The sequence below is a fragment of the Pagrus major genome, chromosome 6 (genome assembly GCF_040436345.1).
Source record: "Pagrus major chromosome 6, Pma_NU_1.0".
Classification (NCBI taxonomy): Eukaryota; Metazoa; Chordata; class Actinopteri; order Spariformes; family Sparidae; genus Pagrus; species Pagrus major.
The window spans coordinates 17583281-17727459 of record NC_133220.1 but is presented as its reverse complement, the minus strand read 5'-3'; the positions used below and the strand labels follow the sequence as shown (position 1 = coordinate 17727459).

At 39.6% G+C, this 144179-nt stretch overlaps 7 protein-coding genes and 1 long non-coding RNA gene across 10 annotated transcripts in view; 6 read left to right on the top strand and 2 right to left on the bottom strand.

The window, feature by feature from the left end:
- Nucleotides 1–34869: 34869 nt before the first annotated feature.
- cfap20dc (CFAP20 domain containing) lies at nt 34870–72558 on the top strand. The gene is made up of 17 exons (XM_073467671.1): nt 34870–34890; nt 35041–35130; nt 36016–36109; nt 36195–36267; nt 37485–37599; nt 37720–37867; nt 38347–38493; nt 42701–42873; nt 42992–43100; nt 44559–44669; nt 44769–44903; nt 46338–46660; nt 58896–59231; nt 60984–61175; nt 66323–66384; nt 71459–71553; nt 72443–72558. The coding sequence occupies exons 1-17, from the start codon at nt 34870–34872 to the stop codon at nt 72556–72558; spliced, it is 2340 nt and encodes a 779-aa protein (XP_073323772.1).
- A 2689-nt stretch (nt 72559–75247) lies between these two features.
- LOC140998538 (uncharacterized) lies at nt 75248–81880 on the top strand. Its single transcript, XR_012179439.1, has 4 exons — nt 75248–75428; nt 77743–77849; nt 77947–78058; nt 78188–81880. It is a non-coding gene; the product is annotated as an uncharacterized lncRNA (long non-coding RNA).
- A 3284-nt stretch (nt 81881–85164) lies between these two features.
- On the top strand, nt 85165–89344 carry LOC140998651 (protein FAM3C). The gene is made up of 10 exons (XM_073468996.1): nt 85165–85266; nt 86872–86914; nt 87006–87104; nt 87209–87250; nt 87334–87466; nt 87553–87611; nt 88401–88451; nt 88552–88636; nt 88718–88844; nt 88975–89344. The coding sequence occupies exons 2-10, from the start codon at nt 86902–86904 to the stop codon at nt 89089–89091; spliced, it is 726 nt and encodes a 241-aa protein (XP_073325097.1). The 5' UTR covers nt 85165–85266; nt 86872–86901; the 3' UTR covers nt 89092–89344.
- A 5744-nt stretch (nt 89345–95088) lies between these two features.
- LOC140997687 (actin-associated protein FAM107A) lies at nt 95089–96144 on the top strand. The gene is made up of 3 exons (XM_073467665.1): nt 95089–95261; nt 95352–95508; nt 96040–96144. The coding sequence occupies exons 1-3, from the start codon at nt 95089–95091 to the stop codon at nt 96142–96144; spliced, it is 435 nt and encodes a 144-aa protein (XP_073323766.1).
- Nucleotides 96145–99957: 3813 nt separating this feature from the next.
- On the bottom strand, nt 99958–116486 carry camk1a (calcium/calmodulin-dependent protein kinase Ia). The gene is made up of 11 exons (XM_073468698.1): nt 116401–116486; nt 106837–106968; nt 105780–105854; nt 105112–105250; nt 104889–105015; nt 104518–104593; nt 104325–104437; nt 104169–104247; nt 103005–103092; nt 102668–102842; nt 99958–100061 (listed from the first exon to the last, which is right to left on the bottom strand). Exons 1-11 carry the CDS (start codon nt 116484–116486, stop codon nt 99958–99960), a joined length of 1194 nt encoding a protein of 397 aa, XP_073324799.1.
- Nucleotides 116487–120582: 4096 nt separating this feature from the next.
- Nucleotides 120583–133782, top strand: pbrm1l (polybromo 1, like). 2 transcript variants are annotated; one of them, XM_073467727.1, is made up of 30 exons: nt 120583–120663; nt 121001–121177; nt 121336–121433; nt 121599–121746; nt 121896–122045; nt 122226–122342; nt 122421–122489; nt 122606–122704; nt 122789–122874; nt 122995–123086; nt 123169–123385; nt 123488–123629; nt 123820–123905; nt 124061–124340; nt 124468–124573; nt 125588–126227; nt 126521–126741; nt 126844–127035; nt 127543–127700; nt 127801–128043; nt 128522–128667; nt 128936–129093; nt 129655–129838; nt 129941–130148; nt 130280–130478; nt 130558–130629; nt 131921–132082; nt 132441–132505; nt 132778–132982; nt 133350–133782. In XM_073467727.1, exons 2-30 carry the CDS (start codon nt 121034–121036, stop codon nt 133511–133513), a joined length of 4851 nt encoding a protein of 1616 aa, XP_073323828.1. In that variant the 5' UTR covers nt 120583–120663; nt 121001–121033; the 3' UTR covers nt 133514–133782. The 2 variants fall into 2 exon arrangements, with proteins under 2 accessions (XP_073323828.1, XP_073323827.1); XM_073467726.1 differs by having other exon boundaries at nt 130558–130713.
- Nucleotides 133783–133932: 150 nt separating this feature from the next.
- stau1 (staufen double-stranded RNA binding protein 1) lies at nt 133933–141332 on the top strand. 2 transcript variants are annotated; one of them, XM_073468190.1, is made up of 15 exons: nt 133933–134132; nt 135756–136069; nt 136364–136485; nt 136603–136747; nt 136852–137008; nt 137120–137291; nt 137398–137493; nt 137628–137840; nt 137929–138072; nt 138183–138329; nt 138442–138517; nt 138629–138948; nt 139043–139165; nt 139927–140006; nt 140533–141332. In XM_073468190.1, the coding sequence occupies exons 2-15, from the start codon at nt 135877–135879 to the stop codon at nt 140618–140620; spliced, it is 2076 nt and encodes a 691-aa protein (XP_073324291.1). In that variant the 5' UTR covers nt 133933–134132; nt 135756–135876; the 3' UTR covers nt 140621–141332. The 2 variants fall into 2 exon arrangements, with proteins under 2 accessions (XP_073324291.1, XP_073324290.1); XM_073468189.1 differs by lacking the exon at nt 133933–134132 and having other exon boundaries at nt 135780–136069; nt 136603–136759; nt 140533–140719.
- Nucleotides 141333–142837: 1505 nt separating this feature from the next.
- rdh20 (retinol dehydrogenase 20) overlaps nt 142838–144179 on the bottom strand; it is a 4383-nt gene continuing 3041 nt past the window's right edge. Inside the window, exon 5 of the mRNA XM_073467664.1 lies at nt 142838–142955. Coding sequence (XP_073323765.1) covers nt 142838–142955 — 118 coding nt within the window. The remainder of the gene's footprint in view (nt 142956–144179) is intronic.

Below are 144179 nucleotides of genomic sequence, written 5' to 3'. Positions count from 1 at the left end.
AGACAAACTACCCGCACAATGGGGATCTAAACCCTTGCTTTCTCGCATGAAAAATTATTAAAACTTTAAAAAGTGACGAAATAACAGCGCTACAGCAGAAAATAAAACAACAAGTAATGGCGGCGACGCGGAGAGGTGTGTTTTTTTTCTGTGAGAGGGGTCGCGATAAACGAACACCATCGTTGTTTGCCGCCTTGTTTAACTTACCCAGTGTTGCACCGGATAAAAAATGCACAATGTTGGCTTTTCATAATGAATATAGTTCCCGAATTACTTACACCACTGAAATGACAGCCCACATGCCTGCATAGCTACACGGATATGCTCCTCCGAGCTCCGTTTACCCCATGTGAAAGCGTCTGCATGACGACGAGGCGCATGCGAAAAAGTTTCCAACAACAACAGACAATGACCCTACAGTAAAAACAAAGTCAGCACTAATTCAGCGTGATGGAAGTAAAAACACACTTATCTTACCTGCTGGAGCGAAAGTTTGGCCAGCTCCCACCACGCGGTTTCTGCTCCACAAAATGTCGGACGGGCACACCTTCAGCAAAGTTGATAAAACCGGCGCATGCGCAAAAGAGCAAATGACGGAGTTGGCCCAACTCAACTCAAAAATCTGCTTATAGATTTACAATTTCTTGTTGAGCTGACTTAAAAATAGTAGTTAAGTCAACAATGGGAAAAATTTGCTGGGCAGACAAGAGTTTATAGATTACTTATTGCAAAGCCATATTTCTGAGTCAGTTTAATTTCAAAATTGTAATGAGATCAACAATTGCTAGTTATCATTTTTACAGTGCATACATAGACATCATTATGTCAAAACTGCTATTTATTCACATTCTGTTGATAATTTTAGTTATTTTTTTAAATGTTTTTCTCACATATTGCCCTGTTAATTATGGTTATTATTAAAATCTACGACTACAGTGGACCAATGCTGAGACTGTTCGTACCACATCAGTTTATAGATGTATACACCAACCATTTAATTCATCAGCCGTACAAAGACATCCAACCCTTTTCACCTTTTCAAGACGGTAAGAGAGCTTGCTAATCAGCTTGTCAAGGTAGAGATTAATTGGAGAAGATTTTTTCCACTCAAATTGATTTCGATTAAATTAGTGCGGGACAACAAAGTCCTGGTCAGGAAGGGTTCTGTAGCAAGATAATCAAATTATGTTTGATTATGTTGTTGTTCCATGTGTCCCATTGTTCTCTTGGTTTCCCTTGTTCTGTCCCGAGAAGTGACGATTGTAATGTGGTTTCATTTATTTTTTTATTTTTTATTGCGAGGCCCTCAGAGGCTGTAACCATAATTAATGGATGCAAATAAATTGTGTTATGCAAAAGCCTGAGTACTCCTATCTGTGTGACAAAGACTTTTGAATCCGTCACTGTTCTAAGTTTGTTTGTCTCAATAAGAGTCATGTTATTTTTATTGTTCGACACACACCGTCTACCTTAGAGCATTTCCTCGTGGCTCAACATGGAGCTCATTACTCTATCTAACAAGAAGAGATACTTTGGAGTGTTTCTTTATTTTTGTCTTGTGTAGAAAAGGCATCCTGAAGTCTCATTGGGAAAAGCCCTACAGCCATGAGATTGCTGTATGCAGTGGAATGCTTAAAAGATTAATTTTTATTTCATACTGAATACTGATTAACATATGCATTATTAAGTAGTGGGTGCAATATGGTCTTGAAAAGGAACATGTTTTTCCTTACTGCTGATTTTGATCTTTAACTGTCAAATAGTTTTTAAACAAGTACTCATTTCTAGGGGCTGTATCCATTCAATTGATATGCAACGCTTTCTTTGTTTTGTAAATGCTCATTAAAACCTCGCCTCAGGTTAGGTACACAGGTACATGGTCGACAGTCATGCTGTGCGCATCCAGACACTTTGCAAAGAGACTCTGCACCGTGAAGTCCGAAAAACATTTCCACTCACTTAACCCCGAGCAAGGTCTTTGATGTAAGAAAATAAACTGCAAAATAATGAGAAAGAAAGGAAAATACATTTACATTACGAGTTAGATAAAATAATAAACAAATTAGAATAGAGGGAAATTAGATACCGCAGTATGAGACGAATAGAAAGTATAATAACACTTCATTTTGTTCCGCCGGAAATTTTATTGTAAGTAGGTGGTAATTATCTGAAATTTGTTTGTTTGAAATTTCAGTGAGATAACCCGCAAATCACCATAATAATTACCTAAAAAGTTATTGAAAATTACTCCAACATAAATTGATTTTAATAATCTGCTATGTTTTTCTGTCTTTTCATGGCTTTTTGTTAGATAATGTAGCTGAAGGCTAACAGGAAATGGGGAGAGAGAGACTGACAGGCTGGATATGAACCACGGACCGCTGCGGCGAGGACACAGCCTCTATACATGGAGTACATGCTACTAACTAAGTTACTGGGGCGCCCCGATGATCTGCTATTTAAGCAGTTAATAAATAGCCGGTAATTTCTTTCATATTATTCTAGGAAACTTCCAATTACTTTCTGTCTAACTTCCCCTCAGCAGACCACTAAACTGAAGTGAGTCCAGTTCACAGTTATTATACGCAGGTACTTAAATTAATATGAATATTAACTTATTTTCCTGTTTCCTGTTAATATGCTTTAATAAACTTTTAACAAGTTGATAAAATGGCTTTTAAAATAGTTACTTGATTTTTGATAATTACGTTGTATTTGTTGACAGTGTTTGGCAGTAACACATTAGCAAGTGATATATTACTGTGGTATTATTACATTTCCCATTAACGAGAATTTTCAAGGATTACAATTCAAAACCAGTAATACTATTACAGTTACTTTATTAAGTAATGCAGCGTTACGTTTTTGCTTTTTGTCGTTGGTAGACTGTCTTGTGATGATGTGTACGCATGGCAGGTCAGGGCAGGTCACGGCTGCTACTAGCCAGAAAGCTGAAGGATGGAGGATGAGGGACAGAGGTACTGTATGTCACAGAGAGTTTGTCTCAGTCAAACATGCAAAGAACAGTGTGCAAACATTGTGCAAGCAGCAAAATGCTTATACAAAAAAAACCCAATAAGAAACTTGTCTAAATAAACACTGGCGCTGGAAATGAGGCGTGCCAGTGAACAGCATGCACTCCGGCCAAACAACAGAAACTTGATTTCAGAGCCAGACATGCTTGTGGAAAGACAATTTGTGGAGGAGATGTTACTTAACCTATGTAAAAGTAATATAGTAATATAACAAGTGATGTAACTTATTACTTTTCAACAAAATAATAAGTAAAGAGTAACTTAATACATGTCATGAGTAACTTCTCTAATGCTGTTTGTTGGTAATCAAATTAAAATGTACTTCAGTGTACTGACCTGCAGACACTGGATGAAAACTCTATTGTTTCTATTGGAAAAAGCAAATTATTATTAAACCACGTTGGGGTCATTTTCAACAAATTTGAGGTAATTATTGTGGTAATTGGGAGCAAATTTCAAAGAAATTTCCAAAAATAATTATTGCGCTTCGACATGCTAAGAGAAAGGGATGTATATGGTGCATGTGATATTCAAAATGCGAATGAAATTAATGTCGACTGCCAGAGTCAGATATATAAGTAATTAATATAAATATCTAAAAGACTAAACTGATTCACCATTTACAGTATATCTATGCCAATGTAGGCACCATAGAAATCAAATTCTATAGATACTCTGCTGCTCTCTTCATCTGAAGGACGCAATTATAATTTAGCGCTTTGAGAGATGTCAGTCTTTTGTTACAACCCACTCTTTAATGGCTTTTTCATGCATGTAGCTGCAAATTGTTCCATGAGTAATCACACCGGGGTCAGGAACAAAACCTGTTTTAATGAGGTATTCGCTTCAAACTCCGCCGGGGGTTCACAAGTGATTTTGTATCACTGCAAATAAGTCTGCAAACAATTAAAACTGTCATAACAGTATTTAGTCACTCTCCATGAAACCAATCTGAAAAAAGCTGAGTGAAATGATTTGATTAGAAACAGGCTCTGAACTAAACATCAAGGATTCATTTCACTACAAGGTTGTAGCAAAATACTGGTTGGACCAGTTCGTCTGCCAAGTCACATAGAGTTTATGTACAAAGCTGACATCTGAGCTCTGCCTTCATCAGCCTTGTGCAAACGTACGCCAAGCTCAACACAGCACAGATTGGACGGTGACGGTAATAACCCCTTATCAAATGCTACATTTACTAAAATGTTATGTGGGAAGCAGCAGCAGCTGTAGAAGCAGAAAATGTTTGCAGCAGTGTTACAGCAGAGTTTGCAAATGAGCAGTGTATCCGTTGGCCTTATATACTGTCTGTCTGTGCTGTCTGGGTGCCAGATGCCATTTGGCCCTTCCTCAACGAAGCTGCTGGTATGTAGGAGCCCATTAACACGACAGTCATAGAACAAGACTAATTACTAACAGACATTGCTCTAAATGACATATTTCAGGTTAATAACATTATCTTGACTCCATGGAGACATCTTCAGTAAACCTTTGGATCCGACTGTCAACAAGGCAGTGATAACTGACAAAATTGGAATTAATTATTATTAGAGGACAGCAATTACTGTTGATATCACTGTCAAACATTAAGTACATGTTTGTTGCATTCCAACACATGAAGAGATTTTCAAACTACCAATTTCTTACCACTGGAGATCTAGTTTGGTTAACTTAAGCTACTTGGAAAAAATAGTTCAAACTACTTGGTTAAATAAAAATGAAAATCATCTTCTGAATAAAATGTTGTCATTGGCTCTGTACAGTACCATTATGGCATTTCTACAAAACGTGTCACATCAACTTCACATTACATGTTTATGACCTGATTTTCATATCAAGAGGTGGAGGGGATGGTGGTGGAGTTACAGGCAAGAAGGCTGCCAAGCCAGTGACCACTGTTCAAGACTGTGTTTCAACATTTGTAAGCGTGAAACCACCAGATATTTGTAAGGAGACCTCTGGGGCAATTTCTAGCCGTGTTTGTTGCAACAGGAAGTCAGGACATCTCCAGCTGTGATTGTGGTGAGAATCAGAAATAAGAATCAGAAATACTTTATTGATCCCCGTGGAGGAAAATGCATATGTTACACATGCTCCTTCTAAAATAAAAAATAAAAAATCACACACAGAAAATACACACACACACAAATAAATAAAGCACTGAAATATAAAAGTAAAAGTATTAAAAAAACAGTAGAATAGGAGAAAAATAAGTCCAAGGGCAAATCTGTTGACTCAGAGAGTGTGACACTCTGAGGGAAATCAACATCTTTCCCTGACCCTAACAAAGTTGTTTTTGTGCCTTAATCTCACAAGGCCGAGCGCAGCTTGTCAAGTTTGAACGTATACGTTGGTAGTTTCAGAAGTTAACTTCTCAAAAGATGGGAGAAAAGTGTTGTAACTACTTGAATCGCTATGCGAGCAAGCAACTGCAAAATGTAGTTCAACTAGCTGTTTCTTTGACACAGGCTATATGGTAACAGCTCTGTGTGTCCGTTCTCAGACACGGCAGCGCTTTGAGCTAAATGCTAATGCCACCATGCTAATATGCTCACAGTGACAGTAGTGTCGACATGGTAATGTTGTAGCAGGCATAATGTTTCCCTTGTTTCCCATCTTAGCATGTTAACATCTGCTAATAAGCATAAAACACAAAGTACAGCCGAGGGTGTTGTCATTAGCTTTGCAGGTACTTGGTCCATAACTAAAGTTTTGGACCAAGTACAATTCAAACCCTGAAGACCAGAGGACTAATATGTTCTCTCTCTCTCTCTCTCTCTCTCTCTCTCTCTCTCTCTCTCTCTCTCTCTCTCTCTCTCTCTCTCTCTCTGTCTATCTCTCAATCCCTCTCTTGCCCTTTCTCCAAAAAAAGTAATTTGCTTGGCACATGTTACTTCATGCACCTGCAAGCCTTGTGGCACTTTCGTCAGGTGGAACATGGAGCTGAGTGTTGAGGCACTTACTCACAAATGTTCCCTTTATTCTGGCTTGGATTATACCTCATTTGTATGTCACTTTAGACAAAAAGACCATGAGTGTCTGCACAAGACAGCCTCAGCCTCACTGTGCATTATACTGAGAGGTGTTTCACTGATAAATGAGCTGTGGATTATCATAAATTACCTATCTCAAAAAATTTAATCTGCAGAGCCTTTGAATTTTGGAAATAACTTTGAAAATTGTGGTTTAGTCTTCCTTCAACTGGCTCAAGTAAAAAGTGCTGTGATTTGCAGTATTTTCTCCGAGCTCAAGCTGAACTCTTAAAATAGATTTTCTTTTATTATTCAGTGCATTGTTTTTGCAGAAACTCAATTATATAGTGACAACAGATTTATGAGTTCAGGGAACTACGCAGTAGTTAAATTGAAAGAAAAAGCAGCGGCTGTGCAGTGTATTTTTGCAATCATTTTTCTTTGCAGTTTGATTCCTAAGATGTCTGTGGGACCGAACAGCAGCGCGAGGGGATACGGCTCATTTGTTCGATGCTAATGTGATGGAAAAAAGATGAGGTCAGCAAGGCATCGGAGTCACCAAAGTGGGATTGATTCCAGATCAGATCTCACTTACATGAGAACCATGGGTGTAAACGTATTGATTATGAGTGCTCAGAAATCCGCGGTGCCTCTGGCTAGATTAAAGCAGCTGCAGCTAGAATCAGCAGTGTCCTTCTCCTCTGCCCCCGTCCGCTTCTGACAAGATCGTGATTATCAGGGATCTCACTCTGTCAGCTCTTCCCACCGCTGGCTTCACAGAATTAACAACTGGTCAGCATAACTTAACTGGAAATCACACTTACTGAAGGTGTTTAATTAATAGCTACAAATTCCATTTGCAGGAGTAATTCCCTCGGTATTTAATTCACAAAGCAGACATTTAAATAATACAAAACTAAGCTACATTTGTGTTTATGTCTCATACTGCATGACGGTTAATTTAATTCTTGACTCTTGACACTACAGGTCTGTAGCTCTATTGATGCTGTTTATCTCCCGGTGTCCCTTTTCCTCAATGTCGCCCTTGTATTTTTACTTAATTTAATAGAAATTCAATGCCACAAGAGCAAAACTGCTTCTGTGCAAATATCTAATCATTCACAAGGTGACACTTGTAGACCTCAGAGGCAGTCCTCCTTCACAAGTCTCAATAATAATCTGTACTTACTTACATCACTGATTATGTCTGTGGAAGAGAAAGTCCGCCGGGCATTCAATCCTGCTATTGCACAGAGACAGAGAAACACGAAACAAACAAGATTAATAATAGCCTGCGGTGCTCATCCCTGGGGCCAAGCGGCTAACAACTCTTGACAAAACAGGGTTTAGAGCGGCAGATGGATTGTCTGTAGAAATGAAGGGAATGTGCACTGGGAGTGTAATGAAGAGAGAGAGACCGGGGTGCAGGCTTCTCCCAGAGTCCCTTTTGAACGAGCCTATGGAAATTAAATCAGCCTGTGACAGTTCCCATCGACTGATTCCACCTGGGGACAGTGACCACAGATATGAGCGTACACTAATCAGCCTTTGTTTTATCAGAAGAAAGGAATGCTTTTAATAATCACAAACAATACACTTGTGGTTCAATAGAAAAAGACAGCCAGTCCTTTGGAGAGTTATTACTGGGCTAAAAAACTGAACAACATCTCTGCCGGCAGTGACGAGAAACGTGAGATGCATCTATTTATGAAAAGGGTAAAGCCAGTGGAGCCTGTTTGGTTGGGAAAATTCAACATTTTTTGATCATGTTCAACATCAAAGCTTTCAAGCACCTTCATGTTAATTAAGACTCTCGCTTCTTACGGATACTGGATGTGACTTTGGATGAAGCTAGAGGCTGTGGGGACAACTATGTGACATTTCAGCACTGCGCTGTAGAAAAGATGTTCATACAAGAGGAAGTTGAAGGATCATTGTGGTTATTTCATCTTGGGGCTTTCCCCCCCCCCCCCCCCGTCAGTAATAATAATTCACTCACAGAGTTGCCTGCTGAGATTTTGGAACATATCAACATCAGTTAAAATCAAAAACAAACAGTCAAACGAAGTGCTTCTTTCACATATGCATGAGTTCTCCCCAAGACCTGTAAACACATTTTAATGTGTAAAATTGATGGACTTACCCTTTATTTTATTTAATTACCAATTTATTTACCAATTTGCACACAAAAACATGTAGCTCGTGCAAGTGCAAGTGCGAGTGCACAGCTGGAACAATTAGTCAATTAATTGAGTCAATTGGCAGAAAGTTAATTGGCAACTTTTTTGACCCTTAAACGGTTTGACCTCCTGGTCCTACATTGATCTTGGATACAGTGCTTGTCGCAGGTGAGAGTGCACACAGATTTCCTGTACAACTTTTCAGGTGTGCTCACTTTCTGCTTAACATCCAAATAAAATGTTGTTGTTTTTTATATACAATTCATGTAAATATGATAACATAAGAAAGACAACAAATAGATCTGAATGCTCTGCTGATTAAGCTTCAGGGGTTCCACTATGGGGGCCTCCCCCCACTGTTAAAGCATGTTTATTCTCAAACCCTACTGCCAGTACAAAGATATTGGACAATTCTGCAAAACCCTGCATTTTGTTCAGTGACAACCATTTTTAATATCCAGGGTCAAGTTATTAAATTCTCGCTTTCACCAGTATCTCTGATTTATTCAATGGCATGGTTAAGGTCAGGAAAAGATCAAGGTGGCAGATGGCAACAAAAGTCACTTCAACAAGATGTGTCACAACCCAGCTCAGAAAGTCGCAACAAAAAGGGAGACCACACAAAGGCAAAGACTAAATTGAACCAAATTAAAAACAAATCCAAAGCAATAAGTGGATCTAAATAAATGCAAACGCATCCAAATTACAACCCTGCTGGTTGGGAGCACAAGAGACAGAGAGAGAAAGTGGGAGAGACATCCAGCCCAGACAAACAAACATCAAGTTGTTAAACAAAATGGGACCCAAACGCAAGACAACAAGCAGGCAGGTAACTGAACAAAAAGCGAACTTTAATAATGAAAGCTAGAATCCAAAATCTGTGAAATACAAAATACCGAAATACAAAGACCAAACACGGAAGCTAAACAAAGTACAACCGAAAAAGCAAAGTACAAATCAAAAGGTAAGGTACAAACCAGGAATAACACGGGGAATCAGGAACAAAAAGCCTGAAACACATGCCGGAAAGATAGGACAGGGAGGAACACAAGGGCATAACAGAACAGACAAACTGACAAAGACAGAGGGGAAGACAAGGACCTAAATAGACAGGGGCTGATTACAAAGAGAACACAGGTGAGGAGCGAAAGGGGCAAAGGGCAAGGAAACAGGAAATTACAAAACCCTATAAGTATATTAACCAATCTACTTGATCAATTTACTTCACTGGAATACTACCCTGCCCCACAGGTTCTGTGTGGTAATGAATAAAACAGATTCATTTGGGAGTGCGCATCACATAAACACAGAACTAAAACAATGTAGAGTTTAAAACAATGATGATGGAAAAAAGACGAGATCATCACTTTTGTCCACAGGGGCCTTAAGTGGTGGTGTTTTCAAAGTCAAACCACAAAATATACTCACCATAACTTTGTTGGGAAAATGTAAACACAGGCTCTTCCAGTCTGCACGAGGACCCTGTGGCAGGCATTAGGAAAACCTGATTGGAAATAATGAATCCTCATGCTAACCAGTTAAAAACTCCTTGTAGTAGCATTACATTATCAACATATTTCTGCTAATAATGAATCACATGGCTACTTGTACATGAATCGACAGATGATTCAACTCTACTTCTCACTCTCTTCATTTTGCAAGGCATTTTAGTGACTTTCAACTCATTGTTTTGGTTTTCCAGGCCAAAGAAGCCACAATCATAGCATCGTTTTTGGCCTCAGCAAAAAAAAACCCCAAAAAACAAAAAGACTCTAAAATCCGACCACCAGCGCCAGCAGGAACACCCAGCCACACTCTGATGAACAACACAGCTGGGTCTGTTGAATGAACCAGTCATAGGTAGATTTAATCCTAAACTGTAACTGCTAATGAGCTCATGTCTGTAAAAAAGGAAGAATAAAAAACAAGAAAAAAACAGGGATCAGAGATCAAATCCAGAGGCTGTCAGGAAACTACACCCACCGGAAGCCCCCAGGCAGCTGACAGCACTGCAGTGATGTACAGACCAACTACTGCCTGACACATTTAATAATGTGAGAGGGTCCACATTTAGACAGGCGTGGTCCACAGGGGATGTGTGGAAGGTCCTCACAGTAAAAGGAAGAGAAAGGGGGGAAAAGACCATCTCGTCTGATTGATTCTTTCAGTCCTTGATTGAAATTCATCCACTGCGATTTAAACAGATGTGACTAGAAAGAGGGATTCAGTTTGAGTACTCTCAATGTACCAAAGCAGCCGGAAAATATAAAAAGAGAATTCATTTAGTGCTTTTTGGAAGTAAATTGGAAATGAATCTGGAAACTTGTTTGATTTGAGAAATAATTGTCTTTCTTATCATTCCTGGAAATAGAGACAGCAACAAAATTTGTTTTATTTCTGAATATTTGGGAATATGAAACATTATTCTACAAAATCTCAATCAGAATTATGTTCCAATATCTTTTAGTGAAAAGGGAAACTATATGTGACATACCAGGTTATGTACGTAGCTCTGAGTTTGGGCACTGCAGAGGAGAGTAATCGAGAATGTGACTTATAACCGTTACATCTGCCATCACGATCACTGGCAATTGTCTTGAGGTCTCCTTAAAAATATCCAGTCTATGACAGGTACAAATGCGAACTAGTGGTTTGCAGAAACAAAGACTGCCAGCATTTTATCCTGATGACTGGGCTGTTGCCGCGTTCCTAACATTGCAACGGGTGCAGATTCATGCCGTCAACAAGTCACAACCCCTTTATCAAGAAAAACTTCAGTCTCTACAGACTTGTGAATATGATAACATAAAGAAAGACAACAAATAGATCTGAATGCTCTGCTGTTTTTCCACACATGCACTGCAGGCCATCAGTGAATATCAAATTTCAAGGACTTGCATCACTGCAGACCTCAAACAGGCAATTTATGACCAAGATTTGGAAATTGCTATGGTCCTCAGAGGTTGCGTACATTATGTTGAATCCAATATTAGTTGAAGGCGCAATATAATGAAGATGTTGAGTGTTAACAGGAGGTGGCTGCTGTATTTAGGCTACCTTTTATTGTTGAAAATCACGTATGTTGTGGGTGTGGAAGTTCCTTGCAAAAGACAGTTCGAATTACTTTCAATTAATTAAATCAGTCAATCTATTGGGCTCTTTGAAGGTGCCATTGTGCCCTCTACTGCTGAAATCCAATACACCCTGAACCTGAGAGCAGATGCACAGAGATATTACTGGAGACACACTCATCAACACACACCACCTGTGGAGGTAGTGGATAATGAATATGAGATAAATATTGGGGAGGAGCCACACAGGTTTACAACCAGCATCACCTGCTGAAAGCTTGGAACAAGAAGGTGCATGTTTCTGTAGTAACACTGGTATTTGCAACAGTGTTTGGCTAATGTGCTCGCTCCTGTTAGAAGACAAGCCAAAAATAGACTCGAATGAACTTTTCTCTGGCCAAACACTGCAGTCATTAAGCACCCAGACGCCAGAACATTAAAAAAGAAAAAGTTCAGGCAGAATTGAAGCCGGTCCAAGAGATGGGAATAATAGAAGTGCACCAGCTAATGTAACTAATGTAAATGCATTGTGCTTGTGCTCCAAACTGATAGGTCGAGTGTTCTGGGGGAGCTTCTGCAAGATAAATCATTCCAAAAAAGATTGGTTACTATAAGATTGTTGTGTGACTCAGACTTTAAACACACGCCATTGAAACATAGGGTAAGTTCAGGCAGTTCAGACTGAAGTTGTGCTCATATTGGTTGATTGATATTAGCTGTTTTCAAAATGTGCAACAATTATCGGCTCATTGTGAAGCTGTGTGGCTAGTCCAATCATGTTCATGCACTCTGGCGGGTTCAGGATGGGGGCGCCCGCATGTTAACACAAAAACAGCAAAAGTGCTCTCTTATATGCCCCTCTGGTAGATAAAACACAGTGAAGTGCCATCTATGGTGGCCCAATGTGAAGTGGCTTCTAGGGCGCCCATCTAGTGTAGAAAATGTGATGCAGTGCACTAATGGGTGCCTATGTACAGGAGGAGAGAAAATGCAATGCAGTGCCATATAGGTTGTGCTATATTCGGTAGAAAATTAGTCAGCCTCTATGTGTCTCTAAAATGTGCCTCTAAATGGTTAAAAAGTTAATTACTCACTGTCTGTTTTATTACAGAGATGTAGTAGTTATACTTTAAATCTCAGTCACATAATAAAGCAATTTTAGTCTTAACCAGAGCCCATGAGTACAGAGATTCGCGGCAACAGAAGTTCAAAATGCTGATCATCACGTGAATCATGGAGACATATAGTAGATAGTCCCATGAAGGTCTAAGCGGGCAATTTAAATGCATGAATATAGAGGCAGGAGTACGATGTTTGGCAGTTTGTACTTAATACATGATTTACTGATTGATGGATTTACAGTGCCGGGCTGCTAGTTTTTGCAAACTATTGAAAGGCTCCACGATCCTCCATTGCTTTAAAAATTGGAGTAAATGGAGATGAGGTGACTCTCTGTATTTAAGGTTTCTGACCTTAACTAGATACCACAACAAGCTGCAATCCCCATCAGTATATTAATGTTCTAACCCATGAGTACTAGTACTGATGGGTATGATCACATTTATATTTAAACTTGGGCTTTATTTTGATCTCAACTATATACCTGTTTTAAGTTTCATGACTGGATCAAAATGAACGTGGGCTGTAAGTGTGAGTTAGATGTGAGTGTGAGTAAAGTGTTGAGGGGGCAATCCCCCCTACCTGAGCAACCTAGGTTTCACAATAGAGCAAATGATTCATTACACCGTACTCAGTAAAATAGATGGTGCGTCCGCCGTCCGCCACCGGTGCCTGACTTCAGTCGGGATCCCGCCCTGCCATTGTCGGAGCAGAACTTTCCCTGAGTCTACTTGAGACTCCTGCTGGCAGTTCAACCTTCAGTCTAGGCTCAGGCGTCGATCAGCAGAGCCATCCTTGTCACCAAAATGTCAGGGAAATTCTCCATGTTGAAGTTTGAGAGTTGCTAATTCTCTTAAGGATTTCAGAGTCGGTGTGATGAATCAGATCTCTTTAATACATGCAGCATGGAGAGAAGACCCACGCTGTTCTCTGCAGTCTTCCAGATCTCTTGACTTATACACAACAGAACAGTGGTTGCATACTTTATTACAGTTGTGGCTCATGCCTTCCCCAAAGCAATGATCCTCTGATGTTTGTGCTGATCATGCCTTCCCCGGGGCAGTGACCCTTTGATGTTTTACTGGACAATTACTGTCAGCCTATCTACCTTTCTGCTAACACCTTAGGCAAAGAGAAATGCCCCTCATATGAATTCCTGACCTGTTCTAACCCTGAGAACTCCCCACAACTCAGGTGAAGAGGCTCTCCCCTCCTCTCACATACAGATATGTTCTAATCCATAAATCTAAAACTGTTAAATTCCCACATCCCCCCTTGTACGGACCACGTCCATTCTTGTTTCACATAGAAACATAGCAAAGTTCAAACCCATACTAACAGCCAAGCACATGGAACTACACCTTGACCTTTTCTTAGTTAGACTACTTTAACTCCGTCTTCACAGGCATTACTCAGTCCACAATAGCACGTCTTCAGCGGGTCCAAACTGCAGCAGCTTCATTTTGATATCAACTGCACACCTGTAAAGTTTTGTGAGTGTATCTCGCACTGTTGTGATGCTACCGCGCTGACAAAAATCCGTCCTTAGACAGACATATAAACACCTGCCAAATTGCTCAGAATAGCTTCAGCATTGCTTCCCGCTACAATAAGCGTCTCAGCAACCACATTTTGCCAAGATGACACACACACAGACTCACAAGGTGAAAACATTACCAGCTGACGCTTTGGAATTACTTCAATGCATCTTGAGTTTCTGCGCGTTACTGCACCACATACAGCTGGTGCCTGTCATGGTTTTGGTTTTTGGTTTTCCTCTTTTATTTAGTAGTTATATCCTCTTGTGTCGTTGTCACTCTCTACTTCTTGCTCACCTGCCTTCCCAGTGTTCTGTTTCCCTCCTGTGTTCATTAGCACTGCCCTGTTCCCAGTGTCTCTCCACCCGCACCTCATCCCCTCGTTAGTTTAGTTTGTATTTAAGCCTGTGCTGTTCCCTCACTTTTTGTTGGTTCTTCTGTTTTTGCCCTTGTGTCAGTCCAGCATCTCCTGTGCCTGTTCCCTGTGTTACTGATTTGTTCCCCGTGGTTTTCTGTTTTTTGTATTACTACTGTATTATCCTTTGCCTGCCTTTTGTTGCCAGTTTTTGTCACCTGCCATTTCATTGTTCACAGGTTTGGATTTCGGATGTGTTTGGGTCCTTTTGTCTAAACTGAGACAGTTTTAGTTTTTTTTCGCCCCAGCCCCTCAGACAGCCCGAGTCTGCCACTGTTCACAGCGCAGACATTACAACCTGAGACTTCTCACTGTTGCGCACATATCAAATCCATTTGCTGCTGCAGCTCCCTTCACCACCCAAACCTCCTCATGTTCCTGACCTAACAAAGAATTATGTTCACGAATGTGTTTATTATGGGGGTTCAGCTCTCTCAGCAGAATCCTCTACGCTGCTCATATTCTGAGAGCTCCCTCAGAGCGGAGCCTTTTCTGGGAAATATTACGTAATTCATTTGCTATAAATGGCCAATACCTTGGTTTAGAGTGTCTCTGATTGAAATGGTTTGTTGATTCCATTTTCTCCACAAACCAGGAATCAAAAAACAGCTCTCTCTGCAAAGTTCAACTTAACTATGTCCTCCTGGATTTGGTTTTGCTGTTAAGTGATACCGTCACTTTTCAACATCTCATTGACAAAATATGTCCTTGATACTGTATATTAACAGGAAAGCACAGCAAGGTAATCACAATATACTGTGTGTGGCCATCAAGTGAGTGGAACCCTCTATCGCTAACGATGCCCATTCGTCTTTGATGTGGACCACAAGGCTTGTAGCAGGGCGTGCACGGAGCATGCACATGGTGGTGGCAGATTTTTCCTCTTGCTCTGTGGGGCGGTGGGGAGTTGGTCACTGGCTGGATGACTCCCCAGCATGCTGTTTAGTCAGGTTATGCGGCAGCAGGGTGCTGTTACAGGCATCATGTGTGACTGGAGGGTGATTAGTGACTCAAATGAGCGGATTGCACAGCTTTAAGTGGGTGAATTAACAGCTGAGTAAACAGTGCTTACATATAGCATCCGTAATGTTGTTAATGTTCCTTTTACAGTTTTATTGGGTTTCTCAGCAGAGCTCTCTTTGTGTGTGCGTGCCTCTTGTCCTTCAGTAACCCCAGTAAAGACACACTTGTCAGAATAATACGCACATTTTACTTTGTGTAGGAAAACAGCCTCTATGCAAGTAAATTATGACATTTTACTGCACTCTAGCCATATATAGAAGTCTGTTGTTTTATCTAAAAACACACGCACACACACACACACACACGTCACATTTATTCCCTGTTGTTTTACAATACGGCTGTTTTTCAATAAGTCATTTGAGAAATATTATATTCTGTTACCCCGAGGGTGAAGCTTCATAAATTAAAGTGAGAGTAGCGTCTTTTTCAACCTTAGCAGGTCATGTTCATTATTCAAACAAACAGACGTTGGCACAGTTTTCTCACCGGTTCTATAGTTTCCCCGGAATCAGTTATAAAAGTTGCATCAAGAAAAAAAAAAAAAGAAAAAAAAACAGACCACACAGTAATGAGACTAGTCAAAAGTTAATTATGTTTTGTTTTATATGCTGTGTGACTGGATGAGGGCAATGCATGCCATACAGCTCATGTGGAATACTAAATGTATGTGAGCCTGAAGATGGCATGGATTTCAAATGAATCTCTTTTAATCATTTTTCATTTTACTTGCGTAAAGTTTCTCATCTATTAACTTCAGTCAGTTAATGAACAGTCATATAATAGTGCATCAAATAGACGTATAAATGCATTTCCCATATTGTGCCACGACCTCTATTATACATAATCTCATTGAAGCCTCCGCGTCTTACTCTTAACGCGGTATCCTCAATGCTGAGAGTGCTGCGTGCCCTTGCTTTTGTTGTAATGACGCATTGACAACATTCAACAGTGATGGAGTCTTTCATCACTCAAGTGACTGCGTAATGTTTGAATTCATTAAGCTGAACATATGGAGAATGCTATCAAGGTCTCTTCAGCGGTTTTCAACGGAGACAGAGCTCATCCAACAATCCAACACAAATGGGATCAGCCATCGAGAAGAATCGAGCCGAGGGAATCTGTATTAAAACCTACTTTTCTATAAACATTATGTGCAGATAGATCACTGCTAAGAGTCTTTGCAGTAAATTGCTCTTTGAATTTATAGCTTTTAAGTTGGAGAAAATAGTCTCAGCTACGCAGAGAAAGAAAGCTAAATGATTCTTCGAAAAGCCCTTTATCCATGTACTGTCATTGTAATATCCTGCTGAGAAGAGTTTCGTGTTTTTCCACAAACAAGTCGGTTATTAACTATAATTTTTCATTAGCAGAAGCCATCACACTGAATTGATAATGCATAACTCACCTTGCCACATCGCTGGTTTTCATTTATTCATTTGTGTTCGTTTGCTCCTCGCTCGTCCATCCACTGTGTTTTAATGAAAACAATTTAGAGGCATCGATGATGATTTCACCCTTTATTCTGACCTCGGCTGAGGAGGTTTGTTTTTCAAATTTTGTTTGTTTATCTGTTTGCAGTAAATCCCGAGAACATATTTTAATAATTTCTAAACATCGATATCAATTAAATCTGTTGGGAAGGTAAGGCTCCAGGTGACAAGACATGTGAAAACAGGGTAGAATGGCTGTAATGATTATGCATTTTGGAAAAAGGGACAGTTCACCCCAGAATCAAAGGCACATACTTTTCCTCTCATCTGCAGTGCTATTCATCCATCCAGATCGTTTTGGTGAAAGATGCATCAGGAGGTGGAGGGGATCGTGTTGGTGTTGTAACAAGCCAACGGGGGTACCAAATGGCTGACCGCGGTTCGTGTCACACCACTGGATATTTTGAATGACATCTGGAGACCTTTCCAGCCGTTTTTGAGGCGACAAAAAACGGACATCTGACCATCTCCCTCTGTGAACGAGCTGAGTATCAGTATTTTAAGTCATCCATATTTCCTTACCCTAAACAAACGGTTTTTGTGTGTAAACCTAACCAGAGCATAAGCACAGCCTTGTGACAAGAGAAACAGAAAATTCAAGCTAAAAAAACGGACAGTTGCAGCATAAGTTTGAACTTATCTGTGGTTTTGCAGAAACGTACTGCACGTACGGACTCACAGTCGCCTTTAAGATGTCCTGTTGTTATGGAGGATATTTCAGGCCCCAAAGACATGTTGGATCTTTGCATTCTCTGAATGTCAAGTCAAAGTTTTAATGTGGTCAAGTGATCGACCCCCTCTCTTCCTTTCCTTTATTTAACCTCAATTAAAGAAGCACCACATCTTGCTTCTTTTGTCAGTACTTTATTGAGTACACTCAAACTAAAAGAGCTGGAGAGAGCTTGAACAAAGAAACGTTCAATGAGTACTTCCATTCAGAAGAATTATTGACTATGGAAATAATCAAAGTTGAACTGTTATGAACTCAACAACAAGTATTCACCAATGCCCTTGCAGTACATTAAGTGTTTCCTGAGTCAGTTCATTTCCGTAAGTTAATCACAGATATTTCAAGTTCTGCTACAGATTTTTAGCCAGAATCCTACCTCACTTTGGTTTTGTGAATCAGACATGCTGTAGATGGCCCATGGGATCACTTTAAATAGTGCATGAGCAAAAAGTGTATTGTGTCTGTACAGCAGGCAATGGGTGACCTTACCTTGCCTTAAAGAAAAACATCCTTGAAGTAAAACAAGTGTGATGCTCTGGGGCTCAGGAGAAATCTCCGACCCCAGAAGAGACGTTGGCACAGGCAGACCTGCTTTGGGAAGAGGAGCGTCGGAGGGCCCGCGGGCTGATGAGTCACTTTGAGGCAGATCTGAGAACACGGCTATGGCTGCAGGGGCTGGAGAATTGTCAACCACGCGTTCTTAAACCTGAAGAGCTGCAGGAAGGAGTCTCCCCCTCACTTCCTCACTAATATTAAATGACAATGAATGAATCATTTTTATTTTAGTTCACATTTATTCAGGACACGGGTTTTTGGAGTTATTGGAGTCGTACTTTAACACCTCGCGCGATGCAGAGTCAGTAGCTCGGAAAAGACAGTTTTTTTTTTGTTCAAACAAACACAAAGGTATGTTTCTCAGGCAAAAAGAGCAGGGCCAATGACAATATGCACGGGATAATAGTCTGGAGACTTCCAGATAGTAAAGTAAAGATACTGCCTTAAGTTCAAAATGCCAGACAGCAGAAAATGAAAGAGTTTCCGTAGGGTCTTATCTTTCTGTGTATTAGAAATTACTTTTTTATCTTAAGAACACTGTAGAAACCGATGAACTAAATGCAGTGCAAAAGGTCTCCTCTAAGCAGAGCAAAAGATTACCTTACTCTATTATACAGTAATTTGAAAGCAAGGTAAAGGTTAATGATGAAAGGAGGGCCACCGGCTGTGGCCAAAGGTGCCATGCAGGCAGGCGAGGGATTACGCACAAGTGTTTTAAAGAAATGATTCGTCACTTAGGAAACGGTTTCAACAATGAGTTAATCAAATGTATTTGATTTTCTCCCTTTCTCAAATATTAGCATTTTTCTGCTTCCATAAGATGAGGTCTGAGGAGTAAATTCAGATGTTCTCTCTTGCGTAGTAGATATTTGCATTCTTCAAGCGTCTTAGTTCCTATTTGGTGCTGTTTTAGTCAGCTACAGTGAAAACCATTTGCTATTTGTGTAATGGAGGATTTAAACAAATGGTTGCAAGGGACGCCAGCTTTGTTTTAAATTGCATTGAAGGGAGGAGATAAAGTGTTTCTCTGATCATTGAAAACATGTTTGTGGTTATTGAGAATCAAAAAAAAAATCAATCATGTCAAATAATTCATTGAAAACAGTGGATCAAAAGAGACAGTGACATCAAAAATACATTTTCTAAGTGCCTACCTGTGTTTCTGTGTTCAGTCATTTCTTGTTCTAAGTAAAATGTAGGTCAAAGTTATAATCTTGTTGTATTTTAATCTCACAATCCTTCTCGTTCTGTCTGAAAAATATTCAAATGTGTTTGATGACTCATTCTACACTCATCATAGGGCACATACATACATTTATCCAATCGATTGCAATTTGGGAGCATTACCTAATCCACCCATTTGAAGAACACTACCATTATCATGTTAAATTTTAGCAGCTAGTGGAGGAATATCAAGGGTCAGTGGTGTGTGTTTGGATTTCATTTGAAAGAAATATCATATCACAGTGATTGCACCGATGCTCTGATTTATTAATTTTCTTCCTCTTTCTCCTCTTCAGCTCTGTGCTCATTACACTGCGCTCACGTTTGAGCAATCCAATCAAGTCACCCTATTTTTCCAAATGAATATGCCACATTCCAGCATTTTGGACTATGTGCTTGTTTGCCATCGTTCCCAGAGTTAGATATAACATCAATGTTTTAACATCAGTGTCATCTGTGTGTTCAGAGACTGGTCCAAGGCTTGGCACAGAGATAGGAGCAGATGGAAAGCTTTGAAAACAAGTTTGTGGACTAGTGTTTTGTTGCCTCGAGTTTGGCATTATGGCCATCGCCATCTTGCTTTTTTGGAGCCAGAAGTGACCATATTTGGATGATATGAAGGAGAATATGCCTCTATCCTAATTGGATCTGAGAACCAGAGGACCAGGTACCAACTTGTCAATCACAATGGAGCCATGCCCTGAAGCATAACCTGCTTTATCGTCTATTTTACTGTAAATGAGACCATAATTTACAAAACGAACATAATGCTGTTTTGATAAAGACTTGAAACTGCTGATCGAGACCTTGAACTAATTTAGAAACTGTTCACTGAGGGAATAAATCAAGTGAGAAGTAGGGTAATTTTCTCATAAGCTTACATGCAAGCCAGTTCAACATCTATATTATATTTCAAATCTGCCTTTGCAGGTGCTTTTTGTCAACTGTGATCCTGTTGGGTTGTGTTTGAAAAATTCCCAGTTTGAGGTCAATTTGACTGAGATGCTACACGTTGTCATTGAGTTCAGTTCAGAGGATAAACCTAAAGGACTTTACACTCGAGGGACATTACAAAAACAACATGAATGCGTGAAAATACTTGCCTGCAAAAATGTTGCATCAAACTGCAAATTTGCGACACAGGTATATTATCACATTGAAATTATACCAACCACAGACTAAACAGGACTGGCATAAAAAAGGTGCCAGCTTGCAGAGCTCCAAGAGGGCCCCACAGGGCCTCTGGGGTCACAGTACTGCAGCACTGATCGGCTCGCTGACAAGCAGAGAGAGGTCACATTCATCAGAGTCATCTCAGCTGCTCCGGTCTGGACTGTATCGGTTAGATGTAATAATTTGTTAGAACACCGTTACAAACAAACTAATCGAAGCAGTGGTAGACCGGTAACTTCAATGTGCTGTGAGGTAAAATTACTGTTTTTATAGAGTAGTCTGGTGGAGTTGAAGAGAGCACAGATGCATACAACAGCTTCAGTTCCCCGTCTGTGGATCCCACAAAAATAAAGAGTATATAAAATAAAAAGTCTGTCTGTGCTGTTAGCACTCGAGGATACTCATCCTAAGTCATCTTTGTTTTTATAACTTTGTGTCCTTTGCCATATAATATAGAGAGATGACAAACTTTTTTTCTTTTTGTCTTTGTCTTGAACTCTGCTTTTATGCATGATCTTTAATTGTCTCTTATGTTGACGTTATTTTCTTTGGCCTTGTCTGTAAAAGCACTTTGGTCCACTCATGTTGTTTTTAAATGTGTGAAAGAAATAATTTTTGACTTGACTTGATGAACAATACTTGCTTTCTGTGTGAAAGTACTCAAAACAGCAGTTTGAAAAAAAACACAAAACATTGAGGTTTTAATTAATCGCACAAGAAAATGCCCCCAGTGTGAAAAGGCCTTATCCATAAACTTGGTCCTTCTGTTTCAGGAAACTCAAATTGAGATTCATAATTGACCATAGTTGACCTCAGCTCATCACGCAACAACAAATCCAAGAGGCTGAGGTTACTATGGCAACATGGTACAGCAGCAAAGACAGCAGAGGCGTCCGCAAACTGTACGTTTGAGTGCGATATAGCACGAACTGAAAATACTATAGAGAAACTCAGCAACATTCCACCAAAGATGAAACACAGTGAAAGGTTTCTTTGTGCTGAACACTGTCAGTGTATCAATACACCTGAGAAATGAGACCAGCTCACTGTTACACACTGAATCGATTCAATACAACTCAGTGAATGAAAAAAAGATCTGTATTTCACTGTGTGCCTGTGTTTTAGAGGTAGAGAACAGGGCGTCTTAATTTAGTGATGCCAACATGCCCTTTTATGTTACACGTCTGCCCAAACGGCGAGTGCTGAGCTCTACAAAATGCCAACAATGGAGCCATTGTGTCCTGTAGTATATCATGTTCACTTAGCCCAACTGAAATGCCCATTGCATATAAAACATCAGAATACACTTGCAGTATGTTGCTTGTACGTTTTATGCTGAAAAATCCAGCCGAATGGACAGGTTTCTCCTGAATTTCATTATCAAGACTACTCTAAGGTCTGCAAGATGCAACTCTAACAAGCACATTACTGACCTGTCAATCACGCAACAAAAGGAAAGTCCAGGGAAGGAGTCTGTGTCTGGAGATTTTCATGTCTGCAAGGAAACAATCCGTCACTGCTCACAAGTATTGAACCAGGAACACTGACACAAGATATTTATTTATTTTAAAAAACGATTTTAAGGTGCAATATGTAAGAATTGGCTATTTAACCAATGCAACTCTACAGTAATATAATTTACGCCTCCAACCTTAGTGATTACACTGCTTTTTCATCATTAGGTTAATGACTTTAGCTGTATTTTGCACACTGTGTCACTGAGGCTAGCTGGTTATCATGCTAACTTTAGTAGATATCACTGCAATACAATACAAAACATCTATGACATGCTATCAAAACTGTTTGTTCTTTTTTTTACTTTTCGCTCCCAGTCAATCTCGTTGTGGAAAATAGCTCATTTGCTAAACAACTCTGGACTTACATGGGCTTTTTCTTTATTGCCTTCAGTCTGAATTGATCAACAACAATATGTTTATTTTAAATTTTTGGCAATAGTCCATGAGTAGTGTTCAGCAGTTCTCCGTGTCCATAACTACAGATGCATCACTATGTTGTGCTTCATGGATTATTCCTTACTTACACAACTTTATCCCACTTAGGAATAACTATATTACATTAGACGATCTTAGCTTGTGGCAATGCATGCACATTAGGTGAATAAATTCCCCCAGTGGACTGGACATTATTATGTGCAGGCATGTGTTCAAGATATAGCTTGCCTCAGCAAATGCCTCACACTCAGTACCAAATTAAATTGAAATGACCAACATGGATTACAGAATAGCATGAGCTGAGTTGAACAAGCTTTTTTTCCCTTTTATGGCAGTAATGAGAACAAAGTGGCACGTTTTGATTAACATGTAATTCAGAAGACCGTGAAAACACAACTGTAACTGTGGTCTCATGACAGGGTCAGAACAAAGTTGTGTTGTGGATTTCGGCAGTTCCTCATTAAAAGTGAGTAAAGTAGCAACCAGCTCTGTTTGACAGCATCATGGCAGCATTTCCTGCCATAATATTGCAGCCACAAGACTGTGATTTCCTTCCTCTGACTCTATAGTCTTTTTTTTTTTTTTTGTTCATCGATGCTTCCATGGCTGGTTGTATTATTTTCAGTGTATTGACTATGTTTGCTAACACAGCAAATCTGTGATAAAATATAGGTGTGAATGCAGACTGGCTCTTAGTCACTCTCCTCCGGTCTTACATTGCAAGAGAGTTGCGGCTGATTGCCATCGACTGTTTTTAAGGCTGATATTCTTGAAATAAATGTACTATTCATAAAAAAAGTAAAGCTTCCGTACTTATGCAGGTGTGTGACAGGATCAAGAATGACAGTGATAAAAGCTGTGTATGTAGCCGTATTTTGGAGAAACGATTAATGATAACTACTAATGAATAGACAGCAGAGAAGTGGATTTTGCTGCACAAATGTTTTGGAGGCTGTGGTTGTTCTGATTATTATTATTATTATTTTTACAATTGAAGTGCTGCTGACTGCAGCTGCTTCACTTTACTTTGAGGACACATTTAGCATTTTATTGTTTATTGTTATAAGCTCCCCTGTACAATGAAATTCTTCCTTTGCCTTCCACAATAAATGCTGTTTTACAATGAAAAACAGTAAGATAAATAAATTATTCCATTGCAATCAGTTCCACATCCAGTTAAGGGTTGTATACATACATATTTACATATATTATAACATATAACAAATAGACTCCTGTGTGCACAAGTGCTTCAGGGTTAATACCTCTCTTATGCTTCATGTGCATAAAAAAAAATCTTAATATTATAGCTCTATGTTGTTAAGTTCAAGATAAATTGGCCAGGTGCCATGCACAAACAACAACAAAGCAAAGAAAGCAAATTGCTAGCAATGCAAATGTATGATTTTTTTTTTTTTCTGCTGATATGAGCTATCTCAACCTGCAGGAAAACACTAACAACCACAACATTGTCACATTGCCAAGCCCACCTCCAGGGCGGTATACTCAAACAAACACACACACACACAAGCTGGCATCTATATGAGAGATCAGGTCCCTGAAACCACTTCCACCGAGAAACGTGTCTGAATTAAAAGGAGAACAATCTCACGTGAAACCTGAAACTATATATAGACTTAAAAGCAAGAAATGACAGGGCAAAGCTAATCCGGTGTTTAAAATTGACTGGCAGGTAGTGTAGGTGTGTGCTGGATAGCCAGTAATGCGCAGCTGTTGGCTCCGCTGAGCAATATGAGGGTTAAACAAAACCACCACTGAGCTCTCAATGCAGCTATGCCAACTTCCACAGGAAATAAGCTATTCTGTCCATCTCTTTCTCTTCTCCAGCTCACGCACACACCCAAAACACACACACAGCTGCAAAAGAGTTGTTTTTTTTTCTTTTAACAAAGAACGGACGAATGGACCGGTCTTGAATCTATTCACTGCTGTCCAACAACACGAGAATTGAGCTGGTTAGAAAAATTGGTCTTCCCTCTACCGCTCCTCAGTTGTCTCGACTGTCCAGCAGCAGCAGCACACCGCTCATTAAATGAGCACAAAGCCTCCTTACAGTATGAGACAGACTGCGTGCCCGACTCATTCACTTAATAAAATATCAATAACATCAGGAAGATGAGCAGCCTGTCATTTTCCTTTTTCAAAGCGCCCTGTGTGCACAGACTACAGCATTGAATCTTGGGGCTACCAATTTGCTCTTGTCAGTCAAGTCAACCGGATGTGTGTTTTGCTTTGGTTGCCGGAGTTTTAAGTATTAGAAAAAGGTGTCACTGAGGACACCAGAACAAAACAAACATGAACTGAGAAGTAGCCAGACTATTTTTAATGACCGAAGTAGGACTGCAAGACTGTTCTACCACACAGCTTGTATGGGCTACCATGTTTCATATAAACGTTATAATCAACTTTAAATCTTATTATTTTCAGCTTACTGAATATAACCTCACATATTACATGAGTATTCTCATGTAATGCTTTATTACTATGTTGTGCTTAAAATACATTAAAAATGGTATTGTATGACTTATAAAGAGTGACTGTTCTGTTTTCCCATTGCACAGTTTCCTGAACCAGTGAGACTGGATGGACACACTTCATTGTTACTGTGCGCCTTTGTTGATCAAAACCTGAACCAGAACAAAAATAAAAAAAATTGCAATGTTTGATTGACTAACTCCGATGAATTTTTAAAAGGATTGTCAACAAAGAGGAGCCCTCAAATGATCAGATTTAAGTATTTCAGCAAAAATCCACCAGAAATCAGAGTGAAAAATAATGAGGTTCTGTAAATCTCCCATTTGTCTGCCTCACCATTCATCCACCTTGCCAAATCATTATTAGAACCTGCTGAGAATGAGCTGTCGGCTTTGCCAACGAACAAGTTTGGTGATGCCAGCTCTTGTCATGTGGAGGGAGGTTTTGCAGTAATTGCTGGTGCCATAAAAAAAGTCCTCCAGCTCTAACCACGTTTTTTGGACATCAAAATGGTTTGAGACAGGATACGCAATTTTCTATCCAAGGTAACAGACTCTGTGTTCCTTGCTCGGATGCTTTGTGTGGAATTCTTTATGCAGTGAGCAGTGCTTAGAGGTAAAACAGGCTAGGTGCATACTGTATGAATATCAAAAAGCACTGATCATCACTGTCTCAAAAGCCTTTACCCATCCACCAATTGCTTGGTAAGGGATAGTATTGTTATACCAAAAGAGGTACCAATACCTTCTCTTTTTATGTTACTTTTTGCTAAATGTGGATTAGTGGAATGAAAGTCCTTTACATTTTTTACAAATGAATTTACTGTTTCTTAAAGGAGGCATATTAAGCTCATTTTCAGGTTTATAATTTTATTTTGGGTTACTACTAGAACAGGTTTACATGCTTTAATGCTCAAAAAAACACATCAGTTTACTGTCCAGTGCTGCAGCACCGTATTCCCCTTTCATGTCTGAAACGCTCTGTTTTAGCTCCCGTCTCTTTAAGGCCCCCCCTCTTCTGAATACCCAGTCTGATCTGATTGGTCAGCTCACACACGCACATTTATATATGTATATATATATGTATATATATATATATATACATATATATATGTACAATTTTCTAAAAGATATCACTAATAATTCAAGAGCAATTACACTGGCCATTAGTGCAATTTTTTAAAATTGACTTTCCAAATAGTAGTAATCAACTAACCATTTCAGGTCCTTCTGCTGATTATTTCAGTAAGAAGGAGCAGTGCATTGAAAAGCTTTTTTCCTGATTTTGTTCTCTGGTTACCAACATCTGTGGGATATTAGAGTGCAGGTCTTACTCATCAAGCAGTATAAATTTGAAAAGATCAGATAGCAAAGATCAGAATGTGCTCTCTGTAGATACATTTAGAGTAAATTTGTACAGCAACATGTTATCAATGGTCTGCTTTTACCTCTGTTACCCTGTGTGGCCTCAATGTCAGGATGTGTTTACAGATCAGAGAGAGAGGACAGTTGCTAGCTTGAGAAACCTTCACCTTTTCAACATCAGATGCATGAACAAGGTCAAAAGGAGAATCAGAAGAAGTTATGCTTCACTTTATACTTTAGTACCACATCTTAGACTGGCTGGGTTGGGTATAGTTGAATGACTTTAATGTGGCATAGTCCATTTTTCATAATTTCCATTTTGGAGCTAAGCTAGTGTAACCTGCTGCAGAGCTCCCCGGTTATCTTCACAAAGATCAGAAAGGCAATGTATTTTCATCATGTGCCTCGTGGTCACAGCCAATCCAAAGATCACCAGCTTAGTGTCTCCATTTCGCTGACACGCTCATCAATCTCTGCTGCTCCAAAGCCTCGACTCAGGCCACAGTTGGGTTAAAGATGAAAAATACACAGGGCAACAGTATTTTAGAGGTACTACTGTGTGTGCGCTGTTTCATTTATCTGCTTCCCTACAGCCTGAGCAGCAAACCCCTCTCATGACAGACATGATTATCCAAATTCAGCTCCGTAAATCCTTAAATACTGAAAGCAGCTTGTCTGTCTGCAACCATGCATGTGAATTATCACCTGTCATAGAGGTGACCCATTCTCTCAGAGCAGACATGTAATTTGGAAACGGCACACTTTGACAAATTAATCAACATTCTCCCTTGTGACAGAGATTTTACTGACTTTGGCTTACGCCTCAGGCTAATTTTACTGAATGACAGTCCCATGCTCATTATCTGTTTTTAGCTCACTTTCCAGTGCAGGTTTTCTCTTCTAGGGTGGTACTTGATTGGATCGCAGTAACTTGTAATCCAGCATGTCTATAACATGGCAGAAGATAAATTAAAAATCCTTGGAGAGAATTGTGGGAAAATTCACTGCTTTACACACTGGTGCCCAAATACTGATATATCATTTTAAAGCTTGTGCACCATACAGTAGGGAATTCTTACACAATAGACTGTAGACTGTCTTTATTGGCATTTCAACCATACGTAGCTAGTACATAATGAAGACTACACAAACCTACATAAAGCTACAAGTGCATGTGTTTCACGATGTACAAACAGAACAGGACCTGAGCTCTGACTGTAAAATTACCAAGACAAGGACAAGTACTTACACAGTGCAAAGTACATTACTGTCAAATAGTTGAAAATGGTATAAATGATTAAAAACTGCTCCAAATTACTTTGGAGTTTTGAGTAACAAAGCTTATTTCAGCACATTACCGCATCAGCCAAGGGATCTTAACTCATCTTCTTTTTTTCAAAATTTCAAACTGAGGAGAAGGGTTTTGTCAAATTAAAATGCAGTGAATGCTTCCCATTTTAATATATATAAAAAAAATGTCATAAAAAGGTCACATCTGCATTGCAGGATAACTAAGTAGAAAATCAGCCCAGTATCACGCCACAGTGGAATAGATCTGCTGACATGCAACAACATGTGAGGACAACATGTGAAAGTGATGGTTTGTCTTGCCTATAGCGCTAAAACTACATGTGTGTATGGAGGTACCAGCAGGGGGTGATAATGATGAGAGCAAAACACGGACGTAGTAGAAACTGCCAGAAAGTCAGCAGAAAAAAGAGGTTGGGTTTGGATGGGCGGTCCGTTTATGGGACCTTAACCTAGGCGATCTAGGTCCCAGGCTCGTGAGAATAACCTGAAACGAAATGAGACCCTGTTGTTTTCATAACAAGGCCAAGCCAAACACACTGAGACAGTGGACTGGTGGGTCCCTTTGAAAATATCTTATTTTGAAGAACCATTGAATTAATGTACAAATTTGTAAAATTTGAAGTAGTGTCATCTACTTGTTTCAAAAACAATATTTTTAAAAGAAAAAAAAAGAAGGAAACAGAGGCCACCTATAACCTTTCTTAATATAACAGGTATTCTTAAGTGGCAACGGCGCATGAAGATGCAGTGGCCGGTAGCTCCTCCAATTTCCAGTACATTTCTGTTTTTTTGACCGGCATTTTCTCAGCTGTATTGCTGAAACACATACTGCATGTTTCAGAAATACTGTCACCATCATTGGAGAAGAAAGCGGGTGTTTTGGATTAAGAGCAGCAGACTTTGAGATCAGTAATACTAATAGTAAAACTAGCATTTGCTAGCCAGCATCAGAAACGCTAACAATAGCTAGTGCACAAACTGTCAACCACTTGAGGGGGCGGATGATTCAAACAACAGCGCTGTTGTAACGCGAATGCAATGGAAGTGGGGAGAGGGAATGCCACATTAAGCAGCTGAATGTTATCAACAACACCTTTAAGAGACTACAAACAATAGTGAGATATTTGCTACAGCCTAAGACAGTGGCATTTTTTAATTATGTTTTTTTTTAACTGATAAAAATAAATTTGATAGGTGAATAATTTTCACTGAGTTAATGTTAATAGGCTGTTTTTTCCACAGCCAGCATGAACGATGTCATGCAGGAGCCTGAAGACAGAAGCAGCTTAAAGGAATTCAGTTATCATGAATTGTATTATTTATTTACACCTGCACTTGAGAAGGTCTTCTGTGGAAAAAGGCCTGAATGGCTTATGGGATATAATGTTTAAGTAAAAAGCTTTGCAGGTTTGAGGTCAGCAGACAGCATCACACAGTAAGCTTAGCTCAAACAAGGTCACAGTTAAGTTACAGGACAGATGCTGTAAACACTCGGTCACAATGACACCGTTCAACCTCTTGCAGGCAGTGCTTATAATCCTGTTTAGTACATATAAAGCTGTGTCTGTATTGTCTCATTGTCAGCTCATCTCAATTAAAATTGATGCTGTATAAAAAAGCTCTAGATTTAGTTAAATATCCGCAAAAATTTAGCAGATGTTCACATTGAGCTACTGGTAATCATAGTACACCAGCACAAGTCTATAAAGAACATAACACAGAATGGAGTGACCTAAATATGTCGTCGGATATAAAAGGAGAATTGGCCTTCAAGGTTATCCAGTTTATCGGGCCAGAGGTTGAGCCCATTTACTGAAGCTCCGAGTGCACTGTTGATTTCCTCACAATAAAATCTGACATAGCTTACAAAAAAAGTCTGAATGCTTTGCAGCAGATGCAGAAATTATAAACTAAACTAACCTCGGACAGCAAATAGTCAGAGGCAGTAATCTAACACAAATGCATGGTTCAAGGGTGTGGGTCAGAGGATTGAGGGCTTACTGGACTAAGGTAAATTAGTGCTTGTTGGGGAATATGAGCAGACACAAGGTATGAGAAGCTTTATGATTTTCCCAATTAGTTTCTATTTAAGGTTAGAATCGTGGCTTTGTGGAATACAAAAAAGAGGTCATGGTGGTTGAGGATTTGTCCCACTTGCCACCAGCGAGAACAGGATGTGAGGCTATGAAGGGCGGTAATGACCCCGATGGTGAACTTCTCCCTTTGATTAGTTTGTCTTTGTGAACTTAGAGAAGTCTTAGGGCAAGTTTCTATAAATAGATATTGCGTATTCAAGGTTGCACATTCACTGTGTCCAGATAATGTTAAGGTGACTTGAACAGTACTTGTTCCTGTGTTTGATTTTGTTAAAGTAGGTCACAGATAAAAAAAAACAAGTGAAACAAGGATGTAACTTATCATAACTCTGTTTTAATGTCCTCAAACTATTAGATGTCTACCCAGTTACAAGCAGCTGCTACAAAAATTGATCATAGTTGGTTGTTGAATGTAAACCAGACTTCAGAAAAATACCTGGCAATTATATTTCTGACAATCTGGGAAATCTGACAAGATCTGACTAGCATTGTCTTTGCCTCCATGGTAATGTTGGAATCAGACAAAACTGCTGGAATTGATGTGGTACAACAGCAGGAACAGTCTAACCCTGCATCAACACCATAACAAGTCAGAATTCTGACAGACATATCATGTATGAGGCTGACAAATACTGTCAAAACCTAATATGTCTCCATTTACAGACATTTTTATGTAGTGATTCAGTCGCTTCTGTCAAGTATTAATATTTAATTTACCTTATTTTGCCCTTCAAAATCACTCGTATCAGGAAATAAAAAGGATAAAAAACAGTTTCGCAGAAGCAGAGGAATATAAATTCTAACTTTTGGCGGCTGTTAACAACATGGCTACTGCTAACAGCCTGGCTACTGTCCAAAACAAAAAACAACTGTGAGAATCCCAATTTGACATAGAAACCCTGATGTCAGTGCTATGAAAAGGCACAGTAAAACACTTGGTTGTGTTAATAGGTAGGCAGGTTTTGTTACTTGGCAATCTAGAGGAAAGAATGTCAGTTTTGAACCGTCCCAAGTCCTGTTGGTAAGGCGGGAACACACTTTGACATAACACCAGCACTCTCCATCGTGCAAATGCCCATCTGTTCACTCTTGTTTATATCACTCTCCCTCTTCGCCATCTTTTAAAGTGTATTTTCAACAGTTGTTCCAGTTGTTCCACCGTTACCTGGGGATAGCAACCAGGGAAAACAATGCCTCCTCCTGTTTTGGTTGCGCAGTGGAAGAAGCACTTAATGTGTGCTGTAATTCATCCTTTGTTTTGAGCATAGTGAAAGTAGGGTTTATAGGGAACCAATGTATATGCGGATGGTGTCATTTTTTTGACAGCCATTACGCTGTGCAAACGATAATTACTTCAGAATGAAAAGTTGAAGCATAAAAGTTGCCAGTATCCCACTATATAAAAACATCTTGTCTTTGTAAAATGTTGAAGTTACTCAGGAATGCAACTACCAATAACAATTCTAAACTTTAATAATTGGATGTAAGTGGCTTTTCTAATATACTGCACAGTTACTACTGTATACTCTGTCATGGAAAGTCTTTTCTGTACTGAATGTCTTGTAGTGACTGATTACAATCTTTACTTTGAAAGAAGCATATGTCTCAGTGATGATGAGCGTTGGTAAGAAAAACACAGACTGGATCAATACAAATAGACTTACAGTAGAAGTCAGCTGCTGTATGTACTGTATGATACACTCTGAGATGCATTTTATTTAGGCAGCTCATCTGTAAGGGTCACTCACTGCACACACTCCTCTTTCCCCAAGAAACGGTCTCTTTCAAGAAAATCTGAAATCAAACACTCGGTAAATGCAGTGCTGATCCTTAGTCATTTTAGTAGTGATTTCAAATCTGGACCACTTAATTGCATTCATCATAACACAAATATTTTGGGAATATCAGCAACGTAAATGTGGTCATTACAGCAATAAAATGAACATCTTGACTAACTGTCACTCTCCAGTATATCAAAACTAACATTGTCAACACTAATTGATGTGTTTTGACTGATGCAAATGAATGGATTCTTTTCAAAATAATGAATGAATAATTAGTCATAATTAAGCATGCTAACAAGCACTGATTTATTAACTGATTTCTCCATACCGGCTTCGTCAGTGTTCACTGCATGCCAGGCTTTGCTTTAATGAGGTTGTCTGTCCCAATCAGTGTCAAGCCATTCCTGTAGAGGGAAAGAAAAGTCAAATATGAAACTTTCAGTGCTCTTTTGACGCTATATCTTACACAGTCCTGCACAGAGTGTCATAATAAAGCAGTGATGTAGAGGGGACACTCCTGATAACAATTATAAGGAGTGATGCAGCTATAAGAATTAGTTTCTACAGCAGCAGCAGTAGTAGTAGTAGTGGTGCAACCTTGTCCTTGTAAAGAGTATCAATGTTTGCATGTGCACCATTTTTTTTAACAGTTAGACACATTGGGTATCATAATCTCTGCCAAGGAGGTTATGTTTTCACCTGTGTCTGTTTGCTTTTCAGTAGGAATACACAAAAACTACCGTATGGATTTCCAAAAAACTTGGATGGAGGGTGGGTCTCAGCCCAGAATAAACCTCGATCTGGATAAAGGAACGGATCCAGGATATTTTTTCTCACTTTATTTATCATTGCAAGAAGGGTGTTTTGTCCGACATTTTTGTTAATTTCTCAGTGAATAATGAACGGATGTTGATGAGAAAAATCAGGCGTAATTAGGTGGCTGAGGGAGTACAAAAGAAGACTGTTGGGCCTCGGTGGAGGTATACGCTCCACTGAGTGCCATTCTGGTTTGCAATATTATTACATATGTTCTTGGATTGCTTTGCTTAAAGCAAGTCACCTAGACTGTAGTTATGCAAAAAACTCAACAACACTTAATCCTTAGGCCAGTGGTTCCCAAAGTGTGGGTCATGGCACGCTGGTGGACCACGAAGGTACTGCAGGCGGGCCGCAATTTATGATTAAAAATGTATATTTAAAAAAGTAGTACGAATTGACAAAACAAAGGAGCTAAATCACATGTTATCGGAATTTTTGTCTGACCTATTTTTAGGCAGTGTTCTGTTGATGTCTTTTTCCTATGTGTGCGATGTGTGAGACCTTAACCTGCACCATTGGGTGGCTTTGCAGAAAACACAGTTCTGACAGGAGAGCAACATTATTTGCCTGAGGAACAGACACACCATTGGAGCATGTGTTTTACGAATTGTTACGTGTATGCACGTGGATAAGTATTTTGCATTGCATTGCCTCAGGCCCACACTCATATGGAATTGTTCTATTTATAAAATTAATTTTAAAAAATGGGGAAATAATAAATAAAGTTTGGCGATGGCTGCCTTAGACAATGAACAGCACAGTAAATGTCCTTCACAGGTTTGTAAAGGCTCATGTAAGGGGAAACAAATAGAAAGAAAGGCTCTCTGCAAAGAAAGGGGTGGCAACAATGAGCCGGATCGATATGGCCATCAAGTTCAAGCTTAAGCTTTATGTCTTTCCAACTACAGGAAATACAGTTGAGTAGTAGAGGCCTCCACAGAGGTACATTGCAGTACAGTTATTGTAGAGATGTACAATCCCACATGTGAAACTGTCAAGTGGAGACATCCAAAAGAACTCAATACACACATAAACTAGAGGAACTATTAGATTAATTACAAGTTTTAGAAGATAAATCGACACAATCTGGATTCAGTGATATCATATACAAAACCGTTTTTCGCTTGTTGAACTATTTCTGAGGTAGCTGGCTATAAGATTTGGTATCTTAGCTACTTTATGTATTATTCCTTTTTTTCTATAATAGGCTACATTCCTGCTAACACTTCATTGTGGAAGTATTTTAAGGACAGACATCGTTTTTCCTCGATATCTGAACACACACACACAAACACACATGCATGCACATGAAATAGAAAATGGAGCGAGTGACATATACTTTGTAGTGGCATTTGTTCAAGAACAGTGAAACTCATTGCAGTCCCACTTAGGTGTGACTGGACAGATTTCTTTTTTTGTGGTGTCTTTTGTTCCATATCCATAAATAACTGAGACCACCTTGTGTTTGAAGTCAGATACATGCAAAACATGTTAATAAGCTGTAAGCCATACATCCGGATGTGGTCTCCCTCAGTAGCTAATTAAAAAGACATCTTTTTGATCTCATAATAGCCCTGCTGCCAGGGTAAACAAAGCAAGTGACAATGACACAATAATGGATTTTTTGCATTTCAAGAGAAGATACAACTTTAATACCCCGTCTATTTTTAACTGTTTTGTTTAGCAGCATCTTTAGGTATTATGTTTTTTGAAACATCTCAAACTCTGAGAACCTTATAGTGATTGTTTAGTATGAAAAGCTCTTCTGTTGTCCCTGCAGAGTCCAGAGATGAGAAAGAAAAAAATAGAAAAGTTACATCGCTGTGGGGAATACTTCAGGAATTCAAAAGTAACTCGCAATAAACTCTTGTGAAAAGACTTTGGGTGTCAAAATGGGCTTTACATTTTATTTCACAACATTATGGTGCAAGGAAATTGAATTTCAGAATTGGATTTATATAATGACATCTCAGACGGGGTTATCCAGGAGAATATGGGATATTATTCTACATTAACCAAAAGAGGTCACTGTAGTGAAATTGATGGTAGAGGTAAATGACAATAAAGTCCCATGTAACAGAGAGAAACATGGCAACAAGACTCTGAAGGCGAGCTGTGGGCGATGTTGGTGAATAATATATATTCATACCTTATGTTTCAGTCACTCTGTAATCTCACTGATGCGCTGTGAAGCACTTAGACGTCACAATAGAAATGACAGTAGATCTCGCGTGATCTCGCGATACAGCATATCCAGCTACCTCGCACGGTAAGCGGCTTCAGGTAACCATGGAGACATGTCTTGTGTTGGCCAAACTCTTGTCCTACAACTGCGCTTTTGTTTTTGTTTTTTTTGTTTTTATTACACCTTTAGAGGTTACGTGCTTGTTATTAATGATTAAATAAGATACGTTTCTTTTCGGTGTAACGTTGAAAACCATTTTGGGTAATGTAACAGCCTCCTACCCAACATATTTTAACAGTTGTCGTCACATAATTTCTTCTAAAGGTGACCTGACGTCAAAATGTTCAGGAATAATTATCAGGTAACCTAGCTTGGCTTTCTACTCTTTAAAGGCCCTGCTCATTGTAAACAACACGTAATTAATACTCTGTTTAGGCTAATATGAGCTTTAGCCTGATGTGACACTAGCTGCAGGCTAACTGATCAAAGCTATAATCATGTTTTGTCGCAGGGTGGAGCTGTGGTAGAGATCTTCAGTGGACAGGGAAACGACCCAGTAGCAAAATGGAAACTTAGCGGAGGGCCGTCAGCCATACATAAGGTGAGTTTTCACAGCTGCTCGTTTACCTAAGCCCATTATTATGGTGATTAAACAAGCTTATTATTACACACTGTCGAATTTAATTATCTTACATATCATCTGAGTAAAGCTAGCACGCAGGGTCTGGATAGATAGCAATCCAGTAAACATCATACAGTATTTTTTGTTTATTTAATATTTTTTTTGGTCTTACCACAGAGATGAATCAACCTGTAATGAAATACATTATTTAATACTGTACAAGTTCCCATGGGTGCCATCCTTATTGTTATGAAAAGTACCCAAAGTTCATACTTGAGTAAAAGTAAAGATTAGGGGTAGACCGATGGTTGGCCTTGGCCAATTATCAGGCCGATATTCAGTATCTGTTTATAAATGTACTTAAGTATCAAAAGGAATTTACTGGCAGTACGTGTACTCAAGTATTTAAAGTAGAGGTAAAAGTAAACGAAACATACATTTGTATGTACATATCTACTGTACACTATTAATCAGTATTTAGTTTTTTTTATTTGAAAGTTATCAGATAAATTTAGTGGTAAAAAAAGTATAATATTTTTCTCCAAAATGTGGTGGAGTAGGAATATAAAGTGACAGATCAGTGTAAACTAATAAAATACGGTAGAATTCATGTTGTCATTGAATTGCATTATCAGAGAAAACTTTATGTGATTATTATTTAGCCCTGTCCAGAAGCACTGCACTCTAACAATGGCTGACATTTTATCTGCCCTTGCAGATAATGGATGTTTATTATGTCATAGATCTGTTCTTGACACCCATACTTTCAATTTGCACTCATTGTCAACAGTATGACAACACTGGTCATGTTTAGCAAGGACTTACTTTTAAAAAGGCCTCTTCTTTATTATGTCTTCCCAATAGGAGTTTAATAAAGAAGTCAAAGGATTTGTTTACTGTCTGGAGGGTAGCAGCCAGACGGTCAAGATGCAAATGCCAGAGAATGGGAAAATGTCACGTAAGTCACGACCGTGCTTGCACCCATTTGAAAATGATACTTTAAATTTTATTAGCCATTGACTTCTTTGCCCGATTTCTTGTAGTTGGGCTTCTCCAAAGATTCTTGGTCCTTCAAGTGAATATTCCTCAGCGAAAAGATTTTTCTATTGAGCTTGTGTAAGTACAATTATGTTTTTCTTTTTTTTGTACTTTATATATGCCAACTCACCTTGAACATTTGTGAGGGCTGTTGTAGCTATTCAATAAAGGTTTAATTGTGGTTGATTAAAAAATTCCATTGGTGTTATTGAGCCACAGTATGGTTGCCACAATGATGTTCAATAGAATAAATAAGCATTTTCTTACATAATAGAATACGTAACAGTATAACACACAGTAAAATGCAGAGAATAATCATTGTATCATAATACATTCCCCTCAGACCACTGAACAGATTAGTAAAAGACAGCCTATTTACATTTAGTGGGAAAACCCCCTGAGCCTCCTGAAAAAACTGAGTGCATCATATCAGCAATGATTGTTATATAATTGTTTGAATAACCATTTGTGATAAGGTATTGTTGAGCTATTTGCTACAAAGAAAGCTTTTATCTTGCCAGCCACAGTAAATTCTACAAGGTTAAATACAAAGAAATAAGCCTAATTTGTAAAACATAGCATATTGTGTGGATGCTTATTGATATTCCTACATATTGTCACCAGAGATAGAATTCACCAAAGTTCTAATGAGCAATGAAACCCAGTTTATGCAATCCAGAGTATGTTCAAAGTCATTCTTGTACTCAAAACTCTTCATGTGTGAATCAAATTAATGGTAATTTATTAGAGACAGGCTGAGGTATGCTGTATAGGGAATGCTGTTTAGATTCATGGGAACTATATAGAAAATAAAACTAGGAAGACATACTGTAAGAAGTTGAAACGATCAAAATAAGATTAGTTGCCGACTATTTAGATTCTTAATTAATCGTTAAAGTAATTGTTTTTCAATCAAAAATGTCAAACATTTGCTAGTTCCAGCGTCCTAAATGCAAGGATTCTTGCATTGGGTTTTGGGCTGTTGGTTGGAAAACAAAAGCAAATTGAATTTGTTAGTTTGGGCTTTAATCATTAGTTGCAGTGCTAGAAAAAATGTCTCACTATAAAGTTACTTACCTACTTATAAACTCACGCACTACACCATTAAAGAATATTGTTTCCACTGTTCTTTCATAAGAGAGTTTTGTGACAGCGGATTTCACAGAACAAGAGTAAAGGAAACAAAACACTTACTGAAGAGACCAATAAAGTTGCATTCTATGGCCAGGATTTCTTAGTGACACCAAAGATGTTGGTGATAATTTATGCTCTGTTCTGTTGTCTGTTATTCACAGGATAACTGATTCAGAGCACCTGAAAAGAAGACTTCACTTATCAACAGTGCATAAAGAAGTGTCTGTCACTCTTTTGCATGCAAAAATACCTTTTGTGGGACTGAAACGTAATATTGTGAGTGTATAACCTATCCTTGACAAATTAATCTTGTATTTGCTTTCAGCTATGTACTTTTGTGTTGTATCTCTGCGGGATCTTTGTAACGACAAAATCATATTGTTTCTCTTGTCTCAGTGGACTACTTTGTGCATCGACCTTGTTTCATTCACCGGTGAACTGTTCAAAGGGTTTTTGACACTGGATGTCATCACTTTGTTCGCTACCTGTAAAGTCCGCAGAATCTTCACCATGAAAACAGAGCCAGCTGGAATGTTGAATGATGGTAATGGAGTTCATGACACATAAATGATGAATGTCAAATTAGTTTTATGAGCTGACACTAAAAGTCCCCGCTGTGACTGGTGATTAAAGACATACAATAGTTAGTTGCCATTGAAGCAAATCAGTGGCCTTCACTTTTTGGAGAATTGTTGTGACAGAGGTGAATTTATATGAAATTGTGAGCATGTGCAGAGAGAGATAGACAGAGACAAACAGTTGGCTGTTTTCTGGGGTAGTTGGCTTACAGCTCAGCTGGTGTTTTTGTTTAATTCAGATATGGCTCAGCAGTGCAAACAGCTGCACTCAGTCGTGGCTACTCAGTGCACACCTACACTACATACCAGTAAAGACAGCTTGTCATTTTGTATTTTTCTGATGATCAAAGTGCTACTTATTTTGTGTGATGTTATGTTGTTATGATGTGTTTCTGTTTATTCTATTGATCAGGATAAATCTGAATTTGTTCTCATTTTAATCCAGATATGTTTCTCAGCGGAGACGGTCTCATGGACCTAATCCCTCGCAGTTGCCAGTTCCCACCAGATGTCTGTCATGTCACCCAGGTGTTGAACATGGAGAATGTGCAGAAGGCAGATATGAGGGCTGGACTACAGAGCTCTGACTGTGGTACGTAAGAGCAAATCACAGGATTGTAAATTGATCTGTAAACAGTGGTGCAGAATAACTAGGAACATTTACTCAAGTACTTTACAACAATTTTTAGATACTACATTTCCCTGAAAGCTTAAGTCAGTAGTTCCAGATTAAAATTATTTTTCCAAAATATAATCAACTCATAAATGTTGATGTATTATTATGCAGTAGACTACCCAGCTGTGTAAGTAATTACAATTAGCCTAACCTTCGCCAGCTGCAACATTTAAGTGATGCGTCCACATTAATGCATCCATAGCTATAATCTAACGAAAATGATGTATTAATGTATATGTATTATCATACATTAGGCTGGGCAGCCTTATGTATTATAACACATCAAAATGTATGAGATGATAATATATGATTCTAAAATGGGCTTTTCTGCATAATGAGTACTTTTGGTACTTTGAATTTTTTAATGCTAATACTTTTGTACTTTTTGAATTCAGGATTTTTACTTCAGCACTGTCGCTACTTTTACTTCAAACCCTTACAGACCAAATATATAGACATACACTAAAAAATATTATGTAATGTATGAAAAATACAGTTTATTATATGGAAGGATTACATTTTGATTATACATTGGTCATATGTTTTTAAAAATATATTATTTAAGATGTATGTCGCATATATTGATATATATATTTTATATTTGGAAATGTACATTTTTGTTTACACTATATGAAATATATATATGTATATATTTGGTATAGTTGTCAATATATAGAGAATGTGTCATTTAATTTTTTTTAAAAACCAAAGAACATTGTTAAATATATATTTCAATACATACAAAGATTTTAAATTGACACAAATAATGGGAAAAGAACACCTATAATATTAATCTACACATTTGGAAAATATATTTCTGTTGCGTGGGAACAACTTCCATATTACAAATTGTCCAGAGTGGACTATAACATACTTTTGGTACTTTTGGTCTAATATTTTTTATGGTTTGGGTTATGCTTCTTAGGTCCTGTTAAGGGAAGTCTTAAAGCTGCTGTAAGCGTTGTCGTCATTTCAGCTGACTACCTGCAGTTAGCAATTCCCTCCCTTCTCTCTACCTCACCACACTTGCACGACTCCTTTCTCTTTTGGGGTCCTCTTTTCTTTTCCCTCTTTCTTTTCTTCAAGCGTTTTCTTCACTTGGTTGTTTGATAGTATAAGCTGTTACTGGGAGCCCTGGAATTGGTAGCTTTCCCCGTTCCACCATTTCCGGTAAATGGGAGTTTACTGCTGTCTACACATTCACGAGACAGGACAGAACTGCCTTGTTATGGAGTTCTCTGTCCTGATTGGATTAAGTGGGCAGGGATACCTGAAAATTTATTTTCTCTTTTACTGCATGAACAGGGGGAGGAGAGACGTGGATTACTGACCAAACACTGTAACAGTGATTGCTGATGGAATATAGAGCTATTTAACACTTATTTTAATAGTGCTTACTGCAGCTTTAATGCTACAGAAAACAACAACATATAACACAAAATATAGAGGAAACAATGACCCCCACACCTAAAGCCAGGTCAAGAAATGGTCTTCCAATTTTGGCCTGGAAGAACTTAACTCCCCTGCACAAACTTGGAACACTGAATGCAAGCCAGGCCTTGTCACCAACATTAGTGCCTGACCTCACTAATGCTCTTGTGTCTAAATGGGAGCAAATCATAATAATGCAATACAATAAACTTTATTTATATAGCACCAAAACAGAGTTTACAAAGTGCTTTGACAGACAAGCAAAAGCAGAAAACTCAGGAAGACAATATTACAGAATAAACACTCAACAGTCAAGCCAAACACAAGGAAGCCTAATCTAAGGTGAAGTTAAAACAAGAAGGCAAACACAAAGAGTAAAACACAAAATGTCAGTATGAGTTATTACAAGTAGAAGGAATAAAAGCACTAAAACAGGTAAAATCACAGAAAAAAAGCCATGCAGAAAAAGAGATAAATAAAAGAATAAGATGATAAATAGACGACATCAGATCAGAGGAATTAAAAATAGATAAATAGATTAAGAACAGTTAAAAGAATAAAATATAATAAATGAATTAACAATAAACAAATAGAAGCAATAAGGGACGGTAAGAAAAAGAAGACATCGCATGAGAGAAAATTAGAAACAGATAGACTAAGAAGACAGAAAGTACAAAGAGTAAAAAAATAGACAAAAAATCAATTTAAAAAGGGTGACTTCACATGAAAGTCAATTATAGGGGTTTTAAGAAGTGATTTAAAAGAAGTCACTGATATTGCAAGCCCTATCTCCTCAGGGTGGGCAGGTCAAAGTCGAGGGGCCCTGATGTGGTCACCCTTAGTATTGGGCCTCAACTCTGGACAACCAAATCCTGCTGTCAGGTTCCAAAACTTGTTCAAAGCCCTCGAAGAAGAGGGAGGGCTAGCATAGCAGCATTTTAATAACCACTGGTTTGGAATGAGATGTTAAAGTGTATATATTCAGGTGTCCACATAATTTTCTCCTTTAAGCGTTTCTCTTCTCGTATGTGTAACAGCAGGTTCATAGTCTTTGTTGTTCTCAGGTTAATTTATGACAGGAGTACTGCAGGCGTGAATTTAAACATTTACACACAATAGCAGCCATAATCTACCAAAAAAGCGGTAAATATACACACAGAGAAAATGCTTTCTACCAAGAGACTGTGATAATAACCGTTTTGTTATCCTCATGCGAAAATCCTGTGGTCCTCATTTTTGTGTTCATTTGCACCTCACCTGTTTCTCAGAGAGCTGCAATTATCTGCTGGTATAAAAAGACATGCACCAGTAATCCAGTTCCACCGCCTCTGTGGCCTTTTTTATCAGCGCTTATTTATTTGTTCTGACAGCTGTCTAAGTCATGTTGAGTCAACCGGCAATGCCCATAGAAAGAGAAACAAGAAATAGCTTTCATAATTAGCATCCGCATTATTAGCATAACATTCCTAATCATAATTAAAACGATTGCTATTAAAGTGGGCATACAATTTAACTGTGACAGAGTTGCTTGGTGAATATTGTTGCTTCAGTACCCAATCTGTCAGAAACTGTTAAAAGGAAGCTTACAGCCAGTTCTGTCACGTAGCAACAAACAAACAGTGATAATCTCATACACCAAAGGCATTCTGGCATCAAATATTTTTTAAGTCTGTCAACTATCATATATATCATTGTATTCCTTATTCCTAACACATTATTTTTTATGTGCTGCAGCAGATTTAAAGCACGCTGAAATTGAGTCAGCCCTAAACCTGGGTCATTTTCTGCGTGGTGAATATGCGGCATCAAAGGACTTTTTCTCTTTCCTCACCCTAAGTAGATCCAACTCTGCTCTGCCTGTGTCATCTGTATGATCCTGTGTGTTTTGTGGAATGGAAGTGTCTGCTCCCTCTGATGAGGATCAGAGAGGAAGTGCGTTTTGCTGTTAGCTTCAGCGGAGGTGGTCCTAATGAGTCCTGGCACAGATACAGCGGGGTCAGGTCATGACTCCTGCTAAAACCCGTATTTTTGCATGATGATATGGAGCAGATTGATAGATTAAAATAAAACATCAACTCAGTAAGTTCAGCAGTAGAGTCTAATTTATATTCAACCACCATAGGTTGTAATTCAGCTCGCAGAATCATGTGTAAAACATCATTAATACTGAACTGACACAAGCAGTTCAGCAGCTGGACCTGATATAAGATTTATGTCATCTCTGACTGTTTGTATTTGCAATGTTCTGCAACACAGCTCAAAAACATACTCCAGTGTATGAAGAAGGCATGTTTTTAATTATTCACAGCAAAAAAAGTGACTTTCAAAGGGCTTTGTGGCTAGTGGAGAAGCGGCTTCTCACTGATCTTAAAAAATGCTGTTCTGAGTCCTTCACACTGAACTGACTGCAAGCCTGCATATTTCATTTGAACTATGTGACTCTTGTAAATCTGAAGCATAACCTCGGGAAGTTGCGGTGGCTAATTGATCATTAACGTGATTGACAATAAGGAAATTGCTTAAAATTTTATGGCCTACTTGCCAGGTATTGGAGGTCCAAGGATTTAGTAGTGTTGTACCACAAGTCAAGTATAGTCTTTTTTTTAATCTAGAATATGCATCAGCATAAGATGTATTAAATATCCTCAAGGAAATCAACTATGGTCAATGATTAATGGGGATTTCTTTGCAGTTCCTGATCTGTCGGCCACTGCCAGATCAACCAGTCATCGGAGAACCAGGCCTCAGGGTGTTTCACACACAGCCTCGGGTTCACGGGTTTCAGGGCCACCCCCTCAAACTGGAAGAAAAAGCAGTGCAGCCTCAGCTGGGATTGATAGAAGTGTACCCTTTATCTCAAATACGGTAAACACTTGTTTCCCCTTAATAAAACATATCCCTCTGAATGATTTGAACCATCATGTTATAAAGTCCTGTAAGTTCAAAACAGAATTTGTTTTTCTCCTTTCACCGTGCCCCACAGGGATCCGCGGCCAGTAGAAGGAACCAACAAATTACCACAGAAAGTCAGAGCGTTGCCAACCTGAGCAGGAGCTTATTACACGGGGAACCCTCCCACATTCTTCTTGAGGGTAAATTTGAATAAAAGTTCAGAGTTGTCGTTTTATCTGGTGTGCTTTTTACATCTAAACATGCCCGGTCATCCAGCTATTCATTTGTTTGTTTCTTTGCATATTGACTCCAGCTTGAGTTTATCTTACACTTTCCGCACCAGAGCTGGTGACATACCATGTATTGAGTTGCCACTTATGGTGCACGGGGTAGTCACTCTAACCATCGTCTGCTTACATGGCTTATGTGGTTGCTGCTTCTTCCTGGAACCTGATAGGAAGCAGCTGGAAACACATAATGGGAGATCAAAGAAACAAAGAAATTATTACATTTATAGTCTACTTTGTAATGTGGACCCAGAAGGAGGATGCAGATGTAGAGCAGTTATCGTTAATGGGCAGCTTACTTGGCCTTTGTTCAAAAGCAGGATCAAGAAAAGGTAAGCAGTCAGCGAAGGCAAACGTGTAAGGTAAGTACTGGTAGATATACGTGAAAATGAACTAAAAAGATTGACAGAAACATAGTGTATAAATATATAATTTATAATTAGTATTGCTGGAAAATTCCCTACAGTAGAAACTACAGTAGAATCTAGTAGCCATAAAATTATTTGGATACAGCAATGCCTTCTTTCTAAGCTCAACTTTTGCGCGAGTGCTCAGCAATCATAATTAATTATTAAAGAGATACCAATATCACTACTGCCCAGAAACCCTCATTAGTTCATAATTCACTAGAGGCCCCATAATGGGTTTTCAGTACAGAGCTTGAATACTACTTTTTCATTCATTTGCCAACAAAGCAAGAGTATGTAGTGTTGGGTTTGTGAAGTTGTTTCACAATGCTCCTGTTGGTTTCAGTGAATATCACAATTTCATCTTTATCTTAATTACTACATTTTAGTAGTACTATGGAAGATGTGCTTTTTTCGTTGCACATCACCTCACCATAGATAGTGTTATACTGTAAAACACAATGTAAATCCAAATAATGCCACTTCATTTAGAGAAGGAGACGCTAGTGAGCATAGTTGCTGCTGATTTAGTACCTGTAAGCATCCTCATAGAGGAGAATCACTCATCTTCCTTTTTTCAGCATGTAAATATAATGTTTAAAAGCTCATTATATATATGGATAAAACTGTGAACCAACAAAATAAGAGACCAGCTGTGACTGACCATGTTATTCCAAGTACCTAATAACAGCTTTTACAGTCGGTAATATTCTATCCATTGAGCGTGACTGAATGCAAAAAAGGATGATTACAATTCTTTAATTCAGCTGAACATAATGTAGCTGGATGTATTCTCTCTGCAATGAATGAATGTAAGAAGCTCAGTGACTAAAATGCCTTCATTAATTGGGATTTTCACGGTGCATAATCAGTTTGCAGATGTGCTTCTGGCAAGCTTCAGTAGCATTGTTATTTAACTGTTTTGTGTTTAAAGCTTTTCTAATGTTAAAAGTACTGTGTGTAGGGACACCTGGCAGTTTACAGCCCCATCCCCCAAAAGACAGGGTGTTTGACAAGCTTGGATCGAAGAAGCTATGGGTCTACGGTGCTGGAAGAGAGAGGCTAGAATCGTCAGGTAAGCTGTGTTCACTGCATCTTATATTCTGTGTGAGTATAGAGTGTGGTTTGGTGCATGTATGGATTAAATGGTGAGGTGTTTAATTCTGGTTAACAGCCCCTTCAGATGCTGTCCCTGGCGGCCACAGGAAGAGAAGTAAAAACATGGAGAAGTGCACTCCTTCATCCAGTCGTCAAGGGAGCAGGCAGCAACCTCTGACCCCAACAGAAAGGACGCAGCACCTAACAGCAGGTGAGGTTCACATCTACTGTGAGTAGACAGGAAGCAGGACAGGAGAAAGAAGTGCACTGTCAGACGGAGCGATGGTTAGACAAGTGTAGAAAGACAAAAGAGAAAAAAATGCATGTTGAGTGATATTGATGTCTACTTTGCATGTTCTGATTTTTTCTGATTTTTAGCTCCTTTATACTTGAGAATAATACGTACTCCTAATTTATGAATTAGATCACTTCAAAATATTGCATGAATTTTAATGAGCCTCATTCTATGCTGCGTACACCATCGCTTTTGTTCCCCTTTTTAAATTTTGCATAACCCACATCAAGGCCATTTCCAGGATTTTTAGTTGGATCACCCCTGACTCCAACTCACGAAATCTCCCTGCCCCCACCACCTCCACACAGACGCACACCTACACCAGCACCGTCCTCACAAAATGAGTGTGCGTGCTCTGAAAGCTCATTTATGGATGTTTCTCCATCGCAATAAGCTCCTGTGCTGCAGCCCTGCCCACAGACAGAAAGTAGTCAGTTCATTAATGGTAATGTGGCACATTAAATAAAAGTCACAGGGACATCTCCCGGGCCCAGGGTTTGCCACACAGTGGGCAATTAGAGGAAGTGATTATACTGTCGAGAGGTTCAAATGTGCTCACTCATTCAGATAGAGGTGCCTCTTTTCTTTGAGCTCAGGCCTATCGTGGAGTTTAAGGACTCAGCGTTTCTGGCACGCACACATGAATTGATGTGACTTAAGGTTGAAAAAGATTTTAACCCGTTGGATACAGGGTACATTCAGGAACATACTGTCAGCTATTGTAACACTGTTCTAAGATTTTTTTTCTTTCTGCTTAAACAAAAGCAGAAAATCCAAAAGAGGATGGAGGTAATATCTGCCTGGAAAATAGGTGTCTAAGCCAGTTCCATTTTTAAAGAAGTTTGTACAGAGCTGTCATTTCATGTGTGACAATTTTGCAGTAAACTGGTGTTCTAGTGATTATGTTGTTTATATTGTTACATTCTCATTAAGGTATTAGCATAGCAGAGCTATTAACAAGAGCTACAAAAACGTCAGCGCAGGAGAAATTACTGTTCACGTTTGGCAAGCAGCGGAATTCATTACAATTTTGCATATTGTTATTATACATTTTTATGTGCACATAATCAAATGAACTTGAATGACATTAGCCACATGATGAAGACATTTAAAACAGATTTATTACTCACTCTAATTAGATTCCAATCATTATTCTCTACCCAGTCTTTGTGGTTAAGTCCTCTGTGTGTATTCTGAAAGACTTATTCACGTATTATATAATTTGTGCACTGAAAACCCTAAACTTCATCAATATTCATGTGCAACAATGGATGTTTGAAAGAGAGAATTTACTCCTACTTAGGTTTAAACTGACTTGTTTTTGTTTTCCTCCATGATCTTTTATTTTAGATGAGTTTAGTTGCAGTCCTGCCAAGGAAAGTTCAGGAGCTTCTCCCACAACAGCAGAGTCGCTCTCTGGCTCGATCTTGCCAGGTTTGTCTTGTGACCTGCAGGTCTGTAGCAGCTGGGAAAGTAATGAGGGGTCTGAGCCCCAGCTCACTCTGCAAGAGGAGGTGTTCACTTTCTTATCCCAGCCACATTCACCCAAACGAGGGCAAGGCCAGGGTGACCAGGAGAAGATGGAGATGGGAAATGATGAGGTTCAGAGCAAAAGTGGGAGGCGGCATGATGCCCAGCCTGAAGATGACTTTATCGGCAGTGAAAGTGATGAGGTATGTCTCCTCTCGGGGAGAGACTCATGCACACTCTGTACACATCCACACACAAGTGAGTGGCATCTTACAGTATGTTTCTCTGGCAAAAATAACAATCTGCCTTAAGAAAGCAAATTTGTGTTACATTACACATGGATGGACGAGCACCAGATTTCAAAAATATGATTTGTCCATTTTAAAGGAGACTTTGTCATTTTCAGGTTCATTCTTTTACTTTGGGTTACTAATAGAATAGTTTTAAATGCTTTAATGTTCAAAAAACGCATGATTTTTTCCTCATACTGTCCAGTGCAACACTGTATTCCCCCTCTGCCTAAAACACTCATGTCCTTATCTCATGTCCCAGTTTGCTCTGATCGGTCAGTTCACATAAGCTTGAGCAGGCACTGCTCACCGTATCGGCAATCAGCTCTGTCTGCATTTTAGCTTCCAGTTAGCGGCACTTTTCCTATGAATATCACCACAAGAATCGCTACTACACCAAAAAAAACAAAAACAAACCGTTCCCGGCATCAGTCCTACTTCTCGTTATTTAGTGGGCTTCAAATGAAGCTTAACATTCACATAGTTTCTCTCAACTGTCTCTCAATATGACAACATTAGTCCAAAATCGCCCCAGACTGGGAGTAGCCACATTAGCCAAGTAACATGCTAACACCTGATTCAACAATCGGAGATACAAAATAAACAGTAAAATTACATAAGACATCGCAAAACTGACATCTTCCAAGTTTGAGTCGGGTCAGACTGACAGACAGTATCGATTCATTCTTGAGCTTACACAGTAACTGGCCCTTGTTGATAATAAAATCTGTTTTAAAATTCACACATCCTTGAGCTTGTGATGTTACCGGAGCAGTGTGAAGTGAAAAACATACACACACAATTCAATAGTTTTCCAGCTGTTATGAGGGATTCCTTATAAACTAAAGTTAATCCACTGTGTCTTGACATCCTCAGATGGGAGTAGAAAAAGACTTTTGTGTGGATTCTTGTAGCCAACAACAGAGCAGCTCCTGTGTTTAGCGTTTAGCTTTGTAGAGGCTCTCTGAACTAAAATGGTTAGCACACACAAGAGTTTTCCACTTGTTATGGGGATGTTTACATCAACATTAAACTTAATCCACTCAGCTTGAATGTCCTCTGATCCTGGGCTGTGCTTAACTCTTACCTTTGACATAATGCAAGCGGGTCCGGTGCCTATGAGAAAAACATGGCAGAGGTAGCTCTCAAGCCATAGGTGGAGATACTTTAAAATGGGGGGCAGTATTATTTATATGGGCATCCACTTAACATAAGAAGGAGGCCAAAGTCTGAATGGCTTGCTGAATCCCATGTTTTTTGACCTAGCAAGCCGACAATGCTGCACTGCAATGTCCTAATTCACAGTTTGTGGGTTGGGAGGCACTCCTAAAGATATGTGCACATGCACTGAAAAGTCCCCTTTAAGGATGTATCCTGATTTGTGTTATCACGTTTGAATAATCATGCCTTCAGTGTGATTTGACTCAGTTTCTTTGATTCAATTTAAAATTTTAATTGAAGTGTCTCAAAATGCACACAGCATATTTTGTAGTTTGTACTGTAAGATTTCATAATGCGCATTTAATTGTATGCAGTATACTTTAACTTCAAAGGTCAGTGGGGTTATTTATTTTTAGATAACTTATTAATGTCTCTGAGTCATATAATAAAGAATAGTTTTTTCTTAATGCTGAGCAGGAACATTGTAAAGATAACTATCTTCAAAGAAATGATAATTGCTTTTACTTACTTACTTACTTATTAAAAACTTCATAATAAGTCTTCAAAAAAAAAAAAAAAAGTCTTCGTTTTTGTTTTGAAGCTGATTATTTTAGGTTTAAGATAATTAATTTTGCATCAAAGTAGTGTTTCCTTTGCAGAATTTTTACAACAAAATCTACCCTGATAAACTCAAACTGAAGAAAAAAGGTCGATTTGAAGTCAAGCAGGAGAGAGAAACTACTTTACACTAAATGTCAGGTTTTGGTATCAGCAGCTCATGCACTCTCCCAAGACTCACTATTTTCTCCTAAAATTGTGTGCATGTAAAGATGTAAAGTCAGACCAGGGTGATCTGCTAAAAACCTTCTGTTTAAAACAGCTCCTGTTTGGAAAAAATGTGACCTTTGTAAACTACCGGTATGGTCCTTGCTCTCCCGAGTTGACATTTTTCTTCCAATTTTGCATTTCTGTTTGGCTGGGAGAATAGTTTTATATCTGTATTCCCCTCTGTTGAATGTGTAAAACCTTTTCAATTTCCTTGGCTGCCATTTTACATTGTTTACAAGCCAGACGTAGCTTATTATTAGCTTATTATCAGCAATGCCTCCTGGAACTACATCTCGAAACCAAACAAACAGAGAAGGAGAATGCTTTTGAGCTGCTTTTGGAAAGCTAAGGAGAAACACACACAGGTTGTGTGTCTTTGTGTTTAAATGATCATGTAGCCTTTTCAAACACTGCCCTAATACTGAGTCTATCAGAACACCTTCAATCATAACAAACACCCACATAGAAAAGCATTGCCCTACACTAGTAGAATATAGCGTACAGAGTGTTTCGTTCTTTCTTTCTTGTTTTCTTAAACACCTACTGTTTGAACCAGGACCATGCATCTGAACATTGGATTTCCTGACTGTAGGTGTGCGACAACCACTGGCATGTCTATCACTTCTTAAGATTGTAAACTTGCTCTGTTGCCATTGGTATTGCTATGCCTTATGTAGCTTATAGAGTTCATTATTTTTCTCTCCACGTGTAGGACATTCTGCACTCCACAGTCTCTTTAAATGTAAAAAAAAAAAAAAATCACAACTGCAACTTTTTAGGGAATGTCCATTGGCATGCTGGGAAAACAACTGACTTAATTCAGCTTCATTGTAGAAACAGCTGAGTTTGAGAGAAAATGCACACACCTCAAAAAAATGCAATATTTCAGGATGAAAGAACACCAAAAGATGTTAAATGCACTTCTTCAAGTCAACACATTGAAATCAGGTGCCATCACTTTGTATGAGCTAGGGTTAGATGGTGGAGAAAGAATCATGTCATTCCATTCTGTAAGAGCAGAGTAAGGGGCTGTGTCCACACAATGTTTTTTCTTTCAAAGTGCTGCGCTTTTTTGCGGCCACTCCAACCATTTCAAGTTGAAAATCTCTGAGGTTTTCAGAATAGTGCTGAGTGCGCCACTGTCGCTCTTTTTCAGGCAACCAATCTCATACTAGATTTGGCGGGACTCGTCATCTGTCACCCTGGTAACCAGGAAAATAGAGGAAAAGCTTGATCTGGCTGTGTCTGTCTATTCTGAACTTTATCTGACAGGAACAATCATAACAGAGTAAGAAGCCCATTTGTGTGAGCAGATCGTCCGTACACTGAATGTTGCTGGAGAGTGTCGTACTTTTATCACCCCACGCGTTGTAAGCTTGTCGTCAGCCGTGCTGTCAACCTCTGTTACAATAGCGCTAGCTAATGTCAGTCAAAACCAACGTGCAGTGTTCTTTTCTTTCAAAACACAAGCACTTTAACCCAGCACTCCCAAGCGCACTGCCACAGTTTTCTGCTAGAAAGAAACGGTATGTGGACACGGCTTTAAGTGCTTTGATCTAGTGCGTGAAAAAGCCTACAGAGAGATGAGCATTTTTATATGTCCTCGCTTCACACCAACTTTTATGTGAGATGGTCATTTTGGAAGTGACTATTCTTCAGAGGGGAAAATAAAAGAGCCACACCTGTATGTACAGTAATATCCGAGAAAAACACAGTTTTTCTAAGACAGCAAGATGGCTGTTCCCACTGGTGTCAACACAATTCATATATTCGATAACCAGAGATCTTTCAGGTATAAACTACACTTCAACAGGCTGGAGTGTGCTGAAATGTTTTGCTGTGATGGATTTTTATGATGGCTGATGGAGCAAGGCAATGTCTGGTGGAGCACAAAGCTGAAAACTGCATATTACCTCAGATATGCTGGAAACATACTGTGGGATAACTGGAGTTATTTTTGTATCTGCCCATTCATCTTCCCCCAAATTAGCTGAGATAAGTTCATTTAAAGGTTCCCTGTGGATTTCTTTTCAACCTGTAGAAGCACTATAGAGCAGTTTTTCTATTAGTGGGTCCCTTTTTTTTCAGTTTCATGCATGCCAGAGGACACAGATGGGTGACACAATACATGGTCCTGCCAATGGTGTCACACTATTCTATTGATCTCCTGCTGGATTTAACATACTTTAAAAAGAGGGAGGTTTATAATGAAGGAAATGGATTCAACACACATGTCAGACATCAAGGATGAAATGTGTTTTGATAAATTTCTTGTAAACATAACTTTTGTTTGTTTACAAGAAAACTCCTCAGGGTGCCTTTAATACTTTAACTATTCTCTCAAAGGTTATGTTAGGCTATTTATAGTAGCTTAAACACTTTGTTAATGCTGTGTCTCACTGGCCAGAGTCGAACCACCTGCCAACAAGAAAAACCTTTTTAAAAACAGTAGGGTACTGTTGGTATAAATAAAAGAAAATCAGCACCAGCCTGCTGCTTTAGACTTCAAACCAAAACAACTCTGTATGGCAATATAAACATCACTGAACAGTACTGTTGATCAGATAATCCGCTCTGGGTGAGGCACAGAAGAGTTATTTTTAAAGGGACTGAAGGGACTTTTATTTATACTAGGATTTTTGCTAATTTGCAACAACAAAAAATACAAAAAAAAAGATTTGTTTTCTCATTAACAGCAACTGTGGCAGGGATGCATGGTCAGGAGATGTGTATGTTTGATTTCAGGTGTAAATAACGATCAACATGCTACGCAGACACCAATTAAGTAATGAAGTGTGCATTGTTTATTAGCAAATAATGACAAAAGATTCAATATATCATCAGGTAAGGTCACCTATTTTCTCAGTGTTCATGAAACACATTTTGTTGTCACAAGTTCCCAATCACACTGCCCTTTGAATGCGGGAATCATGCGCCGATAGTCCGCCTCACTGTCTGTGTGAAAGTTACAGATAAGGGGAGGGGGGGACCATAAAATCCAAAGTCCAAAAAGCAAGCAACAAAACTGACAAAAACAGGCTGGGGCAAAACCAAAAAGAACCAAAGAGAAAAACAAAAACCAAAAGAAGTACAAACCAGAAGCTCAGGGAACACAGGCAGGAATCCAGAAACAGGAGGGCAGAAAACACGAGGAGCAACACAGAGACACCGGGAAACCAAACAGACAAACTGACAAAGAGAGAGGGAAACACAAGGATTAAAATACACAGGAGGCTAATCAGGATACTAATTAGGACAATTACAAGGGAGAGAAAACAAGGGAAAGACAGGAAATAACACAACATAACACATGAGGATGAACCTTACAAAATAAAAGAGGAAGCAATAAATAAACCAAAAACTAAAACCATGACACATTTGATAAATTACCATTTAAACATCAGCAGCTGAGATGACTCATGTTAAACTATGTTATGCCATGTTTATGGCTTCCAATCTGATATTTTATTTTGTGTCTTGATGACCTGATGAACAGGACACCAATTTCAATCTTCTTTTTTTTAGTGCTGTAAGAAAGAAACAAAATAAAAGAAAGAAAGAAATGAATTATTTACATTATTCTGCTCTGTGTACGAGGCAAGACACAGGCAATTAAAATTACTTGAAATTAGACCACCATTCAAAATCAATAAGCAATAACACCCTAAACTAGTTCAAATGAAAGGATACAAATGAAATAAAATACAAAAAGACAAATATATAATAGACCATAAATACAGTTGCAGTTACAGTGTAGTAATACGTTTAAGATGCTTCAATCTCAACAAAGCGCAAAAAATGCAAGAGAAAAACCAATCACATAACACACACCCACTTTACGAGAAATCAATCCACTCCATACGTCGCCGATGTGTCACAGCGCGATAGTTTATCACAGTACATTATTTGCACACAAACATCACAGAGACCAGCAACAGCCACGGATATTCGCCATGAAGGGATGGAACTGGAAAACAACATTAAACCCACTGCTGTGAGAAGTGGAGCCGATGGTTACGCACTGTAACAGTCCAGCACAGAGCAGAGTAGGAGAGAAAACAGCTCTCCGTGCGCTAAGAGGCATGAGGGAGAGCGCACAGTTAGAGCACCCCGAACAACAATCACTCTGAAAAACAAACACTCAATACAGAGTGAGTCATTGAGATCGGCATCCATAGCTAGAAGTGAATGAAAGAGCAGTAGGAGTTAATTGATAATAACAATAGTTAGAATAAGTTCTCTTTGAAATCAAACATGTTAACATATGCATGTAAAGTATTTTAAATGTTTTTTACTCAAACCTAGCTGTACCTTGTCACGTGATCTGCTACTGCATTACACTTTGAAAATGAATATCACTGAAACGTATTATTCGCGCTCAGCTTTCCTGTGTTCTCTTCACTGACTTGTAACAGCTGGGGTGTTTCTCTCCATGGTGCCTTTTCCTTGCCAGAGATGTTTTGTACCTTTTCAGGTGCAATAGCTTTAATGTCTTTCAGAGCTTTTACTGTCGAAATTATCAAACAGGGAAACAACAGTCTCTGATGTTAAGCTTACTGACATAGACATTGCTTCCATTAAACGGTTTCACTGTTGTCCCTGACAAGAGATAACAAAAAGCAGCTCTGTCACGTTATCAGCAAAAATTCATAAAGGACCTCAAGGTCTGTAAATTCTTAACAGCAGGGTTTGTGGTGTGCCTTTCAACACAGTGCGGATATATTCGAAGGAGGCAAGATCACCACACAACTGTTTGCATTGAAATTAAATAAAGCAGCAATGCCATCGTCTCCTTTCTTTCAGGTTTACAAGCATTCATAAAATGAAAGCTTGGAAGGGCTGACTCAATGAGAAGTGATAAACTGCTTCTGTTATCTATCCAGGCTTCAGTTAAACGCATTAATTCCAGATTATATGTAGTGGTAAGATCAGTAATTAAAAAGTATTTGTTGGTAAGAGATTTAATATTCAGCAGAGCTACCTTTGTAGAACTCATGGGCAACTTGACTGAAAATGTCAAGCTATGGTAACAGATTTCCAATCTGATAACGCCCTGTTGTAGTAGTTCCTGGAACATCATAATCAAGTTGCTTCAGGACTAGGGCTGGGAGATATGGACCAAAATTCATCTCTGTATTTTCAGGCTGAATGGCGATACATATCTTGGTAGTTTCTACAAATTAGGCTGAATGTTCAGTCGTAACAAAAACCTTCCACGTTTGAAATATACAGCCACAAAACATGCAAAGGAAAAAATACACATTATATAATAGGTTATAAGTTAACCTTTTTTGGACTTCTTTGTGTCTTTTGGAGTATAAAAGTATCAAGTAAGTCCATTGTAGTTTGAGACTATTCAAATTTGCTGTCAGCAAACGCTATGATCTCAAACTATACCTTGTTTCTGAAATATATTGATATACCTTAAAAAGTTAAAGTACTGCCCAGCCCTATCCAGAACCATCACTGAAACTGAGCAATCACGTTTTCTTAATGTCACAGCTCAGCAACTCAGAGAAAAAGACCAGAAAAATACGTGCATGGGAGAAGTTATTCTTCCGAACACGTGTTTAGTGTTGTGAAAGGTTATATTTTAACTCTTAAGTGCAGTATCGTAGGCAACTAGACTTGTTTCAGTTTCTTGAAGACATTTCACCTCTCATCCAAGAGGCTTCTTCAGTTCTAACTAATTGGAGGGGAGTTGCAGGCTTTTAACCTCTGTGTGGGAGTGTCCTTACAGAGTTGTTAAGGACACGTGTGAGCTCTGAGTTTCAGAGTCATTAGGGCCACTTGTGGGTCGTTGACTTAACTGGCCTTCATGTGGGTTGCTAGGGCTAGGTGAGCCCAGGTGTGAATGGTTGCTAAGCTGTCTGGGGAGAGAACTCAGTACAGCATTGTAGGTGGGTGATAAGTAATGTTGTAGCCCCCCTCCTCTGTTCAAAGATGGTCGTTCCAGTTTGACATAGATGGATTATTTTACTCCTCTTTCAAACCATCTGTCTTCCCTGGCCAAGATGTCTTTGAAAAGACAAGTTGAAGTGATGGTCCTGGAGTATCGTTTATTATGATGATCCAGGAACAACACCAACACCACAATATCAGAATAACCGAACAGATTAGCCAGATTTGACGATAGAGCAGAGGGAACAATTATCCTTCTATTACCTATCCAGACAGAAAGAGGAAACTACTGGCACACGCGGTTCCAGCTTGTCCTGGGAACATTCATTCGTGCCATTGTCCCTGTAATCTGGACACAACTGTGTTTTGTGCACAACCAGTTGTACTAACTACATGATTAGGGGACGAAAAAAGTAGAATGTGGAATGGAGGAATGGTTGAGGGGTATGTTTGGTCCCAGCGGTATCCAGCTCTTTCATTTAGACAGTAAGCTCCAGGAGGGAAGTGAAGGGGGAGGCAGCAGTGACTGGTGAGGAGGAAGAACTGAATGGAGTTCGAGGAGGTTGAAGAAAGTGAATCCTCACAGGTGGTAGTAGACATGTGTGATGGAGACTCACTCTCTTGGTTCTGACATCCCCCATGCTTTAAAGTCAGGTCATTTCTTCAGGCTGAAATTGCTGCTGTCCACAGAGGTTTCTGGTGTGTGGTGTTGTGTCTCATCTTGTTTTGATTCCTCTTGGCTCTTGTCCTTGGCAGAGGGAGCAGATGGGTGATACAGGAAGTAAAATGGATTGGAGATGAACAGGTTATCTTCTGACTTGTTGAGGCAAATTTCATCTGCTATATCATACAGAGGTGTTTCAGCAAAAGTAAAAATTGTCAATATAGAGTGCACTGCATGAAGGGTACATGCAGTTGAAAGCCTAGTGTTCAGTGGTGTCAGTCAATCTCTCGACTCCTGTTCTGATTGGTGGTGGGTCATTGATGAACAACTTGTTAATCAAGGAGATGAGTGCGTTCAATAAATCAGTAGTCTTGTTTCATTGCTTCTGATGCTGTTTCATAATGTCATTAGTCCCAATGTGCACTATGATGTTTTTGGTGGTTGTGTGCGCAGCCAGACTATGTGGGATACTTTCTATTATGTCAGAGACCAGATCCATGGGAAAGCTGTTTGTTTTAGTGTTCACACTACTTATGCCTTTTACATCTTTAATAGCAAAGTCAGTCAAAGACTGTTAGAGTTTGAGGCCCAGTTAGTGTTTCTTGTAGCATTTTGCTTTCAGAATTACTCAAAGTCTGTACCCCGCTGTGTGAGGATAAGAGGTTATCCTGGTCATCTGACAGAGATCCACAGTGCTGCAGCAGTGGTGCAAATCAAATTCAACTTGTACGCTTGCTTGTCAGGAAGGTTGCTAACTCTCCCTTTTTTCAGCTGTCCAAGGCTGTGTCCTACTAAGCACAGGGGTTGATGAGGCTCTCTGCCTGAATGGTAGTGCAGGCCAGCCAGTAGCATCTCAAATCTTGGGCTGCTGGGTCCTGGCTGTCATTCGTCTCGCCATGTCCCAGGGAAGTGATTTATTCTTTGGCATCAAATCTGCGAGGAGTAGTCCTCTCCTGAACTCTCTTGGTGCATGACAGACAGCCCTCCCTTTTTTAACTAGTCTTGTTGGTGTTTCTTAGCCGTATGTTAGCATTCTCTTGTTGTTCACTGTTTTGAGTTCAAGAAAAAGTGATATCACTCCTACACCGTCCATTCACTTCCACTTTCACTTTTAGTCAATGGAATTTAGTTTCAAGCAGTGCACAGCAGCAATTTTCTGAGATTTATAAAAGTCATCCATGGAAAAGGAGGGCATCTTTCTGGTAATGAGTGTCCCAACCTCCATCCAGTTTACATGGCAATCTGTTAAGTAGTTTTTGTGTAATCCTGTCGACAGACCAACCAACAAGCAAACACGAGCGACAACATAACCTCATTGGCAAAAGTAATAATTTAAGCTAAGTGGAGATCGAGTGGCAAAATGTCTGTGCAGTAAGAAATCATTCTCTGAGCATGTGTGAAAGAAAGTAAAATGTTTAAATGTTTATCTGTGTTGGCTTGACTTAAAATCAAGTTTAAGTTACTAGCAAGGTAAAGTTTGTAACATGCAACATATTTCTAAGGTTATGGATGCCAGCTTTGCTCAAATAGTTGTACAGCATTAAGTGCAAGACAGGCAACACAGATATTTTAAAATATCACCTAAGCTTTGCAGTGTTATAAGCTTAGCTTGGTAAACCACATCTTCTGCCACCCTGGCTATAGTGATGAATCAGAATGTGTTTAGTAGCCCTCTGACACAAGTCGGCCTGATTTTGATTTTCATTCATTTGTGGCAGGTTGCTCATTTCTCAACTCGGGGCAATATCATCTTTCAAGGTGTTGCATCAGGTTCATGCAATTCTTTTGAGCAAACGTTTGTTCTTAAACATAGAGAAATATTAAAAGGAAAACAAAGCAATGAACGCTCACTGTCTGAACTACTCTGAATCATATGAGATACAGTAGACCGAGGTAACGTTGGTTATATTTTCAGGGAAATGTAGTTATTTTAATGCAGTAATAACTAAAAGAATGGAGTATGCAGGAGTATGATAATAAGCTGCCGTGACACTTGCACTCTAACGCTAGCCAAACAGCTACGTGCCCTTAGCGCACAGGCTGCTTCACACACTTTTACACGCACACACTGCAAACCCACATGCCCACAGCCACACCCATACCAGGCTTTTCAATAATACATGCAGCCCATTGTTTATTCACTTGCACTTACGAAAATGATAAAGCGTGGAAAGAAAAGAGAAAACAAATAACAGATGGAGCAGATGAGCTAAAAAACCTCAAGGGGCTTATGATAACCCTTCACCCCAAAACAAAGCTCCGAGATGAAAGAAAACACCTCAAAAAGAGACAGCAGAAGGAAGAAATAAAGCGATAGAGAGATGTGCAGTTCTGAAAGAAGCTTCAAGCAGTTTAATTCATGAGAGACAGAGAATGTCTATATTATGAATTTAGGATTTGCTGGCAATCTGGTTGTAAGTATTCTGCATATTCTGCAATTGTAATCCTCTGTATCCCATATGGAATCGATAAAAGCTGCTCTGAACATTTTGAAGGTACAGTGTTAACTCAAACTTTATATATCTATTTGTAAAGATAAGATATGAAATTAAGTGATTCATTACCTAAAATGTAAAGAACAACACCATTAAAGGAACGCTCAACCATGGATTTATGTTTTGAATATGAAACATTTACCACCTGTGGGCTTGAATGGTGGCTCTGAAAACTTTTATAGCGTTCTCCTTCGTGGGCAACGCAGCTGTGGTCAGCTTTGATTCAACAGTTACAGTGTTTTCCAACCGCGACCCAATTTCACTGCAAAAGAAGAAAGAAACTTTCTTTGTCCATACACTCAAACCAAAGCAATCATATTTTCTCTAGTACAGCCACTTGCCCAGCTTTTGGATGCCGCTAGCATGCTTTTATGTATGCACCTACTACACTCACATTTGTGTGTGGCTCTAAGGATGGTCGTTTGGTTTACCTGTGTTGTGAGTGACAGAAGTGGTTTTTGCTGCAGGAATTTTTTAATAAAGTTTCCCCGGATGTTTTTTATTTTCCCGCAGTGAAACTGGGTCAGACTTGGAATCCATTGTTACTGCTGCGGATCCAGCTGCCGTCCTCAGAAAAAGCAGCAAGTTACAAACTTATCCGAATCACGTATCTTTTTCAAGCCTACAGGGATGAGTGTTTGATATTCAAAACTTTGGTTTTCGGTGGAGTGTTCCTTTGATGTTGAGGGAGAACCGTGCACTGAGTCTGTACGTACAGTGTGTTATGTAACCTGATTGGTAGGCGACAAATTTTTAACTACATCACTGAGTGTTAACTTTGAAACTGAGGGTGGGAAAGATTAGCAGACTTAAGGAGAAATGCCATTAGCCTTTTTAAAAGAAAGGTTAATTTGAAGCGAAGCCCCCAACACCTGGTCAATCCCAAAGACTGTGTGCCATCTCATTATCATGTTTCATTAAGCGCACATCAATCTAAAGGGCAGAACACAACATCAAAGTTGTTCAGCTAACACCAGAATTTTCCAAACAGACTGCTATATAGTCTTAGTCTAGTCTTAGGTCATGACTAATCATCTTTTCTACAGTGCCAGTCATTTTAAATAAATATTTGCTCACTTAGTCCCTGTATTTCTTTCAGGATAAGAGCTACACTACATTCCAGCATCAGATAACAAGTGAGTCCAACCCTGCTACTCCTAGATCTCCCAATACAACTTTTGATGTCCATCCTGAGCCTCAAACAGCACAAGAAGAGCTCAGTGCGGCTCCCACCAGTTTGCAGTCTCCACCCAGTGGGAGAGTTGAACCAGCCGGGATTGTCCCCACACGCTGCCTCTCGCCCAATGCGACAGCCAGCAGGCAGGAACACAGGAAGTGTGAAGGGATAGTGAACCGGGAAGTGGATGGGAACAGCAGAGTATCACTTTCCCGGAGACTTCTGCAAGAAATCAAATTGGATGACACACAGCACAAGGTACTGCTTCACACCAGGCTTCATCCAGAGTGCTATGGCTCTATATAGGTTTTTTTAGGACAAAGAGACAAGCATATAAATGACTATTATTTTGCACCTCATAGTTAACTGAATAGCTGTGGATTGGCCATCACCCCTAATTACCTCCACTCTGCAATGCCCATGTTTGATGCTACATTATTCCCACAAAAGACATTGCCAAATTGGATAACCTCTCGCTGTGTCAACACTCACAAAGCAAACGTGCTCATTATTTATCACGTAGATGTCACATTCACCCGCAAAAACAAGCTTGACATCCCAACAAACGCCTCCTATATTTGCGGCGGCAAGCTGACTTTATCAATTTGTATCATTAATGCTTTTTGATTTAACGTTTTATGTCATCGTTGAGGGAAAGAGCAAGAGTAAGCACACTGTTTTATGTCCTGGCGAAAAAGATATAATCTTTTAACTACAAACATTTATGAAATATTCTAATCAAAAGTGTGAAATGAAAGGGGATGCTCATAGTCCGAATAATCAAGGAGAATTAACTACAGAGGTTTAAGCTTCATTAAGTGCATGTTTTCCTTTTATGGCTGGCAAATGTACTTTATAGTCTGAGTCTTAGCCACTCTAAAGAATCCCTGTAGGCAACTGTTTCCACCAAAAATAAAAAGCTTTGATAAACACACTATTCACCCAACATCAAACATCAGACAAACAATGTTATTGAGTGGATGGTGAAAAAATTTAACATCTACAACAGCAGGATCGACCAAATAGCCAGATATTATTGTCATAAGTTGGCAGAGATCACAACAGAATAAAAAAAAATAGAGTGAATGTTTTGATGTTTTTCTTCCCTCAAAAATTGATTAATGCAGCCTAGTTAAATAAACATTAGTTTGATTAAATTCCATTGGAAAGTGTTTGTTTACAGTCTTCAGTAGATGGGCTTGGTTCAATTCTCATAATTTACAGTTACAATTATATTCGTCTTCAGCTGGGAGCTGCCGAGTGAGTTTTGGAGGCCTCGTGGCAAATGTGCAGCTTATTAAAAGCTCAGACTTTACTCCGTCAAGCTGTCTCGCCTTGCCCAAAATAATGTGTGGTCACTGCTGATTTGGACAGCTATGGAGGACTTGCGAAAACGTTTCTAATGCCGTGCTGCGATGGATCAGACTTTGGTCTGTTACAAATTGAGGTAGGCCGCTGCTCCGGTTGAAAAGATCCAGGATCAGAGGATAGTCAACTGGAAAGATCACAAGGCCTGATGGGAGATCTGTCACTTGGCTGCTACTTTCTGCATTTACACAACTCACTGCTGAGACATATCCCAGCATCCTTCATCAGTGCAGCTCCTGACTGTCGATTTGTGCCAACTCCAGCAGACAGCATGCAGTGAAAGCTTTGACTGAAAGGTTGTCAAAGAAATGTGACAAGGAGTTTGTTTCCCTCCCTGCAGCACTGCTTTACTGACTGCCAGTGATTCACCACCAGGGCAACAGCAGGTTTCCTTGCATTTTGTCACAAATCAAGTTAGCATATTGCTCCATAGATCCACTGTTAAAAAGACAGTTCCTTAGAGGGTCAAAACAATGAATTATGTGCTGCCCTGAGCTCTGTCTGGGACTACTGTCTGCTCTTTTACCATTCACACTACTGTGTTGGTTGCACAAAAAATTGCCTCAACTTGGTGTTCTAAGTGCAAGGCATTGTCATTGGGATTACCTCCACATAAGTCATTTCTGTTTCATGGTTTTAAAGGAAGAAGAAGACAACAGTCTACGAGTTCATGGGGATGATGATGAGGAGCTTCGAATGCTGGCAAGTCTAAAAAGGGAGCAGGAGGAAGATGAATGTAGAGCCTCGGGCTTCAGTGCATCTCAGATCCACCAGTGTAACGTTAGCATCAGCGTGAGCAGTGACGATGCCTCGACCTGGACCCACATCTTCACGGTCTGTGCCGCCATACTCTGCGACTCTTGTTCTTTTCTTTTGTTGATTCTTCGCTAACTACTGACACTTATGCGCAGCTCATCTACTATTTACAATAATAAGCAGGTTGTCTGCCTTTATATCTCCCATCTGGAATAATTTTTCTGACCCTGGCTGATCCTCACCCTTGCTAATTTCCATTTCAAGCCCCCAACTTATGCTACCATAAAGTGCTAATGCACCTCGTTCTCCAGCGTGTTTTCTGCATTACAAAAGATTATGGAGATAGAAACACATTAATTGGCCTCTTACAGCTTTTAAACATACACTGGTATAATATCCACCGTTCCCCCAGTGACAAAAAAATTATTTAGGTCATTTGAAATTATCCCCAGAAGTCTTTTTTTAGAATTCAAAGATGGTATAGTTTGCTCTTGGCTATTGAAGGTCATGTAGATCTATGGGCCATTAGCATAAGCACAGTGCACTTATGAAGAGAGAGCACTGCCCCGCCTGGTCCTACTGGGTCCACTGAAGGATCCCCTGTGAATACATTAATTACAGATGCTCGAGGTATAGGCTTGTTACCGTTTCCACACATGCAGGTATCTGTTAATACACTGAGATTCAAGCAGGAAACGATGAATAGCGGTATTACCGCAGGGATTATCATCTCATGGTTCCTTTTTTTGAGGACACAGCGATGTGGTCACCAACAAAAACATGTATCTTTATTAGACCTTGCAGCAGTAGGTAGAGTTTTCCACAGGGACGGGATGAGATTTACATCTGACTTCATCAAACCCTGAAGTGATGTTTTCAGAATCAGCTGCAGTGCTTTACAATTCTAAATACATATGGCAACAGCACCACCATCAGCATATTAAGGAAACGCTTGCCAATAAAGAGAGAGGAAGAGAGATAAGGAAGTCATTTTTCAAGTATAGTTTTAGTGGTATTGTTACAAATAAAACTTTAACAAGACTTAAGTGTTTGTGAAAGATAAAAAATAAGAACGGTGAATGGGATCTAGGAAGAGAATCGTTATTTTCTGGGGATCTGATTCCTCCACAAGAACTGACAAGTCATTTCTTGTCCCTGAATACTGTGATTCGAGTAGCCCTGCTGTTGCCTCTGTCTCTGCAGCTGAAGCTGCCGTGCCAGCTCAGATGTACCAGTGCTCCAGTTATCCAGGTCGAAAACAAAATAATCACCTTATAGATCGTATGATTGTGTAAATCCAGATTTCAGACACCTTAATATGTGGCTATAGACTTGATACTGATATTTGAGTAGATTTTTTTCTTCTATTGGACAATGATGTCTGATTACAGATGACAGATTGAAGATAAGAAACGCAAAGTAAAACTCATATGGGTGTCTGTCAGTATAAAATACTCAGCCCCTCTTGGCTCCATAAGTAGATCTCCTTCCTTCATAATGAATTTGTGTCAGCCACAATGAACTCCAGTGGTGGTGTTGAATAGTTGGTTTGACATAAAGGTGAGCCATCAAATGCATCTTTTGATGTGGTTGAAACTTTAATTAAAAGTTTCAACCACATCACTCCTCATAATAGGCGGACGATTTTTACAATTAATTACTGATGAGAGCCACGTGAAGGACTAAATCCAATCTCAAAATGTTTTTAAGGATTTGATAAACCGATCTGGGATTGACACCTTCAAAATTAGAGTAGATAATTGTCAGATTTAGCTGTCCATATAAAAATGATGAGACAGTGCTTCTGCCAGTCAGCGTTAGTGCCAGAAGCTCACGCAGTAGATCATTATATCTTTCCGGTTCAAACAGCAAGAGCAAATTAAGGGGTGGAAACAAGGGATTTGATCTGTTTTTTGATTGTAAATGATTTGTGCGTCCATGACTGGCAGCAATGTGGGTAAGTTTATTTGAAAAATATTAATCTGGAAGTCACCCTGGAGGAGTTTTTACCAAGTTATGTTGACTGCCAGCTCCCATAGGGGCTGGTAAATACAATATGGAATTAATGTATTTCCCGCAGCATAAACATTCAGAGCAATGCAATCAATATTCTGAAGAAGAGTTAAGCAATTATACAATGAAACAACTCTTTACATAAATCAATACTTGTCCTTTAATTTTAATGTCACTCCCAAGCAAGTTTTATCCAGCAACTGGCATTGAGCCAGGTCTCTGTGAGGCCTGTCTGGTATAGTTTCACTTAATAATACAAGTCCAATTTTGAAAGCAAGCTCCTTTCATGTCGGTGTGCAAGGCTAAATCTAAGATATTTCTTCGAATCATGGAAGGGTTATTAACATTAGATATGTTAGGAGAAGGGATGAGATTCACTCATTTATTTAATACTCCTCAGCCTTCGATGAGGCCAAGGCACTTGTACAATGAGGGGTAAACAACAGGAATAGCATATACTGAATAAAAAACAGGAAAACAGTCAGTAGAGTGGAGCCGATCCGTCAGCCATCACCTTGAAACTGCCCTGATAAATAAGGCAGCAAGATGGATGCTAAAAAGGAATTATCTGGCACTAGTGCTGTGTTGTTGAACATCAACGCCAAACATGTCCATGCAGCCCAGGAATACTATGCAAAATGGTTTTACAACCAACTGTTTTGTTTCTCGTTAACAGAGGGCAGGCAAAGAAATGATAGAGTCTAGAGCAATGCTGATCAGAGACAAGTAGAGCTCTTTTAGGTTAAAAGATTGTTGTAGCATCATTCGACCCAGCGTGCAGCATAACAGTTGATGGACAGGGAGGGATTTGTTGAGGGGGAGGTGTAGTGGAGCTTGAGCACCAGAATAAATAAATGTTTGAACATCAGTCAAGAAAACTGGTCAAAGAACAGAGGTACCAGCTTTAACTACAACATTTCTAAAAATGTTTTTATGCTGGAATTTAAGATCATTTCTGAGTGCCCTTACACTTGATTCATAGATACTGAGCATAAAAACCTTGCTTAGGCAGGCTCTAATGATGCGTTCCAGACAACGACAGAGGTTGAAATTTCCTAGTTGAAACTTCGAACATCTGACCTCACCTCACCCACCTTGAGCCAGATGTCAGAGGACAATGGCCGCTGTGTGAATATGGTCAGCGGTGCTGCCATTGTTGGGTGACGTTAGAGAACTGCTCCCTTGTGAAGTCGGGGTAGAAGGATGTGCCCCGAGTTTACAAGTAGGAATTCCAACTTTAAGTGGTGTTCCATTGTACATTTTCTCGTTGAAGGGTTTTTTCGTGATCCAAGTTGTCAGGAACACAGCATAAGAATACCATTCGTAACTTATGCATCTCAAATTAACTTAAATTGGCTGCACCTGCCTTGCGGTTTCCCCTTATATAATCCAAATGAGGGTTTACTCAGGAATAGACCGAAAGAGAAAAAGAAAATCATACTTTTTGGTAGTCCAGATCTCGATAGGAGATTGAAGCCAGGCAAGTTATTCGGATGACTTAACAGTGGGTCGACAAACAAAGCCAAACACACATGCACATTGTTCATAAAGCTCTTGCTAAGTTCACATATGCATCCCAAATAACTTCTTAACCATTTTCTGAGTCATTCTTTTTATAAAACTGATTGTAAATCAATTTTATAAATGAGACCCCTGATGTGTAACAACCTCGTATTCAACATCTATCCTGGGTTTTTCTGAGAGGCTGTACAGCAGTTAGTATTTCATCCAAGTCATCACACTCGCTCCTCTGCTACAGGCAGCCAGTACTTCTGTGTTCGCACACTCCTGACCACATTTTGCTGTCGGAATAAGAGGTGATGTCTGTTCAAAATAAGTAATGTACTTCTGTTAGCAGCAGATGTAACTCTAATTCTTTTAGACCTAAGCGTTCCCTTTGATTCTGCAGCTCATGTAAGTTTAAATGACCATTTGAGGCGCTGGGTTTAATATTACAGATAGAGTACCGAGGTGGTTCAGCTCCTACCTCCCTAAAAGAATTTTCTCCATCACCCCACAGGTAACTCATCATCATCAGCGCACATTACCTGCAGAATTCCACAGGGTACAATTTTGGGTCCTGTCTTATTTTTAGAAGAGGATTACATAAAGAAGGGACTGGAGCACACAGATAGCTAAAATTTACTTAAGCAATGCAGGGACTACGGCTTCAACATAACTGCTTCTTCATCAACGTCATGCAATGTAATAGCCTTTAAGCAGGCACTAGGCTTAAATAGCCTCCTGAGGCTGTAATATGGTCCTTTAGCTTTGACAAGATGGAGAGGGTAATGCTCTTGCTTTTTTTGCAGCTGAAAATTACTATATATTGAAAGTGGCACCATCCTTATCTTCTACCGCTTATATTCACAGCTCGCAAAGAATGTAGCTGTTAGTGTTTTAAAAGGCCCCAATCACACATACAAGCCAGCTACAATCCTTTGTTACCCTACAGTGGCTGAGTTTCTGAATAGATTATAAGATTTTACAGATTTCTTGATCTTGGCTTGTTCACCTTGTTGTTTTGAGCTACTTGCTGCTCTCTCCAATTTTTTTGTTTTTTTCTGCAGTGATCTTTCAAACTGTACTCTTAAGCCAGTAAGCGTGGCACGCAACATAGAAGAGGACTCTTTGTCACGACCTGAACAGGCTGCTCAAGGATTTCCATAAACTGTAGAAGCATTTGATTGTGATATTGTGGCAATGTAAGGTGATGTCCTGGACAGCGGTCTTTCCACAAAAGACATGTTGCTTTTCACCCTGCATTTAAAGCAGAACTACCTGAGAAAAACTATTAAATAACATGTTTTACTTCTGTGGCTCAGCTGCTGTAGATTTTAATTCTACATTTTCATATGAAAATCACTCCTTATGCAGTTTGTATTTCAATTGAAATAAAATCCGGGTATGCTGCAACAATAGCACAATATCCACAACAGTAATGGCCTTTGACAGTTTATCTGTCAAAAAAATACACAATTTCTGTGAGAGACAACTATCATTTGTCAAGCAATCCAGCATAAATAGATGGAGGTGGACATAATGGCATTACTGGGCTGTATTGAAAAAAACATATTTTCATGCCCCAACACATCACTTAATAGTATTTTAAACTTAATGGAAATAACTGAATATTGATTTTTGGAAACATTTTGTAAGTACTGAGAATTGTGTGATATTTTAACTTTTTAACTTTTTCCTTACTGATCCAGCCAGCTAATCAGGGTCACCACTATCAAAAGGAAATGAACCCCCTCCTGCAGTCAAACCCAAGGTAAGCAAGCACATGCCACACACATTTACGACACATATTCTGAGCTACAAATGTGCACAATTACAATAAAATGCACGCTACAAGGCAAGGTCGATAAAGCTTAAGAAAATAAACAAGTCTTGTGTAGTGCTACCACACCTTATGTGCATGAGGGCCAGGCTGTGAAGAGGGTAAAGTCAAGTCAAGTCAATTTTATTTATACAGACCAAAATCACATTCACATTGCCTCAGTGGGCGTTTTTAATCTGTACTGTGAACAACATCCTCTGTCCTTAGACCCTCGATTCAAGAGGGTTGTTCTCTTTAAAAAATACTGACATGCTGTCTCGAAAAATCTAACTTATTTGGCTACTGTGTTGTTAGTAACCATAGTTACGGAAGTATTTCATAAATTTCCTGAATAAAGTGGACTTACATAGCCTGCATTTGTATTTGGCTGCATTTACATGAAACTCGCCTCGAAATTTCTAATCAGATGGTAACCAGTGACTGCAGAATTAAAGCTAAATGTCAACAGTCAGATAGATATGCAGACTGGGGCTTATCTTGCTCACTGATGAGTATAAATAAATTGAGAGTGTGCCAGGTACGGTAGTTTTCTTTTCCCTTAACTGCTGTTGTCATTTTTGCAAGCGCAGATTATTTTTCACTCATTATTGTGCCTGTCAGGCAACACTTCTTATATACTACATGATTAATGTTAGACATAAAGCTGATGGTTCAAGTTATTATAAAACAAAAGCGAGGGTAAGTCTGTTTAGCTCTGACTTTCAGCAGCCATACAAGGAGAAATCCATCATTGATGAAGCAAAGGCCGACTTCTGCTCACTGAGAGCCTCAGTGAATGTTCCACATTGTTTTACCTGCCTACAGGTTAAAACCAGAGTAAAGTGAAAGTTCTAACCTCAAAAAGAAAACATATTGATGAATGGGCTTACATTACTGGAGGAAGCAGAAGAACTTGCAACTGCTATTTTCAATATTTGGGAAAGTGTGTCCAATATCAACTCCAGGCATGTACAATGCTAACATACCTACATACCCAGAAAATCCACCAAATGAACTAGAGGTAGTCGGTACATCAGAAAGGTAAATTAAAACACTTCATCTGAAAATATCCCCTCTCTTGTCTGTGTGTTGAACATTTCATTTTGAGTATCTGAGAGTAGAATTTTGTTTTTAAAGGAGAAACTTTATGCTCATTTTCATTTTGGCTGTCTACTGAAATAGGTTTTCATGCTTAACACACCAGTTTTCTTATACTGCACTGTATCCCCCCTCTGTCTGAAATGCTCTGTTTTCGCTCCCGTCTCCTTAAGGCCTCCTTCCTGAATACCCACTCTCCTCTGATTGGTCAGCTCAAACACGCCTGACCCAGCACCACTCACAACAACAGAGCAGCTGTGCTAAATCGATTCTTACTTGCCAAACTAGCCTCTAGGCATAAATTATGCAAATGTGTGACATGGTGACAGTGTGATGTCACAAAGTCACAGAATTAAAGGCTGGACTACTGACGAAGCATTTGAGTTTTCTGCGAGAGAGGGGAGCTTGTGTTGGTGCCGACTTTGACCTTTTTAATTTTCAAGATCTTTTACATGCACAAGAACCTTTGTACACTTGACGAAAGGAAAAACATCAAAAAGCATAATAGATCTTCTTTAAAGGAAGTTAAGATGGCCTTCGTAGTTTTCAAGGCAAGATGAAATGAAATTATGTTCGATGTGACCCTAATTAACATTTAGTTCAGATCAGTAATATAGAGAGATCGAGCTCTGAGTTGAGGCTCGAGTCAAATAGCTGTCATGTTGATTAAGAGGAGGAGGTAGACACACTTCTTCAGTACTATCATTAATAATACAATATCACACATTGGGAGCGTATTACAGTATGTAGTGCAATCTGAATTCTGGGCAGTCTTTCAAGCACTGCATATTCCTCTGAAGACTCGACCATGGCAGTATATGGATGGATCCCCTGGTTCCCCCTCAGAGGCTTCTGGAGACCCTGCATCGCCTCGCTGCCCGCTGATGCAGAGCCCTGTCTCTGCACATCTACATCTCTTTGTGGGCGTACACATGCGTGCTGCATGTTACAAAACAAGACAAAGGCATTGCATCATAGTTCCACTACTCAAATTATGCCACCACCTCCTCTCCAACACTAGTGATTTATTGATGAAAAGCAAGGTGTGAACACGTGTGGACTCCCATGCACTGAAATATTTAGGTGTTACTGTTTTTAAACTGATTTCAAAATGTTAAATTGATTTCATCTGATCAACAGTGAGAACAAGCGGGACTTAATTTTGGCTTTTCTACTTGTCATATATCGGAGTTAACATGTTCTGGGGCTGTTGAAATATTCAGTGAGGTTATGGTGTGTGATTGGATGTCCACTGAGATGAATATTGCTATTGACAGACACCTCAAACACACTCCCTGACTTGTCTCACAAAGCAGTACAGCATCTGCAGCTGTACTACTGAAATTAGACTTCGAAGCAAGCCCTGATTTACATATTGAAGAGCAGCTGCACAGGATTTGTCGTTGTTTTCTCTCCTTTTCTTTAAGGCGTTGCATTCTAAGACACCCTTACATTGAATTCTATCATTTCTGAGCATCCTGGCATCACTGCAAGGCTTCCTCGCTGTTGAGAGCTCCAGTTTTCTTGACAACTAAAATGCTCCTGTTGTTGTGCTTAACGTTGCCAGGGCTTCTCTCGCATTTTTTAAGCATGTTCCTTTGCGTGTGATACTTGTGCCTGCCTTTGGCTGGCATACAAAATGCGAAACCACACATCAGGCTGTCAGACAGACCTTTAGTGACAATTCAATTGTTTCTACAATAAACACAATTGTGAAATTCAGCACCGTTGCGAGGGTGTCAGACAAACAGAGTTGCCTTGATACTTTGTCAATGGGAGATATTTGGAAAGCTTAATTTCAATAAACTCCACCAAAAACAGTGTTCTCACTGAAATTAAATCAGCCTAATTTATTCCTTTTATCACAGGTTCTACTGTATCTGGATTATAATGACTTTAAAATCTAAGAATTTAATCACTTGCGCCAAGTCCCCGTTAACAATTTGAAGTCCAATTTGCAGCTCTGTAGCAAAGGCCTTTGTCCTCGAAAATTGCTTCCATTAACTTTTGTGCTATGTTCCTGCCGATCACATAGTCAGAGGGGGTTGTTGGAGTGGGGCGCCTTTGTTAGAAAGAAAAATCAGAGCCTCAATGGAGATAATATGCTTGATCACTTCAAAGGCATATGGTTGGAAATGAAGAAATTTCTGATTCCTGCTTAAATGCACAGAAAGATCTGATAAAAATTAATCGGCCTGTTTTTAGGAGTTCATTTCCTCATTGCTTTTTTTATTTTCTCAGGATTGAATTTTAATCTTTGGTAACCAGAGTGCTTCAGTGTGTATGAATAGGTCTATTTCAGCTATTACTCGACTGAAAACCTGCATTTTACATTAATGTTTCCTGCAGGTGTTGAGATATAATCTATTTGATATCGCATCAAACAGTTCTTTGAGGTAGCATCGGCATCTTTGGTATTTTTGCTTCACTGGTGCAGCAAGTTCAAGATACCTTATCACTAAAGATAGATTTACCTACTTTATTATTGTATTTACTGTAATAATACCTGTAAAGATTTCATTGGCATCCATTAAAACCAACATAATATACAAGTGACCTTTTATGTGAGTGTTTTATATATGTTCTTGTACATTTAAAAGTCTTCAATTCAGATTGCACCATATACTGTAGTACACTCATAACGTTAATGTGTGATTTTGTATTATTAATGATAGCATTGAAGAGGTTCATCTACCTCATCCTCTAAATCAACATGATAGCTATTTGACCGGAGCCGCAACTTGGAGCTCCCTCTCAGGTACATTACTGATCTGACCTAAATGTCAACTAGAATCAAAACTCAAGGTCCATCTTAACTTCCTTTAAAGGAGACATACTGTGCTTTTTCATTCTGCGCACCTACAGAAGCTCCTCTCTCCATCACACATCACACTACATCACCATCTTACACATTAGTTAGCTAGTTTGGCACGTAAGAATTAATTTAGTACAGCTGCTCTGTTGTTGTTAGCGGTGATGGTTCAGGCATGTGCGAACTGACCAAGCAGAGCAGACTGATGGGTTATTTTTTTTTTGTTTGTTTGTTTTTTAGCATTAAAACATGTAAACCTATTCTAGTAGTAACCCAAAATAAAATTATGAATCTAAAAATAAGCTAAATATGTCTCCTTTAAGTCCATTAATATGATTTTGTCAATACTGCATGTGCATAGGAAACACACAATACTGTGGTTAGTGAATGCACTTTGTTTTCAGAGAGAGTAACGTGATCAATCATTTGAGATGAGTTGAGATGAACGTTTGAATTGCCTGCTGTCAGTTGAATATCATACAGAAGAACCTCATTAAATATGCCATGTAGTGCTTTTATGAGATGTTATGTCCAGAGGCAAAAAAGATGTACACGGATAATTGTAACTATGCAACTGATGTATAGCCTAAAATGATTATGAAGTCTGTTTAACAAATGACATTGCTTCCCAGTAGTAATTCATCTTGTGGCGTTTTATTTTTTTAAATATTTTTTTTTCTCGGTTCTTCTACCCTGCAAAAGAGCAGTGTATTACTTCACTGGCAAATGATTGATGTACAGTTGTAGCCTGTGTGCTTCTCAGCACTGGCAAGATAAACTCATTTAGAGTGGAAGGAAGTCCTGCTCTCACAGACACAGACAAGGTTAAGACCCCTACTCGGGGCCAGAATGCGGACACTTGGAAGTCACAGCTTGAGTCAGAATCTAATAAATGATCCTTCAGGTAAAACTGTGAGGCGGAGAGGCTAAGTGTGCAGGAGGATGTGGCTCAAGGACGATGGAAGCTTAGATGGGCTTCTGAGAGCTTGCGATGATGGGACTTCATTGTTAAAATGTCATATAGAGGCAATTTGATGTGCAGAGGTACAGTAGGAGGATGGCGAATGTAATGGCATGTGTTGTCATGACTATGTGCCTTTATGGTCTTTTCCCTAGGGAGTGGATGGATGTGCTCAGCCCTCCTATTATGCCTCCCAGCCAGCAGAGAAGGTCAGGCAACACATGGAACAATCGGGAAAATATAATCGAAGGTACAGTAACCTTAATGTTTGTTCTTTTGCCCTCCAACGCTTGTTCATGTCCTCTAAAGTCAGGCAAGCAGCAAACAATACAATGCTTTAACATTAGCCACACTAATTGCGCAAATGCATCGAACTAATGGAAACATCCAGCAGTGTCAGAGCTTACAAAAATGTCAGGCCTCCACCAAAGACTGCACTCAGCACAGGGGGAAAAACATGTGAAACGGTATCTAATTAAGGGTAAGAACCTCATGAGAGTGGAGCTCTCTGTCCTTCACATAACTCCATAGGTCAAAAGAGACAGGCTCATTACAGGTCTGCACCCCCTAGACACATCGACAAGGTTAATTGACGAAACCTTTTCAGTTTACAACATCATTTTTTAAAACCTCTTACACAATGTGTCTTATAATTAGTTTTCATTATCGTCGCCGAAGTTCTGATAAGATAAAATGTTCCTCCCGGAGCATTCCATAACCTTTTTAGCATTTCACTGCCTGTCAATTTAACAGCTAAATTCACACGCTTTAAAGTAGTGGGGATTACAGGGAATCTCTTTACGGCTTTATAATGTGGTACAGAGGCCTGGGTGTCTTAGGTCTTGATTGATGAGAGAAAAAAATGGCAGCGGCGGAAAACTTTTAAATCTACCTGAGTCTCAAGGTTACCCCGCCATTCACGCTGCTCATTTTATTCCAGTAACAGCTGCTAGAGGTGGCCCTTATTCATATACGGCATGGCTGAGCTACTATAGAAAACACAATGTACATTTACATTCGTATATATTTTTTATCTGTGCAATCTTAATTGATTTAAAATCACTGCAGCACTCTTATCTATGTATGTTTTGAACAATTTCTTCCAAGTGCTGCAGAGTGATTTTCTTGCATTATTACAGGAGAGGATGAGTCGGTGAATGAAGGGGATGACGACGAGTATTTGAATCTGCTCTATGATCCGTGCCTCAACTGCTATTTCGATCCAAAGACGGGGAAGTACTATGAATTAGCTTGAATCTAAAGCTCGAGAGAATCCAAATTAATAAATCAGAAGTCATTGACGGCGGATGAATGGCTTCAGGATTTTTTTTTTAGGCCATGCTTATTGATCAGTAGTGAAGAGCCCATTCACAAAAGCCCTTCCATGTTGCTGCTTTTGTTTTTGAGAGACTAACGGGAGCTTTGTGTCACCATAAGTAGCATCATGCTAGCGTGTAAAGGAGTGGGGGCTCAGTAAATCAGATACATGCTTTTCGCGAGAAATGGAGTTGTTGCCCATTCAGTGGCACATCTGATGGTAGAAAGAGTCTTTTCAGAAGTCTTGGCTAGCAAATTAATATGTAATCCATTTGAAAGAACATCCTGGAGCTTCTTTGACTCAGAAGATTTCTAAGATTGAAATGTTGCCAGGATTTGTTTCAACAGTGTAGGTCATTATTTTCTTTAGTTATCATAATTTGTGTTAAAAAATTTTTTTTTTTAAAAAAGTCATTAAAAATATGCTGATTTGTGTTTATATTGTTTGAATTAGAATTTCATTGAAAGTGCTGCTGATTTCATGTGTGGCCTTAAATTAAAATGTCCAGGTGCTGTTGATTTTAAGGAAAAGAGATACAAGCTCTGTAGATGTATTATTTTTAAATAAATATTTGTCTATGTAAAAATGTTATCAATATGACCTTTAAGGTTTGTCGTTTGATACTATGTGTTAAAAAATAGGGCTGTTCGAAAACCATATTTTGAGCTTCGGTAGTAATCACCAGAAAATATATTTGTTGCTTTGCTCGGAGGCGAGAGGGGGTTCTGAGCAAGGACTCAGCCAGACAGGCAGATTTTACAATATCGTTGTATAAATAGTTATTTGTTATTGAATAAAAAATACTTTTTCCAAAAAGGGGTGGTGTGATTTATGCATGTTTGAAATACAGAGAGTTTTGGTTAAACGAGGTCCCATCGACTGGTATGCACTTTCATACAGGGAGCCCTGATAAAGACCTGATGGACCATTGTGTTGACTTTTTTTAATGATTGCCCTTTTAATGATTTAGCCACGACGGTAAAGGCTTTACGGATTTTCCTTCCTCGTTTCTTGATATTTTCTTTTTTGGAGTGCCTGGATTTCCTCTGGTATCACATTATTGCGAATGTGTTGGCTTGTGTTCAGTGACTTTTTTTTCTGTACAATCATTGTCTGCAGGTAAAAATATCCTTTTTTGGTGTGCTCAGTATTTTTCTTTTTCTTTTTCCTTGGTTTAGAAAAAGATGTAGTGTCATTATTTTGTATTACAGTAGTATTGTATCTAATTTGACAACCCTACTGTATTCACAGTTGAAGCTGTAGCCGGGCCTGTAAATGTAACCGTCAGTATCGACAGACGGGCAGCTCACGGGGCTGGCAGGTCTTTCCATCAGTCATGCCAAAACACTCATCACACCTGATGAGCAGGTGATATGAGATTGATTCATCGTTTTCAGCCTGAGAGGAGTTGTTGCTTCACAGTGGCAGACAAAAAATGAAACAAACGAAGAAAAGAGAATCATTCTTCACACTGTGAATCCCAGTTGTTTTAATCAAACAGTACACCAACTGGATCACTGGACTGAGCATTCAGCCAGCAGACAGTGCTCAGCTCAGATGGTGATCTATTTTATCAAACACTGATATATGGAGGGTGTACGCAATTATGTTACATGAACTGTCAAAGAAATTAGTTAATAATTCATGCAGTGTTGAACAAACAGGAGCTCAAACAATATTGTGTCCCAAAATGCATTTTTGTCAATAACAGTGATAACCATGACTTACCAAAACAAGATCTTGGACATACAAATGAAAGATTTAGACATAAAATTATTTATTTAAAAAAATGTCAACATTTGTATAAACTTAGATGCCACAAAAAACTGGTTTTACAAAGTTTTCCCTGAGGAATACACATAGTATTAGCTGTGGGAGCCAGCCAGCTAGCTAAGTAGCCATAATACGTTTCATAGTCTTGATTTTTAAACAAAGATCTTAATGCTTTCTCTTAAAGCACAACCTTAAGGTGTGTTGACAGGTCTTGGGGAGTACCACTGCATATGCAGCTGCAGCTGCACTGTGGGTAATGTAGGCCAGGTTTTGAAAAAGGAGAAGTACATTTGGAATTAAAAGGCGATATTTCTGGTTCTTCCGTATCCATTTTGATCATTTGTTTTCAAGCTGTCCCTATCGAGTCCAACAGTGTTACAGGAGTGCAATGTTTTACAGAGGCCTGCTTTTCAAAACTTTGTGCCTACATTTCCCACAATGCAACTTAGCCACTGAGTGGCATCACTGAAGGCGAGAGAGATCAGATTACATGCAGCTTCCTCTGTTTCCAGATATGCAGCTTCCTCTTTTGCCACATTGCAGAAGTACTGAACACAGTTTAATCTGTAAAACTGGTGGGTTTACCCTTTAGACGCCTGCCTGTAGAAATCCTTCCTGGGAATATTTCCAAGGGGATGATCCACTAAAACTTACTATTTTCCCGACAAAATAGTCGAACTTGAAGGCAGCTATTAAACAGCGTGTTTCCACCTGCTGTCAAAAAATATCTTTTTTTTAATGTAATAATGCGTCTCGAGAAGACCACGTGACACACGACCAGTCGTCACGTGACGTTTCCTGCGAGGAGGAAACTTTTCGCAACAGGTGAGAGCGACGACGACGTAAACAAACATGGCGTTTGACTCGTCGCGGTGACAAGTCGGACAGGAAGCGTTCGTGTTAAGTCGTTTAAAGTTTCCCCGCTAATTCGGGGCTTAATTAGAAATCGACTGGGCTGTAATGTACTGAGCTGCGGGTCCATAATGATAGTAGATGAACTGCTCTGAAGTTTCTCAAGGATGTCAGCACAACAGGTAAATATGTGAAGACACACGCTGATGAGAGCCATTAAGTTCCCGCTGTACCTGTCGTCGGTTTGCAGAGTGGACTGTACAGAAATGCAAACTCATCATTGTCGTTAAATCCTCAGATGCAGGCTCACAGTATACTGTCGGCTGTCTTCCTGCTTTCATCACTTCGACTCTGTATGTGTTGACATCATGTAGCCTACCTAAAAGTCAGTGATGGGGATTCTCTCGATTTTAGTTCTCAACACACAGGCTGTCATCATTTAATGGGATTATTAAGACTGATGCACTCTGCAGAAAACGCCTCACATCTACTTCCTGTGAAAAATGACATCCTCGCTCTGAATGTACTTGATGTTATGAGGCTGTGTCATCTTTTTATTGCACTATACTCACTATTTGATAGATCAGCCTGGAATGATTCAGGATGGCAAAGTCAATCTCAGGATTATGATGTGATCATTTAAAAGTATCAAAAGTGCAAGTAAAAGTCAATTATGCATATATTTACATGTGCGCACACTACTCAAAATTAGTTTGGGATGTTGGCATATGGGTGCATATATGTGTGCACATGGGTGTACAATAAAAGTCAAATTAAATGTGTCGCATCATTTTTGGGGACCAAATGTATTCACAAAACCAAAAAAAGAAAGTTCAGATATGTCACAGAATAAACAATCAAGTGAAAAACTAAATCATCCCAATACTCCTAACTCATTTTGAGTAGTGTATACACTTTGTTCAATATGGGTTGGCCAATAAACTGCATTTTCTTGGTCTTCAGGATCATATTTTTTTAACTCTGATTGACAATAAAACAACACAAAATGTGCTACTTTGCCTCTAATGCAACATGCAGTCTGCAGAGTCACTAGTAACTAAAGTTAGTTAAAGTAAAAAGTTGCAGAAAATGGAAATATTTATGTAGAGTACAAGTACCTCAAAAAAAGTACAATTCAATTTCAAATTAAATTTAAAAACTTTATTGCAGACTCACGGTCCAGATAAAAGACAAGACATTCCATAAAATTACATTACATTCAAACACACAATAAAAGATCATAGTTGAAAAATAATATCCATCAATGTCAGACAAAGAGACAGCTGTACCAGTGTCTCCACAACTGGGATTGGTAGCGTGTAGTGCTAAACCTTATGTTTGATCAAACCAAGATGATTTCATTTACAGACATTAAGTCAGCAAATGAATGTAATAAATTGATTTAAGTGTGCAGTATGCAGTAATGTGCAATATGCTCTGAACAGAGATAACATCACCCCAGCTGTACACATACAGTACTTGAATATATGTAATTAGTTACAGTCCTTCAGTGCTAATAGGGATGCAGATCTGCTGCCTTAACAATCGATTATTGGCATCATTGATAAAATATGAAATACACTGGACGTCTTTCCATTGGTTTTTAACCACTATCATGATATTTGTTCGATGCAGAGTCAGAGAGGCAACACGAGGAGGTAAAAGAACAGATAAAGTAAAAACCATGTTACTTAAATTGTATACTAGATTAAATAACACAGATTCATGACTTCTTTTCAATTGCAGAGCTTCTGTTTGTCACCATTCAACAACTGGCACGCCAAAATCCAACCTGAGGCAAATAAATGGCTTAATTGGAATTATATCAGTGTGTATAGGATGGTTTTTTTTGTATTTTTTTAAATAACAATTCACAGGCATTTTAACAGAAAACATTTCCTCCTAATAATATTTTGTGTTTTATTTTGACATGCTTGATAATCAAGTATTTGTAATTTGTAACAGGGTTAGAGTTCTTTCTATGTGTTTTAAAATTATATATAAATGTCTTAATCACAGATCGAATCATGTACATATGTGGTGATAAATCCGGTCTCATCACAGTTGTCTGACACCTCCTCACCGGTGTGATTAATTGTTCCTGTTGGATGTAGCCCTTTTGTTGCCGTGCTCCAAGTGAATCCTAATTATCACTACACACACCGATCTTCTCACACTCTCCTCCTAACATTACCTATGATGTAGTGCATAGCTCTGATTTTAATGCTTTAGGCTTTTGATCACAGTTCGGATGCGAGTGATCATTTATTGTCGGGCATGCATTGGTTTTCGTGCCTGGTCGGGGATTCACACCCCTGCTGTGGAGCTTTTGGGTCGTACACCAGCGTGATCCATAACACACTGCTGTTCAGCTGTCATATCTCCTGCCCGTATTTCCTTTTTATCTGAGCCACACATCATGAATTGAGCTGTAAGGTTTATGGGCTCTTTAACTACCCCACTGTTAGATCTTATTGGATTCATTTGTCGTTTTAGGCCGGGTTAAGGCTTCACCCTGGGATTATTGCATCTGTGATCTTCGTCTCTGCGGCGGCGATCGTTGCTGCTGTATTGATCATCCGAAAATACTGCTTCCCAGTCAAGTAAGCACACTTTATTAATGAGCCTTAATGAGATTATTTAATATTCTGGGTGCAGTAAAACCACCTCCCCCTGGTCTGTCACATCGCTTTATTTCAGTGAGGCGACATACAGATATTCAGTGCTGAGGCGGCTGGAGGATCAGGGTTCAGCAGTGACAGAGGAGGATGGCGACAGGGGGCCCTGCACAGTTGGAGAGGAGTCAGACGAGGTCAGTGCTTCATGGCTTCCCTGATAGTAGCTTTCACAGTCATCTGTCCCACAGTAGAGGTTGACACAGCTGTAACCTTCCTCATCACACCGCATGTCATTTGTAACTTCCTTTTTTCCCTTGTGACAGGATCTTCTGGAATAAATCTCCGCCTGAGATGCCGCTGGACTGAATAAAAAACAGGTCATTGTGGATTTATTGTGTGGCTTAAGGCTGCAGCTCCGGATTATATTCATGATTAAGTAATGTTTTTATTATCTTTTGATTATCAACTAATCATGTGGTTCACAAAACATAAGAAAACAGTAAGAAAACATGCCAATCACAATTTCCTACAGCCCGTGATGACATCATCGAATTTATTGTCAGTCCAAAACCCCAAATATCACATTTAATATGACTTAAGATAAGAAAAAGCAACACATTCTCATATTTGGCATTTGTGAGAGTACGATAACCTAAAGAACAAGATTGGCACTCAGTAGAGTGCATACCTTCACCAAGACCCAACAGTCCCCTTTAATTCGATCCAATATAAAAAAACAAACATATTTATACCCACTAGATCCGAATTTTTATTTGGATCTGACTCAAACTCACTCTTTGACACCAGCCATCTGAATATGTGATTTTCCCCCCCGAAAAAGCCATTTCTGGCCATGTTAAAGAAAGTGAGTAAAAACTTCCCAGACCCCTGGCTTCCTTCTCTTTATCCTGATCTGCATCAAAAGTTAATTGGGTCTTATCCTGGGCAGAGACCCATCCTCCATCCAAGTTCTGCCAAAATCGGTTCAGTAGTTTTTGTGTAATCCTGCTGACAAACCAACCAAAAAACCGACACAGTGAAAACATAACCTCCTTGGTGGAGGTAATTCATCAGTTATCAAAAATAATTTTCCAAGCCATTGACTAATCAATTAATCTGTGAGTTACAGCTGTAGAGTGTCTCGGTGCTGTGTCGTATTCATCAACAAGCTGTAGTGTGGTTTGTTTTTGTGGATTTTTATTCATCGTCTGGCTTAAATTTCTATCAGTGTTATTTCTTTATGGTTAATGTGACATTTTGAGCTTTATCTTTGTTACAACTGAGACACTCGTCTTAGTGAAGAGGCACATAAAATATGTATTTATCATTAAGTTTTCAACAAAACTATGATTTCTAATCAGGGTTAGCTACTTAAAATACAGCAATTTACACTGAATTTCTACTTTGTTAATTATGCTACCAATAATGTGGAACGCATCATATGATCAATTTTAGAATCATTTGTTAATATCTAAATCCATGTGAATATTCAAAGCTATGCGCAGTCGGCAATTTGAGGGGGGATTAGCAGGGATTCCACTTTGTTAGCCAAATGACCAAAATGCATCCCCGCCTGTTAACCTGCCATCCCCCATATCTATCCTCTAGCAGCAGAGAGACTGAAGGGGCAGAGAGGTTGTTTAGTTGAATATGGTAGTCTAGTCCGTCTGACTCATTAATCCTTTATCTCACTGAGGTTTGTGCGAGTTTGAATCTGTGACCCCGACCATGAATCTGAAATATATAAATAGTTTAAAGTAAGAGCTCGGGTCTTTTGATGTGAGGTACTTATCCCTAGTCAGTGTATAACCTGCAGTAGATGACCTTCAGGTGGATATGTATTTTTTGAAATACACCTTGCTGTCCGTACAGTTTAGCAGTACATTGTTTTGCTTCCCTATTGGTGCTAAGCGCTGCTTCTCCAAACAGGGGGAGAGCTAACTGTCGTGTACTGCAAGTAATACACTGACTCCAGATAAGTACCTCATACAACCCCACATCAAAAGACCACAACTATCACTTTAACTCTTCTGTGTATTGATAAATCGACAGTGCTGTTCTAGGTGCTGAAGTTGCAGATGTATTTGTTTGTCTTGGATCCATAATATTTTCTAAAGTCTAAATTATGAATACTCAATTCCACAGTATACTGTATCGTCACCTATATCCTCTATAGAGTAGCGTCACCTTAATGATCAAAGTGAGGAGTAGCGCTGAGTAGTCATGGAAAAGTGAGAGGATCACAGAGACACACTGTAGCTTGTAGTATTCCTGTAAATCTTTCTGTGATCCTTCAGTTGCGTCTGCGCTGCTGAAAAAACAACGCCAGACCAAGCCGCCTCTCTAACAGAATATTTCAGGAGACATGACTGACGATCTAGTTTTCACTATAGATGTTTGGTGTAAGGTATCCTGCAAGAATATCTTTTGGGAGTTGTCCATAGGTGTGTGTGTTGGTTGGTAGGTAGTGTTGGTGCAGGGGGGGGTGCTCCCATTGGGCCATTTAACCCTGTGTTAGAAATAAAAAAATCACCGCCTGACTACACCATTGTAAAATGACTTCCGGTTATGTGAAGAGGAGGCTAGTGCTGCTGATCCCACTGTGAATCAACACTTCACTGGTCCTATAAAATGCTCTGGTAATTAAACTGAGAATAAAAACGTGTGATGAATTTTAGCATGATAAATCACCCAATCTAGTTTTTTCTCAAAATAAAGCTAGAACCATACTAGAATGGCACTCAGTAGAGTGTATACCTCTGCCAACAGTGCCCTTCAATTCATTCAAACTGTATATATTTAAATCCGCTAGATCAAGATTTTTATTTGGATCTGCCTCAAATTGTACTCACTCATAGATAGCAGCCTCCTAAATACGGCTGATTTTTAAAAACATTTTAAAAATATATTTTTTTAATCAAGATCCATGCATTATTCCCTGAGATATTCACAAAAATGTTAAAGAAAAATGGCCATTATTAAAGAAAATGAGAGAGACTTGCTGGTTCGTCCTTTCATCCAGATCCGCAGCAAAAGTTAATAGGGTCTATTCTGGGCCAAGACCCGTTCTTCATCCAAGTTTTGTGGAAATCAGTCCAGTAGTTTTTATTTAATCCTGCTGACCAACCAACCAACCAACCAACAAATAAACAGACACTCGCCAAAACATAACCTTCTTGGCAGGGTAGCAATCATCTTTTATTGGCACAGCGATACACGTGGATGGATAAAAAAAAACACCTGATTTAAATATTGAAATAACCCGGTTGTAACAATGTAACAGCCACAAGATGAAAATTTGCTTAAATGTGGGTAAATATACGTGAAAGTAAGAAGTCAAAACACTGTTGCATCGTACAGAATCTACACCTTTACATTAATTCGGTATCAGTCTGAATACATCAGAGATGTCACAACATCCAGCAGTTGGAAAGTAAGCGGTTTCTACAAAGCATCACATGGAAATTTGACATTTCAGATGATTTCAAACACCCTAATTGACTCGCAGCTAAAAATAGTCACACTAAGACTGCTGCAGCTATCTACCAGTTGGCCAGTTCCCTTTGAAATATATTTCCCTTTTCATGCTAACATTAACCCACTTAAAGTACATTTGCTGTAGAGTTCAGAGTCCAGTGACTCTTTAATGGACTTCCAGGCTGTGTGATGTTGCATGATTTCTTCTGACAGCTGCATTTGCCACAAAGAAAGAAACTCCACCTGCGAGGGAACATTAATATGTGAACATCAGTGTCACAGGATCCCAGTGACAGCACTCACTGTGGTTTCTCTTTTAATTGGTGTTTGTATGAAGAGGACATTAAGCAATGACATCAGTATGTTGTCCCCCTATGAGTTTTATTTATTTAAAGTTCAAGTATTATTGCAAATTCTGCTGGTGTAAAGCTACTGATGATGGTATGAATGATGTTGATGATTATCACTGTACATTCTGGTGTACGTTTGAGAAATATATATGTTGATGTCTATTAAATATATTCATCCAGTGGACTGTGGATCTTCTGTGTAGTTCACTGTTTTTTGTCTCTTATCTGGAGAGAATCTCTGCTTTATAAGTATTATATAGTTTGAACTACTTGTTTCCTAAAGTTGCCCATTTAAAACCATTATTTGAGTTGTCTTGCTAAAGTGGGCAGGCACACTCTTTACTAAAAAAGGAACAAAATATGGATTTTTTTATTCCTCTGAATACATAATGTGTGATCAGATCAGTAGTGCACATAGACCCTCTGCTGGTTGTGTGTAGTATTACAGCATTTTAGGAATAAGACCTCATGATGCCATAAACATCTGTTATAATGTAAATCCCTGTATATACAACATTTATATTTATATATTATTTAAACGTAATATATATAAAAGGGTAAGTCCACCTTTTTTTACATATCAAAGTGCGTTTACAGGTCCTGGGGAGTACTATTGCATATGTGGATAAAAAAAGTTTAAAGCCTTTTTATGGCTCCAGAGGAAGCTGCATGTAATCTGATAAATTGCCTTAAAAGATGTCACTCAGTGTCTAATTTGCATCGTGGGTAATGTAGGCACTGGAGGTAATTTATCAGATTAGATGCAGCTTCCTCTGGAGCTTCCTAAGTAGCTTTATACTACTTACTTCACATATGAGGCAGTACTCCCAACTCCATGTGTCTGTTACTAGACCTGTAAAAACACTTTAATGTGTAAAATTGGATTAATTTAACAAGCAGGGGAAAATAAACCGGAAGACCGCTGAATTCTGACCCCGTCTGCTTCACCAGCATAGACTGCCACTCCTGCCTGGACGAATACCCGCAAGATTATAAAACTCTCCCTCCAAACCACTGCTGGCAGAACAAAGGAAGAGCTGATTTGAGTTTTTATGGACTTTGGACCTTCATAATAATTGATTTGGTTGAAATGGCATGTTTTATTTGAGGATTAACATATTGTTTGAATTTCATTATGTTAGATACCTGAGTTAATCCTGTGTTAATTAAGGAAATGTCAGATTGTGGATGCATTAATGGTGTGCGTTAAATGATAAACTAATTTATCATTATTATTACCATTATCTTTTGTGAGATACTATTAAGATTTTTAATATTTTCTTTAATCCTTTAAAAAACTCCACCAGCCATCTACCTGTTAATTATCGCAATTCACCCTTGAGTACAATAAACTGTAGGGTTAAAAAATAATATAGCTTTTAAAGCCATTAAAAACACGTAGCCAGTGATGAAGTTTGGGAAAAGATGGGGGACAGACTCAGCCCAGGCACCAAAAACAATATACTGCACCATGATCACCTCTAGTTTGTCTTTTAATGCATTTTAATGTTTCATTACAAGAGCTTTCAGATGTCAGACAGGATAATATTTCATGTATCCAGGCAACATCTAATGTAAGTGCACACGCTAACTGTAAATATGCTTTCAAGTTTTGTCCTTTCAGTGTCCTTAATTTATTATAGTGAAAGCTGGATTACCGATGAGGCAAAGCAGACAGTTGTCTTCTGACCCCTGGGTGTTGTGTTCATTGTGTAACGATGAGTTTGCAGCAATTTGATTAATTCAAATTGAAATGTTAAGAAGTTTAAGGTAATACTTACTTATTAACAGGTAACATAATATGGTCTCGTGGAGGAGCCCCGTGTCAAGATCTACTATTTATATTTTTAACATTTCGGTCAGTTTTATGCTCCTATGATGCATATTCTTGAATAAAGTTGCAATGATTGAACTTAATGTGATGTGCAAATGAATGACAAACCAGCACCAAATAGCACTGAAGCTGATGTGGAGACCTTTGGCAGCCTTCCAGCTATTTAAGACATTTTCCCCCTGGTTTTCCCTGTAATTTGTCACTGTCTGTGAATGTGTGGTTCATTTGTCAAAATATGGCTGTGCAGACCAGCGACTCAATTGTTTCTTGATGATTAAATTATAATAATGACTTTATTATGATCTGGCCACCATAAATAATAACAGTCATAATATCAGGTCATTACTGCCACTCCAGGCAGGTGAAAGCTCAAACTCAGCTGTTCAACCATCGACAGGGCAGACGCTTGCTGACGCAAGGGCTTGACCTCTGCTTTAAAGGAGACATATTATGCAAATTTTCTGGTTCATAATTTTATTTTGGGTTTCTAATAGGCCTACATGCTTTAATGCTCAAAAACACATCAGTTTTCTCATACAGCAGCGCTGTATTCTCCCTCTGTTTGAAACACTCTGTTTTAGCTCCTGTCTCTTTAAGGCTTCACTCATGAATACCCAGTCTGCTCTGATTGGTCAGCTCACACATGCTGGAGCCAGCGACGCTCAACATGTATCGGGTTGGCTCTGCCATGTTTTCAGCTTCCAGTTAGCTTCACTTCTATCGTGAATATAGACATAAATTATGCTAATGTGTGACATGGTGATGTAGTGTGATGTCACAATGTCACAACGACTACTGACAAGGTGTAGGAGCAGTGTTTTCTGTGGGAGAGAGGAGCTTCTGTTGGCGTCGACTTTGGACTTTTTAACCTTCAACCTAACCTAACATATATTAAGCGTAATATGTTTCCTTTAAATGTTGGTAAGGGCTTCATGTGCATATAGCGTTGCCTACATGGTCTTTAATGCTTTATGTCTTGACAAAAGACATGCCACTTCTGTGGAAGCCAATTTCTGCCAGTTAATGAAAAAAAGACATGAAAACTGAGCTCGATAAAAAAATATTTCCATTGTAAGTTATAATTATGACATAATTATGAGATAAAAGGTCAATATTGAGATAGAAAGCCATAATTATCAGATAAAAGGTCATGATCGTGAGATAAAAAGTCATAATTATGAGATAAAAGGTCAATATTATGAGATTAAATGCCATAATTATAAGATAGAAAGTCAATACTATGTAATAAAAAGTCGTAATTATGAGATAAGGTCATAATTATGAGATAGGAATTCATAATTATGAGATAAAGTCATAAAAAGTAATTAACATTTATTTATTAACATAATTTATCTTATTGTGACTTTTTTCTAATAACGTCATCTTTTTATCTAATAATTTCACCTAACCATGGGAATATATGTATATATTTTTTTAATCAAGGCCAACTTTCCATCAACTTTTTTTCTTTATCTGGCAGAAATGGTCTTCCATACATCCTGCTCCTCTGAAGTGTGCGGTGCGGTGGCGCCTGATGCAACGTGGAAACATAACGCCTATCATCAGCTAGGTCATGCTTTTATTTTGAAATCCCCCCCAGCCGCACTACGTCACCTGTCCATCTAAGCGCACCTGTTTTCCAGACATTTAAACTGCGAGCGCCACATGCAGTCTTCATGCAGACTGAAAGTCAACCGCGTTGACCGTGTTCTGTCGGGAGATGCAGTGACTTAAACCAGCGGTGAGTAAGAAAAAGTATGAATAAATGATATGTGTAGCTAGGCCTAATATGTCATGCCCTGAGTAGAGGAAAAGTTTGCTAGCCGCTAAGATAATTTAAGCTAACTAAGCTAATAATGGTGACTAGCAAAACATTTGTCTCCTTGACATGTTTCATGTGTGTCAGTGGAGTCAGTTTAAACTAAGCTAGTTACAATTAGCTATGTGTTATTTTCCCTCATGGCCTAAAGCAGAATAGAAAGTGGTGGCGGCTTCTTCTGTAATTGATTTTGTTAATTGGGCAGATTTTTGTAGGCCAACCCGGAAGTTGGCATGGACCTGGTACCCTGTACCTCCTTAAAAAGCTAATGTGATTGTTGAATTGGATTTTGAAATATTTCCAAATAATCTCTGTGACAAACACAAATTTATGATACTTGCATGTTTTTTTCCAGCAAGATAATCTTCAGAATTCACAATATTATCCCAATTATCATCAATATCTTTAAAACTCTTAAAGGTAAGGCCATTCTGGGGAAAGAAAGTTGACCTGGGAATGAGACTCAACAATCAACTATGTTTCCAGAATCACCTTCCCTAGCTTTTAAAATGGCAAAAAAAAAAAAAAAAAGAAACTGGTGTTTTTATTGCATCACAGACAGGACATACACTTTATTAACATTCCTTAATGTGAAAAACAAACCATTCAGCGAACTGAGCTGGACAGTGGTCATTGAGATGGGAGTGCAAATTGCAGGTGTTTGCGGGGCCAGACCCCTTCCTCTGCTGGTTCTGGGCAGGTGGGCATCTCATCTCTCTGTTGCTGTTAAGTTTGATTCCACTCATCCCATTTAACTTTTTCTGGGAGATGCAATGCACAAGCCTAGCCTTCGTCCATTGGGACAGGCCTAGAAATACATCAGGAAATCAAGACTGTATGTTGTCAAGCTAAACAGCTTCTTTAAGTCACTCATATTAGGATATTCAGGATTATTCCAATTGAAATTCACCACGAGTGTTTTTATCATGACAGTATCTTTTTTTTTTGTCCCATCCTTAACAAAGAATCAATATTATGTATTGTGATGAAACAGGTGATTTACACCTGTTATTTATTGTAGTTGAGGGTTTGAGTAAAATCATTTTTATTTCTCTATTGTCAGTTTATTATAGTCTGCAGCATTTTTGGGGTATATTGTCATTTTTATGCTGATAAGTACACACATCAGATGGGATTTACTAAGATTTACATACAAATAGAAAACTGTTTTTCACATTTACAATTTGAAATATGAAACCACTCATTGTTCACCTCAAACAATGTCTCTTGCTGCCTGACACTGTCCCATATTTCGCATTGTCAAAGACAGAAACTTGATCATCTAGCTCAGAGGGTGTGTGTGCATATATGTAATGCCACATCCTGGTTTTTATGTAGCACAAGGGGGAGGAGAGCTGACAATTGCAATGCAAATCCAAAAACCTCACCCACAAGGAATAGTTGTAGGAATTATCAGTGAGTGTGTTCACAGATGAGGTGACAGCAAAGCTCTGCTCTATCTACAATATTTCCAGCTGACAGGAAATACTTGAAGTGCATTTCAAAGGCCTCCTCTCTTCCCTCTAGGAAAAGAAAGCTCTCATATATATTCCAGATATGAGATATCGAGGTGAGATTTTAACTTTTTTTAAAAGCGGAAAAAAGGTAGTTTTGCTTGTATGTCTGCAAATCTTCATCTATCTGCTCTCTGTGGTTGAAAGCTTCTTTGCACCTCCCTGCTGTAATTGCTGTCCTCCTAATAACATGGGGAATCTTCATCAATTCCTTTGACGTACAGGATAAGGCAAGAAATATTCTTGGTGAGCTCATTTCTGCTTATTACATCTTAAATCCTCAGCTACCGCTTCTCATTTCATTTTATTTGCCACATCCTAATAACACTGTCTCCATTCTTTTATTTTAGGGTTTAATTATGCAGATCAAATCAAACTAAAATTGAACACAGGTAAATCCAATTACGGTAGATCTCCTCTTTATAACATTATACAACTTCCACATTAACTGTATGTGTGACCGTCTTCCTTTCAGTACCTTCAGCCACATCAGCACCTGAGCCAAAGTGTGGCCTCTCCAGACTCTGCCCACCCAATCATTTTGCTTTACATATCCAGAGCGGAGCAGCTAATGTTGTCGGACCAAGGATCTGTTTCGAGGGTAAAATGTACGTGTGTTAATATGGATGAACCTGAATTAACAGTGAGATTAGTGACTATACAGTCAAACTCAACCTTGTTGATGTCTCAACAGCATTATGAGTCATGTGTTGAATAATGTTGGATCGGGACTGAACATCGTGGTGGTAAATGGTGAGTAAAATACTTGCACCACTGCACTGTATAAAACAAGTTTTTCTTTCTTTCTGTAGTTGAATATTTGAGCTTCAATGTGTAAAATGATGTATGTGCAGAGTTTTCCCATTCATCACACAAAGTGTACATTTTCCAGTAGTTTGGAAGCTAATCCTGGTCCACTATTCAGCATATACAAGTGTGATTATGGAAACTTGAAGCTTACAGTACACATTCAATGAAGTAGGAGAAATCTTGTGTCCAGCAGTCAAACTTGTTAAATGAAACGTCATGTGGCATAATCATACATTCTGGATTTTTTTTTAATGAGGGTGAAGGGATAGGGTCCATTTTAAGGATGTTAATGTCGTAATTGTACTTTTGTCAGCAAAAGATAGATACCAATTAGAGAATGTTTTTATGTTTGCCTTATACATGTATGGAGGTGATCTTTGATATCGTTAATAGTTTTGAGCTTAAAAGATCATTGAACTTGGAAACAGCAGTTGGTAAAACAATCTCACCAAAAGGTCTATATAATAACTGTCCTGGAGCTTTCAAACATATTGCATGATCTTCATCAGCAGATGGAGCTTAAGTATTTATTTTATATGAAAGCAAAGAGTTGCTCAACATACATAGTTTATGCAATATTCTACTGCACCCCATGGTGGCGTGGTGGTGAAGTGTAGTCATTGTCACTGTCATTTTAACATCCACAATTCCTAAAATGCTAAAGAACAGCTATCATACAGACCTTGAGATGATCTTTGTTTTGGTCAGTTATTGATGTGTTTTCCATCTCAGGTCAAAATGGAACTGTGGAAAAATGTGGCTATCTTAATATGCAAGATGGAAGTAAGAGGTTTTTTTAAAAAATCATTTCAATCCTGTTTTCAATTTCAAAGTTTAATGAAACCTTAAAATTATGTTTTCTTCTTTCAATGACTAACAAAAGACCCAGAAGACATCCTGGCATACCTGAAGGCAATAAAACCTGGAATGATTGTCTTGGTGGCCTCGTTTGATGATGTGACAAAGAAGTAAGTCTAAATCTCAGTGATTCAAGAACCAAAACGATTTCACGACATGCACAATGACCCTTTTCTTCTACTTTGTGGCAGAATGACAGATGAAATGAGGGAGGCATTTGTTGGAATGGGAAGCACTTTGATCAAGTCTGTGAAACACAGAGACAGCTGGGTGTTTGCTGGAAGAGCGGGGATGGAAAACAAAAGCCTCCATGAAAGGGTTAGTGAGCCTGTTCACTGCAGTTTCATTTTATTCCATGTGTGACATCTATTTTAAAATATGCTAAAAGTACAAAAGGACATGATAATTGATGGCAAAACAAATGTCTTCTTCTCTGTTCACCTGTCAGCAAGCTGTTAATGATGAGAAAACCAACGTTTTTGAAGGATGGCCGGCGTTGGTGGAGGTGAGCGGCTGTTTTCCCAAGACCAATCTGACAGACACTAAACTTAATGGACCTTTGTGATGAACAGGAGGCTATGATGGAAGCTGTGTTGGTCGGCCTTTTACAAACTGCTCTGTATAAGTGATGCCACTTAAAATCTTGTTGAATTTAAGAAATGTCCTCCTCTTTTGCTCTTCCTGGGGTTTCCTTGGGTCTTTGCTCATCCTGAATCCAGGGACAGCAGGTGTTGTATTTTGTACAGATTGTAAAACTGTCTGTGGCTAGTATGCAATTTGTAATTCTGGGCTATATAAATAAAACTGACTACACTTGACTAGTGAATTTAATATGCCAGCAGTTTTATCCCTCTGGGATAAATGAACAATATATTTTCAGATTCCTGGAGGTGGAGGATCATATATTATTTAACTGTCAATAAAAACCAAGAGCATGAGATTTTGTGATCTGCAGTGCCCTCCTTTATATCCAAGCACTCTTTGTGAAAGAACTTCACTGAAGTTGAAGGAAAATGTAAAACAACAGGGTGGAAATACTCCATTAGTAAAGTAAAACCTTGACATTCAAAATCTGACTTCATGCAGATGTACTAGAAGTGTAAAAATGTGTCTCAGCATTTCACTGGTGAGGCTACATTATCTACGGTACAGTTCATCATGAGCAGTTTAGTGTTGGCTCCCACCCTGGGGTCAGGCCCCCTCCAAAGGGTCATAAGATATATGAGATGGGTTGTGAGATGATTAATGGGAGACGAAAGAAAAAATAGCCAATTGCACAATTCTCATGTGAAGAAGCAAATTTCATGTGATTTCACGTGCCATGTTTTCTTTCCACAAGTGGAATAAAATGCATGTGATTCTCATGTGAAAATGAACATTGTTTTATTTTTGCATGTTGAAATTGTAGTTCACATGAGAAAAGATATCAAAGCATGTTAGAAGTTAACAAGGCCAAATGTGTGATTGGTGGAACCGGAACTTGGAGATCTAAAACATGAGAAGGAGCCCCAACTAGACAGTTTCATTTTTTTTAATCTGAAATGTTTAGTGGCCAGATAAATGTGTTGGAGTTTCCCTCTGAAATGTAGTATAAAGTAACAAAATCCTAAATCGGCAAGTAGCTTAAAATTCTGCTTGCGTGCAAGGCCTCAGTAAACGTAGTTACTTTCACTGCTGTACACTAAATACTGCTCCAGCACTTTGTTCTCCAGGGCTTGTCTTCCACTTGGTTGCTGCTTCATCATTGGTCTAAACCAGGGAAGTTTCCTCTCTGACATTCTTGGCATCTGCTGCAGTAGAGAGAGAGGGGAACCTCAAATTAGTATTGAAACTCTGTCCACTGTGAGCCCAGGAGGTGTCTGAAGAAACTCTGATATACCGAGGACATGGGAGTCACCCATGGAAAGAAGGTAAGTTTGTTGATTTTTTTTTTTTTTTCTTCCCTTACTGAAGTCACATTAAGATAATCCAGCAGAAGCATCCATGCAGCAAAAATACTTTCTTGGCATGCACTGTGTTTGAACAGATTAAGAATGAGGTGAGACAGTATGCTTTCTTACTTGTGTTATAACAAATGATATATGGCAATAATTGTTTATTCTTTTCCACATTCTGCATTTGTTTTGCAGAATTTCACAGTTTTTCTGTGGTAGTTTTGTTATTGTTGTCTCTGCTGTCTCTGCATTTCCCATAGACAGTCAGAGCCTGCACCAAACACAGGTCTTTATCCAATAAAAAAAGAGCCTTGCCAACGCTGAAGAGCGGGCCTTGGAGAGTGTTTATCCCGTCATGTCCTATTAATTCTTCTCCACACAATACCCACTGTCGGAGATTTAGCCAAACAGCATGACTCTTCCCTAATCAACCAAACAGCAGCCAGCAGCAGAGTTGTCATTAAAATACCTCGTTTAGATCGCACTATTATCCTCTTTCTGACAATTTACTGTCATCTTTAAAGCTTTGCTTTATTTGGTTACTGGCTGCTGGTTTTTGAACACATCCAGCAGTGCTGCTTCTGATTGTTTGCCCAGATATGGAACAGCTGAATGCATCTAATCTCAAGGCTGTATCCATGGTTGGGTAGTAACAGATTACATGTAACTGGGATAATTAGATTACAAAACATAATTAGAATTATGTAAATAGATTACAGTGATGGAATGTAAATAAGAGCATTTACTCAACTACTGTCCTTCAGTACAATTTTGAGGTATTTATACTTGAGTATTTTCATTTTTCTACTTTCTACTTCCACTCGCGCATATAGAGGCAAAGTTTGTACTTTTTAATCACTTCATTTACTTTATAACTTTAGTAATTACCTCCTTTGCTGCACATTTTAAAATTGATTTATTTTGTCAGTAATCAGACCAAAACAAAAACTGACTCTGATAATTAGAAAAATGCTGAATATTAGATCAGACAATCAACCCCTTGTAGTATACACATAAATGTAAAAGTATGTATAATTTACTTTTTCTCATTAAACTTAAGTATATTTATTGCCAGAAAATTACTTTTGATAATTAAAGATGCAATATGTTAGAAAATGTGTTCAAAGCATTCAAAAATGAACTTTAAGTACATTTAATATTAGATATTTCAAGACTTTAACTCATTTAATTTGTATTGGTGACTTTCACTTTTACCAAAGTTATATTTTGAATTAATATCTTTACTTTTACTCAAGTATGACTTGAGTACTTTTTTACAGCACTGGTAGATTATAGTCATATTGTCTAGGATTGTTACATTTTTTATTCAGTCTTTAAAATATGGCAATTTTGGAATTATGAAACCTTCTCATGAGTATGTTCTGTCAAAGTAGGTTACTCCTCTCGGGTTTTCAGGTAGCCAATTTTAATGGGGACTTTACTAATATGTGTTTGTGTTTTACAGTATAATGATGATAATGGAGTTTTTAGTTGAATTGAAAGCAAAGTACTCCAAAAACTTACACGAGGGAACAGCGTGCACCCCACATGTTGAGCAATACACGACACAACTGTGTCTTGTGTCAGTCCTGTGAGGGTTTTTCTTTTTGATCATCTATAAATGCTGAATAAGAAAAATGTATTTTATTTGCACTGAAAATGTTTTGAGATGTTTAAAGAAAAAAAAGAGTAATTGTGGAACTCCAATTTTAAGATTAAGCAGCAATTTTGTAAATGTTTGATTTTGAACTAATCCAATATAACTCCAGCAGTATCAGGATTAAGTCACATTGTTTTGTAATCCAGTGAATCATGATACTAATTTTCTATAATAGTGATACCGTGATAATAAAAATGTAAATATTGATATCATATTTATACATATATGATAATATTGTTTGAACAATCAGGCACAGGTATAAGTCCGTGTAGATCTTTTATTTATCTATTCATTTGGTTGCCTTGTTGAAGTGTAATAGTCCTTTTTTCCTCGTATTTTGAATGTAGTTTATTTGCCAAAAAGGAGACGAAACACAGGAAACAAAATTAGAGATGAAGTTGACTGACAGCATTTTATTTTAAAAGTTTTCATAGATAACTTCATTATCGTGAGCTTTTTTTTATTTAAAAGCAATCTGACCCACCCTGGCTACAACACACATTATGGAACATGTACATGGAACTGTAACATTATAATAATGTAATAATGTAATGTTTTTTCTTCATTAAAACACATCAATAATTAATCAAACAACAAAAACAGAAAGAATTACTTTATTTAGCCGTCCAGTTTGAATTCCACCGAGCAATAACTCTGGTCTCGACTGTTAATTTTGCTCAAACTCCAGCAAGTAACTCAGTGGGAATCAAACTGGGTTTTGTTTGATCCTGTCATTAATGAGGTGGCAGCCCTCCACCTCCCCAGTTACAGCGCTCGCTTCACTGGACTTGTTTAACCAGAGCTGACAACTCATTTGTCCGTCAGCGTCATAATTCGGCTTTGTGCTGCATTGCTGCCATTTGTTGACGTGACCAAGAGATTTCTATTTGTTTGGAGTGATTTCATGTGTCACACTATATTTATTTTATTTTACACACTTGTAGCACTTCATCTCAGGCATAGACCATGGTAATAACTATGAGATATATTCTGTTCTGTTTGACTTGTTATCGACTTTTTCTGTTGACAGAGAGATCTGCAACATTTTCCAGGTAGAAGCGAGACACACCTGAACGGGTCTGGTGAGAAATCTAAAAATATCCAGTTTGATAATGCTGATTCATACCTGTATTACTTTCAACAACACAGAGTAGCCCACTACACACATTATACACATTATTATCGTAGATCTGATGTAAGAACAACTGTTGTGTCAAGTTTTTGTTTTGACTGTGAAATTAGTGTTTATTTGTTCATTTTATACCTCTTGCTGTGAGGCAGAGCAGTGCTGACTGACACGGTGGCATCCATAAAGTTTATAATTATCAACTCTATCATAAAGAGGTGTAATTTGGTGTTTTGTTTCTTTTGGTCTGGGACGAAGTGTTAGAAGGGATGTGTGTGGCCATGTGCTGAAAACAGCAGCAGGTCAGTTTCCTGCAGAGGTATTTTTTATAGATTCTTACTGTCATTAAAGAGTAAAAGAGTGAGCTTGTTGAGTCAATGGTCCGTTGTGTGGCTGTCAATAAACCATTTAGTCAACATTCTAGTCTGTAAACTGTGTTTTAAAGCGAGGCTGTGTCACTTTGAAAGAAGAAACACAAATGAAAAAGTAAATCCATGAGCAAATAAACGCACCCTTGTGCATTTCAAAACGCTCAGACGTTTTGAAGCTACGGCCTTATTTAACCTCATGTAGCTTTGGGTGGCTAATGTGAGCAAACTTTTGACAGATACTGCTATTGTTTCTCTTCTTGTGCCTATGCTTTAGCATTTACCATCCTCCTTTTAGTGGACACATTGGCAACTCTTAAAGGATAGGTTCACCCAAAAATTGACATTCAGTCATCATCTTCTTGCCCCCATGTTGATGGAAAGTCAGGTGAAGTTTTGTTGTCCACAAAACATTTCTGGAGCAGTGTTGCAGCATTCTCCTAAACACCTGAGGTAGATGGCACTTCTAAATAAAGTGAATTCTCTAAAATTGTATTAAGCTAACAAGTGTAAACCTAATGTCTCTGTGTGTACTCAGAGGTTTGTTCAGTGTTCTCTCATGTATTTCAGTCTGTTTTTCCAATCCCTGACTAGTCTCACACAACCTTAAATGCACTGAACACCTAAGTTATACAACTAATGATAAAATGTCAAAAATATCACACAACCTGGATCAACTGTAGCTAAAACAGGATAAACATACAAACCTCATATATTGCAATATCATTGTGGGAGCTACTTATCCTACCTACCTTTTTTCAGCTTTATTAAGCCTGAAATCTGCTCACTGCTGCTTGCTAACTGTATTACTCTAACCTTATAGTGTACGTATGTTTATATTACTGAAACTGAAAGGTGCTATTTGTAAGAAAAGCTGATTTTTGAGTCTCATTCCCAACTTGTCAAAAACTGACGCTTTGGGATGGCGGCCGACCCGTCTTACAATCCCAAAGCGTCAGTTTTTGACGAGTTGGGAATGAGCCTCAAAAATCAGCTTTTCTTACAAATAGCACCTTTTAAAGGTTAAGTTCACCCAGAATGAAATGTTGCAGCATACTCCTAAACAACTGAAGTAGATGTGGACCAAAACCAAGTCTCCAAAACCCCAAAACCCCAAGATCCCAAATTGATTTATAAAGACTTTATTTACACCCTTTTAAAGCCAAAATCTTCACTGCAGCTGCCAAGCTTAAAGCGTTAGCGTGCACGGTATCTGAACTTTGTGCATGAGCTTGAGGGTGTAAATAAAATCTTTTCAAATGAATTCCGGATCTCGGGGCTTCCAAAAACTTGGCTTACTCTGGACAAGCTGTATGGAGCCATTTTATGGTTGTTGTTTTTTTTTTATCGCTTGTTTTTTTACGTTTGTTGCACTTCTACGTATGATGAGTATTGTTAGTAAGAAAGGTTGCACACAAAAAGATCTTGGTAGCAAAACATATACTGTATGTTGGTTTTCTTTTCAGCCTCAGTAATGCAGACACACCAAACTGAACAGCAAGACCGATCCTCAGAGCTTCAGGCTGCGCTGCTCCTGAGTGAGGAGGAGAGCAGTAATCTCATCAGACCACAAAAACCTCTCAATCCTTTAACAGCCTCCAGGAGCCACCAGGAGCTCCACAAAGAACTGCGGATGACCCACAAGAGGTCGGACAGACACATAGACAGTTGTAAAACACTCGCACTTTGGTTTCATTGTGCGCATAAATCATTAAACTCCTTGTGTGTTTCCGTCAGGAGAGTGTCGCAGGAAGGAAAGAGTGAGCTCCAGAGGGCTTTAGAAAAGAGGAAATGGGAACAAAGGATGAAGGAGAGCAGAGATCAGGAAGAGGCGAGGAAGATCAGATCACCACTTCATCAAGAGCTGGTGAAAAGACAGCAGAGGCTAGAAAAGGTTTGCTTTGGTCATCCTCTCTTTTTTTTCGCATTTTCAATAAAAAGTTTGACACAGTGGTTGACACATGAAATCAAATTATATGTTCTAAGAGCACAACGTATCGTATGATATAAAAATGCTCAGTATTTCCACACAGAGGATAGACATGTGGCGGCCCCTGATTACGTCTATGTGGAGCATCTAGTTGTTCTGCGGTCAACCACTGGAGGGCAGTGTAGACATTGTTTCAGACACTACAACACTCACTATGACAAGACATTCATCTGTTAAGACACTAAATTTATTAAGGCCCTCTGTGCAAAGTAGTTGTATGAACCCAAGCACATAAAGAAAATTAACAATTCTGCTCATCCAAATTGTTTTGACCATTTATGGAACTATGGATTGTCAGGCCTTTAATCTGAGGAAATTACATCTAAACCTAAACCAAAACATCTGTAAAGTGTCCTTGAGGGAACAATGCTATTTATTGTGGCTTCGCATATCAGCTCCAAATATACATTTTAGCTTGTATTAATTCCTCCACAGCTGGAGAAAGATGAAGGACAACAGCGAGAGGGGCCAGAGTTCCTCCGAGTCAAAGAGAGACTGAGAAGAACTGCAGTGTCCAATGCGAGAGAGAAACAAGTGTGATGGCAACGATTTGTCATCGGATGTTTTCTGTGGACAGTCAGCACAGAAGTCCGTTGGGAATATGAACAGGTAATCAGTATTGGAGTTTAGGTGTTTCTCAGCATTAATCATCAATGCAGTCAGTCAAGGAGCAGTTTTTGTCTGTTGTGATCAATATGCTTTGGTAAGTTAGAAATCAAGGTCTGCATTGATAGATTAGAGAGTCCACTAACATCATTAAGTCTATATGACTAAATTATCCTGCTGGATCATTATGTAATGTTCCCACTGTATTCTTCCCCCATCATTGAGTTATTTGTAGTGTTATTTATGTGTCCTGCTGCTTTTCTCAACATGATGGACATTTTAAATGAAAAGTGACAAAGTTTTACTTCACAATTTAACTGTGTGTTTTTTGTGTAATCAGTTTTCCCTTCACATGTCATTGTTTTGTCCAGCCATGTTAGGTCTATTACGTAATGGTGGGAAGTGTTGTGTCATCAATATGCTGGTCAGTAACCAGATATATTTGTCTGATGGGCACTGAAGTCGACGCTGGGAATTATTGTGATTCTAAGAGGACTTATGTGATAATTATTGTGTCATTTGTGTGCCCTCCAATAATATTTACATTAAAGAATATTCAGCAACATTACACGGAGATGTTGGACTGTTTTCTCACACGCAGGCAAAGTGAAAAACATACAGGAAAACAAACAGTCACCAAGTTCTTGTGAACACTTATTTGATTATGAAGAACTTGATTTAACCGAGAAGACTTATTTTGGAAAATAATAGAACAAATTAATGTTCTAATTAAATGATAATCCTATTTTATGCTCATATTCAGATTCATGCTTTTATTATAGGTGTCTACCCGAACATGTTTAAATGCTTTAATGTATTTAATACACATGGTTTTTCTCATACAGTCCTCTAATGCAGCACCTTTATGCACCCTCTGACCTGCTTTATAATAAAAAAGGAGAGGAAATGTCATTTTCTCCAATATCAGACATTTAAATATTCTATAAACATGCTGCTGGCTCAGGCCTGTGTGAGCTGACCAATCAGAGCAGACTGGGTATATGGGAGGGGGGGCCTTAAAGAGACAGGAGCCAAAACAGACAGAGGGGGAATACAGTGCTGCAGCACTGGACAGTATGAGAAAACTGATGTGTCTTTTGAGCATTAAGGCATGTAAACTTATTCTAGTAATACCCAAAAATAAACTTATAACCTGAAAATGAGCATAATATGTATTTGTTTATGTCTAAAAATAAAGCTTTTGTATAAAAACAGAACACACAATGCATAGACAAGGAAGTTTTATTTCATTTCCTGCAATCAGATCTCTGTGGGTACAAATCATTGTATTTTCTTACATCTTGTTCCATAACCCATGATGCATTGCATCCATACATTTGTAGCTCAAAACAGCTTTTACAAAAAAGGATATACAATATATACTTATATTTATATATATAATATACACGTGTTTCTTTATGCATTTAGATGTGTTTGTAATGGGTAAAATAAGCTTTTTTTAATTAAAAAAAAGAAAAAGAAAAAAACACAGCCAAGTGGAAACGAATCCCAGGTAAGGTTCAACATAAGGTCATTACCAAACAAATAATAGCCAGGTTATCAAAGTCATCAACACTGGCTATCTTACAGTTAACATGAAGCCCTTCACACACAGTTTGCATATTTTCCACAATTACAGTCATGTAAATCCAGAGTGATTGCCTTATTTTACTGCACTATGAACCTGATAGTATCAATGACAGATTGAGGGAACTGGTTTTATGTGGGCAACACATTTTTTATGGGTTGGTAAATTATCTCTACAACTAACTAATAATAATAATAATAATACGGCATTATGTCAGGACATACCTTAAATTAATAATGGCATGGTATGATTGATATCAACATTAAAGTGTTTTTAGCCGGTTGTCGCAGGGAGAGTGTAATTTATCTTTTCTACATTAAATATCTTGTCAGACATCGCCATCCTTTATCTGAGCCGTAGATTCATAAGATGACAACATGTTTTAATCTGCAGTAAGACATCCCCACTTCACCTTATGGCTTTAGTGCTGTAGTTCATCTACTCAGGGGGACAGATGTAGAGCTTGTACACTGAAGGCTACTCCCATGGCAGACAGTAGATGTTTCAATCCCTGTGATATATATATGTTTTTTTAGGCTGGCACCTAGCTAAAATGAAGGTGTTTTTCAGCTTGTGCCCAGGTATCAGACATGGATAAACAGCTCAAGAGATTCAACAATAAGCAACGGCAAGAAAACAGACTGAAGAAAAATAATTATTTGAGTTGTGAATAAACATAGTACAGGAGAAATGTCACTCAGGTAGAGACTTGACCTTCATAGTCAATGCAAATGATAAGTCCACTGTGCTGTGTTGTACTTTTGTCAACAACATTACTTCTGGTGTTACTCACTTCACATTATATAGCTCAAAATTACAGTATTACATCATTTTTTTTTCAATACAACAGAGTAATAATAATCATGTGTGTTTATACTAATTGATCATCATTCATGTAAACATATTTAACCAGGTCATGCAAACAGTAGACCAAAACTTCTTCCACTAGAGGTGCACAGCACAGAGCAGGCCGAGCGCCCAGACTGAGATCCCTCCGACTCAGAGTAAGAGACTGACAGCAGGTGGATATTTAGACGTGCCAGCAACAGAACAAGGAGGATGAGCGTGATATGAATGTGATCATTTTCCTCCCCACACGTAGATGTGCACCTTCAAAATAACTCCTCCTAACACGATGGCAGAAGGTCAGATTCCTGTGATTTATGGGGATCTCAGTTTGAGCCTCTGATAACAGAACAGCCATAAAACAAAAAAAAAGAAAAGAAAAAAAGCTTCCTTTTGATTTTCATACATTTTTCGACATTTTCCCCAACAGAAGCATGCAGACCCTCCAGGTCAGAACCACTCTTCACAAACCCAGTCTGAGCCAGAATATAGAGTCCAAAACCCCCAGAATCACCCTCAACTTTCCAACAGAGGATTTAAACAAAAGTAGTAAATACTTAGAAAGACAGAAACACTTAATATGAGAAAGAAGTGATGGAACCGAACATAAGGGCAGGTGGCATTGGCAGTGAAGACATGCCTTGAGATTAAATCTACTCAACTAAACAGCTACTTGGTCAGTGACTGGACTGAGTCACGTGGATGGGTTAAGACATGCAGGAGTAGCTTTCAGTCCTGTTTCCCCCCCGAGAAAGCCTTTTCTTTGTGCCCTGTCTGGCCAGATTTTTTTGGAGGAAGCTGCCAGTAATGTAGAGTGTGTGAGCCAGATGGATGTAGACAGACAGTGAGTGCGGTTAGAGGTAGATGTGATAACGTGAGAACAAAAGTAATGGACAAGAAAGACTCCCTTTAGGCCACTGCCTCCTCTTTGATTTGTAATCCAGAGGCTAGGATCCTTTCTCAAGCTAACATCCAGAAACACTTCCTGTAATACACACACTGTGATATGACCACCGTCTGCTAGAGCTGCACGAAAGGACAACTACATGTTAGGTTGCTTGGGGGGTTTATTCAGGATTATCATGCAGACAGGCCCTTTTATTAAATGACTTGGAGCAGCCTTGTAAAAAGTGTGTATCTTAGGTCAGGATGTTTTTTTTGTTGACAAAGACTTACAGTATGTCTCTCCACGCTATCACCTGCTTGCTGTGGAGGTACTCTGGTGGACACTGCCTGATAACTACTCTGCATTCCTGGCCAGACTGGGCGGGCGGGGCGGGCTCTGGGCGCTCCATGATAACGGGAGGATGTGCTCAGACGCGACTGGCTGGCCTGCAGCAGTAGGTGCAGCTTCTCAGGCTGTCCCGATCCGCGCTGCCCTCGGTGCTTCCACGACGGCCGTCCTCATAGTGGGACACTGGAGATGAGAGCGAAACAGGGGATATACAGTCGGAAGTTAAAGGTGCACTATGTTGTTTTTGGGAAGACATTTAGCTCAGAAGAGAAAAATGGTTACTGATTCATTTTCATGCTTAAACAAGTTAAATAAACAAAGTGACTTCATTTTCATGACTGAATAAACTGAATACAAACTGACCTTAAAGGACATCACAATTTCATACTGTTAAACTTTGTTTATATGTGGCAGACCCTGCCATCTTTCTAGCTTCAACCAGTGTTCTGTTCCAGTGTTTTCCTCTGAGAACAGCTCGTTTATTCAGTTATGGAAAAGATAAATATTTCTGAATTTGTTTCTCAATACTACATGGTGCACCTTTAAAGGGAAATTCTGTTTATTGTCAACTAAGGTCTTATCTAACTTTGCACTCACCACCTCCTTTGTAGATATACAGGAAATCTGACTACATATCGGGCAAAGCAGCCCCGATAAGCTTTCCAAATAAACAACATGTTTGGGAAGTCATTGAAACTGCTTGTTTCAGAGCCTCCCCAAAAGTAAACAGCTCCCTGCCTGGATTAGATATTGTTTCTAACTGCACAGGGATCTACGTCATCCACTTCTGGAGCAACCAGCCGGCAAACCAAACAGCTGCCACATCATCTGCACACTCTGGTTTGTTTACATGTGCGAGGCTGTGGGTTGGTGTCAATTTAGCAAGTGTGCATGCTAGAGAGGTAGTAGCTTACGAGATAAGATTTGTTATCATCTTCTGAGGAAATGCAAGAAAATTAGGCGCAATTGCTGGTAATACAGTGGACTGCTGTGAGGACTGATGGAGTGGGGTTAGTGCCCTGATGAACACTGCAGTACTAGACTCTAGTTGGACCAAATGGACAGCTCCCTACGTGCTAAGACACATCAAGAAACTAGATAACATCTGGCTTCTTGTGCCAAAAAATACATTTGAGGATGCCATTAATGTTTACATCAAGGACGTTACATTAAAACCTGGACACAGTATTGGAGGGAGGTGGAGCCCCATTCATTCCTATGAAAGCTGCTCAGTAGCACATGAACTGAGCACTATGAAATTACCTGGATCTACCACGTTTTGGGGCCCATAGAGAGTGGCACTAGAGACTACCGCCGACCAAGCCGGCTAATGGTTTAATCTTGTGGCTCTTGTAGACTTTCCAAATTTTATTGGACCAAATGGTTCAAATTATGATAGTAAAATGAGTCATTTCACCGGGGTTGTGAAACTCAAAAGAAATTATCCATGGTTTTACAGCCGCTTCTTTCACAAAGTAAGCATATGGGGAAAAAACTGTGTCACGTGACATTGTAGTTACATGGTTTGGCCACTATGACAGTTTGCTTCAAAGCCTGGTGCTCATCCTGGGACTTGGACTACATCCTGCCCCTCATCCATGAGTCGATGCACGCTTCCTTCTGCACAATGGTACGGTTGGCGGGTGTAGTTCATTAGAAAGAAAAGGGTTCCTAAATTAAACTGCTCACAACCGGATCTTGATTTCTGGAAAAAGGTCTATGTTTAAAGCAATACATTATAAGTGTTGTTAATTCTACAGATGAAAAGATACTTTGCAATATTTCTACCCATACAGCTAGCATGGTTTGCCCCATAAATAGATCACTATGAAGTTAGCGAGTGCTAATTTGTGTGTTTACGTTCGGTTAGAAGAGCTTGAAATGATTTATGCTTTATGCCTTTGCACTGCTTTCTCTGATACACTTTGCTCGAGTTGTGTTTCCAGAATCTCTACGAAGATGGCAACCAAGGTGCCAAGTGCAAAATAAGCACGACCAAAAGTTAGACCTGTCACACTTATGTGAACAGAATACAGAATTCTCTTATTTCAGGAGCAACTCCACTTCTCAGCTGAGCCTCTAATCACCTGTCAGTCCTGCTTACAGTAAACCTGGTTGACCCATCCTCTTCGTTTTGTCTCAGTTTTCGCAACTCTCTTCACTTGCCGTCTCCCCGTTAACTCTTTAGCTTCATCCCTCCCTCTATCCCTCGTCACAATTATTCATCCTCTCCATCCCTCCTTTATCCCCTCCATCCTCCGTTTTTCACTCAATCCTGTGCACACCTCCCTCATTTTTCCCTTCTCTAGGTACTGTCTGAGGCTCAAAGTTGGATCACATGCCTGAGGCTGACACCCCTCACCGAGTCTCCTCTTTTTCCTCATTAAACCCTGCGTCTTCCTCTTACTAACGCTGCATTCACGTCAGATAGGACAGGTAGATGCTGGGTCACTGGAAAGATTAAAGTTGGCCACAAGAGGGTCAAAATGTGAGTTTACAACATTAAATTACTGTGATCTAAAGACTTTAGCTAACGAGAAGAGAGAGAGAACACTTCAGTACGACCCGTGTGGAATATATATCAGGACTTGTTAGTCGTATTTCACTTGGCTGCTGACATTGAAGCTAATTAATGCAACTGTAAGTAACTCGTAACATCATCTTCTTTCACACATCCAGCTCCTCTGAAAGTTTATTACGACTTTCCATCACTAACCCTTAACTACACCCTGTGGTATAATTACTGTATGTGAGAGTGTCTGCTCATTCACTATGAAGTGATAACTTACAGCTCTCCTCCTCTCCATTCCCCAAATCATCTTCCTCCTCCTCCTCCTCTTCCTCCTCTGGGAGCAGATGTCCATGGCAGGGACTGGTGGGAGTAATCTGACTGGGTCCCTCGAGACTAGTGCCCAGCTGCAACTTCCGCATGTGGCGCACCACCGCTGTGGCATTAAACGCTTGCTGCATGAACAGAGAGAAAGAGAGAGGGGAGGGATAAACCTTCGTGTCTGACAGCTAGTGAGGGAGAAAAACAGCAAGGGCGTACAAAATGTGCTCCGGCTCCTGCCAATCTTAATACTGCTCCTTCAGCAGGTTGCTCTGCGATTCAGCCAAGACACTGACCTTCCATTTACTTTTGGCAAAGTTCTTCTTGATTTGAGCGCTGACAGATTCGTGGATATTCTTGTCCAGAGCCGTGTCTCCACAGATCCTGCAAAGTCAGCAAGAATTAGAGAACATTTAAGGAACCTGACAGAGGCTAATTCACCTTAACATTTGGCAATTAATAGATCGACATATAATTAACCGATACAGATGTTGCTAATCGATTAATTCCAGTCGTTTTTGAGGCAACAATGCCAAACATTAGCTGATTATTTACCTTGCGAGGGTGGGTGTGGTTTAGGTGTGATGACCAATGAGAGGAGCGACTGTTTGTTTGAAAGCAACAATGGCGGCTGCTCAAGAGGTAAGTGTAGATGCTGCTCTAGCATCTGTTATATCAGAACTGGAGAGCTTATATCATTGATAGAGGAGCAAAGAACAACACTGAAGGCTTTCACTGAAGGAGAACATGTTTGTGCTATCCTCGCGACTGCGCTCCACTGGTTGATCTGTTAATCTGATTGGCTAAGGTTAGCCTGTGATAGACAATGATAGTCAAATGGTTTGTCCTGTCACCTGCCAAGTATTTTCTGACAGTGTCTAACAAGTGTCTAACACTTCCCAGGTGGTTCGGTGTGACAAACCATCTGGCACGTCAGGTCAGCTGATTCTAGCTTCTGTGAAGGTTTAATACTTTAATACTGTTTGTGATGGTAAACTGAACATCATGGAGCTTTTTCATGTTTGGTCTGGAAATTATAATGTGCATTTTTCACTACTTTCTGATATTTTATAGACAGATTTTTTTAAATATATATATGAATATTGATCGGATTCAAACCCTGGGCCACTGCAGTGAGGACACAGCCTCTATACATGGGGTGCATGCTCTACCAACTGAGCTACTGGGGCATCAGATTAGTTGTTGGATCAAGAAAATAACTGACTGATGAATCAATAATGAAGATAACTAGTTTTTTATTCCTGTGAAATATCAGAAAAATTGTTTAAAAAGAAAATGGCCGTTGTAATTTTCAAAATCCCAACATGATGTCTTTAAATTGCTTGTTTTGGTTGACCAACAGTCCAAATCCCAAAGATGACCAATTTACAAACATAAACCTCTGGGATGTTTGGTAGTTCTATACTATATTATTAAAATGTGTAAGTATTTTGACTCACCATGGATGCTGGAGCGCCTGCTCACATGTGTATCTCTTCAAAGGCTCTTTCTCCATCAGGTGGCAGATGAAGTCTTTGGCTGCAAACACAACCGGAGTTCATGTTGTAATAAACCACTCTGACTTGTGAGCAGATGTTTTTAGTAACCGGTGGTACCTGAATCTGAGATGTCATCCCAGTACGGAGAGTCAAACTCATACTCTGCTTTCAGAATCTGCTCAAATAGCTTGGCATCGTTTTCATCGTAAAACGGAGGATATCCGCATAACCTGAGGGATATTGGAACATCATCAATACAAGTAAATGATCACTGTACATACTTCTCAGTGATGAATGAGCTCAGACTTACAGAATATAAGAAATAACTCCTATGGACCAGCAGTCCACTGCTTTGCTGTATGGCTTCTGAGCGAGCACCTCAGGAGCTGTGAAACACACACACATCCAGGACAAGTGGAAAATATACAACACACAGCAGCAGTGAGGGGGAATTCAAGTAATCTTGACCTTTCAGTAATACCATGTGATCTGGCAGGTCACATTAAACAGGTAGAGAGCACTTCTGAAACACTTGCAATTGACTCAGTAGTGGATGAAAGAGCCTCTCACAATGCTCTGAATAAAGAGGGGATATCAGCTGAAATAGCAAGTGCTGAGCTCACATGAAAGAGAGGGGGGAGGTGAGGAGAGAGTGGCTGACCAGAGAAATAAATGCCTTACCCACATATCCAGGAGTGCCACAGGCCGTGGACATGACGCTGCCCGCTCCCTCGATCTTTGACAGTCCAAAGTCACTGATCATGATCTTGGAGTCTTCGTCCATACTGTAATACAGCAAGTTCTCTGGCTGCAAAGGCACGAAGGAGGGAGATCAAAGAAGACGGTTTGAAAATAGGAAAAATAGCCAGCTTGTTGTATTTTTGTCTTCCCTGAGCAACGATACCTTTAAGTCTCTGTGGACGATCCCCATATCGTGGAGATATTTGACCGCATCCAAGATCTGGTGGATGAGTTGGCTGGCATCTCTCTCTGTGTAGAAACCTTTCTCCACAATCCTGTCAAACAGCTCGCCTCCAGATACTCTGTCAGGTGAAAAATCATGAATAACAGCTAAAAGATCTTGCACCTTTACTGAAGATGTGAATATTAAAGGGTTTGAGTCTGAGAATTTCAAGTGATACGGACTATATCTGAATATATATGACACTAGAATGGGAAATAAGAGGATTTTACATCCCTTAAGCTACTTGAGGGTAAACAAAAGGGGCAAACTGCATGTAAACTGAATGTCAATGTAATGTAAGTTAATAAGTTAGTTGTAAGTAACGTAAAAGCTGAAAAACTAAATTTCTAAATATTTTGTTTTGTTTGACAAACAGTCCAAAAAACGAAGACATTCAATTTACTAAGATGTTAAACAGAGAAAAGCAGCAAAAAGTCTCATTCGAGGCACTTTGCTTGATAAATTCCTGATTTTTCTTTTTGTAAATCCAACAATCGATCAATCACATCATCGTTTTACTCTTGTTTAACAGTAAAAATGCCTGCTGAATGCATACCCTCTATCATATAATTGGCCCTTGTATAAGACAAAGAGGAGGAGGAACTCACAGCTGCATGACAAGATATAGATGGGATGTACTTTCAAAGATGTCCTCCAGCGAAACAATGTTGGGATGCTTGATTCTGAGGAAGATAAATGGAGAGAAATCATCGAATGGAACATTTTTAATTGAGCCAGATTTCTCTAATGCTTACTGTCAATTGGTCACCAGATGGCATTCTTGCTGCACAACCCAAATCGCTCTCATCTGTTTTCTCTGCTCCACGGAAAGCCCTACAGTAAATTGGGATCAAACCTGTGTGTTTGCCCCGTTCTCATGAAAGACAAACTGGGAAAGCCTCTCGGATGAAGCACAGAGAAGCTTTAGATGCACTAACTACCTCTTGCTGCGGATGACAATGACCAGCGTCTGCAGCTGGAACCACTAACAAAGACCGGCTTTGGAGATTATCGCAGAGTGACGGGATGTTTTTCTCTCGCACACAAATAAAATAGAATTGGATCGTTTATTGTTACGAAGCAGCCGACAGACAGTCGAGCATCTCTCTTGGCTTTGGAGTAGAGCTGAGAGCATGTGAACGCACCATCGCTGTAACACATCAGCAGCTGAGAGGAGCAAATGACTTCTTATAGAAACAGAGAATCCCTCTCTGTTCAGATTCTTCTTACTTTCTTTCTGCTCTCTCACGACTTTCTTTTTTATTGAACGCTGACTTTTAGACGAAACTCCACTCACCCATTCCCCCATATCTTCCTCCTTCCATCATGCCCTACCCCCCTCTCCACTTCTCCACCCTCTATGTCTCTTTCTCTTTCTTCAATACACTGCTGCGGGGAACTCCACACACCATCACCATCTCCGCCTCTGTGTGCTGTTGCCCTGGCAACAGGGACACTAAAAATAGGTCTATCTTCTTTACTCCTGACATTTCTGGTGCACAATCCTACTGTTTCTACTGACACCATGCATTTAGTAACCCGTTCAATTGACCCCTTGCATATGCTATTCTGCATCTGTGCACGGATTGTTGTCGGGGAGGCTGCACCGGCTGAATCCTCCCGCTGGACGCGGAGCAGGAGCGCGGCGACGGGTCTCGACCTCACCTGTGTAGTACGGCGATCTCATTTTCGATGTTGTTCTCTTTGCCTTCTAACGCTTTCTTGGGGATGCACTTGATGGCCACCAGCCTCTGGGTCCTCTTCTCCTCGGCTAGAACCACCTCTGAGAAAGCTCCCCTGAAACAAGAAGTGGAACAACACACACACATATTCAAACATTAGAGAAAGAAAGAAACGTGTGGGAGTGTGAGGTGAAACGGACACAATCGGGAAGCTAAACCAGGACTCTTCTTATGCTACAGGCCATGATGGATGTAAAAACAGAAAATTCAGAGCTTATTATGCAAATCTTTTTTTATTCCTCTTGAAAGTGTGTGTGTGTATTTGGTTGATTCCCACACTAAATAAAGTAATTAGATATTTCTGTGGCCTGCTAAAAACTGTCTCTCAGCTAACCACAACACCAGAGCTTTTAAATAAAGGTCTCAAAATAGCCTCCGTTCAGCCATCTGTGTGTTTATATGGCGTGTGTATGCATGTGTGTGTGTGTGTGTGTGTGTGTGCATGTGTGAGTGCTGCTTAGATGAATTATTCAAAATGGTGACATTACTGAGAGGTTTTTTGGGGGGGCTGAGAAAAGGCTCGGGAGGTGAGGCGAAGCAACAGTCACATCCGGACATTTATAGTCGTATCAATTGCTTTTAAAAAGAGCAAACTATTTTTATTCCATTCAATAATAGAAAGAGCAAATGTAGTGCGGCTGTTTCTGAGGGAGACTAGACTGCATTATGGATTACCGTGATGGCGAGAGGGAGAATGGTGTGTATTTACACAGTCTCCCCACAGGAGCGTGGGAGGGAGCTCAGGAGGAGGCCTGAGCGCACGAACATTGTTAGCAGCCACAGGGATCCTTTACATGTGTGTGAATCAGCGCTGTCATGCGACACACAGAGGAAGTTCAATGTCATGTTTGAGCAAATAGCCCTTCTCCCACCCCCATCTGTCGCACTGTGCAGCACGTCAGGAGTCTTAACTCCACTTGAGTCTGCAACCTTGGATAAAAAGATGCAGTGATAAGGAGGCAGGCATCTCTAACTTTCTGTTTATTCTGCTCTTAATGATTACAGTTAATAACTCTCCTCGCAACATGCATTTCTTTCCATCTTCATGCCATAATGAATGCTCATGTGGATCTGTGGTAATCCTTGAGATGGCTTTGTACTGTGGCCATCTTGTGCTCAACGAACCAGCGCGGCAGAAACGTTTGCATACTGAAACTGACGATGCACACGAGAAAGAGAGGCGATTCTCTCACACACACATCTCCGGTTTCATTTTTTTAGTCCCTTAAAATAATCTCAATGCAAAATCACATAAAGCTCCAATTCTCATCGACCCATAAAAGCATTTTAATGTGTTTAAGTCTGCAGCATTTGCAGCCAGGGTTTCCTCAAATGGTGGAGAGTGTTAAATTTCTATTACCAGCAAGTAATAATCTATTTAGTCTTATTGGCTTTTTAAAATAGAATTCTCAGTAAGCGAGACAGGGAGACAGATGGGTAGGTTACTAACATGTGAACACTACTGAAAACAATGTTTCTGATTCTTGCCATGCCTGAAGAAACATCTATAGGGCTGCAACCAATGATTATTTTAATTTCTGATTATTCTGCATTATTTTCTTGATTTAATGATTAGAAATATGGTCTACTGCAGGGTTTTTCCCAGGGGTCAGCACTGTTACCTCACAGCAAGAACGTCCTGGGTTTGAATCCTGCTGGGGCAGGACCTTTCTGTGCGGAGTTTGTACGTTCTCCCTGTGCTTGCCCGGGTTTCCTCCGGGTATCCACCATTGAAACATGCGCATTAGTATAATTCTCCAGTCAGTGCCCTTGACCAAAGGCGCTTGGTGAGATCTAGAGTTGGTCCCCGGGCGCATGCACACTGCTCACTGCTCCCTCGAGATGAGTTAAATGCAGAGTACCATTTTCACTATGTTGTACTTTGTATGATATGTGATCAAATAAAGATTCTTCCAAAATCCAAACTTGATGGTGGGCCACAGGCCAAAAGCAAACTCCTATTGTGTTATATTGTTAAGATGATCCAAAGTCCCCTTAACTCAATCTGCCTGCTGGGCTCACATTATGAAATAATGAATAATAATTGGGGATTCAAGCCTTGAGAGCAATTTTACGCACATAAAAACAAAACATCAGTGATTTATAGTCCTTTTTTTGTTGTTGTTACACAAAAAACATCTGGCGGGCCAAAACTAACCTTATGACCAACGTCAGAAAAACAACCATGAGCAGACAACTCAGCAAAACCAATAGTAAATGGTGAGATATTTTATCTTACTAATGCAGTGAAGTTACATAAGTAATGTAGTTATTTTAACCCGAACCACATTGTTTTCGTAAACCTATCAAAGTAGTTTTAGTGCCTAAACCTAACCAAACTGTGAGCATATGTTCTGAGAGCAGTAATATATAGTGTCTTGGGACTGACTGGCATTCAACCTATTTAGTCATTAAGGTACGAGGATGTGTTGCTTCTTAAATTCTTGCACTTGAGAAGTTTGAACCAAAACATGTTTTCTGCTTGAAATTGACTTACAAAATAATTACTAAGTTATCAAGATGTTGCCAATTAATTTTGTCGATCAAAATTTCGAACACTTGACACATTATTTTAGCTTTAGCTGGTTAGCTTCAACATGGAAACACGATCCTGTGAGCTGGCCTCAGCCATGGCTGTTCATAAACAGAGGTAAGCAGATCAATGTTGTTTTTTTAAAATAAAACACGCCCCTACCCAAACAGCTAAATAATATCAGTAGCAGCAGTATCTGCTATTTTCACCACTGCTATTGTCAAATTTGTCAGTAGGCGAGATGAGCTTGATATGCTTCCCACAATTTCTCCCTGCACTATAAACAGACTATTAGACTGGAAGATGTCATCATTGACTGCTTTTGCTACAGAAAGTATCTGATTACACATTTATACTCTATGTAACCTGATCCATGCTTTATCTATACTACTCATAATAAGAAGAAAATCCTTGCACACACACTTCCATAATGCTGCTGTGAGACACACTGTAATTAACCATCCAGTCGCTAATTTCTACATGGAGATGTAGTAGAGCTGGCCTCTCAGGGGGGTAGGAAAAGGCACAGCAGACGAAAGAAGAGAGGAGGCAACTGTAGCGGTTATTCTGAGCTGATGAGATGAACTCATGTGTAAGTTTGAACATTAGACAGGAGTGAAATGAGAAAGTGGACGCTGCATTTCTTCAGTCTCAGATTAAAGCACATAGTTTCTTTTTTCCACCAGCAACACACCACTCAAATCTTGCTGCATCATTTTTATGTATTTAATGCCAATACATAATCCTGGCACGCACACTTACTTGCTGTAGCACATTAACTTGCTGTTACAAATTGAAATAAATAAGATTCAAATGAGTCATTGGTCTCAAGACTCATAGCTGACGCACTGCTGTTTTTGTGTACATGAACAAGACTGTGACTGCATATTTTTAGATGGATGGATGGATGGATGGATGGATGGATGGATGGATGGATAGATGGATGGATGAAGCACGACATAAAAGCCTGTGTCTGGTTATCATCTGCATCTGTAGCAGAGTGATGGTGTCTGCCCCAAAGCCATCAGCACAACATGAACACCAACACAGCATGGGTCTCTCTCTCTCTCTCTCTCACACACACACACACACACACACACACACACACACACACACACACACACACACACACACACACAGAAGTTGTTGAAGACACTGTAATCCCAGCTGTCCATACGGGAAATATTGATTCACACATTCTCATATCATCGCTGTCAGTGTCTCGAAGTGCTTTTCACCCCAATTGCAATCTTCCATGTATCTGAGTTGTTTAATATGATGGGCTGTTAATAAACTACATGACAATACATTTGCGCTGTAAGTTGTAGACACATCTCTCTTAAGGTCTTTTAAAGTTAGCTGCTGGCTAGCTTCAGACCAGTCAAACACAGGATACATCCAAACTAGTCGAAATTTCAGCATGTGTAAATCAGTTGCTCGCGCCGTATAGCAAACTAATCAACATTAACTTTTTAAACAGGAAGTCATCGGAGCATCACAAGCTGTGTCATGAATTCAAAACATTTGTGTTTTGAATTTTGCATGTTGCACATCAAGCCTTAAAGGTCCAGGTCCCCTATTGTGGCACAACCAGTGTCTGGTTTGTCCGTTCTGGGCTACTGTAGAAACATGGTGGTGCGACATGGTTCAAATCAGACTTGTAGTTCTGGCGGACGTGCAGCGTTTTAATCCATTTGGTGTTGACGTTTCCTTGCTCCTTGCAGGTAATACATGGCATTGTTATGGTTGTAACAAACAAATCGTTGGATTGGTTGTAGTAGTAGTTATGGGGTTTCCAGGTGTAAATATTCAGCAAAAAACAGTCTCTTTGAAAGAACTAGTTTGTCTGGTCTAACTGGCTTTAATTTAGCTATGCATACATTTACACTTAGTAAACACTTAAAACTGCCAAGTCTTAACGAAGTTTATGCTAAGAAACAGCTGGCGCAACTGGCTCCTGAACTGGCTGCGCAGTAACTACCTATATGATCAGTGGTTGATATAATTGAAGCCCATTGCACTCAAAAAGATGGATGTTTGCTGACAAACATTATTCATAATGTTTCTTTGTTGTTGTTGTTTTAAAGATACACCATAAATCAGGCAGAGTCAGGCCCCTTGGACCTGTTGCAGAAGGCTGCTAGCATCCATCAGTCTATTGATCTCACCTGATGCAAGTGCTCCTTCAAGCCCAACGTGCCTCAGAGTCCTAAAAAAGCTTTCTCTTTTTAGCCTAATCCATTTTGTGTGTGTGCTCGTTGGGTGTGTGTGTTTGAGAGAGGAGTGTGAGGACATACAGTACAATGCCAAATCCCAAACAATCTCCAGATTCATTCTTCCATCTGCATCATTATGAAAAATAACTTTATTCATATCAACAGATCTCGGGACTGAGCCATTCACTAACAATTGTACAACTGTATATTTTCCATGTACTCCACTAAAGTCATGTGTAGGTCAAACCTCTTAACTCCTCTGCTCTTCTCTATGAACAAAACAGCCAGTGAGAGTGCTTTCCAACAGTGTTTAGTACTGAATAGTCACAGTGTTTATACGCCTACACTTTATTCACCTGGACCGCACAAAGAATTCTTACAACTGGCCTGCCTCATGTATTACTTCTCGTATCATTGATTCCTTTTAAGGCACCATGAAATTAAAGCCCATCTTATAGTTAGCCTTTAACCTCTTGTTCCCTCTTGAAAAGCTTCAATGTGGAATCAAATTGTGTACTGTTAAAGTTGTGTACGTACTGCTGCTCCAACTGTGAATCAACACCAAATTCTGCACCTCTTCGCAGGACTGTGCCATCTATGTATCGTGGAACTATTTTGTTTGGAGAACAGATCAGATGGTAAGATCTGAAAAGAGCAATGCATTTAAGAAGTGCTCTGCTGTGGACGTTTACAACTGTTTTCTTTACTGCTGCGCTGTGGTCTGAAATTGTTTTGTTAACTGGCCCCATGCTCTTCATTTCTGTCAGATAAGCTGCCAGCTTGCAGGGATATTTCTGTCCACAGGGCTCGTAAACTGAAATGATGTTTATGCATCTACATCATCGCTATTCCTAAGCCTTTAAGTCTCGGTCCAAGATCATATTTAATACATACACATCAAGCTCAATCAACGACTATACGTGTCCAAGTAAATCATGGGACAGTTAATCAAACTGTTGGGGGAAAATAAGTCCCTGGTGTCGACATCCATGATAGACACAGTTGTTAAAAGTGCAATATGTAAGAATTTTAGTTGAAAACATTTAAAAACGTTTTGAGAATGAATTCAACAAGACGCCAAGTCTTACATTTGGCACCTTTAAATGGACGGTTCACCCAAAAAATCAAATACACATATTTTTCCTCTTATCTGTAGCGCTATTTATCCATCTAGATTCTTTAGGTGTGAGATGTCGAGTTTTGGAGATATCAGCTGTAGAGACATTTGCCTTCTTTCCAATATAATTCAACTGAAACACACTCGGCTTGTGTTGTGTGTCAAAACACCAAAAACTACATTTGAAAAACTCAAAAGAAATGTCTCTTTCCAGAAATCATGACCCAGTTACTCAATATAATCCGCAGACCTTGTTGTGAGAAGTTTCACGAAGGAACTATTTTCTGTCTGCCGAACTATGCCGTATCACCACGCAGAAGGAAGTGTGTATCTGATTACGGACGGGAGGCTCATACTCGAGACAGTGATGTAAACATTGACTGTTACTTTAGTTTAGTTAGCTTAGTAAGCTTGCTGTATTTTTTGGCTCTTTGAGCACCACAACCCGAATGCCATCTAATTCCTACATCTCCAAAACATCACATCAAAACAATCTAAATCAATAAATAGCGCTACGGTTAAGAGGAAAAATATGTATTTTTTTTTTATTTTTGGCCAAACGTCCCTTGAAGGAAGTTACAGAAATGGGGGAGCTGCTCTACTCTCTCCGCCTTCATCTACAGCCTTTCTGGGTAAAGAGCGCCTCTGGGTCACAGTTAAGAAAACCGTAAGCTACGACAGAGTTTTTGGCTCCATATTTACAGAAGCACGACTCTAAAAAGGCCAAGAGGCAAGACAAATATATTTATATAGACTTTCACTCCATCCTGTTTACATGACATTGTTAAAGGAGAGAAGTGTTAATGAGAATTACAACAGAAAAGTCAAAGTTTGTTGACTGGGGGATTTTTTTTCCTCCGGGGACAGCTTGTCCCTGAAGTGGACTCCAAACAGAGGTAGAACTGCGAAGGATTAGCTGAATCTGAATATAATATTTCAACATAAATCAATTAACTTCATACTCTGAATTCCTGGATAAAGCTCCTCTGTAATCTTCTCTCCGAGCATAAGGAGCTTTCCGTCAACACATTAATTCTGCCCTCTGCCAGGTCCAGCTATAGTGACGGGAGGGAAAGAATATTACTACAGCTTCTATCCCTGTTTTTTTTTTTTTTTTCCTGAAATATGGGTACATGCTATTCCGGCAATTCACTCTTTCAATCCTCGTTACGTAACCCTTAATATCATACTTCAAATTACAATCAATGTTTTAAGTTCCTGCGAGTCTCGGTGGAATCAGAACAGAACTTATCAGCGTTTAGCAGCAGCCGTGATTTCTCAAATATACAATCTGCTAGTCAAAGTGCATTTCATACAGCAGGCGCAGCTCTGAGACACACACCAGTGGAGTCTTCTGATGTCCTCCTACAGCACTCGACATAAGCAGACAGCCTCATCATCTTCCCACTGCTATTTCACTTTTTTGGATGCGAACCAGAGTTGCACAGTCATTAAAATCTGATTCTGTGCTGCCTCTCTGGGGAAGCAGGTGTGATTCCAAGAAGAAAGAAAACAACCACACTCCATATGGCACACTCGTGTCCTCACAGGTGGACGTGTGCTGGGTCACTTGTACTTAGTTTGGGGGGGGGGGGGGTGGAGAGGTGCCGCCCGACCATCTGGGCTCGATCCTGTCCCCCTGGAGAGGAGTGCATTCACAGGTCTGTGTGAGTCCAGCCCTCACCATTACTAACTGCAAGGAAGCCTTTACCCTGCTGGATGAACATTCATTTTGCAGTTTATTGCAGAATGAAGGCGTATTCAATAAAAATGTAAGATAACCTATTTTGGATTCGAGACCACATCGCATCAGATAAATCATAGGCAGCAACTGCAGGCATGGGGTTATGTGATCTCTCTATACGTGAGCCCTTGATGGAAATACATAACCTGTTCAGCTGTCTCTCACATCCCTGCGGTCTATCATCATATCAGCAGAGGAAGGTGCAGCTGATTATGACACATTCAGAGATAGATGGGTGTTATTAAAAGATTACAGGTTTCATTGGGTTTTGTATTGTAATTTGGATAAGTTGTGGGCAATGAGAAAGAGCCACTGAATTAGAATTTTGTTTCTTTCACTGCTTTCATTCATGAACAAAAATATGTGTGTACTGACAACAGCCTTGCATCCATTCAGGACTCACTCTCCTAACAACAAAACAAGCGAGTCCGAGCTAAGATGAGGCCAAACTGCCTGATATCACCTGATCTCAGCCACATCTACTGGATCTACAGTGGCCTGGCAGGACTGGCTTGGATGGGTGCCATAACAATACAGATCACTTGTGTGGAACGGCTAAAATAAAGTCCTCAGTGTGAATAGCTGACCAAGTCATCTTGTTTTGAATACATAAATCAGTGTTCAATTTGAATACAGTCATTCACTTTCACAAATTCTGCCGTAATGTCCGAAGCAGGGAGAATAATAATGATGTTTAGAAACAAACACACTCGTATGCAACCATGCATGCATAACTGCACACGCGTACACACAAATACATGCAAATAAAACACATGCATGTTAAGCACATACGATTGCAGCCCTAGCTCGACCACTGTTATGACTGTAAAGACCAACGTGTCCAAATGCAAACTGTTTCCAAAACTAGATTCAGTTCATTTTAAAAGGCTTTTTTATTTTTATATATGCATAAAAATTAACTGTAATACATTCAAAATGTCTTTGTGCTGCTCAATAGAGTGCCAAATTGGCCGGGGAAATGGTGCATTCTTGAATACTTTAGGCGAGTGGGAAACAGTTGAGTCAGCATCCAACAGTGGCCAAGAACAAGACAAGTCTGAGTCAAAATAGGCAGAAGTGACAGGCCATCCAAAATGTCAGTCATGTTTTTCTTGTTCTCTTTTTTTTTTTGGGACTCATGCTTTATTTAGATGGTCACAGGGAGATGGAGACAGGAAACGCAGCGGACAGAGATACGGGATGATATGCAGCAAAGAGCTGGAATCAAACCCAGGCTGTCACAGTAAAGACTTCATACACCGTACAGTGAGGTCTGTTATTCAAGTTTCTTAAGAGACTCTACCATTAAGACTCAAACAAGACTCCTGGCACCATGTTTATTGTATGACAGCTGTTTTTTGTTAACCTACCAAGGAGGTTATGTTTTCACCCAGGTCCGCGTGTTGGTTTGTCAGCAGGATTACACAAAAACTATTGAACAGATTCCCATGAAACTTGAATGGAGAATGATTCTCAGCCCAGAATAGACCCCATTAACTGTTGGTGTGGTTCCCGATAAAGGGACGGATCCAGGATTTTGTTTCTTACTTACTTTAACATTGAGAGATTTCTATATTTTTGTTAATTTCTCAGGGAATAACGCATGGATCTTGATGACAAAAAATCATATTTAGGTGGATGGTATCTATAAGTGAGTACAATTTGATGCAGATCATAGATCTGGTGAGCTTAAATTATGACTAAGCAGTTACGGGTGGTTTGAAATTTAGAGTACAGGGCTATCGAGCTTGACATTGGATTAGGCTTGATGGAACACAAGCTGAGGTGATCGAGGCCATCGGTGCAGTCGCCCACTTCGCCCCTTTGGTAACCCGGCCTCACTCGGACAACAGCACCGAACTACCCGTGTAACTTACGTTCCCAGCACTTCTTTGAAGTCATAATGTTCTTTGATGTCTGATGTCTTCTTTTTCCATCCATTTCCATCCTCTCCAAGAGGCATCCTACAACGCTGATCTGATTCGCCACACTACAGCTGCGGGGCAGAAAGAAGGGAATTTAAAAAAGAAAAAACAGTGAATAGTCAAGCACAATTACATTTCATTCCACCACATGTCGAAATACACTTTTGATTTATCTAGATTTGATTATGATCAAGAGCATTGTGCTAAAGTGGAGCGATGATGGACATGCTGATTGGACCAGTGACTTTTAATGAAAATGACAAAAATCCCCTAGAAGGCAACATGATTTTTGTCTCTATTACAAACATCATTCCAGCACATAGTTGGGACATAACAGATAAGACTTAAAATATTACACAACAATCTACGGGCACTCTTGACTGTGAGAGATATATTCTGCCTCTGCGCCAGTTTAATATGCCCATTACAGTTTGGCAGACTGATGTGACTGTTGCATAAAGCCATTAAATACACTATTGATTTTCCTGATTAAGTGTTCAGGTTATCACAGCCTCTTGTTTGCATTTTTAATAGCACTTAAGTTTGATTGGACTGGATGACAATAAGACAAGTTCTTCTTGTGTGCATGATGAAGACTGATCAATAAGTTAAAAAAAAGTCCAATCCAAGTCAAACACTGAGACTGCAGGCCTGGCCTGTGCTGCTCTCTCTTGCGTTTTTAAACTCTTTATTCCAACAGAGAAAATAAATGAGAGAGAGAGAGAGAGAACTTGTTAATGAATGAGAAAGAAAAACATGAATAAGAAATAGATTTTCTCAACACTGATGAGATGTGACTACACTGCCCGGAAAAAAACACAACAGCTACAGACTTTCTTTGCTGACAAGCGGCCAGGAGACAATAAATAGCAACAAATAACAGCTTGAAAGTAGGGCAAACAGTGCAGCAGAGACAGGCGCAAGAAAGGGGGACCGTCACCACAAAACAAACGCATGGTCAGTAGAGGCAGATATACCAGCTGGGGGACCTGTGCTATATTTAAACATCTGAAGCTTTAAACACTCAAGTTGATCTGAAGCACACGAAAATCCACAAATGCAAGACTGAGAACTGTACTCCACTGAGAAAAACGATGTGATAACCTGCTCTGCGTTGAGGCTGCAGGGCGTGAATGGCAAGCATGAGGCTGAATGGGAATCATAAAGCATTTGGTCGGTGTGCAATGTGTATTTTACATTAAAATGAGTGTGAGTGTCGTGCAGGTGCTCATGCATGTAGGCTACAGAGAAAGAAATTTTAAAAAAGGCGATGTGGGTGTGCGAACATGTAGCCTGCTGCAGCGCTCAAGGGTACGGCAGTCAAAGGAATCTGTTAAACCGGGGAGGCTGCAGACATGCGACACACTGACAGCTTCACAACTTCTGCACAGAAACTACACGATTGATGATGCACTCGAGGTGGATGTAAGAGTAGGAAGACAACAAAAAGAAATAAATAAAGCACGTACCTAAATGGCGATCTGTGGCTGTGGTGTGTTCTCTCCTTCCCTCTGGGAGCGATGTGGTTGCTGTGCTTGTGCGCAGCGCTCGGGTCCGCTCAGACTTCTCCTGACGTCAAGAAAACCAGACGTCTGTGGACGTAGTGCAGCACAAAAATCACTCACTGTTCTCTTAACAACGCGATGTGCGATTCGCCTCCTGATAGTCGAGCCACCGTCTGCTGTGTGCGAGCAGCTTCTCTGTTCATCTGCTGGTTGTTTATCTGCGGGCTTCCCTCCCGCAGCGCGCCTGGTAACGCTCGTGCGGTTGCAGAGCATGCAGACAATTTTAGATTTTTTTTTTTTTTTTTTTTTTGTACCCCAAACAGGCACAACGTGTCACTGTGAATAATTCATCACACGGGCACTGACAAGGCACACACAGGCGACCTGTGTGAAAATGAAAGTCTTTAATGGGTTTGGGCTGAAGACATGCTCTAGAATGATGGAGGACAAGTGCGTGTCAGAGGCCCCGTGCACACTTGCAGGGAATTAAAGCTCTGATATCCAACTAATGTTGAGGCAACGCCCTGCTGCCTCCTCTCTCACAACATCAACACTCACGGGACCCTGCCCAGTGTCCACCTGGACACACTGGCTGCCAAGGGTCCAGTGGCCATCAGAGGTGTGATTGTATGGGCAAGCAACAACAACTCAACAACAACACAACAGGACCCAAGAAGTGTTTTCACCATCTCTCTAACAATCAAAGGCAACATATTATAAGGTGTTCCTGTTGTTTTGAGGAGTTATTTTTATCATCCACATAGTGTGCATAACAATGATGGAGAACCTTAAAGGAAAAAGCCACCAATTTTACACATTAAAGTGTGCTCACAGGTCTTGGGGAGTACTACTGCACGTGTGGAAAACAACATAAAGTCTTTTGTGGCACCTGCTGCAAGTAATCTGATAAATTCCCTCTGTGGCTAAGATGCATTGTGGGTGATGTAGGCACCAGGTTTTGAAAAGGAAGAAGAATGCGTGGAATAAAAAAGGCGATATCTCTGGTCCTGCTGTGTCAGTTTAGATCACTTGTTTTTAAACTGTCCATAATGAGTCCGACACTGTTATAGACATGCAAGGCTACACCAGTTGACTGCTTTTCAAAACCTGCCGCTGACATTACCCACAATGCAACTTAACTACTGATCGCTGGAGGCATTGATCAGATTATATGCAGCTTCCCCCGGATGCCACAAAAGGTTTTATACTGTTTTCACGTATGCAGTAGTACTGCCTAAGACCTGTAAACACTCTTTCTTTCTTTCTTTCTTTCTTTCTTTCTTTCTTTCTTTCTTTCTTTCTTTCTCAGAAAGTATTCTCAGGTAGATGCATAACGGTTCATCACAACTCACCACACTAGGACCGTACCACATTATGTTGTTATAAACACAGGTCAAACCATCAAACCACCATCCTACTCTGCAGTACTGATTCCAGTTTAGGTCACTTGAATTTGAATTTATGGTTCTTTGATCTGAAGAACTTTGGACTTCTCTGTTCAGGTGTAGACCCACTGTTAAAGATTAGTTTACCTGATTTAAGCAGATAACCAAAGGCAGTGAATACCAGTGGTAAATACAACATATTACTTTCATGCATTTGACTATTACTGATGTTTTTGAGGCAGATGTGTCCAATCTTAGGTCACTGATCTTCTCTCTCCTTACACTTGTGCAATGGTGTGAGGTCTTCTGATCACTTATTAATAATAAGGCCACAGACAGACTGTGGATCATTTTCTGTAAAGCTCTGAAAATCTCTCCATTTCAAATCAGGAAATCAATCAACATTTTTTTTTTAAAATATATTTTTACAAATGTACCTAATTTTAAGTTAAGTTCTTCTCGTTCTTCTCATTTTCTTTTACATCTCTGCTCTTGTGAACTACAGGCCTACATTTATCATGTCAGTATACAACTAAATAGTTCTCACTGTAAACTTGTTGTCAGAAAAGAGTAAACCAGAAATGCTTTAATGTAGTGACTCTTTTTTAAAAATATGTTATTTCGTAAGGATGCATTTACTTTATATTACATCTGATTTTGTTCATATATATAACATTCTTACATTTTATCAGCTTTATAGTGAAGACAAAAGAAAAAAGGGAAAAAACAACAAAACAAAATAAACACAAATAGTACTTCTATTACTACTAGCCTACTAATCATAAAGATGATAGTAAAATACATTAGAAAAAATAATGATGAAAATGAAAATAAAATAAGTTAGTTTGATGATGTACATACAGGCTCATCATGAACCACAATTTTGTTTTGTTTTTTACTACATGTTCATGTCACAGTTGCAGCACATATAGCTTCACTATACTAGTTTGTAAACCTGGTTTTGAAAGTGCTAAATAAAGGTTACTTTTACTGTTGTTATTGTGTTATAGGATTAAATAAGCCACTTCCCCCGCAGACTTACACTGCTGTCGAAAAACTAGGAGGTCTTGCAGTAAAAACTCGAAAAGAAAATAAATAATGTGTTTATATTGTTTGTTGTGTGGGCTATTTTGTGTGGCTAGTGGGTGCATTACTATTCCTAGCCTGAAGGGGGCAGCACTGCCTCAGATGGCGCTCTCCTCATCTGCACACAAACACAATACAACCTCAACTTCCGGGCAGGAGTTTTCAAACAACACTAGCTAGCCAGCTAGCCGTTAAACATTTTTGCTCAGGGAACCACGGCAAACTTTGCTGAGTTTTGGGTGAGATTTGTGTTTGAAAGTCTTTTTTATTTCGTTTTTGACTATTTATCTTTGCTTGTGAGTGTTTGTCGTGACTTAAATATACATATATAGCCTGGCTGTGTTGGAAGGAAAGCGGCAAGACAGCTAGGCTAACATGCTAACAGCCGTTCGGCAGTTGGCTTTGTTTCATACATCCCAAGCGATGCTAACGCTAACCGGTTGAGTTTGCTCCTGTTCCAGTTTAAGGCTTGTTGGGAAGTGCGCTACTACTATTTACTGTAACTCAGGTTAATTGCGTGTAAGTCGAGAAAAAATTCCCCAGCAAGTTTAACCCCTTTCTATTGTGTGTTTGTAGCTAGCGGGCTAGCCTGTTGTTAAACCAGCAGCGATGTCAGCAAGCTCCAAGAGGAGAAGAGCCACTTCACCCTCCAGCAGTGTGAGTGGAGGAGGCGACCTCGACGATACCACCTCCTCTACTCCTGGAAGTGGCAGAAAAAGAAGAAGAACATCCAACGTTCCTCCTGTAGATACGGTAAATAAACGCACTTGATGCATTGGATGCTTTATTTACATCGGGTTTTGTATGACTTTAACCGATCTTACCAGAACGCTTCAGCTGTTGTCTTAATATGTGTGCGCTAGTTAACACTTCAACTAATATTAGAGACTTTGTTTACTTGTTCTCTCCAGATTGCTGTATGCCATGAGCTGTTCAACGCTGTCAGGGACCACAAGGATGAACAAGGAAGGCAACTTTGTGAAGTTTTCCTTAGGGTACCAAAGAGAAGGTACGTAAAGACAAGAGTAAAGGTTGACATTGGCAGTATTTTGTAGGTGGATACCTGTTGCAGTTAACATGGATACCAATCACCTAAACTGTAGATGTAATCTTGAGATTTGACTGCCTGACTGGAGGTTACAGTGATGTCTGATACTCTCTTGTTCTCTTTCAGGAATCTGCCTGATTATTATGAAGCGGTGTCCCAGCCAATTGATATGACAAAAATTCAGTATAAACTAAAGTCAGACGATTATACTGATATTGAGCAGCTTACTGCTGACTTCCAGCTCATGTTCAACAATGCCAAATCATTCTACAAGGTAGGTTGGCAAAAGATGCAGGTGCAGCATTTCTGTCACAGTAATTAAGTGTTTATTATTCTTTGAAAATATGTTATCAGTGTCCACTGACTTTGAGCGTGGTCTCCATTTTCCCATGACAATATTCCTTTGCATTCTCAACAATTCAGAGTGACAGCGAGGAGTATCAAGCTGCATGCAGGTTGTGGCAGGTATATTTGCAAACAAGGGCTGAGTTTGTGCAACCTGGAGATGGAGATGAGGATGATGAAGATGGTGATGATATGATGGATAATCCAGGAATGTCAACCGAAGATGAGGTAAATTATTTTCCCAAAGTATTGCTAAGGTGCCCTGTCATGTCTTTTTACTTGATATAACATTTTTAACATTTTAAAATGATGGGGTTGTTTTTGTATTAAGTAGGTCAAAAATGTTTTTCAAGGACATTTTGTGTAATGGCGCTACAGGGGAACCAATTTACGCTTTTTTTGTTTTAGACCTCAACCAGCAGTTTGAAGGAGGTGTTGGAGCAACTCTTGGAGGCTGTGGTTTCACACGCCGATCCCTCAGGGCGTCTAGTCAGTGAACTGTTCCAGAAACTGCCTTCCAAAGTGGTAAGTCCTTTTTATATTCCTCCATCAAATAATGCCCCTGAAATTTTTCACATTTACAGACTTTTCTTGCTTTCGTAGCATTACCCAGACTACTATGCCATTATAAAGGAGCCAATAGATCTGAGAACGATCGCTCAAAGGATACAGGTAGTTTCTTCGTTTCATTTGTTTTGCATCAATTTTCTTAAAAGATTAAAACCTAAGATTTTAAGATCTTTGTGATGTTTTATTATAACCAGCACTAATTTATATTTTTTGCATAGATTGGATTCTATAAAAGTGTCAATGCTATGGCAAAGGATGTTGACCTGATGGCCAAAAATGCCAAAACATACAATGAACCAGGATCTCAGGTTTTCAAGGTAACCTCCTTTTTCTTGAATTTCTTTTTTTTTTAAAGATCCCAAACATCCCAAATCTCAACAGTTGTCCTCTTCATTTTATAGGATGCAAACACCATAAAAAAAGTCTTCATCCAGCGGAAGACTGAACTTGAACACGCTGAACCCACTAAATCTAGTCTTCGCATCAGGTATTAAATCACTATTGCTTTGTTATTTAGTATATTACTTTTGTCTAAAATACAAATCTTTTATACAAAACAGATTGTTTTTCTTCATGGTGGGTGTTTTGTGTTTTTGCTTCTGTTTAGAAATCGCAGGTCTGGCCAGGGGGAGCGACTCTCTGGCGTCAGCGTAGCTCTTCAGTATGGCTCAGAGAGTGAGGACGACCCTGTACTCTCTGGTAAGTATGAGTGCTTAAGGCAGCAGTGAAATTGACCTTGTGTTGTGTGTTTTAAAACAGTACGTCATGTAAATGTTTGCAGGGTCTGTTTGCTATGATGAAGGAGAGTCAGAGGCCGAGAGTCAGAGTTCTAGTATGGAAATGAGCAACCCGATCTTCCAGCTGTATGAGGCTGTGAGGGGTGCCAGGAACAACCAGGGCCAGGTCTTCTCTGAGCCTTTCCAGCAGCTGCCCTCTCGCAGGGAATATCCTGACTATTATACGCAGATCAAACAGCCCATTGCTCTGCAGCAGATCAGGTAAGGATTAATCTTTTTTTTTTATTACACCTACTGGGATTGTATATTAAAAGTTTCTAAGGGAAATTCAGGGCCTTCATAACCTTTATGTTTATTTTCAAGGGCAAAGATGAAGAACGGCGAGTATGAAAGTGTGGAACAGATGGATGCTGACCTCACTCTGATGTTTGAGAACGCAAAGCGCTACAACATGCCTAACTCAAGCATTTACAAACGGGCCTTCAGGCTTCAGCAGATCATGCAGGTAAGGACATCTGCTCTATTTTTTTAAATGTCAGGTTACGCTGCAGGATGTTTTGACTCTAATTAGGCCAAGAATGAAAGAAATTAGCCGTAATTTGAAACAGACTATGAAGCATCTTGCAGAAATAGCCCAGAGAGTGTAATTGTCCACTGGGGTATCCGCCTGTCTGTTGATCTGTATGTTTGTGTAGGCAAAAAAGAGGGAACTTCTGAGGAGAGATGACGAGGATGGAGACAGCATTCTGTCATCTGATGCAGGGAGCGTCAAAAGGAAAAGGTATACTTGTTTTTCTCCATTGCTGTTTCTCTTAAATATGAAGAATCTGTAGTTCGCTTGCTTATAACAGTAAAATATATCACTCACAAAGCCTTGTTTGGTTTCTCAGTGTTGCCATCCAAGCTCATTCATTCTCTACTTTCATTCTTCTTTAGCCACAAAAAAAATGTCAAAAAGAACCGGATGAAAGCCTTGTATGCCGCAGTGACTGAGGCCAGGGAGGCGGGCACCAATCGCCGTCTTTGTGATTTGTTTATGGTCAAACCATCCAAGAAGGACTACCCTGACTATTATAAGGTCATCCTCGAACCAATGGACCTGAAGACCATCGAGCACAACGTCCGCATTGAACGCTACGCCACGGAGGAAGCTCTGATGGACGACATGAAGCTGATGTTCCGTAATGCCCGGCATTACAACGAGGAGGGATCTCAGGTAGACAGTGACATTTAATTTAAATTATGCTGTGTTTTTTTTTTTTTCTACTGTTGGATGCAGAACAATCTTGGCATGTGCTATCTTTTTCTGATATTACCAATTTTTGTGGTGGGGGTTAACGTAGGTGTATAATGATGCTGATATTCTGGAGAAGATATTGAAGGACAAACGCAAGGAGTTGGGACCTTCGCCTGAAGAAGAGGAAGTGGGATCTCCCAAACTGAAACTAAGTAAGTTTGATCACATCAATGATTTTACATGTCTTGGCCCGTTTGCTAAAAATCAGATACTCTTCACATTACTGCTGACTATTTTCTAAAACATACGTAAGAGATCTTACAGATCTTTCTAACCTTCGAGGCAGCCAAAGGATTTAATTATTATATAAAACATGACTTACAGAGGCTTGAAACAAATCAGTGCTAGTTAATCCATCACAGCAACCATTTGCTTATTATTATTCTTACATACCGGTCCAGCTGTGCTAGCTGTGACTGCACTTCCAAAAGGAAGAAACCTGTTGACTTGTTGACCACTCACGTGCCACTGTCAACCTTTCATCTTTGAATTGTGCTTATATCCTGACCTGTTTTATATATATGGTACGTCCCAACAGGGAAGAATGCTTTATTTAGTGACCCATGGATCTTTCCTCTAGCACCAGCATCAGCCCAAATTTTGCCTATCCCAATTTGCCATCCACTGAGTACAAAATGGCAACTGTTGCTCTTACCACTTTGTCTTGGCTTTGATTCCAACAGTTCTGTCTAATCTTTTTAATTCTTCTTTAGTTTATATAATTTGGCATAATTTTTTACCTTGCCCCCTCCCACACAACCCTCAACCATTGTCAATGCATTGAATGGTTAAAAATAGAATACTGATGAATGATTATTTTAAGTTAAGTAAACATCAATGACAGTGACAACAATCATAAGATAAATCTAAATTCAAAATTCTAATAAAATGGTTCGGAGAAGTTTACATCAATTGAGCAAGTTGCATCTCATAAGTACCAAGCACAAAGCACCATGTTCAAATGAACTATTATTAGTAACCATTTCTATTTACATAAGTTACATTTCAGCAATTAGAGAAAAATGCATCAGAAGTTCCATAAGTATAGTCGTCTACACAAATGCACAGCATCCAATTCAAATTAAAACCAAATAATATAAGTGGTCCTGATCAAAGGGAAGCGGTGTCCATTGGTCAAAATCAAGTGTTTTTCTTTATGTATCTAGGAAAGACTGGTGTTTCTCCAAAGAAGAACAAATACCTCACGCCTCTCCAGCAGAAGCTAAACGAGCTGTACGACGCTGTGCGAAACTTCACTGACCGACGTGGTCGGCGTCTAAGCACAATCTTCCTCCGCCTGCCATCTCGTGCCGAGTTGCCTGACTACTATGCTACTATCAAGAAACCTGTCGATATGGAGCGCCTACGGAGCCATATGGCAGCCGGACGTTACCAAGACGTCGAAGCCCTGGTGGAGGACTTTGCTCTCATGTTCAACAATGCCTGCATGTACAACGAGCCAGAGTCTCTGATCTATCGGGATGCTCTAGTGTTGCACCGGGTGCTGCTAGAAACACGCAAGCAGCAGGAGGGAAGCGAGGACTGCGGGCCTCCTGCTGTGGGACCTCTGGTGCGAGAGCTGATCAGGAACCTGTTTGTGTCTGTGATGGGCCACCAGGATGAAGAGGGCCGGTGCTACAGTGACTCTTTGGCTGAGATTCCTGCTGTGGATCCGGCTGCCCCTGAGAAACCACCACTAAACTTTGATATCATCAGGATGAACGTGGACCGTGGACGCTACAGGAGACTGGATGTCTTCCAGGAACACATGTTTGAAGTTCTGGAGAAAGCAAGGAAGCTAAACAGGTATATCAGCTTATTTTGAAAAGGCTGCCATGTGGCTGTCCGAGGCACAATCAGTGAAAGTGAAGCGACTGATAATCTTACATTGAAACTGACATTAAAAAATAATTTTTATGTAATCGACTTTTTATACTTGATGCATATCAGTTTTTTTGGTAACCAGTTTTTACAAGCATTTAGTGTAAAACTTTGTATAGATAATTTGTGATTTTTAGTAAACTGTATTGCAGACCAACACTGCTTCCTCAGCTAAAACGGTGCAAGTGTTTACATTTTGAGTTTTTTTGCGTTTGCAGGACTGACTCTGAGATATTTGAGGATGCTGTTGAACTACAACAATTTTTCATCAAGATCAGGGACGAGCTTTGCAAGAATGGAGAGATTCTGCTCTCTTCTGCACTCAACTACACGGTAAAACATCTGCACAGCGACGTCGATCAGGAAAAGAGGGAGAAAATTCCAAAAGAGATTGAGGAGGACAAGCAAAAGACAGAGGAAGAGGGGGAGGAAAACAAAGGTATGTGTGTATGTGTATGTGGACTTCTTGATTAATACACAGGATATGTTAAAATGTTGATGTGGTATTAAATGGATCCAATTTTATATTTTGTACATGAAGATGGTGAGAAAACCGAGGACCTGCCAGGAGAGGCATGGCGTTCAGAGTCGGAGAGAGAGCGAAGGTACAGTCAGGACTGTAGCTTTGAAAACCGCACCTACCATGTGGGGGACTTTGTCTATGTGGAGCCGTCGGAACCGAACCTGAAACCACACATCGTCTGTATCGAACGTCTGTGGGAAGATGAAGCAGGTAACAAAGTTACCTCTTTTTTCCCCCGAAAACTTTAAAAAAATGTCCATATCAATTAGCCATAATACACTATACATATATATATTAGTACACATATGTAGGGCTGCACTATATGGTAAAATAAAAAATCATATTGCGATTATTTTTGACAGACATGACCTATTGATAATGATAATATGGTTGTTGAGGTCTGTGCCAAACATGTTCCTTTATATCTGCAGAACAAGATTTTCAGGCATCTCTTACAGCACTACAGTACTCAATTATAATCCTGTTTTGTCACGTGGCCATATAGCAATTATAAGAATATTTTGATTAATTGTGCAGCCCATATATGGTCACAAATAGACAAAATATCAAAATTTTATTTTAATATTATTTTTTAATGATGCACTTCTGTCAAATTCAATTAATATAATATTGTATTTTACTTTCTTGCAAAATTATAAATGTTTATATTGAATGTTTGCAAATATGTGCTTGTCTTGTCTTTACTTGTGTGTGAAGGTGAGAAGTGGCTCTATGGCTGCTGGTTCTACAGACCAAGTGAAACCTTCCACCTGGCAACACGCAAGTTTCTGGAGAAGGAGGTCTTCAAGAGCGACTACTACAACAAAGTGTCCATCAGTAAAGTTCTGGGCAAGTGTGTGGTCATGTTCGTGAAGGTAAGACCCCAACAGGAACTGAACCAGATACAAAAAAATGTTTTATTTACTTTGACATGGATCTGTTCACCCAACTGTGACCTTTTGCTGCTTTCTATAGGATTATTTCAAAATGCAACCCGAGGGCTATGGGGCCGACGATGTGTACATCTGTGAATCCCGTTACGCTGCCAGAAACAAATCGTTCAAGAAGATCAAGATTTGGGCCATGCCGGCAAGCTCTGTGAAATTGGTCTCTCGGGAGGTGCCACTGCCTGTTGTCCGTGTTGCTTCCATGTTTGCCAAGCCTGACCAGGACAAACCTACATTTTCATACACAGACAGTGGCAGTTTTATGGACAAGGTGAGGTGGCACTTTAATTTTTTTTCCAATCCAAAAATAAGAAAAATTTGATGTCTTTGATTAGAAGAATTTGCTCTAAATAAACCATAACTGTTTCTCTGCGCTGCCTTTCATGAAATTTGTGTCATTTGTAGGAGCAAATTAAAAGACACAATAAAGACAAATTACAGGTACAGATACCAAACTTCAGTACTGACCTATCTTTGGCCTAATCCCAGAAGGCTTCCAGAATCAGGACACTAGCCTTCCAGGACACAAGTATATTTCAGTGTATAGGATAAGGTTGCAGTCTAAATGAAAAAGCATATTGTCTCCAAGCAATGCCTCAACTACAGGGGATTAATTAACTCAGGCATGTCTCGACAAGGGTTAGCTGGGAGGCAGAGGAGTAGTAGTTCCAAGTATGAAAGTTTGTTTGTTACAATATAAACAAACACCTGACTCCTCTGTGTGTGTTTGTGTGTAATTATTCATTTAGGAGAGAGAGGATGTCCAGATGGAGATGAGCGGAGCTGAGCCCGGCTATCTGTACTTTGAACAGTTACGCTACAACAACATCTGGTATAAAGTGGGAGACTGCGTTTACATCCAGTCACATGGTCTGTCTAAGCCCCGGGTTGCCAGGTGGGTGACGGTATATTTTGCTCTGTAGTGTACACGGTTCATAAGGGTGATGGAGATCAGTGAGGTTGTATAGGATGCCAAGTCTACTTTAAGGCAAAACATTATTTTAAATTATATGTAATAATGTAATAAATGTAAGTAATGTAAGTTGCTGGAAAAGCTTAAAAATGCACCTTAAAAATGTGGGAAGAAGACCAATTGTACTTGCCATTGTTGCTTTAAAGTTTTTACTGAGTTATTAACTCTGGCTCCCTTGACTGGGCAACAGGATAGAGAAGCTGTGGGTGCAGAATGGAACTACTTTCTTCTTTGGACCCATCTTCATTCATCCCGAGGAAACAGAACATGAACCCACAAAGATGTTCTACAAGAGAGAAGTGTTCCTGAGCCATCTGGAGGAGACCTTGCCCATGACCTGTGTCATAGGTACTGCTTTGATAACTTCACAGAATTTGTGTTCACACATCACAATGAGCCTGTACATCCTTCATGTGATGTACTTAAAGGAATTGTTAGAAAGCCACAGCCAGCTGCTGTTAGCTTCGCTTAGCACAAAGACTGGTGGTGAAATGGCTTGCATGGCTCAGTCATGCTGTGACAAAATCCACCTACCAGCACCTCTAAAGCTGACTATTTATCATGATATATCTTGTTTGTTTGTTCCATACAAAAACAAAGTATAGAAATGACAATTAAGCATTTAACAGGTATGACTATTTGTTGGCTGGTACAATTAATTTCTTGGATTTGTCACTGGTTGTCTGGCAACTGCTCAGAGCCAAGAAATACTTGGCAAAACCCTGATAAACTGTTGTACAGTTACAATAGCTCTGCCAGAAATCTTCAAAAATGACTATGACTATGACTATGACTATTAAAGGGGTTTCCTTTTCCTCTACAATTTTTGGAGTCGACATTACAGCTACACAAATTACGAATCAGCCCTTTACTAACAAACAAGTTTTGTCCTTCCTGTCTGCTCTCCAGGCAAATGCATGGTGTCCTCCTTTAAGGACTACCTGTCATGCCGACCTACCGAGTTCTCCGAAGATGATGTCCTGCTGTGTGAGAGCCGCTACATTGATACAGAGAAGCTGATGAAAAAGTTCAAGGGTCTGAAACGCTTCTCGTACTCTTCCAAAGTGGTGGAGGATGAGATCTTCTATTTCAGGTTGGTCACTGAAGCATAGCACTGACGCTGATTGAAAACTATAGAATTTCTTTCCCAGTCTGAATTTGTATTTGTGTTCTCTTGTGCTGGTTTTTTGCATAGGAAATTGATGGTGCCACAGAAGGAAGCATCACCCTTTTTGGACAAGAAGATAGATGAGCTCGAGCTTAAACTGGCAGATATGGAGGATGGAGATGATGATATGGAAGATATAGACGACGACGAGGAGGCTCCAGCGACGCCTTCTATGCCTCAGATGCAAACCCCACTTGCAAGCGATATGGACCACATGCCATACACACCTTCTCAGGTACCCATACATCTCCAAAGACCTTAACCAAAGAAGTGTTATGTCCAAAGGTTTTAAACTGCTGCTACTAATATTAACAGTAAGACACAACCTGGTTGTTTTTTAACCTGCGCCTTTGTTTTCTCATGAAGTCCACTCCTAAGGTGAAGGGCTTATCCAAGAAGGAAGGGGCCAAGAGGAAGATGAACATGAGTGGCTACATCTTGTTCAGCAGTGAAATGCGAGCAGTGATTAAAGCTCGACACCCAGACTTCTCTTTCGGGGAGTTGAGTCGACTCGTGGGTACCGAGTGGAGGAACCTTGAGGGTTCCAAGAAAGCGGAATATGAAGGTGAGGAGGAGCACTGAGTAGGCATGAAAATTCTCCGAAGCGAACTGAACTAAAGACAGAAATGATTTTTTTGTTTCAGAACGCGCAGCCAAAATAGTGGAGCAACAAGATCGTGACAGACCACCCCAGAAGCAAGGGTCCCCTAGAGCAGGTACCCCTGTAGGGGCACTGATGGGGGTGGTGCCTTCGCCTAGCACTATGGGAATGATAAACCAGACCATGTCACCTGTGTCAGGTAACCCCTCTCAGAGGCAGCACGAGTGTTTGACAACAAGGCAGCAGGGGAATGAGGCTGGACTGTTAAAAAACCGTAATCCTCTAACGTATTTACCTCAAGACTACATTCTTAAAACAACATTTTTCTTCTTTGCTGCTGTCTCACATTATTTTATGTTTGTAGGTTTTTATTATCATTAGATTCATATCTGCATGACATTGCCTGCATGATTGACTTTTAACCATGAATAACTTTTTTTAAAATTTCATTTAACTTTTATTCTTGTTTTGCCTGCTAACATTTTCAGACCCATTTGTGTTGTCTGCCCCTTTCACACACCGAACCTTTAACATCATCAAGTGGCAGTGGTTTTCATTATCCACACGTCAGTCTCTAATACAGCAAATTTTATGTCAAATATCGGGTCAAGTTGCATGACTGTCCGGTATAGAAAGTTTGTTGGTTTGGTAACGCTTTATATTAAAGGGGCTCTATGTGACAATTTGTGTGATAATTTGAATCCCTTTTTTTGGCGATTTGTGAGCGGATTTTAACTCTAAGTGAAAAAATAGTATTTAGATCCAGTAGCTGCAAAAATCACAGTAAACTGTTGAATAGTGGATGATGAAGTATGTATGAAGCAAAAACAAAGCTTAGTAAAGGTTTAACAATGCGTTTGTAATTCCATTATAAACAATAACGATGAACTGTTTATAAATATCGTTATCTTACAATAAACGTGCATATGATGTGATTATTAACACTTACATAGTGTTATTAACACATTCCAATGTTATAAAGGTTGTAAGGATTCATAATGGACTAACTATTAAATGCGCTTGCTACAAGGACCTTAATATAAAGCGTTACTTTTTTCTATTTGAGAGTTTGGGGGAAAAAGGTATACCCAAATTACTTCATTTAAATCCTGTCAAAAATCAAAAGAAAATTTGTACGATTAGCTTGTAACATCTTGCAAGCCTTACACGGCGATGTTGACACTTCTGTTGCCACTAGAGTTGAAGTTACACATTTACAGACATCTAACAATTCCCGAGCAAACATCGAGAATTGACAATTGAAAATTGTGAGAGAATTTAAGTCTTAAGGTGCATGTGTGAAAGGGGCCACTGTGTGCAGTAGTAGTGCATGTTATTTTTAGAGTCAGCTGCATGTCACTTATGCATGGATTTGTTGTTGTCCTCTCCTCACACTCTTCCCCAAGGCATGATGGGAGCTTACGGCCCACCTTACATGTCCATGCAGAGCCCCCATGAGGGCTTGTTGAGTGTGGCGACAATGCCACCTCACCCTGTAGGGGGGCCCCACCTGCCTCCTCACCATCTCCAGCAAGGTATGCCTGGGTACCCTGGCATGCTTCATCAGGGTAAGGGCCACTGTCCCAGCCACACCTGCTCAGTCACATTCAGTCGTGTCTCTCCTGCTGGAGGGGTTTACCTGGTCCACAGGCTGCACAGCCTGACGTACTTGCTGAGCAGTCAAAGCTCTCTGGTCTCCAACCAACTCTCCAAGTGTACTCACATGCCACACTTAAAATACAGTCTCCATGTACACATTCTCAGATATAATGCATGTAAAGATGACTAACATTCAACTGATATTCAAAAACTAACATTTCCATGAGTCATTTTAAAGCATTGATGTAGAACTCAACAAAAAGCAAACCAGCATGAGTTTAACCACAGTTACTACATGCACAGAAATGAAATTTTGTCATTTAACAGGTATGATGGGCGCTGGGATGAATGGCGTGGCAGGAAGTCCTGCATCAGGCAACTATATGCAACAGGTGAGGCCTGTTTCTAACTAGACTATTGATAATGATTTGTGTTCCTTGCAAAATGTATCATCAGTGTTATTCTGTCATGCAGCCACTGTTTTCACTGATGGAGTCTTACAAGATGTGATCAGAATGTGTTCATTGGAAAACAAACTCTACATGGCTTGTTATTATATAGAGCATACATATTTATAATACATGTTAAACATGTTATTTTTACATTTCACTATTCCACATATTGTCCACATGCTAAAAAGTCTAATGTCATCGCCAAATTTCAGCCTGGGATGTTCAGCCCAGGACAGCATGCTCCTCCACCATATCCAGGACAGGGGCAGCCCTCTCACCTGCAGCCCACCACTCCCATGTTTGTGGCTCCTCCACCAAAGACCCAGAGGGTGCTCCACTCAGAGGCCTACCTCAAGTACATTGAGGGCTTGAATTCAGAGTCCAACACCGTCAGCAAGTGGGACCAAATGCTCAAAGGTGGTGTCTCTTCACTCATATTTTCATTTGGGGCGTGTTTCTCATAGATTTGTACATTAATATACCACCTTATAATGTCTCAGTTACTAAGATGCTAAATTCAACATATTGAAGTCAAGACAATAATGTTGATGTATAAATGTTATTGGAAATGTAATTATTATACATTACTGTAACAGTACATGAGAGAAGCAGGATTGTTTAAGTATGAATACATATCTGGAAAGTACTGCATGATTTTCTGTGAATTTTAAAGCACATTGGTCATTTGAAGTCCCACCTTGTTGCCTTTTATGAAAGAAGAGACATGTCTCCATTCACCTGCTAAGTAAGTAAACTAATCAAAAATCCTGTGTTTCCTCAACAGCTCAAAGGCGTGACGCTTACCTGACCAAAGAGCAGGAGAGCCGGCTGCCAGCTCACTGGCTCAAGAGCAAAGGAGCCCACACCACTATGGCGGACGCACTGTGGCGCCTGCGTGACCTGATGCTGCGAGACTCTCTGAACATCTGTCAGGCACACAACCTGTAACCCATTGGACACTCACTGTACCACTATAACCAGCTCACTCACTGCTTTTATCCTCAAGCTATGGAGTTTAGAAAGGATTATAGACTATAGAAGCAATATTTTATAGTGAAACCTGATCAATTTTATATTTATTAGCTAATATGATGAACTTGATAGTTATTTGTGTGTGTGCATTTTCATTTTTTTTACAGACCGGATTAATTATGCTGCAAAATCATGTTTTTTTGGCTTATTGATACTACCAAAATAAAAATTCAGATTATCATGTTCATGCTGTGTTTGTTTTTTTATTGATTGTCCTCAGCAAGCATTGCTGTTGTGCTTGTTTATGATGATGATAAGAAAAAAAAGCGTGATGAATCTTCACTATCAATGAAATCTCTGCTTTATTTTGGAAGTACTTCCTCTCTGGCGACGTCACTTCCTGAAAAGCGAATCAAGATAGGGCCATTCTCTTTAGTGTTTGCCCTGTTTTCCCAATGTCCATCTCCTCACCGCCCGTATTTTGATTTAAAAATAACATAGACTGACTCCTGAAACTGGCCGTTTACAAAAGAAAACGACAGTATATCAAAGTGTACTATGGAGTAACTAAAAACTGAACAAAAGGAACGACGAGGTGAGGTTTATTTCATGCAGTGACATCGAGGGGTCGAGGTTAGCTAGCTAGCAATTTCACCGGTTGTTCTCCAGACTCGCTGGGAATTAATGTGAGACGTGTTGTGTTATTAGAAAATAAACTAGTGTCAGGTATTGCTGCTAATGAGCTGTGAGTACATCTTTCTGAAGACACCATTGTTAGTCATTTGAGTGTTCAGGTTCATTTTCTACAGAGGTTGTCCCATTATGTGCATCCCTCCCACTGTAGCTAGCTAGCTGACGTTAACGTGGTCTTATGGGAAAGCTCCCTCAGCTACCCGGCGGTCTGACACAATATAGAGCTTGTTAATGTCCTACTGACAATATTTCTTTATTTCTGACATACGGCCATACCATTAAAAAAAAGCTATAAGTCATCAAGACGTAGTCGTGTATGCATATTTGCAAGCGGTTGAAGCTCCATATTTGTAGCCGCTACCTAGCTCGCCTTCTAATAGCAAAAAAATGAGCAGTTGTTAAGTTGTCATTTAAGTAGCGAGTTACTTAATGTTGTGTAGCATACATTTAGCTGAACGAGGCACGTTAAATCCAGTGCAGGTGAATTTTAATTGTTTTAAATCACAGAAAGCGGTGGCTCTAAGGGCCCCCACAACACCCAGACTGTGATGGACACCTCCCAACCAACCGAGCACTTTGATAAGAACAAACTAATTAGGATGTTTTTGGGTCTGCAGCATCATTGTATGACAGCTAGGCAAACCAGAATATTGAGGAGGAATCAGTTTAAGCCATGCTAACAGGGGTGGTCAGTGTAGCCACCCAGCTGGTTGCATTGTTTGGTTGTCGTCGTTCTTGCTGGCTGTGACTGGTAGATAATGTTGACCTGGTGGGTGTCGTCCTGTCTTGGCACTCTACATAAACCACCATCTATGATTTGCATATGTAATGCATATATATACACACACACAATATGTTCTGGCATTCATGAATGTTGCAAAAGCTTTAATGAATACACATTTGTAAAGGGCAATTAGTTACCAGAGTTGTGTCTTTTTTTTTATTGCCACAGAAGGAATATTGCTTAGAAATGTGCTTTCTTCTGGACTGCACTGTACTTTTACTACAACCAAACAATCTAGAAAGTCACGATAGTTGACTATCAAGGCACTATGTAAGGCAGAATCTTCTTAGCACTTGTCAAATATTATTCATCTGGGCTTATCTGAAATGAAACTCGTAATGATTTGAAGGTGCAGAATGTGTCTGTATCGAGGTTGAAAGTTAAACTTGAGGGTGTAAAATCTGCCCATGAAGCTCAGTGGTTAGCAGTGTTGACTCACAGCAAGAAGGTGCTGGTTTCAAACCTGATCCAGGCAGCTGGGGCCTCTCTGTGTAGATTTAGCATTTTATCCCAAGCATTGCATGGGTTGTCTCCCACAATCCACACATGGGTGAGCAAATTGGACACTAAATTACAATAGATGTTAACTTGGGTCTTTGTTTTTATTCAGGCCATTGATGGGCATCCTGAGGGCTCCAGTATCTGTGACAGACTTTTAGATTAATTAAAAATGCTGCCATATTCTTCATCCGTAATAATTGGCGCATCTCAGTCACTTGTCTTATATCCTCACTTTTCCAGGCAGAGCACATATCAGACCTCCTCAATAAAGAGTTCCTCCCACTTTGGCATTTACCATTGCTGCACTACAAAGTTCTTAACTTGACCTCAACCTACGATTGACTAAGCTAGACCAACGAGGATGTCCCAGCTCCAGTTTCAGTGTCCGGCTAGCCCCATGCCTGCTGCCTCTGCCCCACTGCAGCTGGGGCAGCCACAGCCTGGCTACAGCATCCCGTGTGCCTCAGGCACCTTACCCTCGGAGAGCGCCAGCCAGCCCATCAGGAGCTCCGCTCTCCCTGCAGGCTCAGCCACTCCCTACAATACCACCACAGGTTGGCTTTATTTATTTGTTGGATAACAAAAGCTTATATTTTATTGCTGCAATTCATTTATTTTATTTTTTTTGTGCACAGTAAAGTACTATCTTTAAGCCACTAACATTTGTGGTTGCAAGTAATGCATATGTTTTTTTTTTATTCCTTTAAACTTCTTGTTTTCTAAGGTTTATTAAACCCTACATCTTCTTCTTTTTCAGATTATTTGTGTTTTTGCCGGCTTTGGGACTCACAGCAAACTCTAGTTTTGTGTTCATGATCATGTTTGTTTTCTTTTTTGTTTTGTCATAGTATCTAACATGGCAAACCCTAAAGAGAAGACCCCCATGTGTTTGGTGAATGAGTTAGCCCGTTTCAACAAGATCCAACCTGAGTATAAGCTGCTTTGTGAGCAAGGACCAGCTCACTCCAAGGTACTTCAAGATTATTTTTTACAGACAACCCAATCGTGTAATTTTATTCAAACTATTGTCTTCTTTTGTCACAAGGTCATGCTGGTGACAGAGACTGTACTGTTTTCCCTCTCTCAGATTTTCTCAGTTAGACTCACACTGGGAGATCAGCACTGGGAAGCAGAGGGGACCAGCATCAAGAAAGCCCAGCATTCCGCGGCTGCATCTGCCCTCGATGAGACGACACTTCCCAAGCCCACCGTGAGGACGCCCCGCAACACAGGCAAGAACCCAGGTGGGCTCTTCCCACTGGCTCTGTAACAGTCTTTTGATAAGCTTTGCTAATATATCGTTTTATCTTTTGTTTTCTCTGTGTTGGCCTTACAGCAGATGGAATGACACATACCATGGAGTTAAATGCACTATGTATGAAGCTTGGTAAAAAGCCAATGTATAAACCCATCGACCCGTACCCGGGGATGAGACCACCAAACTTCAACTACAATGTCCGGGCTCCAGGACCTTACCAGCGCTCTATGCAACAGTGAGTTTCCTTCACTTGGAAATTAGAAAATATGACATTCTTCCGTTTTGTCTTGATTCAGTTCATTTGTAATATGGTAAAAGACAGTTGCATTGACTTTTTTGTCTCCAGGTACTACTATCCATTTCCTCCAGTGGGACCAATGTTATACCACATGGAGCTTTCCATCGGAGGCCAGCAGTTTATTGGTAAGGGACGCACACGGCAGTTAGCCAAACATGACGCTGCTGCCAAGGCCCTGAAAGTGCTGCAAAAGGAGCCAATATTGCAACAGTTGCCAGTGGTGAGAAAAGAAGTGTACAGTCAGCATGGAATAGTGCTTGAATGCCTTTTGTGCAGTTTTATTCAGACAAATTTTCTTTCTTTAATATGCTTTCTGCTCTTGACAGATGAATGGAGAGCCTGAAGAGGAGAACCTCAACAAATCAGAAATCAGTCAAGTGTTTGAAATTGCACTGAAACGCAATTTACCTGTCAACTTTGAGGTGATTTATACATTTTTTAAAATAAATGTTAATAGGCATACATCAGTTCAGTAATGTGTCGACAAGATGTATTAATTATGAGCCCAGTTTCTTATCCTGTTTAACTGTAGAACTGTTGTTCTGTTGTTTTCCAGGTTTTAAAGGAGGAAGGCCCTCCCCACATGAAGAGTTTTATAGTGTGTGTTACAGTCGGGGAGTTCACTGGACAGGGTGAAGGGAAGAGTAAAAAGATTGCCAAGAAGCTGGCAGCAGCAGCGGTGCTGGGGGAATTGAAGAAGCTACCCCATATACCCAGTGTGGAAAAAACGCTGCCACGCATCAAGAAGAAAACCAAATCCATCATCAAGGTAATGTGATAAGTGAGCTGGAATAAGAACAATCGGCACAGACCGAGAGTCTCGTCATTACGTGATGATTAATCTGTCATGCCAACAGCTGCAGACCAGCCCAGAATATGGCCAGGGAATGAATCCCATCAGTCGCCTGGCTCAGATCCAGCAGGCCAAGAAGGAGAAGGAACCAGAATACAGCATGGTGACAGAAAGAGGTCTACCTCGGCGCAGGGAGTTCGTCATGCAGGTGATTTGACAGAAACTGAAGCACTCCAGTAGCGTTGTGCCTGTTCGCCTCTGCCTCTGCTTGTTAATTGCTCACCTGTTCAGTTTTTTGCTGCATCTTTTCTGATATAGGTGGCAGTGTGCGGCCAGTCTGCAGAGGGAATGGGACCTAGTAAAAAGGTGGCCAAGAGGAACGCAGCAGAGAAGATGCTGGAGCTCTTGGGATATAAAGTGCCTCAGCCTCAGCCCCCCAAACCGGCACTCAAGACTGATGAAAAGGTACTGCTATACCTATCAAGCAAGTCCTGTAAACTTAGAAGACAATGAAAGTTTATATCTCTGTGCAAAACCTTCATTCCTTCATTTACATGTGTTGTTTTTGTCATTTTAGACCCCAGTGAAAAAGCCTGGTGATGGGCGCAAAGTGACCTTCTTTGAACCTGGCTCTGTAGAGGACGTGGCATTGGGTAAGTGTCAATAGATCTGTCAGACTCACATGTTTGGCAGTGGTCAAATAATTTGTTATATTATTTCTATTGTGCTTATGTAAACTTAACAAATGTGCTTTTCCTTTGAAGGTTCCAAGGAGGAGGACTTCCGCCTGCCTTACCTGAGCCACCAGCAGCTGCCTGCAGGCATCCTGCCTATGGTCCCTGAGGTGGCTCAAGCAGTCGGGGCCTACCAAGAATCCCAGGCCAAGGACTACAGTCGAGCTATACCCAACCCGGGCAAGGCCACAATCACTGCCATGATTGCCAACGAGCTGCTTTACGCAGGGACATCCCTGACTGCTGAGACTATCCTGAAGAACAAAAATAACATGAACCAACTGCCCCACGGCCCCCTCACCAGGCCTTCAGAACAGCTCAGCTTTCTGGCATCCGTGCAGGCCCTGCAGGTAACTGGCAAAATGTTCTGCTCTGATGAACTCAATAATTGCATTAGATTTAGGTTTGAATGTTTAAAATGTATCTTATTGTATTTGTTTACAGGTGGAGTACAAAGATTTTCCTAAAAACAATAAGAACGAGTTTGTGTCACTGATCAACTGCTCCTCCCAGCCACCGCTCATCAGTCATGGGATTGGGAAAGACGTAGAATCCTGTCATGATATGGTGAGTATTTTTAAAAACTACAGACTTCATCCCTCTAGTTTAATAGTTTTTAACACTCTTTTATACCTGTCAATACTTAGAATGTGATGACTCACATTGTGTGTGTGTGTGAGAGAGAGAAGAGACAACATTGCAGCCAAAATCCTAGAAATGTGGGAGTATTTGGATGCCTTAGGAAGGACCAGGCAATTGTTGATGAAGGATAACCAACAGGAACAGGAACAGAAGCTGAAAACAAGTGGCTATCAGATTGTCAAACATATATAAGTTTTAGTCATATGCTGCATGTTTCTGCCAAAAACAGTACAGTAAAAAGGCCTATTTTGTCCACCGTCAGTGTTGTTGTCCTCGCACAGAACAAAACAAGTATGACTGGTTGTCAGATTTTGGAAAAGTCTTTAAAGGTCACCCTATTTCCTCCACACTGTGCACCCATTTGGGCAGCTGTGGTAATAGACAAGCAAACTTCCTTGAAGAAATCCCCCCCCCCCCCCAAATCTAGGCATGTTTCCTGACTTTATTTCAAGAACATACCATGAAAAGTGAGCATGACCAAAGGGAGCACAGCTGCTGTCAAATGCAGGCTGACATGTAATGTACTTACGATTTTACAATGATGCAACAAACGCCCAGTTGTTCCCAAAATGGAGCTGTGTGTTACTGCTTTCTGGACACCCACTCCTTTTCTTGAAGGATACCTGCTACCAAGACAATGCAGCTTTACTTCACTACCTAACCGGTTCTGTTCTCCACCTCTTCAGGCTGCACTGAATATATTGAAGTTGCTCTCCGAGTTGGACCAGCAGTCAAATGAAAGAACAGGAAATGGACCAGTCTCTCGGTAAGCTGTGATAAACACTGCCTCTCCTCTTATGTGTAGCTGTGTCTATAATAAGCCTTTCAGTCTATTCATAATCAAAATGAGTAATCAGTTGCAATAATAACTCCCTATGTAATCTCTCTTAAATTAGCATAAAACAGCTTTTGTTGTTCATCCCTTAGCGGTGCTCTCTGCCTGTTTTCCAACTGGTTCCTGTTTCCCTAGGGGATAATTTTTTAATTTTTGTAACATAAAAAGACGAATCAGCTTAATAACTCTGGTTGGAGTATCATCTGATAGAACTGTTGTTTGATTACAAAGAGCACAGCAGCAAGCTTTTATCTTTTCAAAGGTCTGCTCATGATTAAGGGTTACACATAGTGTTTGGCGTGTTTTTGTTTATTGTGCAAACATGACAGCTTATCAGATCATTTTATTCAGCATATATGTAAATACATCTGTAAACTTCAGATTACAGCCATCAGAGGATCCTGTTAGGACTGAGTTACTGTTAACTGTGACACTACATGGGCTTTATTTTCTACAGGTGTGGCAAGCAGGAAATCGAAAGTGACATGCACCTCAAACAGGCTAACTCAAGCACATTGGCACAGACCCTGGATGGCACTGTTTAGATGATCAGGTTTGGTTGTCTGTAAAAGCACTAGAGAAAACTCAGACACTGTGTTCTTAGTCAGTTTTAGAAGGCACCGGGAAGCTTTGGGCACTGTATGCTCTAAACCATCAATGTTCACTGTCATTATTCCAAAATGTTCACAGTTAAACAAGATTGATAGGAAAAAATAGTGCTTCCCCTTGATGTTGTTTAATTGTTCACATTATTTATTTTTGTTGCGTTGTAGAAAAAGCAGCTGTATCCTAGTCAATGCGTTTGGGGGTTTAAGTGTCGAAAAAAAAAGAAAGAAGCGATTTAACTGTGAACTTGGTTTTTATTTTGCTTAGAACTTGTTTCCTCTCTGTGAGACCTTTTTACCTGTTTTTAAGTCTTTTGCGTTTGTTCCCCTGCTGAGGTAGTTCATTAAACTAGGTCTTGTAAAAGTTGGACCTCATCTTTGGCTATGGTGCAGCTGCCGAACCTCTGATTTTCCTAGAGTGCTTTATATCAACAACCAGTGTTATCGACATTACCATGTAGGGCTGGGAAGAAGTTCTGACTAAATGTAGCGTGTGATGTAATGTGACGTTGTGTCTGCTGTGTGTGGCAGGGACGTTTCCTTGTTGCATCAGTTTCCCTGATTCTCCCTCCTCCTCCCCCCTTATGTCAACCTTCATTCTCTCTCCGCTCCCCATGGTAATTAAACTGTGCTCATGTGCACAAAACAAAGACTTCTGCTATCTTGTCTTTTCTTTACCTGCCAGCGGTGTAACATATAACCGAAAAGGTTTTAGTTATCTGGAGTTTTGCAGTGATTCAATATTATCATCTTTCCACTTCCAGTGGTGTCGTTTTGTCATGATATTATTATAATGTGCCACTGTGTTTCCAAATTAATGACTGCCACATATTTAAATAAAGCAAAACAAAAAACAAGAAGAGTTGTTAAAGTTGTAATCATTTAGATTTCAGTCAGGTAACATGAGCAGCTACTTTGTAAGAAATACAACTGAACAACTTTCTGTTCACAGTGCTGCCAACACTTTCTTTTTAAAGCAACACTATGTAGAAATTAGCATTTTGTGCGATTTGGCACCCCCCCCCCACAGGTTCTGAGTGCAACACCACTGTCGTAAATATAAATCCCAGGTCTGTAACAATCTGTCAGATGTAATGTAGGTGCTGACTACAAACAAAACTCATTACGTCATAACGATATTGTGTCTTAAAAACTTGTATGTTGAAGTAAACATGTATGTAACACTGTGATCCTACCCTCTCACTGAAGTTACATAGTGCAGAAACAAGTGACAGACACCACTTACCCTATAACAAGACACTGTACCATCAACATGATTTTGAAGCCGTTATTTTAAGGTAAAAAAAAAAAGTTACATAATGTATGTTGATACAAAGCTAAAATCAAGCAAAAAATATTAATGATCAATTTTTCGTTTATATTTGAGGACATTAGTGTGACTGGCATACTGGAGGAAATGCTGCATAATTAGTCATAACTCATTTGAGATTAGACTTCTACTAACTAACTGCAGCAGTTCCAAAATTGGTCACTGAAAATGCTTTTAAAAAAACAAAAACAAAAAAAAACTCAAAAACTTGATTCAAAAAGATATTTTAAGCCTGTTCTACTTCAGAACCAGCTCTTAATACCAAACATTATTTAGTGCTGGCATCATTATATAGTCACTAATTTGTATGTTTTGTGAAGTTCTCATAAACACAAAGCAGCACACAAATCAGTTGCCCTCATCAGAGAGTGTGTTTACAGTAGTGTCTTTTTTTAATCAATTTATTTTATGTAAACACAATACAGCACAACGTTCTGGTACATTAAATTACACATATTAAAGACATTCCCCTTTTGGCCAGTCCAGGATTCAGTCACTGTGAAGTAACAGTTTTAAGGGACTTCAGACTTCATTTGAACATTACAGAAATGTTTTGTTTTTGTTTTGTTTTTGGTGTTTTTGGGCACTGATGAACACTTGGCTGAGTCGTCATCTAGTACACACTTCTGAATGATGAGTCCCAAAGTCTTAAGCCCCCTCTGTTTGGCCTCTGATAATCCACATGTTACTGAATCCTGGCTGTAGCTGGGCAGTTAGGCCCACTGCTGTCCACACAAGCAGAAGGTTGTTTTTTTTTTTTCTTTTGACATTTGATTTTAATTTTAAGGTTTTGACCCCCATCCTGCCTTAACTGAATTTGTGTACAACTATGCAACCGTAATGGCAGCATTAGATGCTTGTTTCTTGGTGTCAATGAAGGGGTACATGCACTTGTCGGACCCCATGAAACGATATGTGACCACATTGGATTCCCATGGCAACAATCTGAAAGAGAACGTGCAGTAGAGCTTAAAATACTGAGCATCAGCTGCTGAAGATGCAATATGTAAGAATTTTAGTTTAAACCATTTAAAAATTAACTAAACTTATGAACAAAATGAAGAAATAATAGTTTTTAATAATAGATATTATGTGAAAGACGTCCATGAATTGTGTTGCAGGGATATTTACTGAAGTTAGCATGCTAGCCAGCTAACCCCCGGGCCTGATTACCTTTTTCTCCCCTGTGCTAGCAGTGTAAACACCAACACTAGCTGCACAGATAACTGGGCTGACAAGCTAACAGTAGCTACAGTCATAAACAGACTACAGTCGGCAGCGGTTAGTTACAATGGTGATATGCTGCCCCTGTTTGCTCGCATAATGAGTTCAACGGGTGGCCAATTCTTACATATTACACCTTGTAAGCAATGTAAGTGCACACATGAAGAAATGTTAAATGCAAAAAAAGTAACACATAGTACCTACTGTTTTTTAAATGTAGGAACTGCGGCAGATAAAACAACTTTGGGGCAACAATTGCACATTTTATAGTAAAGGAGAAATAGATTATTATTGTAAATACTGGGTACCTACAGGGTGCAAAACCACAAAACAAAACTGAAGTGTGGGGATAATGATATTATCAGCACTGGTATTCATCAGAACCTTTAAAATTATACATAAAACACATGTATTTATTATCCTGTACATAATCCAAAGACCACATGCTGGCTGGTTAAATGACCTATGCAGTAGGCTGCTAGTATTTAACCTGTTGAGTGCTCCTAGAAGTGTATTTCTGTACTCCATATATGACTGACAAACACTCACTGGTCCAAGATTTTAGCTTCCTACCCAAAGCCAACATTGCTCTCCCCCAGCATAGGCATATTTTATATATTCTTCAATAACATTAAGTGTTGAGAGATTTTACAAAAGCTGCTTTCCTTACCTCTCTGTGCCCTTGCTGTTTTGTAGCATATTGTTACTGTGACATATGTTACACTGTAATTACTTTATAGGTCCTGTTATCAGTGTTGTTAACACCATTTTCCCAAACGTCAGTTTTATTTCCCAGTGTTGCACCACGTATAGGTACAAATTACTTTCATTTATTGATATATTCTATTTGGAACAACAAAACAAATAGTTAATTAAAAGTTGTTGTTTTTTTTAAGTTAAGATATAACTAATAAATTCTCAAAAAACAACATGGTTTAAAAAGGA

Bases quoted from the DNA above. Each gene is read 5' to 3' on its own strand.
- cfap20dc (XM_073467671.1), top strand. From the start codon at position 34,870: ATGTTCAGGAATAATTATCAG. The intron at 37,868-38,346 runs GTAATGGAGTTC...ATTTTAATCCAG, and splicing joins AGCTGGAATGTTGAATGATG to ATATGTTTCTCAGCGGAGAC. The intron at 66,385-71,458 runs GTAAGCAAGCAC...TCTTTTCCCTAG, and splicing joins CTCCTGCAGTCAAACCCAAG to GGAGTGGATGGATGTGCTCA.
- LOC140998651 (XM_073468996.1), top strand. The intron at 87,467-87,552 runs GTACGTGTGTTA...ATGTCTCAACAG, and splicing joins ATCTGTTTCGAGGGTAAAAT to CATTATGAGTCATGTGTTGA. The intron at 87,612-88,400 runs GTGAGTAAAATA...TTTCCATCTCAG, and splicing joins GAACATCGTGGTGGTAAATG to GTCAAAATGGAACTGTGGAA.
- LOC140997687 (XM_073467665.1), top strand. From the start codon at position 95,089: ATGCAGACACACCAAACTGAACAGCAAGACCGATCCTCAGAGCTTCAG. The intron at 95,262-95,351 runs GTCGGACAGACA...TGTTTCCGTCAG, and splicing joins CTGCGGATGACCCACAAGAG to GAGAGTGTCGCAGGAAGGAA. The intron at 95,509-96,039 runs GTTTGCTTTGGT...ATTCCTCCACAG, and splicing joins GACAGCAGAGGCTAGAAAAG to CTGGAGAAAGATGAAGGACA.
- camk1a (XM_073468698.1), bottom strand. From the start codon at position 116,486: ATGCCTCTTGGAGAGGATGGAAATGGATGGAAAAAGAAGACATCAGAC. The intron at 105,251-105,779 runs GTGAGTTCCTCC...TTCACCTGACAG, and splicing joins CTATATCTTGTCATGCAGCT to AGTATCTGGAGGCGAGCTGT. The intron at 102,843-103,004 runs GTCAGTGTCTTG...CTGTTCATGCAG, and splicing joins TTGCCAAAAGTAAATGGAAG to CAAGCGTTTAATGCCACAGC.
- pbrm1l (XM_073467726.1), top strand. From the start codon at position 121,034: ATGTCAGCAAGCTCCAAGAGGAGAAGAGCCACTTCACCCTCCAGCAGT. The intron at 123,087-123,168 runs GTAAGTATGAGT...AAATGTTTGCAG, and splicing joins GGACGACCCTGTACTCTCTG to GGTCTGTTTGCTATGATGAA. The intron at 132,983-133,349 runs GTGGTGTCTCTT...TTTCCTCAACAG, and splicing joins GTGGGACCAAATGCTCAAAG to CTCAAAGGCGTGACGCTTAC.
- stau1 (XM_073468189.1), top strand. From the start codon at position 135,877: ATGTCCCAGCTCCAGTTTCAGTGTCCGGCTAGCCCCATGCCTGCTGCC. The intron at 136,760-136,851 runs GTGGGCTCTTCC...TTGGCCTTACAG, and splicing joins CAACACAGGCAAGAACCCAG to CAGATGGAATGACACATACC. The intron at 137,009-137,119 runs GTGAGTTTCCTT...TTTTGTCTCCAG, and splicing joins TACCAGCGCTCTATGCAACA to GTACTACTATCCATTTCCTC.